Here is a 144179-nt window from a genome sequence, read left to right on the forward strand (position 1 = left end):
GCTGTCACGTTCTGACCTTAGTTCTTGTGTGTTTTCCTTGTTTTAGTGTTGGTCAGGACGTGAGCTGGGTGGGCATTCTATGTTGTGTGTCTAGTTTGTCTGTTTCTGTGGTTGGCCTGATATGGTTCTCAATCAGAGGCAGGTGTTAGTCATTGTCTCTGATTGGGAACCATATTTAGGTAGCTTGTTTTGTGTTGGGGTTTGTTGGTGATTGTTTCCTGTCTTTGTGTTTTCTGCACCAGTTAGGACTGTTTCGGTTTTGCCACGTTTATTGTTTTGTATTCATGTTGAGTTACCTTATTAAAATAACATATACTCTAACCACGCTGCGGTTTTGGTCCGCCTCTCCTTCCCAGGAAGAAAGCCGTTACAGAATCACCCGCCAACCAAGGACCAAGCGGCGTGGTAACAGACAGCGGCAGCAGCAGCAGCAGCAGGAGCAACAGCAGCAGCAGCAAAAGCAGCAGCAGGAGAGGCAACAGCAGCAGAGGAAGCAACAGCAGCAGCAGCAACAGCAGCAGCAGCAAAAGCAGCAGCAGGAGAGGCAACAGCAGCAGAGGAAGCAGCAGCAGCGGGAGAGGCTGCACTATTTGGAAAAATGGACTTGGGAGGAGATCCTAGACGGGAAAGGACCCTGGGCAGATCCAGGGGAATATTGCCGCCCCAAAGCCGAGCTGGAGGCAGCAAAAGCAGAGAGGCGGCATTATGAGGAGCTAGCACGGCAGAGCGGCTGGAAGCCTGAGAGGCAGCCCCAAAAATGTATTGGGGGGAGGCACAGGGAGAGTGTGGCAGAGTCAGGAGTCAGACCTGAGCTAACTCCCCCTGTTTACCGTAAGGAGCCATGGATGGAATCAGAGCAGTCGGTGAGGTGTGCGTCTGGGAGTGTTGAGGAGGTATTGGACAGAGTAGAGAGAGAGCTGTTGGTTTGGCGTAGTATGCACGGCATTCGCCCTGAGGAGCGTGTTAGCTGGCCGATGGTACCTGTGTCAGTTTCTCGTACTCAGCCTGAAACTTGTGTTGGAGTTCCGGAGGATTTGAATGCCGGCTATACACACCAGGTCTCCAGTACACATTCACAACCCGGTGTGTCCTGTTCCTTGCACTCACCCTGAGGTGCGTGTCCCCAGCCCGGTACCACCAGTGCCGGCACCCCGCACCAGGCTGTCTCTCCGTCCCATCAATACAGGTGCTTCCGCCTGTCCGGTGCTACCAGAGTTTCAGCACCTCAGTCCAGAGGCGCCAGAGCCCCTCAGTCCAGAGGCGCCAGAGCTCCTCTGTCCAGCGCTGCCAGAGCCTTGCCAGAGCCTTCCTCCTCTCTCGCACTGCCGGAGTCTCCCACCTGTCCGGCGCTGCCAGAGTTTCCGCCCCTCAGTCCAGAGGCGCCAGAGCCCCTCAGTCCAGAGGCGCCAGAGCCCCTCAGTCCAGAGGCGCCAGAGCCCCTCAGTCCAGAGGCGCCAGAGCCCCTCAGTCCAGAGGCGCCTGAGCTGCCCGTCTGCCCAGCGCCGCCTGAGCTGCCCGTCTGCCCAGCGCCGCCTGAGCTGCCCTTCTGCCCAGCGCCGCCTGAGCTGCCCGTCTGCCCAGCGCCACCTGAGCTGCCAGTCTGCCCAGCGCCGCCTGAGCTGCCCGTCTGCACAGCGCCGCCTGTGCTGCCCGTCTGCCCACCCCATGTCACCAGTCCGGTATGTCCTCTGCCTGCTCTCCGCACTCACCCTGAAGTGCGTGTCACCAGTCCGGTGCCACCTGTACCGGCTACACGCACTAGGCCTCCAGTGCGTATTCACAGTCCAGAGCTTCCGGCGACGGTTCCCAGTCCAGAGCTTCCGGCGACGGTTCCCAGTCCAGAGCTTCCGGCGACGGTACCCAGTCCAGAGCTTCCGGCGACGGTACCCAGTCCAGAGCTTCCGCCGACGGTTCCCAGTCCAGAGCTTCTGGCGACGGTTCCCAGTCCAGAGCTTCTGGCGACGGTTTCTATTCCAGAGCTTCCGGCGACGGTCTACAGTCCAGAACCTCCTACGATGGTCCATAGTCCGGAACCTCCAGCGACGGTCGACGGTTCGGAGCTTCTAGAAACGTCTTCCAGTCCCGCTCCATGGCAGGAGCCTTCCTCTGCGCCGGTGCCCAATCCAGGCACGGTGTTCAGTTCTATTCCATGGTCAGAGCCTTATTCTGCGCCGGTGCCCAGTCCAGGTACGGCGTCCAGTCCAGCTCCATGGCCGGAGCCCTCCTCTGCACCAGTGTCCAGTCCAAACACGGCGTCCCGTCCTGCTCCATGGCCGGAGTCTTCTTCTGCGCCAGTGCTCAGTCCAGATACGGCGCCCAGTCCCGCTCCATGGTTGGAGCCTTCCTCTGCACCGATGTCCAGGCCAGGGCTGGTGTCCAGTCCCGCTCCATGGCAGGAGCCTTCCTTGACACCAAGTTCCAGTCCAGGCACAGTGTTCAGCCCGGGTCCATGGCTGGATCCGCGGGATGAGCGGGTTCTTCGGCCCGCACCAGAGCCGCGACCAAAGCTGGTGGATCCGCGAGCTGGGTGGTTTCTTCGGCCCGCACCAGAGCCGCCACCAAAGCTGGTGAATCCGCACGATGAGCAGGTTCTTCATCCCGCACCAGAGCCGCCACCGATGCTGGTGAATCCGCGACTCTGGCGCTGGACGTGGATCCCACTCCATCATTGTCTTAGTCCACCTCCTTAGCGTCCTTTGAGTGGCGACCCTCGCCGCCGACCTTGGCCTAGGAACCCTAACAAAGGGCCCCACTGGACTGAGGGGCAGCTCCGGACTGAGGGGCAGCTCGGGACTGAAGTAGCTCAGGACTGAGGGGTAGCTCAGGACCGAGGGGTAGCTCAGGACTGAGGGGTAGCTCAGGACTGAGGGGTAGCTCAGGACTGAGGGGTAGCTCAGGACCGAGGGGTAGCTCAGGACCGAGAGGTAACTCAGGACCAAGGGGTAGCTCAGGACCGAGAGGTAGCTCAAGACCGAGAGGTAGCTCAGGACCGAGAGGTAGCTCAGGCTGGTTGACGGCTCTGGCGGCTCCTGGCTGACTGACGGCTCTGGCGGCTCCTGGCTGAATGGCGGATCTGGCGGATCCTGGCTGAATGGCGGCTCTGGCGGATCCTGGCTGAATGGCGGCTCTGGCGGATCCTGGCTGACTGGCGGCTCTGGAGGATCCTGGCTGACTGGCGGCTCTGGAGGATCCTGGCTGACTGGCGGCTCTGGAGGATCCTGGCTGACGGGCGGCTCTGGAGGATCCTGGCTGACGGGAGACTCTAGCGGCTCTGGACAGACGGGAGACTCTAGCGGCTCTGGACAGACGGGAGACTCTAGCGGCTCTGGACAGACGGGAGACTCTAGCGGCTCTGAAAAGACGGGAGACTCTAGCGGCTCTGAAAAGACGGGAGACTCTAGCGGCTCTGGACAGACGGGAGACTCTAGCGGCTCTGGACAGACGGGAGACTCTAGCGGCTCTGGACAGACGGGAGACTCTAGCGGCTCTGGACAGACGGGAGACTCTAGCGGCTCTGGACAGACGGGAGACTCTAGCGGCTCTGGACAGAAGGGAGACTCTAGTGTCGCTGGGCAGACGGGCAGCTCAGGCGGCGCTGGGCAGACGGGCAGCACAGGCTCTGGACTGGGAACCGTCGCCGGAAGCTCTGGACTGGGAACCGTCGCCGGAAGCTCTGGACTGTGAATACGCACTGGAGGCCTAGTGCGTGTAGCCGGTACAGGTGGCACCGGACTGGTGACACGCACTTCAGGGTGAGTGCGGAGAGCAGGCAGAGGACATACCGGACTGGTGACATGCACTTCAGGGCAAGTGTGGGGAGCAGGCACAGGACGTACCGGACTGGGAAGGCCACTTGAGGCCTTGTGCGTGGAGCTGGCACAGGACGTACTGGTCTGTGAAGGTGCACTGGAGACCTGGTGCGTATAGCCAGCATCAATTGCACCGGAACGATGACACACTTCGCACAGTGAGTGCGAGGAGCTGGCACAGTACGTACTGGGCTGTGGAGGCGCACTGGAGACTTGGTGCGTAGAGCCGGCACAAATGGTACCAGACAAATGACACGCTCCTCAGGCGAGTTTGGAGAGCTGGCACAGGACGTACAGGGCTGGGAAGGCGTACTGGAGACCTGGTGCGTGGAGCCGGCACAGATTTTACCAGACTGATAGCACGCTCCTCAGGACGAGTACGGAGAACTGGCTCAGGTGGCATTAAACTGATAACACGCTCTGTAGGCCAAATGTCGTGCATCTTCCACCAACTCAACAACTCTCTCCGTTCACTCTCCTCCAGTTTCTCCCTCTTCTCCCAAACTGGCTCTGGTTCACTTCTCGGCTCCTCTGACCACCCCTTGTGACCACCCCTTGTGTCCCCCCAAAAACTATTTTCGGGCTGTTTTTTGGGCTTTCTTTGTGGCCGCGAACCCCAGCTGTCCTCTCTTCTCTCCTTGCGTCTGCCGCCAAGGAAGGCTATCCTGTCCTGCCATGATTTCCTCCCAAGTCCAGGATCCTTTCCCATCCAAGATCTCCTCCCAAGTCCAGGATACCTTCCCATCCAAGACCTCCTCTCAAGTCCAGGATCCCTTCTCCTCCTGGGCACGCTGCTTGGTCCTGTTATGTTGGGATCTTCTGTCACGTTCGTCACAAGAATTATCGGACCAAGGTGCAGCGTGGTATGGTTTCCACATGTTTATTAACTGAAACGCACAAAAAACAATAAAGAATGAACAAAATGTGAAGACAATGGAGTGCTCACATTAACAAGATCCCACAAACACAAGTGGGAAAAATAACTACTAATATATGATCCCCAATTAGAGACAACGATTACCAGCTGCCTCTAATTGGGAGTCATACAAAACACCAACATAGAAAAAGAAACTAGAACACAACATAGACATAGATATACTAGATCCCCCTCTAGTCACGCCCTGACCAACTACACCATAGAGAAACAATGTATGGTCGGGGCGTGACACTGGGGTCTTATTTCAGCTCATAAAACAAGGGACCAACACTTTACATGTTGAGTTAATATTTTTGTTCAGTGTCCATAAAATATCAGCAAGGTGCAAAGTGAAATGGTAGTAACTAGCCTACCTTGCCTTTAATGCACAGAGAGAAGATAACATGTATGTAGAGGGAGGATGCATCTAGGCAGGCAGCAGCGAAGGAAAGTCAGCCTTTCCACTACAACCTATCGTGCCAGCCACTGTATAGTCTTGTAATTCCGAGTTGATTGACCGTTCAAAAAGTATTTTCCCAGTCGGAGCTCGTTTTTTTGTCTGAGTTCCCAGTTGTCTTGAACTCACTGAAGTCTGAGATTTCCCAGATCTGACTTTCCAGTTGTTTTGAACACGGCAGAAATCATGCATGAACAATGTTGAATGTTTTCCTTTTAAGCTTGGAAAATAGACCCTTAAACCCAGACTTGGACCACACAACCACTCCACTGAATAGCAGGCTATGGATTTCCTTGCAATGCTTGCAGTTAGCCACTGATTCCTTTCAAACCATTCATTGTTGAATTTGCGATATCTAACTTGTTGTGTAATGTTATTGTTTCCAATGGCCGATGAACACCAATACGTTTTATCTATAATTTCTCTTCATAATTTCTCTTCATATGACAAGGATTGAAAAGGATTTGCCAGTAGATTGTTGACTTGATTCATGAAGATTTTGAAAGTATGATGTTGACATGATCAGTCCAATCAAAGTTACGGTACACATAAAGTAATTTGACGTCACTTTATCTGTGGCCAATCACCTTGAGACTTCTTGGATGAGCATGTTTGTATACGGCTTTAATATTTCAATGAAATATATATATATATATATATTTTTAGCTAAACAGGTCGGGTCGCCACTGGAACCAAGATTTAAAAATAACTGATGTTGGCACAAGATGGAGGGAAGTTGGAGCATAACTAATGAAATGACAGTTAATGAAAATGTACGTTGGAATTTATGCAAGAGATAAAATTCACAAATTCTACAGCACAACAGCAAAGTCATGTCTCAAGTGTAAAACTAATAATGACTCAATAATCCATGCTTTCTGGGAACTCTATAAAGTTTGGAAGTTGTGGGCAGAGCTAGAAAGTTGGCTGTCAGAAGTATTACAATGTAAACTTACTTTTAATCCATCTGTCTGCATATTTCAAGACATGACAGACATAAGAGGGTGTAGTGAGATACCCAATGGGCTGAACGATTCTTTTCTCATCACTCATTTTGAAAAAACATATACTAAAAACTTGGAAGTCAATTAATCCGTCATCATTGACACAATAGAAAAATCGAATGATTTATTATTTAATATTTAAATAGCATGGGCGACTGAGGAAAACAAATTGGTACAATTCAAGACCAAGTGGCAAGTAATAATGCTAGCACTGGGGATGGGGGTGTGAGCATGCAGGTCTGGGTAGAAGAGATGTAGTCATTGTTTGTATGTGTCTGTAAGTTGTCGTTCGTATTTCTGTATGGTTTTTTGTTTTTGTGAAATGTATAAAAAAATAAAGAAAAGGAAATTTTTTTTTGCAGTTATACTGGAAACAATTTATCTGATCAACATTACTTGACAAATGTATTTATTCTTAAATTCTCTTTCTCTACTGCAGTGAGGTCAGGTGGACAGTCTGAGTGCTATCACAACTGACACCACAGGAGGCCGAGTGAGCCAGTGTAAGGCATGAACACCAACTCCAGGACGTGCTCCTGCAGACAATAGAAGGTAATTTGGGTTTTTGCCCTAGCACTACACAGCTGATTCAAATAATCAAAGCATGATGATGAGTTTCTTACTTGAATGAGCTGTGTAGTACTGGGGCAAGAACCAAAATGACCTAGAGTGCACCAAAGCAGAATGTTTCAGAGATCCATCTGAGAGCTTAACTCTTCATCATGCTCTTTCTGTGATGGGAAAGAATTAGAGAATAGCGAAATACATCATGGAGAGAAGACATTGATAAGCACTGGTCAAGTTTTAGTAGTGTCGTAGCTTTGGCATCATTAAAGGTGCAGACTGTTATTTTAGCAAATCAATTCTCTGTAATTATTATTACTTGATTCAACTAATCATGTAAATTTAATTAACTAGGAAGTCGGGGCACCACGGAAAATCTTCAGATTACAAAGTTGTACTTTTCCGAATATACCTCTTAATATATTTTAATATCTGATCAATTAGTCTTCTATTAACCTCTAGCGACGAGCAATCCCGTATCCGGGAGCGTAATCATAGCCTCAAGCGCATTACCATAACGCAACGTTTCCTATTCATGAAAATCGCAAATGAAATGAAATAAATATATTCAAACACAAGCTTAGCCTTTTGTTAACAACACTGTCATCTCAGATTTTCAAAATATGCGTTACAGCCAATGCTAGACAAGCATTTATGTAAGTTTAGCATGGCATAATGCTATGCTAGGCTGTGCTGGCAGCAGGCAAAATTTTCACAAAAATAAGAAAAGCTACCAAATTAAATAATTTACCTTTGAAGAACTTCAGATGCTTTCACTCAGGAGACTCCCAGTTAGATAGCAAATGTTCCTTTTTTCCACAAATAATATTTTTGTAGCCGAAAAACGTCACATTTGTTCATCCTGCTTGGCCTAGAAATCGACCGAAAATACTTAAACTATAACGGCAAACTTTTTTCAAAATTTGCTCCATAATATCGACAGAAACACGGCAAACGGTGTTTAGGATCCATCCTCAACATATGTATTCGATAATATATCCGTGGAGGCAGTTGGTTCTCATAAGAAACTATTGGAAAAATGGCTACCTCAGTATTTTACGCAAGGTTTTCTCCCGGAGACACTATGCGTCCACTCGCCCTATATGGTCTCTTACAGCCATTCTCCAATGGAAATGCCTAAAAAGACGTCACAATGTTGCAGACACCTTGGGGAAAACGTGGAAAACGTAAATGTCTTACAGAAACGAAATAACAAAATGGAGACCTATCTTTGCTAAATACATTAACTTGAACCCAGTAGCGGATCATAATTTTTGCTATGAACATGGCCTTATTTCTATTACAGTATATTGGATGACTGTCATTAATATTTCATTCACCCAGTTCAATGTATCATTGATAGGTTTAGGCTACCACATGATGCTTGAATTTTCCCTGTACCCATCATAAGGTTGTTACAACCTAAGTCAGGTCATGGGAGAATTCAAGTAGAGATTTTTTTGTAATCAAGGTGACAGACAGCGACACATTCAATACTGCCTTACACACTCTTGCCTGCATCTAGCTGATCTAGGGTGTAATCAAGTATGTTTATCCGCTCACCATTATACTGCTCCAAAATAGGCCTACGTTTAATTAATAAAATCAGAACTAGCATACAGATCAGATCACATTCACGCATCTCCTGAAGTTGCACTGCAAGTGCGCCACGGATGTTGTCTCCATAAAACCAGGAAGGTGAATCGTTCTAATAATTCCTTTGGTTGTAATAAAATGTAACGAAAAATAACCAAGGCGTTTTTTTAAACAACAACATAAAAAATACATGTAAAAAGTACGATATCATGAAATAGCCAGGATAAAAAACACATTGCTGTTGAACTTCATTATAATAGGCCTAAGGGAGGGCTTGAGTTTTTAACATATTGGAGCGACCCGCACAAACAGGTGTGTGTTATGTGTTATGCTGTGCGTTGGTTGTGTCCCGCACCTACCAACATACTGACTCAACTCCAGCAACTTTAATAATGGAAAAATGTATGTAATAAATGTATCACTAGCCACTTTAAACAATGCTACTCTTATAATGTTTACATACCCTACATTACTCATCTCATATGTATATAATGTCTCTCTATACCATCTACTGCATCTTGCCATATTGATGTAATACAGTATATAGATATGAGATGAGTAATATAGGATATGTAAACATATAAAAGTGGAATTGTGGAAAACACATTTCCTGAGGCTGCATTCATTGTAGCTGGACATTTTAACAAGGCTAATCTGAAAACAAGACTCCCTAAATTCTATCAGCATGTCGATTGTGCTACCAGGGCTGGTGAAACCATGGATCATTGTTATTCTAACTTCCGCAACGCATATAAGGCCCTCCCCCGCCCTCTTTTCGGAAAAGCTGACCACGACTCCATTTTGTTGCTTCCAGCCTACAGACAGAAACTAGAACAGGAAGCACCCGCGCTCAGGTCTGTTCAACGCTGGTCCGACCAATCTGATTCCACGCTTCAAGAATGCTTCGATCTCGTGGATTGGGATATGTTCCGCATTGCGTCCAACAACAACGTTGCGAATACGCTGATTTGTTGAGCGAGTTCATTAGAAAGTGCATCGGCGATGTTATACCCTCAGCAATGATTAAAACATTCCCAAACCAGAAACCGTGGATTGATTGCAGCATTCGCACGAAACTGAAAGCTCGAACCACTGCTTTTCACCAGGGCAAGGTGACTGGAAACATGCCCGAATACAAACAGTGCAGCTATTCCCTCCTCAAGCCAATCAAACAAGCTAAGTGTCAGTATAGAGACAAAGTAGAGTCGCAATTCAACGGCTCAGACACAAGAGGTATGTGGCAGGGTCTACAGTCAATCACGGATTACAAAAAGAAAACCAGCCCCGTCGCGGACCAGGATGTCTTGCTCACAGACAGACTAAATACATTTTTTGCTCGCTTTGAGGACAATACAGTGCCACTGACACGGCCCGCTACCAAAACCTGCAGGCTCTCCTTCACTGCAGCTGACGTGAGTAAAACATTTAAACGTGTTAACCCTCGCAAGGCTGCAGGCCCAGACGGCATCCCCAGCCACGTGCAGAGCATGTGCAGACCAGCTGGCTGGTGTGTTTACGGACATATTCAATCAAACCTTATCCCAGTCTGCTGTTCCAACATGCTTCAAGAGGGCCACCATTGTTCCTGTTCCCAAGAAAGCTAAGATAACTGAGCTAAATGACTACCGCCCCGTAGCACTCACTTACATCATCATGAAGTGCTCTGAGAGACTAGTCAAGGACCATATCACCTCCACCCTACCTAACACCCTAGACCCACTCCAATTTGCTTACCGCCCCAATAGGTCCACAGACGACGCAATCGCAACCACACTGCACACAGCCCTAACCCATCTGTACAAGAGGAATACCTATGTGAGAATGCTGTTTATCGACTACAGCTCAGCATTTAACACCATAGTATCCTCCAAACTCGTCATCAAGCTCGAGACCCTGGGTCTCGACCCCGCCCTGTGCAACTGGGTACTGGACTTCCTGACGGGCCGCCCCCAGGTGGTGAGGGTAGGTAACAACATCTCCACTCCACTGATCCTCAACACTGGGGCCCCACAAGGGTGTGTTCTGAGCCCTCTCCTGTACTCCCTGTTCACCCACGACTGCGTGGCCATGCACACTTTCAACTCAATCATCAAGTTTGCGGACAACACTACAGTGGTAGGCTTGATTACCAACAATGATGAGACGGCCTACAGGGAGGAGGTGAGGGCCCTCGGAGTGTGGTGTCAGGAAAATAACCTCACACTTAACGTCAACAAAACTGAGGAGATGATTGTGGACTTCAGGAAACAGCAGAGGGAGCACCCCCCTATTCACATCGACTGGACAGTAGTGGAAAGGGTAGTAAGTTTCAAGTTCCTCGGCGTATACATCACGGACAAACTGAATTGGTCCACCCACACAGACAGCGTTGTGAAGAAGGCGCAGCAGCTCAGGAGGCTGACGAAATTCGGCTTGTCACCAAAAGCACTCACAAACTTCTATAGATGCACAATCGAGAGCATCCTGTCGGGCTGTATCACCGCCTGGTACAGCAACTGCTCCGCCCACAACCGTAAGGCTCTCCAGAGGGTAGTGAGGTCTGCACAATGCATCACCGGGGGCAAACTACCTGCCCTCCAGGATACCTACACCACCCGATGTCACAGGAAGGCCAAAAAGATCATCAAGGACAACCACCACCCGAGCCACTGCCTGTTCACCCCGCTATCATCCAGAAGGCAAAGGTCAGTACAGGTGCATCAAAGCAGGGACCGAGAGACTGAAAAACAGCTTCTATCTCAAGGCCATCAGACTGTTAAACAGCCACCACTAACATTGAGTGGCTACTGCCAACATACTGACTCAACTCCAGCCACTTTAATAATGGAAATTGATGTAAAAAATGTATCACTAGCCACTTTAAACAATGCCACTTAATATAATATTCACATACCCTACATTACTCATCTCATATGTATATGTATATACTGTACTCTATATCATCTATTGCATCTTGCCATCTTTATGTAATACATGTATCACTAGCCACTTTAAACTATGCCACTTTATGTTTATATACCCTACATTACTCATCTCATATGTATATACTGTACTCTATACCATCTACTGCATCTTGCCTATGCCGTTCTGTACCATCACTCATTCATATATCTTTATGTATATATTCTTTATCCCTTTACACTTGTGTGTATAAGGTAGTAGTTGTGGAATTGTTAGGTTAGATTACTCATTGGTTATTACTGCATTGTTGGAACTATAAGCACAAGCTTTTCACTACACTCGCATTAACATCTGCTAACCATGTGTATGTTACAAATAAAATTTGATTTGATTTAGAGGCGCAGCGGAGGGAAGAGGCAGCCACTGTGGGAAGAGGTGACAGCGCTCTCACTAACAACAAAATGGTTGTGGTCAAAGTTTGAGAGACTAGCTGATGATGTGCTACAGCAGGCATGGAAGGAGCCAGCTACGGGAGAGGAGAGGTGGCAGGTGGTGGTTTCAAAAGCACTGCGGGAGGCTGTGTTCCAGAGCACTCATGGGGGGTGGGGATTGGACACTTTGGGGTCACAAAAACCCTCCGCCACCTCCATCAGGGCTTTTACTGAGGCAGCACAAGAGGGATGTGGAGGACTTTTGCCACTGCTTTTGCCACCCTCTAGGCCGTTCTCATGCTCAGCTCCAACAGTTCCCAGTTGGGGCTCCCATGGAGAGGGTGGGAGTGGATGTAGTTGGGCCGTTCCCCACCACAGACAGTGGAACCCGCATGGTGCTCACGGACATGGACTATTTCAGAAAATGGCCCAAGGCCTAAGCTCTACCTGTCCAGGCGGCAAAGACCATCATCGACGCCCTGGCAACAGGGATGTTCAGCAGGTTTGGAGCTGCCTTGTCCATCCACAGTGACCAAGGTAGCAGGGACCCCCACAATTCCCCTCTCTGGCAATGTCATTCCCAAAGCACCCACCCCCAGGCGCCGCAGACAAGGCTCCAGATAGCCCACTCACCCAGTCTCCCTCCCTGTGTCACGAGTGGTTCCCCAGAGGCACAGACTGTATTACCCGTTCCCTCATCCTTGTCCCTGCCTTCATCCCCTGGGCCCCAGAGGGGATGCCCCCTGCCACGGACTGAGCCCCCTGTTTCACATCTGAACACTCTGCGACCATCACGGCCACGCAGGCAAAGGAGACCTACGGGTTGCTTCAGAGACTTTGTTAGTTCCCTCCGGGAAGAGGGACTTTGTGGTGGGGGGGGGGGCTGTGTAGCGACCCGCACAGACAGCTGTGTGCTATGTGTTATGCTGTTCATTGGTTGTGTTGTACTTAGCAGTACCCAGTGTTCGCAGGGTCTGACATGCCAGTCAACCTGCTATCTTGCCAACCACGGGAATAGCCATTGTTCTCTCTCTTACGTCAGGTCTTAACAAGAGATGGTCACGGTTGTTTTATACGGGTATCCTTGATTTATTTGGCGTGAGCTACGGCCAAACAGTAGCCTGTGTTGAGTTGGGTTAATGAACCGGGATTTCGGTAACTCAATCCTCTGTCTGGACAATTATTAATTTATGATCTAGCCAGGTCATTACAAAACGAAAATATACGAGGTTCACCAGTATTCAAAGAGATTCTCATCTCTCGTTTTATAATGAGCATGGACACGTAGCTTACATCACGGAGGGGGTTTCACGCACATCCAAAACGGGACCTGCATTGGATAAAATAATGTGGGTCTGCCTACAATGCATAAATTAAAAAGGAATGTCAACTCAATGTTTTACTCCTCTCAAACTTTGTATTTTAATAAAGCTTTTTATATTTCTAAATACGAAGTATACAGACACCAAAAGCACATTAGGCTACTCTAATTATTCCATGCAACACGGCTGGATAGGCAGCGTTTTCGCGGTCAAAATTCATGCCATAACCAACTGCATTATGGCTAAAACCAGCTTTATGTTGGTCTTAAAAATCCTTATCAGCACTGCCTGAAATTAGCACTTTGGTTCAAGTTTTTAAGGACACACCTCAAACATACAGTGCCTTGCGAAAGTATTCGGCCCCCTTGAACTTTGCGACCTTTTGCCACATTTCAGGCTTCAAACAAAGATATAAAACTGTATTTTTTTGTGAAGAATCAACAACAAGTGGGACACAATCATGAAGTGGAACAACGTTTATTGGATATTTCAAACTTTTTTAACAAATCAAAAACTGAAAAATTGGGCGTGCAAAATTATTCAGCCCCCTTAAGTTAATACTTTGTAGCGCCACCTTTTGCTGCGATTACAGCTGTAAGTCGCTTGGGGTATGTCTCTATCAGTTTTGCACATCGAGAGACTGAAATGTTTTCCCATTCCTCCTTGCAAAACAGCTCGAGCTCAGTGAGGTTGGATTCTCGATTGGATTCAGGTCTGGACTTTGACTTGGCCATTCTAACACCTGGATATGTTTATTTTTTAACCATTCCATTGTAGATTTTGCTTTATGTTTTGGATCATTGTCTTGTTGGAAGACAAATCTCCGTCCCAGTCTCAGGTCTTTTGCAGACTCCATCAGGTTTTCTTCCAGAATGGTCCTGTATTTGACTCCATTCATCTTCCCATCAATTTTAACCATCTTCCCTGTCCCTGCTGAAGAAAAGCAGGCCCAAACCATGATGCTGCCACCACCATGTTTGACAGTGGGGATGGTGTGTTCAGCTGTGTTGCTTTTACGCCAAACATAACGTTTTGCATTGTTGCCAAAAAGTTCAATTTTGGTTTCATCTGACCAGAGCACCTTCTTCCACATGTTTGGTGTCTCCCAGGTGGCTTGTGGCAAACTTTAAAAAACACTTTTTATGGATATCTTTAAGAAATGGCTTTCTTCTTGCCACTCTTCCATAAAGGCCAGATTTGTGCAATATACGACTGATTGTTGTCCTATGGACAGAGTCTCCCACCTCAGCTGTAGATCATCCAGAGTGATCATGGGCCTTTTGGCTGCATCTCTGATCAGTCTTCTCCTTGTATGAGCTGAAAGTTTAGAGGGACGGCCAGGTCTTGGTAGATTTGCAGTGGTCTGATACTCCTTCAATTTCAATATTATCGCTTGCACAGTGCTCCTTGGGATGTTCAAAGCTTGGGAAATATTTTTGTATCCAAATCCGGCTTTAAACTTCTTCACAACAGTATCTCGGACCTGCCTGGTGTGTTCCTTGTTCTTCATGATGCTCTCTGCGCTTTTAACGGACCTCTGAGACTATCACAGTGCAGGTGCATTTATACGGAGACTTGATTACACACAGGTGGATTGTATTTATCATCATTAGTCATTTAGGTCAACATTGGATCATTCAGAGATCCTCACTGAACTTCTGGAGAGAGTTTGCTGCACTGAAAGTAAAGGGGCTAAATAATTTTGCACGCCCAATTTTTCAGTTTTTGATTTGTTAAAAAAGTTTGAAATATCCAATAAATGTCGTTCCACTTCATGATTGTGTCCCATTTGTTGTTGATTCTTCACAAAAAAATACAGTTTTATATCTTTATGTTTGAAGCCTGAAATGTGGCAAAAGGTCGCAAAGTTCAAGGGGGCCGAGTACTTTCGCAAGGCACTGTACATGGAGTGCAATAGAGAAGGGACAATGGTGATCTGCTTGATCTGTGGATCTGTTGGGGCGGTGTGCAAATTGGAGTCGGTCCAGGGTCTCTGGGATACTTGGTTTTTCAAATGATTGCCTCGCCAGGTTCACCAACTACTTCTCTGATAGAGTTCAGTGTGTCAACTTGGAGGGCCTGTTGTCCGGACCTCTGGCAGTCTCTATCGGGGTGCCACAGGGCTCAATTCTTGGGCCGACTTTTTTCTCTGTATACATCCATTATGTTGCTCTTGCTGCTGGTGATTCTCTGATCCACCTATACGCAGAAGACATCATTCGGTATACTTCTGGCCCTTCTTTGGACACTGTGTTAACTAACCTCCAGACGAGCTTCAATGCCATACAACTCTCCTTCCATGGCCTCCAACTGCTCTTAAATGCAAGTAAAAATAAATGCATGCTCTTCAACCGCTGCCCACACCTGCCCGCCCGTCCAGCATCACTACTCTGGATGGTTCTGACTTAGAATATCTGGACAATTACATATACCTAGGTGTCTGGTTAGACTGTAAACTCTCCTTCCAGACTCACATTAAGCATCTCCAATCCAAAATTAAATCTAGAATTGGCTTCCTATTTCGCAACAAAGAATCTTTCACTCATGCTGCCATACCTACCCTCGTAAAACTAACTATCCTTCCGATCCTTGACTTTGGCGATGTAATTTACATAATAGCCTACAACACTCTACTCGGCAAATTTGATGCAGTCTATCACAGTGCCATCCGTTTTGTCACAAAAGCCCCATACACTACCCACCACTGCGACCTGTATGCTCTCGTTGGCTGGCCCTCGCTTCATATTCGTCACCAAACCCACTGGCTCCAGGTCATCTACAAGTATTTTCTAGGTAAAGCCCTGCCTTATCTCAGCTCACTGGTCACCATAGCAGCACCCACCCGTAGCATGTGCACCAGCAAGTATATTTCACTGGTCACCCCCAAAGCCAATTCCCCCTTTGGCCGCCTTTCCATCCAGTTCTCTGCTGCCAATAACTGTAAGGAACTGCAAAAATCACTGAAGCTGGAGACCAATATCTCCCTCACTAACTTTAAGCACCAGCTGTCAGAGCAGCTCACAGATCAATACACCTGTACATAGCCCATCTGTAAATAGCTCATCCAACTCATCCCCATACTGTTATTTATTTGATTTATTTAGCTCCTTTACACCCCATTATCTCTACTTGCACACTCATATTCTGCACATCTATCAGTCTAGTGTTTAATTGCTATATTGTAATTATTTTGCCACTATGGCTTATGTATTGCCTTACATCCCTTATCCTACCTCATTTGCACACACGGTATATGGACTTTTTCTATTGTATTATTTACTGAATGTTTGTTTATTCCATGTGTAATTCTGTGTTGTTGTTTGTGTCGCACTGCTTTTCTTGTTCTCAACTAGCCTACCTGGTTAAATAAAGGTGAAATAAAAAAACATATATATGTGAATTAGAATTAATTAAAATATTTTGTAGGGTTGACACATGTTCTGTTAGGGTAAATCAAGTCTGAATTTTTGTCATGGAAATTATAATCTTTAGAAGCCTTTTTTAACCTCACTTACTTTATAAGTTTGCATTTCCTGCTGTGCGGGAACATTTCTATTTGAGGTGGTTTATTGCGCGAACTTGACACCCTGATGCTTTCCTTAAGGCTCTATTTCAAGAACAAGGTTTTGGTTAATCTCTCTATTTTAGCTATCACCAGCTCACATTTCAAACACTTAAGCCCATCCACCTAACAGTCCTCCCCACACCACTCCCCATGCCTTTTCTGTCTGTCAATGCACCCCTGCTGGGCCCCTCTAGAGTTCCCCTCTAACTCTAAACCTTATCCCTGTGCCAAAGTCAAAGAGGGTGCTTGACCTCATGATACCCCAGATAGTCTCATCACCCTCCAACTGTCTTAGATGGTAAATGAGTAAATGGTAAACTCTATGGTAAAGAGTTGACTAATTAACCAGGTCATTGTCTACCCTATACACTTTTGTTTGTTTAGTGAAAATAGGAAAATATTTGTAAATTAAGTCTTAAAAATGTCAGTAAGCAGTCAATATGCAGGTTGACATTTATTGTCGTCAGGTTTTTTTTGGAGGCAGAATTTAGTGATTTTCCTATAAATAGGCCAGCTGCAAAGTCAAGATGGGCGTTATTGTAAAAATTCATGAAAACAAGCATTTGTTTTTTGGTCTTAAGTTAGGGTTAGGCATTAGTGTGGTTATGGTTATGGTTAAGCTTAGGTTAAAAATCTGATTTTATGACTTTGTGGCTGTACCAGCTAGTGACAACTCTGCAGAACTGCCTCCAGAACAAGATTGATGACAAAAAACTGTAACCTGCATTCAGTATGTTTCGAAATACTCTAGTTTGATGATGATAATTTAGCATTCAATCTCTCTGACCAAGGATGGGTAACTGGGACACAATGTAAGAGACGTAATTGTCAGACTGATTTAAGAGATTTTATTCCACACTACCACACACAGCAGAAACATGGTTTTCAGAAGGGTCCAAAGCCTCACTCTTCATCAAATCCTTTCTGGAATGTCAGGGAATGTTGTAAAGAAAGGAGACAAAGAGAGACAGCCAGTGAGTAGAAATCTGGCATCAAAATATAAAAACCATCTATTAAAATATAGTGGAAAGGTTGTTTGGCATTTGCCAGGGTCAGAAACCATAGATCATATATTTTACAGAAATTCTAACCTTGGAACCAAGGCTCTTGGCACGCAGCTTGTTGACCTGAGACTCAGCGATGTCGGCCCTTTCCTTGGCCTCATCCAGGTCATGCTGTATCTTGCGGAACTTGGTCAGGTTAGTATTGGCCTGTTCCTCCTGTGGTACAGAAACAAAATAAACATTATGTAGCCTGAGCTAATACAGGTGGACAGTACCTCAAGAATGAATGCATAAAGTCCACACTTACAGCTTCCTCTGCAGCTCTCTTGTAGGATTTTACTTTTAGCTGTAGCTTATCGGCAAGGTCTTGAAGACTGGCCATATTCTTACGGTGCTCCTCAGTCTGTACATTTCAGACAAAAAAAAGGTTCACCCCATTTGTTAGCAGGTCAAATGACTGGACAGCCAATGATGGAGTTAGTAAAGATACCTGGTAGGTCAGCTCCTTGATACGCCTCTCATATTTACGAATTCCTTTGATTGCATCAGCATACTTCTTCTGCTCAGCCTCAACCTCATTCTCCAGCTCCCTCACCTGTCACAACAAAGAAATAACATTCATGTTACAGGATGCAGTATTACTTTTTTGTGTCTTCTGATGTACAGTATGTACATGTACAATATGTAAGGTAAAGTTACACTTACCCTGGCCTCCAGCTTCTGCACCTGCTTCTTGCCCCCCTTCATGGCAATTTGTTCAGCCTCATCCAGGCGGTGCTGCAGGTCCTTGATGGTCTGCTCCATGTTCTTCTTCATACGCTCTAGGTGAGAACTGGTGTCCTGCTCTTTCTTCAGCTCCTCTGCCATCATGGCAGCATCAGTAATGGCCTTCTTTGCCTTTTCTTCAGCATTTCTGCACTCCTGCACTGCCTCTTCTGCCTCAGTCTGAAACTGGGCAGTGTCAGCCTCAAGTTTCTTCTTCTGATTCAGCAGGCCAGTGTTCTATTCATAGATTTTAAGAAAATAACTTTGTAACAATGTTCAGCTACAGCAGGAAATCCATAATTAGTGATTATACTTTACCTGTGAGTGCAGCAGCTGTACCCTCTCAATGACATCCAGCAGTTCTTGCTCAGCCAGCTTGCGGCCTCTCTCAGTCTGTTCAAGACAGGTTCTTAGCTCCTCCAGCTCTGCCTGCATCAGATTATTACGTCTCTCTACAATGGCAATGTTCTCCTTCAGATCATCATTGGAACGGAGAGAGTCATCCAACTGGATTTGGGCATCCTAGAGAGAAATATGCAAGGTTGGAGATACCTCATTTTGAGCAGTATCTACTAGGCACACCATCCCACTGGGCACACCACGTCATTTCAATGTGGATACTTGGGTAATATTCGGTTGAGATGTTGATCAGTGAGATTATAAACTATATTCACCCACTCAAAAAGACAGCCAAAAGTTAGGTGAATTTCCATGCTTTCAACCATCTAAAAGCACAACCAAATTCCAATGAAAAAACAATGTCTTATTTTTGATTTATGTCTATCATGCTTTCAACCATTTAAAAGCACAGCAAAGTTCAAATGGGAATACAATGTCAGATAGTTTGCTTATTTATACAACCAATCATTATTACTGTGTTTCATCTAATAGCAGACCAAGTGACCTGGATTGCAGTTGAGATTACATTAAAAGCATATGGTGTAAGTGATCAATTCTGTTCGAGATTCTGCAGCAATTATGAAGATCTCCACAGACCTGTGACGACCTGTGCATGCTATCTTGAACATGCCGCCTTATATGATTACATAGGAAGAAATGTATAGCTACAGTAACCTCAATGTGGCCATGGATGTGCTACTAATTTTAAGGTTGAATGTTACATTAGTATTTAAGATAACTTTAGGCTAAGGCTATTTACTTTATTACAAAAAGTAATACTGAATTGTGGTCTGTTGTCAAAGCAACCAAATATCAACATTTGAAGGAGATGTCTTCTGCTTGGATAGTTCAATATGTGCCATTCATTAATTTGTAGACAAACTGGAATTAAAACTAGAATAATTGGCACAGATGGAACTATCCAAGCAGAATATATATCTCCTTCAAATGATGAAATCTGGTTGCATTGGCAACCAAACACATTTCAATATCACTAAATATCGTTACATTTGAAATAGAGCTTGAAACCCTAGGTCTATTGTATTGTCTATTTTTAGTTGAATTCTGGGTTGAATTGAAACAATAGCTGTTGATGACTTTGCAAATGCTGTAGGCCTAAATAGCATCATTGATGATGAGTGATAGAGCATGGTCATATTTAATTTCCTCTGTTAAACTAACCTTTGGAATTACTTCTATAGCAACAGTGAATATCTTTCGTTTTTATGTGGAGATCTCTCAACAATCATTCTCAAGATAGCACATTAGTAATAGTCAGTGATAAATATTATAGCTAAACTTGGTTAAAACCCTGGATGAGAGACCAAAGAGTAGCTGTAGATAAATCAATTCTCAAGTAGGAGGTGCTGCCCAGCCTTTAAAGAAAATAATGTTTTATAGTGAATATAACGTTGAAGTTCTGACGTTGTTTGAAAGGTACAAATTCAACATATTTTATATGTTTGATTATGTTGAAATTTGGTTACCATGATGACATAATCCTGTGGTTGAAATTTCACCCTCAAAACAACTGTTTATGTTGATTACTTTTTCAAATCTAATGTATTTTTCACATAGATTCCACATCACAATATGTTGACAAATTATGTTGAAACAATGTTGATTCAACCAGTTTGTGCCCAGTCAGATGGCAATCTGTTTTAATTTAATTTACCTTCAGATGAGCATGAACGCTCTTCATCTGTTTTTGGGCCTCAGCTGCCTGCCTGCTGGCTTGACTAAGCTGGATCTCCATCTCATTGAGGTCTCCCTCCATCTTCTTCTTCAGCCTGAGGGCATCATTCCTACTTCTGCACTCTGCCTCAAGAGAACTCTGCAGGGTATCAATGTTCCTCTGCATGTTTCTCTTGGACTGCTCCATCTCCTCATCCTTCTCAGCTAACTTGCGATCAATGTCAGCCTTGACCTGATTTAACTCAAGCTGAATTCTGACGATCTTTCCCTCCTTGTGCTCCAGGGAGGCCTAGAATACACATCAGAAGATTCAAACTGAAAATGACAGTTGTTGATGTAAAATGGCCAATCCAGACAGAACCAGGGAAGATTTGAAATTGCACTCTTACCTCAGCTTCCTCCAGAGCAGCCTGGATCTCTACCTTCTCTTGCTCTAACTGTTTACAGACCTTCTCCAACTCATAAATTGTCTTTCCTCCTGCACCCAGCTGCTCACTCAGATCAGTTATCTCCTCTGAGAAAAAGGTGTTGCAATGAAGAAATATGAAAACTATATTGGGCACTTGCAGAACCTTGTTTCATAAAAGAGCTGTTTGCTCTTCAGTGCATGGATGCGAACATTGGCAGAGCTGAAAACATTTCAAACAAAGAGCTCTTTGCTCACCTTGAAGGTTCTTGTTCTCCCTCTTCATTGTCTCCAGCTGATCCAAAGATTCTTCATAGGAGTTCTTTAGCTTGAAGAGTTCAGTGCTCAGATACCTGGCCTCCTTTTGGGAGCTCTCCAGCTCACACTGAGACTCCTCATACTTCTGCTTCCATTCAGCCAGGATCTACATGATATAATACAGCAGCCATTTGACTTCAATCATGACTCTTTATAAGTGTTGTAGTAAGCCTACTATTTTGTTTCTGCTGTGTAGAATTCAGGAATTCAGATACACGTGTGAATTGAAGAACTGCATTGCATACTTTGTCAAAGTTTCTTTGCTTCTTGTCCAGGGCGGCAGCAGCAGCATTAGACCTCTCCACATCCACCATGAGATCTTCAATCTCATTCTGCAGTCTGTGTTTGGTCTTCTCCAGGGAGGAACACTTAGCGTTCACTGCCTCCACAGCTTCTTCAGCATCCTGCAAGCGCTGAGCCAGCTTCTTCTTGAGTTGTAGATGAAGAGACAAAGTAGAAAATGTGGTATATCATTTCATAGCTTCTCCAAACTTCAGGCTCACACAAATACTCAAGGGATCGAGTCCAAAATAATAAATACCAATTGGCGAGCAGACTGCACTGCATGGGATAGTGCATTATTTGCCTGAAGGGAGCAAGGAGAGATGGGATTAATTTTATGACGAGGGCATCATCATTTATCAATAAGAAAATGAATGGTCTAAATTACCTTGACTTCCTCCTCCAGCTGTCTCTTTAGATCTTCAAGCTGTTGACCGTAGGAATTCTTTCCTCTGGTCAGCTGAGAGACCAGAGATTCCTTATCTTCCAACTGTCTTCCAATCTCATCTAGAAAGTAAGAGGTTGAGGAACAGACTTTATCTTGTTACCTCATTCAGAGTATTTATTGCAATATCCAGAGACAAAAGTTATTCTACCTACCATTCTCGGCTTGAAGTCGGGCTTTTTGATTTGTAATGTCATTGAAGGATCTTTGGGTTTCCTCATACTTGGTCCTGTATTCATTGGCCCTGTCCTCTAGAGTTCTACTCAACTTCTCCAAGTTAATCTTCAAGATGAAAGACAAGAAAAAATCAATTCAAGAGGTTAACAGTGACCAAATGGAAAAAAACGTTGTACTTTCACTTAGATGGATTTTTTACCTTTGACTTTGCAACATGTTCCATGTTGGAGAGGACATCATCCAGCTCTAGCCTAAATGCACTCTTTTCCTTCTCCAGTTTCTGCTTCACTCTCTGAAGGTTGTCTACCTGCTCCCCCAGGTCAGCCACACTGTCAGCTTGTTTCTTTCTGAGTGAGGCAGCTGTTGCCTCGTGCTGCAGAGCGGCCTCTTCAAGGTCTCTGCGGAGTTTCTGGAACTCCATCTCCCTCTTCTTGTTCATCTCAATCTGGACCACAGTGGCTCCGCCAGCCTCCTCCAGCCTCTCACTGATCTCCTCCAGCTCTCTGGCCAAGTCTGCTCTTTGCTTCTCCACCTTGGCTCGGGCAGTTCTTTCTGCCTCAAGCTCCTCTTCCAGTGCCTCTACACGGGCCTAGCACAAAATGGCATCATCATGGTAAAATATACAAATGGTTGAAGAGTTAAAATCGATTAAGGATGTCGTACTTTTTCATTACCTGAAGCTCCTTCAACCTCTTTTGAAGTTGTATTATTATGCCCTGTTCATCTTCAATCCTACAGATAAGATTACCGGTTTCAAAGTCTTTCCTGTGGAATCAATGGAATAATTCATTGGTAGCTCGTTTATGCATTTGTTTGCAGTAGAATGTAATATTTTGTGATGATTTTAATCTTACTTCTTGAGGCGTTCCTCTAGCTGTTGTTTATCATTCTCCAGCTCCATTACGATCTCCTGGGACAGCTTTAAATCACTCTCCAGCTTCCTCTTGGCTCTTTCAAGATCCATTCGCACCCTTTTCTCTTGCTCAAGGGACCCTTCAAGCTTCAGAGGATAAGAAGCAAATGACAATTTCTAGCTGATTGTTAGCATTTTTTCCATTCAAAGACCATCTAATCTCTATATAGGATCTCGCATCATCAACTTGCTCTATCTTAGCCTTGGCCTTGGTTAGATTGTTGACTTTGTCCTCCTCACTCTGTAGGTCGTCCAGTGTTTGCTGGTGAGCTTCTTGAAGAGCTTTCTTTTCCTTTGTCGGCTTAGCAATGATTTCATCCAGAGCTGCCATTTCCTCAATCAGGTTCTTCACCTGTGAACAGACAACATGCACTACCGGTCAAAAGTTTTAGAACACCTACTCAAGGGATTTTCTTTATTTTTACTACTTTCTACATTGTAGAATAATAGTGAAGACATCAAAACTATGAAATAACACATATGGAATCATGTAGTAACCAAAAAAGTGTTCAACAAATCAAAATATATGTTAGATTTGATATTCTTCAAAGTAGCCACACTTTGCCTTGATGACAGCTTTGTACACTCTTGGCATTCTCTCAACCAGCTTCATGAGGTAGTCACCTGGAATGTATTTCAATTAACAAGTGTGCCTTCTTAAAAGTTAATTTGTGGAATTTCTTTCCTTAATGCGTTTGAGCCAATCAGTTGTGTTGTGACAAGGTAGGGGGGTATACAGAAGATACCCCTATTTGGTAAAAGACCAAGTCCATATTATGGCAAGAACATCTGAAATAAGCAAAGAGAAACAACAGTCCATCATTACTTTAAAACATGAAGGTCAGTCAATACAGAACATTTTAATAACTTTGAAAGTTTCAAGTCGCAAAATACATAACACGCTATGATGAAACTGACCCTCATGAGGACCACCACTGGAATGGAAGAGTTACCTCTGCTGCAGAGGATAAGTTCATTAGACTTACCAGCCTCAGAAATTGCAGCCCAAATAAATGCTTCACAGAGTTCAGTAAGAGACACATCTCAACATCAACTGTTCAGAGTTGATTGTGTGAATCAGGCCTTCATGGTCGAATTGCTGCAAAGAAACCACTACTAAAGCACACCAATAAGAAGAAGAGACTTGCTTGGGTCAAGAAACACGAGCAATGGACATTAGACCGGTGGAAATTTGCCCTTTGGTCTGGAGTCCAAATTTGAAGTACAACTTTGATATTTGGACCACAGAGTGAAGGAAAAGCAGCCAACAAGTGTGGGAACTCCTTCGAGACTGTTGGAAAAGCATTCCAGGTGATGCTGGTTGAGAGAATGCCAAGAGTGTGCAAATCTGTCATCAAGGCAAAGGGTGGCTATTTGAAGAATCTCAAATATAAAATATATTTTGATTTCTTAAACAATTATTTGGTTACTACATGATTCCATATGTGTTATTACATAGTTTTGATGTCTTCACTATTATTCTACAATGTAGAAAGTAGTAAAAATAAAGAGAAACCCTTGAATGAGTAGGTGTGTTCAAACTTTTGACTGGTACCGTATAAGTTTTGACCATGACAGTTTACAATCTAAGGTAACACACCAAGTAATTTAGTCTCCTCAACTTTTGACCGGTAGTGTAGGCTGAGCACACTGCTTTTAACCTTTTAAAAAATGTTTTGTGTTTTTCATACAGATTCAACAATTAAGAATTACCTTGTTCTCAGTGGCATGCTTTTCCTTCTCCACTTTAGCCAGAATGAGCTCCAGATCATCAATATCCTTCTTTAACTCAGAGCACTCATCCTCCAGCTTCCTCTTCTTAGCAGTCAGTTCTGCATTTATTTCCTCTTCATCCTCCAGTCTTTCCATCAGATCTTTGCCTTTGGCCTCAAGCTGGATCTTGTTTTTGATCAGCTCCTCACATCGCTCCTCTGCATCACAGAGATTATCTTGCTCCTGCCAAACACCTCGTAAATATATAGATACAAACAACATACAAACAACATACAATTGACAGCGCAGTGTAATTGAAGTTGTGTGACATGTCAGTATCCTTGCCGCCCTGTACTGAAAGCTAGCTTTTTGGTAAAGATGTACGTACGGTAGATTTTGTAGTGTTGAAGACCAAAGCTTGATACCACAGTCAGCCACAACATTATCATTTTTGGAAATGTGATTATAAATGTAACTCACCGCCTGGACATGAAGCTGGAGATCATTATTTTCTTGTAGAAGCGAGACCATCTTTTCCTCTAATTCCTTTCTGCGAGTCTCAGACTTGGAAAATGCTTCTTTAAGCTTGATGAATTCTACCTTCAAGTTGGCCAACTCCTTCTCGGTATCAGCAGATTTCAGCAGAGGCTTGATCTTGAAGTACAGCTTCATCCAGGGCCAATTCTTGACCACCATGAATGCACGGATATTCCATTGGATGACAAGCAATGCCTCCCTTGAAGAAAACCATTGGTAAGTTTAACATGTTCATGCATGGGACTATATTCCCACACCAGTGCTGTGTGAATAAACTGAAAAACTACTTCAGATGTCTACATTTTATAGCGTATCAATATAAATACCTGTGGTCAAGGATCTTCTTATACTCCATTCGTGACAGAACACCACGGGCTCTGGCTTGAATACCAGTGATAATTTTGGACAGTCGCTCATCTCTGATCTCCTCTAATAGACCCATAAGGCCAGCCTTGAAGAACACCTAACAAAAATAATATTTCAGTGAAATGTCATTTAAAAGTCAAGAACAATGCGCTTCAGTACAATGCTCCTAGGATTTCATCCATGCCTTGCTTTGAATCTTACCTTGGTATGTCCAAACTTGTACTGCTGGTGATCCATGTCGAGCGAACCCAACAAGTCTCCATACAGGATTCTATTCGGGAAGCCCTTTCTGCAGATCCTGATTCCTTCCAGCACACCGTTACAGCGCAGCTGGTGCATGACTAGACGATTCTCCATGGCCCCAGGAGTCTTGGTCTCATTGGGGATGATGCAGCGCACAAAGTGAGGGTGAGTAGACCTCAAGTTGGTCATCAGCTTGTTCAGGTTTTCCTGTGGTAGAGAGTGAATTCCCACAGTTACCAACATTTTTACCAGAAAAAAATGTTAAGGGGGAAGATCAGCTTTAATATTGCAGATAGATTGTGACTTCCATCAATGTAATTTTCTGCATAATTTCCAATCCCTCATAGATTTGTTTTGGTAAATATAAATACAGTACCAGTCAAAAGTTTTTTTAAAATGTTTACTGCTTTCTACATTGTAGAATAACAGCAAATACATCAAAACTATGAAAAAACACATATGGCATCATGTAGTAACCAAAAAAGTGTTAAACAAATCAAAATATATTTTAGATTTTAGATTCTTTAAAGTAGCCACCCTTTGCCTTGATGACAGTTTTCACACTCTTGGCATTCTCTCAACCAGCTTCATGAGGAATGCTTATCCAACAGTCTTGAAGGAGTTCCCGCATATGCTGAGCACTTGTTGGCTTCTTTTCCTTCACTCTGCAGTCCAACTCATCCCAAAGTTGGGTGATTGGGCGATTGTGGAGGCCAGGTCATTTGATGTGCCACTCCATCACTCTCCTTGGTCAAATAGCCCTTACACAGCCTGGTGTGTTTTGGATCATTGTCCTGTTGAAAAACAAATGATAGTCCCACTAAGCACAAACCAGATGGGATGGCATACCGCTGCAGAATGCTGCGGTAGCCATGCTGGTTAAGTGTGCCTTGAATTGAAAATAAATCACAGACAGTGTCACCAGCAAAGCACCCCCACACCATCACACCTCCTCTATGCTTCACGGTGGGTGGGAACCACACATGCGGAGATCATCCGTTCACCTAATTTGCGTCTCACAAAGACACAGCGGTTGCAACCAAAAGTCTCCAATTTGGAGATATCAGTGGGGGGTTTTAAAGGACAGATTTCCACCAGTCTAATGTCCATTGCTCGTGTTTCTTGGCCCAAGCAAGTCTCTTCTTATTATTGGTATCATTTTGTAGTGGTTCTTTTGCAGAAATTTGTCCATGAAGGCCTGATTCACACAGTCTCCTCTGAACAGTTGATGTTGAGATGTGTCTGTTACTTGAACTCTGTGAAGCATTTATTTGGGCTGCAATCAGTTAACTCTAATGAACTTATCCTCTGCAGCAGAGGTAATTCTGGGTCTGCCTTTCCTGTGGCAGTCCTCATGAGAGCCAGTTTCACCATAGCGCTTGATGGTTTTTGCGACTGCACTTTAAGAAACTTTCAAAGTTCTTGACATTTTCCGGATTGACTGACCTTCATGTCTTAAAGTAATGATGGAGTGTTGCTTCTCTTTGCTTATTTCAGCTGTTCTTAGCATAATATGGACTTGGTCTTTTACCAAATAGGGCTATCTTCTGTATACCCCCCTACCTTGTCACAACACAACTGATTGGCTCAAACGCATTAATAAAGGAAATAAATTCCACAAATGAACTTTTAAGAAGGCACACCTGTTAATTGAAATGCATTTCAGTTGACTACCTCGTGAAGCTGGTTGAGAGAATGCCAAGATTGTACAAAGCTGTTATCAAGGCAAAGGGTGGCTACTTTGAAGAATCTCAAATACAAAATATATTTTGATTTGTTTAGCACTTTCTTGGTGATTCCATATGTGTTATTTAATAGTTTTGATGTCTTCACTATTATTCTACAATGTAGAAAGCAATAAAAAATAAAGAAAATCCCTTGAATGAGTAGGTGTGTCCAAACTTTGTCTGGTGTTGTATGCAACATAACAAGCTGGCTTGAAATTCAACAAGACAACACTTTGTTTTCCCAAATGAAAAAATACCAAAACACCAAAATTCAGGGGCCAGAGTGACTCACATCTGTTGCCATCAGTTCATCAGCGTCATCAATAGACAACACAGTTGTCTCCCCCTGGGAGATGAAGGCGTAGTCATAGGGATTAGCTGTCACCAGCAACATCTCTGTATACCCATGAGGCCGGGGAGAGAGACATAGAAAGACAAATATTATTACTTATTATTACACTACACAAATGAATGCAGTCAATACACCATTGTTATCTAATTGTGGTACTGACCCAGTAATTCAGGTTTCTTGTTTGACAAGATCTGATAGAAGATGTGGTAGTCCCTCTCAGCCTTCAGCTGAAAAGTGACACGAGACTTCTCCAGCAGGTCTGGAAAGAAGGTGATTTAGAACAGTAGACAAATACATTTCTTACAGCCACTGTTGACAATTTCTCTCTGATTTTTCAAAGTCTGTTATCTTTGGACTTACATGTCTCAATATCAGCAGAAGCAAGCTTTCCTCGAGTGTCAAAATGAATCCTGATAAATTTACCCTAAATAGAATAGTTTTGTTAGTTTCTTTTTGGGTGATTAATGCTGTATAAGAATATCCATCAGAAACTCACAAATCTTGAGGAGTTGTCATTTCTGATGGTCTTGGCGTTACCAAAGGCTTCCAGGGCTGGGTTAGCCTGGATGATTTGATCCTCCAGAGTTCCCTTAGAATGGTATAGAAACACATGTTAGATGCTTAGCTTTACAAATAGCTACAAAATTGCTCAATCATGAAAATATGCTTGTCAAAGCTGTCTCAGATTGAATACCTTGTTTTGGGCGGCTGCATCTTTCTTCCCGCCACTAGCTGCAATGCTTGCAAAGTACTGGATGACTCTCTTGGTGTTCACAGTCTTTCCAGCACCAGATTCTCCACTGGAAACACAGTAATCTTTAGGGGAAAAAAAAGCATTTTTCACACTATCTTATGTAACATGACAGATAACACCCTTTTTAAAAGCATGTGAGTAGAATGGGTAGTGTATTACTTACGTGATCAGAATAGACTGGTTCTCACAGTCTATACAGGTTATAAAAATGCAATTTTATACAATTATCAGAATTAATTATCATTATGATTCCCTTACATATTTTCTAAAGTAACTATTTTAGTTTATCTGTCAACATGTTCTGATAGGCATTGTCAGAGATAGAGAAAATGTTGGGGAGGAGCTTCTTGCCTCTTCTTGCCTCTATAGGCTATGACCACAGATGGATCATACACTGGCAGCCACTTGTAGGGGTTGACAGTGACGCAGAACAGCCCTGAGTAGGTCTGTAAAATATATATTCAGTTGAAAGTGCATAACATTTTAAGTGGAAGAATTAAGGCCTAACATTGGAAAGTATTACTATGGTTTTGGTGGGGATAATTTACATTTACAAGTTGTCAATTTAATATTCACATTTTGAACTTAATGATGAAGCGACTCTCATGTGCTCACATAGATCATCCATGCTGCGTAACGCTCTTTGAGGTTGTACAGAACAGCAGGCTCGTGGAGGAAGGTCAGCATGGCCATGTCCTCAATCTTGTCAAATTTGGGAGGATTCTGTTGCATAATCTGAGAGTCTTTGAAGGTGAGAGTCTGTGAGAAATTAGAGAGATTATGTAAAGACAGTTAAGCCTTGTTCACATGGGCAGTTTGAAGTGACTCATATTCGATTCAAATCTGTTATTTTTCTTGCAGTCTGAACAGCCAAAAAGAAAATGGAATAAAATGTTCCAAATCGCATTTCAAACCACCTTCATAGGTGATACAGATACAAATATTATTCCTGTCCTGGAAAGCTAAACAGCTACCTAGCTAGTTGACGACTGAGGCTAGCCGAAAAGGACTACTTTTGAAAGTTGGATCATCTTATCCTTTGAGGCTTTAAAAGTGTTCTTACACTATGATTTTGAACATTCAAAGCAACTGGGAAATGTCCGTGGCAGGCATTGTTGTCACCTTAGCTTGCTACATAACTTGAGTTAAATATTCTTAGAAATAAAGGTGCTATCTAGAACCAATAAGGGTTCTTCGGCTGTCCCCATAGGATAACCCTTTGAAGAACCCTTCTGGGTTCCAGGTATAACTAGTTTGCGTTCCATGTAGAACCCTTTCCACAGAGAGTTCTACATGGAATCCAAAATAGTTTTACCTGGAACCAAAAAGGGTTATCCTATGGGGACAGCTGAAGAACCCTTTTGGAAGGGTCATCCTACACTAATCAACCTCCACCACTGCCAACACACCCGTCATTACTATAACAACTAGCGTAGCTATGTCAGCAAATGACTGCTGTCTGAATACACACATCCGATTTGGTCATTTGTAACTTGCTGTTTGGACATTCAGTATTCCAAAACTGATTTGAAAAACAAAACGGATTTGAGGCCTGCAACGTGAACAAGGATTTATTAACCACTTAATTCTGCATGATTTTACAACCTTGTTCTGGGGGGGAAAAGGGAAGCAGAATTCAACTTGGTCATTTGAAGTAAAGCACTGACCTTCCCATTCTGCGTCTGCACAGTGACCAAGTCTCCTTCGCGGCTGGTGACGGACTCCTTGACAAACTCCTCCACGGGGTCTGGTACAAAGAATTCCTTCTTCATGTCGAAGGGACGAGTCTGGGCCTCCAGACGCTCCCGGTCAGATTTCCTCGGGTACTGGGCTGCCGCCCCAAACACCGCCATCTCAGCATCACCCATGGTTGCACTGTGAGAAAGAGAAAATGCCAAATTAGTTCAAGGTTACTTTGTTACATTTTACATTTCCACCATACATGTCTCATTACACCACTAATCATTTGTCAAAAGAACAGTAATAAATCCTACAATTCGATTTAAATGTATGTAATAATTATCACTCAATAATAGTTTACGGAGTGTTCATTTACCTTCAACACTGCTAAGAGGTGAAGATGAATGGAGGCTCCAGAACTGTATCCCTGCAATAGCAGAGATCATATTTAACCCCTGTTGGCCCTGCCTTAAAAGGCCAAGAACACTGTAACCCCATGACCCCCCCTTCCCACAACACACACACACACACATACACAATCCTCACTATCACCCACTGACTCACAAATGACTGTTGAGGGACATGCCACTCTTGCCTAGAGATGAGCATTGTTGTCTGGCTCCATTCCCTTGACCGGGCTTCCACAGCTCCATTGTGATTTTATGGGATAATGTCCAGGAATTTCAAATGTCTTTCCTGTGAGTCATACTTATACAAGCACTCATTACTAAAGCCCCAACACTTCTACCACTGTCAAGTTTTGTCTGTTCCATCTTCTGTGTTATTTCTGTTCAACTGGATGTAGGGTTTGTTATAATGCACCTCATTTTGGCCATCCATTTTCCTAGATCTCCATCTCTCATCCACAGCACCACTCCCAATTCCCAAGGGGAACGGCAGAGATTGCCATGTTCACAGGTGAATGTGCTGGTGTAAATCAACATTATCAGACTCATCCAACCATTTTTTTGATAAGTGTCACAGTCGTCCTCCTCTTCATCTGAAGAGGAGAGGCGAGATGGATCGGAAGACCAAAATGCGGCGTGGTAAGTGTCCATGGTAAATCTTTAATCAAGAAAGACTGAACACTATACAAACGAGTAACAAAAACAATAAACCAAATTCGACCGTGAAGCTACAAAATGAGACCTGTGCTGAAACAAGCCATCAACATAGACAATCACCCACAAACAAACAGTGCATCCCAGGCTACCTAAGTATGATTCTCAATCAGAGACAACTAATGACACCTGCCTCTGATTGAGAACCATACTAGGCCGAAAACATAGAAATGCCCCAAAACATAGAAAAACAAACATAGACTGCCCACCCAACTCACGCCCTGACCATACTAAATAAATACAAAACAACGGAAATAGAGGTCAGAACGTGACAGTACCCCCCCCCCCCCCCCCCCAAAGGTGCGGACTCCGGCCGCAAAACCTTGACCTATAGGGGAGGGTCTGGGTGGGCGTCTGTCCGCGGTTGAACTCTGGCGCGGGACGCGGACTCCACTTCATCATTGTCTTAGTCCGCCTTATTGTCCGCCTCCGTGGCTTTCTTACCATGGCCACCCTACTCAATGACCCCACTGGACAGAGGGGCAGCTCGGGACAGAGGTGGGGCAGCTGCTCGGGACAGAGGGACAGCTCGGGACAGAGGTGGGGCAGCTGCTCGGGACAGAGGGACAGCTGCTCGGGACAGAGGTGCGGCAGCAGCTCTGGGCAGAGGGGCTCTGGCAGCGGCGCCGGACAGGCGGGAGGCTCCGGCAGCGGACAGGCGGGAGGCTCCGGCAGCGGCGCCGGACAGGCGGGAGGCTCCGGCAGCGGACAGGCGGGAGGCTCCGGCAGCGGCGCCGGACAGGCGGGAGGCTCCGGCAGCGGCGCCGGACAGGCGGGAGACTCCGGCAGAGGCGCCGGACAGGCGGGAGACTCCGGCAGAGGCGCCGGACAGGCGGGAGACTCCGGCAGAGGCGCCGGACAGGCGGGAGACTCCGGCAGAGGCGCCGGACAGGCGGGAGACTCCGGCAGCGGCGCCGGACAGGCGGGAGACTCCGGCAGCGGCGCCGGACAGGCGGGACCACCTGCAGGGAGGAGACAGAGAGACAGCCTGGTGCGTGGGGCTGCCACAGGAACCACCAGGCTGGGGAGACCTTCAGGAGGCTTGGGGTTAGGAGGAGGCACCTGAAGGACCGGGCTGTGGGGGAGCACTGGAGCTCTGGTGCGCAACCTTGGCACCACTTCCCCAGGCTGGATAACCACTCTAATCCGGACCCTCCAGAGTGCAGGCACAGGTTGAACCGGGCTGTGGGTAAGCACGGGAGATCTAGTGCTTACTACACGCACCTCTCCCTTAGGCTCCACTCCCACATCTGCCCGACACGAGCGGAGCGCAGGCAGAGGACGCACTGCACCCTCCCAGCGCCCCGGAGACACAGCACACAGAGCCGGCGCAGGATACCCTGGACCAAAACTGCGTACTGGCGACCAGACCCGCTGAGCAGGCACCATACGCCCTGGCTAGATGCCCGCGCTCGCATGACACTCTCGGGGGGCTGTCCTATAGCGCACCGGGCTATGGACACGTACTGGCGACAACGTGCGCTTAACCGCATAACACGGTGCCTGACCAGTAACGCGCTGCTTATAATAAGCACGAGGAGTGAGCGCAGGTCTGCTACCTGGCTTAGCTCCACCCCTCGTGTGCGGGGCTGCCTCTCGTACCTGTCGCACTGCCGTGCTGCCTTCGCCAACCTCATTCTCCTGTAACCCTCCTTGCACTGCTCCAACGAATCCCAGGCGGGCTCCGGCACTCTCCCTGGGTCGATCGCCCATCTGTCTATCTCCTCCCAAGTTGTGTAGTCCAGTGAAGCCGGCCGCTGTTGTTGTTGCTGCTGCTGCTGCTGCTTTCGTCGCTGTTTTTTACCATGCCGCTTGGTCCTTGGTTGGTGGGTGATTCTGTCACTGTGTTTGTTGTCACAGGATAGGCTGTATAGGTTTTTCACGTTCCGTTTGTTGTTTTGTAGATTTAAGTTATTTCATGTATCGTTCATTTTCCATTAAAGAACATGAGTAACCACCACGCTGCTTTTTGGTCCGCTTCTCCTTCTACAGACGAACGTCGTTACAATAAGGTCACATTGACTGATTGAAACACCTAGCTGATACAACACAAACATTTGCGTTGAATAGTGTTGCTACGATCTTGTTATAACCCCATATTATTTATAGTCATAGGATTTGGCACATTCCTGTTCCTCTCGGGAAATATGAAATATAATTTTGACTTTTGCTCTCCTAATGATATCAGAACTAAGTGGTTGAGCTATAACTTCAAAATAACACTCATTGTTATTACATTGTTAGCACACCAGGCATAAAATCTTCAAAATCCAATCATGCCGCCAACCTGTCACGAAGAGTGCCCTTTTGTAGGAACACTCTTCATATCTTGAAAGGCTTATTATGAGTTGGTTAAAGTTTGCTTGGGTCCGATCCACCAGGGTCCGCCAGAGTCAATACTTCAGAGACACTTTTCATTGTCCTGCCAACCGCCTGTCACTGCCCCGTGGGTTCAATGTCAGTGACAGTTTCACCATTTACCAGCGGATTAAAACACTATCTGCAGTCTGAAAGAGAGACTTAAGAGACTTTGAGAATAGCCAGAGGATGGTTCATGTACCCCTGTAGGTTCAATGTAGGTACATGATTTTGTATTTACAATATATGTTGTTGTTTTTAAAAACTTTTGTCTCAGTCATTATTGGTATGTAAATGGCCGTCAATGGTATTTTCAGTGCACTTTGGCATGTGCTCTTAAAAATAGCATATGACCTCAACTACCATGGTCTGCATGCGCCCTGACTCGTGTGGGAATGACATGCCACATATCTGCCTCATCCTCCCCTCCTGCCGCCTCCTGTGTCCTCATTTGAGAGGGCTTAGGGGACTTGAACAGGAGGACTGATCGCGTCCAGCAGTGCATCTGTTTGCATTGTCAGTCAGAGCCTTACCGGGGGATTCGAGGTCAGTTCCAGTTCCACAGCTGAATGTTCCATTCTCAAAGGCACACAGAGACTCAGAAATAAATGGATTTGATTGGGCCATCACCAAGGACAGGATAGTAGTTGGATGAGCAGTTATTATTTATTTGGAAGATAATACCGATCAGATTCATGCATGTTTGTGGTACAATTTATATATACAAAATTGAAATAAACACCACAAATACACCATACCTTTGATGAGATGTTTGTGTATCTGTGTTGTCTCAATTTCCTTAAAGGCCTTTTAGGCATCCATTCTTCCTGTGAACATAAATAGAACAATCAAGTGAATTTCAGATGAAGACAAAGAGACAGGAATAATCATAGGCATCATCCAGAAACAATAGCTTGAGATGAACGGTGCAAGACATTCAGTAATGCCAAGGGAGCCATAAGGGTAATATTTAGGGATGCAGGAGCCGTTATGAAACAAGCAACATTCCACACATTCTAGATTGCTGACACAATGACAAATGTACTAGGCTACATCCAGCACCTCTCTAGCTCTGCTTTCAAAACATACATACAGTACGTACACACTATGTTGTTGGGGATTCTCAATTTCTGTACAACGTGTAGTGCAGCTTTTAGCCACATAGTGGCAGTAACACCACATTAATATAGGCCCATTAACTGACCCAGTTATTCTAGGATTGGGGATTGGAAGGAGATAGGATGCATACATGTGGAGTGAGATAGAACTAGAGCAATGGACTGACTACAATACAGTTCAGCCCAGAGGGTATCATATGCTACTACCATTCTTCACTCCTCCAGCTAAACATTTTAAATGGCATGTATATTGTTGTTTCTTGAATAAACTATTTAGTCGTCAAATATTAATATCAGCAAAGTGGGTTTTAAAAGAGGGCTTGCTGTCTGCACACTGCAAAAATTGATCTTCAGACTCAAAACTTCATCAAAATAGTATATTTATTTTTCCAAAAGTGAGACAGTTCCAAGGTGCATAGCGCCCAAAATGCAATGGAGCAAGTTAGAATAAACCTTTCAGCTACATGTTATCTTCAGTACGTGTACATAAAACATGTTCTTTACTTGTTGGGAAACTACCAGCAGGTACACTCATTCATAGAATATTACAGGAGTTGCCAATAAGACTATGTGGGGAATAGTCCCCTGGTAAAATGGGTATTTTGCTGTAGGCCTACATGGTGGGTTAAGGGTAATGTTACCACCCAGTGGAGGCTGGTGAGAAGGGCTACAGTAGGATTGGCTCATTGTAATGGCTGAAATGGAATAAATGGAACGGAGTAAAATGCATGGTTTATATATGTTTGATGTGCTTGATACAGTACATTCCATTGATACCATTCCAGCCTTTACAATGAGCCCATCCTTCAATAGCTCCTCCCACCAGCCTTCTCTGTTACCATAGCCAACCTTTGAAGAGACTGCTCTTTTGCCTGTGGGTGGAAGAAAACTTCACTGGTGTTGATGTTGATTTAATTTGAATAGCCAGTGGACTAAAAAATTGTTTCTACCATATATTTTCATTGGCCATTTACCATGATTAGGGTCATGCTAGTGATACTAATGATTCTTCACTATAACTATATACTCTGTTATTTCGATGCAGGTTAAATGTCAGGTTTTGTATCAATATTGGCAAGTGTTAGTTTGTTTATGATAGTTCCCTTTAAGTTTAACATTTCTTTTTGATACTGTCTCAAAGCTAACTAAAAAAGCAGCATTCCCCAGGAGAGGATTAACTTCTCATCAGCTCTGATCAATTCATGAACTTCTGAGACAAAATAATTCATTATCATTAGAAAGCAAATTACGAACTCCTCTTTGAATCTGAGCATTTCACCAAAACTCAGTTGTCCTGAGTCAATACAGAACTGCCAGGACCTAGGATCAAGGGAGACACTCAAGTTTTTTAATCCTGTACCTCTCGACACATTCACGAAAATAGTCATGGCCTTCCAGCTACCTACTGGACCCTATTCCAACTAAACTACTGAAAGAGCTTGCTTGGCCCTCCTATGTTGAACACAATAAACGTCTCCCTATCTTCTGGATGTGTATCAAACTCACTAAAAGTGGAAGTAATAAAGCCTCCCCTGAAAAAGCCAAACCTTGACCCTGAAAATTAAAAAACTATAGGCTTATATGGAATCCCCCTTCCCCTCTCAAACATTTTGGAAAAAGCTGTTGCGCATTAACTTACTGCCTTCCTGAGTATGATGTATACAAAATGCTCCAGTCTGGTTTTTTACCCCATCATAGTGCTGGGACTGCACTCGTGAAGGTGGTAAATTGCCTTTTAATGGCGTCAGACCAAGGCTCTCCATCTGTCCTCGTACTCCTAGACCTTAGTGGCGCTTTTGACACCATCGATTACCACATTCTATTGGAGAGATTGGAAACCCTAATTGGTCTACATGGACAAGTTCTTGCCTGGTTTAGATCTTATCTGTCATAAAGATATCAGTTCATCTCAGTGGATGGTTTGTCCTCTGACAAATCAATTGTATGTTTCGGTGTTCCTCAAGGTTCTGTTTTAGGACCACTATATATTCTACCTCTTGGTGATGTCATTCAGAAACACAATGTCAACTTTCACTGCTATAATGACAACACACAGCTGTACATTTCGATGAAACATGTTGAAACCCCAGAATTACCTACCCTGGAAGCCTGAGTTTCAGACATAAGGAAGTAGATGGCGGCATTTATTTTTACTTTCAAACTCAGATAAATCAGAGATGCTAGTTCTAGGTCCCAAGAAACAAAGATATCTGCTTATTGATCTGACAATTAACTTTACTTGGCTCATTGCGCTCTCCTTGTGGCGGGCATGGTGCCTGAAGGCTGGTTGATTTATTAGGATCCCAATTAGCCAATGCTAATGGCAACAGACAGTCTTCCTGGGATCTGACACATAATGAAAAAGAGATTACAGACAAAAGACTTTACAGTACATACATTTAAAAACATGAACATGTAGTGTGCAGTGTGCATCTATCAGTTACACATACATGTCAGTACACACACACAACAAGTACGTCACATGAAGGGGTATTGCTTTATTTGTTTTTTGAAACAAAGTTTGCTGTTCACTTGTACTATATAAGATCAAGATAAGAATAAACTAGAGCCTGCAGGACTTGCATTGTGGAGTGTGGTGTCAAAAAAGCAGAGGATCTCTTTATTAGGAACAGACCTTTCTCCATCTTTACAACCATTAAATCTACAGTACCAGTCAAAAGTTTGGACATGTACTCATTCAAGGGTTTTTCTTTATTTTGTACTATTTTCTACATTGTAGAATAATAGTGAAGACTTCAAAACTATGAAGTAACACATATGGAATCATGTAGTACCAAAAAAGTATTCATTCAAGGCACACTTAACCAGCATGGCTACCACAGCATTCTGCAGCGATATGCCATCCCATCTGGTTTGTGCATAGTAGAATTATCATTCATTTTTCAACAGGACAATGACCCAACACACCTCCAGGTTGTGTTAGGGCTAATTGACCAAGAAGCAGAAGCAGAGTGATGGTGCCGCATCAGATGAGCTAGCCACAATCACCCATCCTCAACCCGTTTGAGATGGTTTGGGATGAGTTAGACCGCAGAGTGAAGGAAAAGCAGCCAGCAAGTGCTCAGCATATGTGGGAACTCCTTCAAGATTGTTGGACAAGCATTCCAGGTGAAGCTGGTTGAGAGAATGCCAAGAGTGTGCAAAGCTATCATCAAGGCAAAGGGTGGCTACTTTGAAGAATCTAAAATATATTTAGATTTGTTTAACACTTTTTTGGTTACCACATGATTCCATATGTGTTCATTCATAATTTTGATGTATTCACTATTATTATACAATGTAGAAAATAGTACAAATAAATATACCCTTGAATGAGTAGGTGTGTCCAAACTTTTGACTGGTACTTTATAAGTTTTGACCATGAAAGTGTATAATCTAAGTTAACACACCAAGTAATTTAGTCTCCTCAACTTGTTCATCAGCCACACCATTCACTACCACATTCAGCTGAGGTCTAGAATTTAGGGAATGGTTTGAACCAAATACAATGCTCTTAGTTTTAGAGATGTTCATGACCAGTTAATTACTGGCCACCCATTCCAAAACAGACTGCAATTCTTTAAGTGTTTCAGTGACTTCATTAGCTGTGGTAACTGATACATATATGGCTGAATCATCAGCATACAAGGACATAGATGCTTTGTCTAACGCCAGTGGCAGGTCATTGGTAAAACTAGAAAAAAGTAGAGGGCCTAGAGATCTGCCCTGCAGTACACCACACTTTACTGGTTTGAGATTAGAGAAGCTTCCATTAAAGAAAACATTCTGACTTGTGTTAGATAGATAGCTCTGAATCCATGATATCTCAGAGGTTCAAAAGCCATAACACATATGTTTTCTCAACAACAGGTAGGTTATGGTCAATAATATCAAAGGTTTCACTGAAAGCTAACAGCATAGTTCCCACAATCGTAAATACTCTGCTTCTGGGTCTGTAGTATTGAGATTGGAATGTGTGATTGTGGGACACAGAGAGAGACTTGGCCAAACTCCTAATCCCGAAAATGTGAGAATTAAACAATATTTCTAGTTTTGAGAATGTAGGAATGGTCAATGGACACTTAAGGGACAGTCATGACGAGTGTGTTTAATTTGGTGATCTCATGAAGGACAGGAAACACACATAAGTGTATCTCTTAGTGTACATTTCCCAGCTGTCAGGTTTACATCTAAATATTGTGAAACCTATGTGATTAAACAAGAAACTATTTGTGAAAAGATGCAATGTGATGTTAACCTTCTAAATGAGAGTATAGATTAGTCAGTGGCCACACCCCCGTGAGCCCAGACATCACATTGGGCATCATAGAACCGCCCCTTTTTCCACAGAGTATAAAACCCACTTCCTACAAAATATACATTAAGTCAGAGAATGCCGGGACAGAGTCCCCACGTTGGAATGAACATACAGCTGTAGTTTTGGCTACACTGCTGGAAATGGTTAAACTCTGAGACTATCGACCACTACAGAATAAGAGCAAATCTTAGACGTATATTTACTAATCTGCAGCTAGAAATGACGTAAATCTAGAACGAGAATAGCGACAACCGCCGAATGGTACTCTGAAGTATCCATTCCAACCAACTACAACCACAAAAGACATTGTGACTTCTGGGAAAGTTAACCAGAGACTCTGATGAACTCTACAGGATGATCGAGTGCTTTCAACGGAGAGATAACAAAGACATACAGATATGTAAATTGCAATTTCTTTCAGAATGAGAGACTGTTCATGTGCAAAGTATTAGCATGTCCATGAGTACAATTATCCACTGTGTGTAGTGAATCCATTTTGTCTTTCCCGCTCTTTCTCAGTCCCCACCACTTTCCTTTGTCTATCAAGCCATCATATTGGCAATATCCGGTAACAACTTTTTATTTGTATCATGTAGTAACCCAAATATCTGTTATGTAATTCTGTGTGATTATTTAGTTATCGCTAAATAATGACAACTTAGATGGAAAGCTACTGAGGATGGTAGCTGACTCTATAGCCACTCCTATCTGTCATATATTTATTCTGAGCCTAGAGGAGCGTCTTTGTCCTCAGACCTGGAGGGAAGCCAAAGTTATTCCGGCCTTTACTGGTTCTAACAGCAGATCTGTCAGCTTGCTGCCAGCTCTTAGCAAATTGTTGGAAAAAATTGTGTTTGACCAAATACAATGCTATTTATCTGTAAACAAATTAACAACGGACTTTCAGCATGCTTATAGAGAAGGACACTCAACATGCACTGCACTGACACAAATTACTGATGATTGGTTGAAATAAATTGACAATAAGAGTGGTAGTGTCTGGACTATCATTAAATGTGAAGACTGTATATTATTAAATCAATTCTCTAGGTTTCATTATTACGTGATTAAACTGATCATGTAAACATGAATTAACTAGGAAGTCGGGGCACCACAGGAAAATGTTTAGAGTTACAGAGTTATAATTTCCCGAATATAACTCTATAACTCTATAATTAGTCTTCCATTAATGATAATTAATTGTTACCTGTATCATTCCAAACATTGTAAAATTATTGGTTAACTGCACAAACCATAGTTTAAATCATGAATCAGCGATATACAAATTGGCTTAATTATTTATTTACTAACTAACAAGAATTTTTCCACCTCTCCCACACTAACTTTACAAAATTCAAACTCGCAATGCTTTTCTTTCATTGTTAGTTTTTTATGCATGAGTACGATGGCTCACTGTTCTTTGTTGGAATTTCCTGCCTAAGTCTGCCCACTTTGCCAATGAAGTCATCATTAAAATAATTGGCAACATCAAATGGTTTAATGATGAATAAGCCATCTGATTCGATGAAAGATGAAGTTGAATTTGTCTTTCTGTCCATAATTTCATTTAATGTACTCAAGTTTTTTTCCATAATTATTTATATCATTGATCTTGGCTTCAGTTTCTTCTTTTTGTTGAGTTCAGTCACATAATGTCTCAATTTGCAGTAAATCAGCCTGTCAGATTATTAGCCACTCCTTTTGTCCCATCTCTTTCAACCATAGAGTTTTTCAATTCCTCATCAATCCATGGAGCCTTAACAGTCAGTTTCTTAACAGGTGCATGTTTCTCAATAATTGGAAGAAGCAATTTCATAAATTCATCAAGTGCAGCGCCTGGATGCTCCTCATTAATCACATCAGACCAACAAATATTTTTAACATCATCCACATAAGAGTCATAGCAAAATCTTTTGTATAATCTCTTACACTGTATACACTATTAAGGCCCAGCTTTTGGAACTTTGGCTTTCCTGGATATAGCCACTATATTGTTAAATTTAAAAAATATTTATTTAGATACTGACTGTTAGCACTTGGTGGCCTAGAGCAACACCCCAAAAGAAAAGGCTTTATATGTGCCAGGTGAACCCGCAACCACAACACTTCAGTAACACTTGACATAAGATGGGTGGTTGAAGCTACGTACCCATAGGCTTGGTTCTCTCAATGTAATGTCTATACTGAAAGGCATATCATGAAAATACATCCTCTCATCACATATGCCTACACCTCTAGATTTCAAAGTGCAAAAACATGCAGAGAGATGAGTGTCTTGTTACCAATAGATGAAGTTCTATGGCAAATCATTGATGCTGAGAGAAGGATGTGCAATGATATAATGGGCAAGACAAGTCGACTACATTCATTGGCATAAATAAAATAAATCATGAGCCAGGGGGAATTTTTCCCCACAAGTTACATGTTAGATTTAGACTCTCTGTATATAGGCATAAAGAGAAAATATACAGTGAGGGAAGTCAGTCAGGAATACTTGAGCTAGAAATTTCAGAGTTGGTGAGTGAATGATTGAGAGAGATCCAGCTCACTGATTGACAGAGACAGGCTTCTAGGCCTACACCAACAGCTGAGTCTAAGAATGGAGAGAACATCCGTGGATGGGATGGATACAGTACAGAGATTTTATATATATATATAAATAAATAGAAGACAAATGGAGACCTAATTATTTAGAATTCCACTGACATTTACAGTAGAGGGTTAAAGAAAACAAAATGCACTGTCACAGAACAGTGGGCCAACCATTTCAACTAGGACAATCTTGAGCAGCTCTTGCGCTTACATGAATCAAATATTGTTGCACAACTTCACACTACTTGCTGACTCACTCAAAGCATTCTGTAACCCCTGAACTTTGTAAAGGTAATGTGACACCTGCAACGTGGGGGGAACAGACCAAAGGTGTGAACATATGTCCTACTCTGTTGGTGTTGATGAAAGGGTGGTGAGATGGGAGCTGAAGGCATGGGGGACAGGGGAACTAACTTCAGCTCTAACAGTTTGACTTCACGGTCTACTGTATTGTGGATGAGCAAGTGTTTTAATGCTGCATGAGTAAGAGGTGACCTCAACAATAACAGAACGAACCATGGCAAAATTAAGGAAGTAAATACAGAGTGGTAACTTAGTCAAAGTCAGGATTAAAAGATTTTTAAACTGCAGAAAAGAGCAATATTTATGGATATTGAAACGGTATTGGCTAAAGGAGGTTAACAACTGGATTTTAGAGTATACATTCAAATAAGTTAGTTTCTGAAACGTAGGACACATGCCACTATATTCAAGACATCTACACAAGAAGAGTTGAATGTCACAAACCTGCAGAGGATAGCATCTTAACTGAATTACCAAGCTTTTAGACTGATTCTATGGAAATTGATTTACATCAACTGCAGGTCTTGGTTTATAACATGCAGGAATGGTCACTCCCACTAGCATAGTAAACAATACCAAAATAACCTACAGGATCATTGGATACACAAATAAACTATAGGGGGTTATTTTGTACCCAGTGGAATAGAGGCTTATTTCCTGTCTCAGTTGAGGCCAGATTGTAAGTTGAGATGTTTCTCAGTAACTTCCTGGTGGCCGTCGGACTCATGGGAAGTTCCAATTTCACCTTTTGTCATGTCTGACCATGTTTGGACCCGCCCTGAGCATTTGGGTTTCCAAAGACAATTATTCCCTTTGGTGAAGATGCTTTCTTCACAGGTGAGAATTAAGATGGGCTCAAACAATAATACATAATTGCCTTATTGGTTTCAAGGCCTTGTCCTCAGGTCTGTTTGCATCCACATATTCTATGCCAATCAGCATCTAGACCTGAATTAAAACCACGTTCATATCATCTTGTTATTTCTTCATAATTCAGAGCGTTCTTGCGCTCAGGCTGGGGATGGACCTGCATCTTTGTTGGCCTCCTCTCCTCAGTGCACAGATCCCTCTTTCTGCGACACCTCTATTGGCTGATGGTGGGAGATCGGCTGTGGGTGGGGTTCCGGAAGATCCTTGAGAACTCTACAGGGAGCTGCTACGAGTCCTTCAGTTCTGTAGGTGTCCTACTACAAGAGACAGCAAGCAGTTGTGTGTGGGAAATGACTATGAGGTCTCCGATGACATCTTCTTGCGGTGTCTCTGCTGCCTACTGTTGGCCAAGGAGGCCGTTTTCAGGCACTACCCGATTCTGGGTGGGCCTTCGGGTACCCCACTGCAGTTGCTCTTGTTCTTTGTCACCCTGCTGGGCGTTCTTGCTTCTCTGCGTTCCACACACAGATCCGAGGAGGGGCCCTGGGGTGTCTCAGCTAGAGGGCCCTATATCAGGACTGGTACCACCGTAGACCCAGGTGGTATTGCCCTGGACTCTTAACCAAGAAAGAGGGTTAGACCTGAGTGAAAGAGGGGGAGAAATGGTTGGAGCCATACACACATCTCATAAAACATAAGTGTAGGCATAATAATTTTTCCTTTTCATGAAATAGTAGAGCTAATTAAACCATATTAACAGAATTTCAAGACCTTTTTAAACTGTCCGTTATCCACTTATTGTACTCGAGAAGACATTTATGAACTTGTCTACAAGCAGTTTTATAAAGGAAAGGCTTCATAAAATTGGTTGGCTGTCTTTCAGACCTGAACATAGAGCACTGATTACATAAGGCTGTTTATTTTTGAACATATGCATCTGACAGTGCAAGTAATGTAAGAAGTTCAATTGTGGTTCTGAAAACCAGACTAAATGAACGAGCGCTGAACTTTGCATAAGCACAAATGTTCGGTGTCACATAATTGGATAATACATACCAGACAACTTCAACGTCCTGTCCCACCCCCCCCAAGTCAGCTTTAATAGAATTATTCCAAAAGCTCCAGGCACAGAAAAAGCTAAAATGAATTACAAGTCTAAAACAAAATGTATATCATGAGAATGAATGAAAAGGTATCTACTGCACTGTTGGAGCTAGGAACACAAGCATTTCGCTATACCCACAATACCATCTGCTAAATATGTGCGTGACCAATAGCAATTGAGTTACATTTCTTGCGTGTCACGACCAAATTCACATAGAAATATGAGTTAGAGCCGTCACTCATTTAAAGCAAGCCTAATGTGTAGATGCTTCACATTTAAGTTTAGTTTTTACAACTTTTACTTCAGGTACATAATCTGCAAACACAATATTTTTGGTTATTGAAAATATATTTCACAGCGGTTTAAAGGGTACAATGATTCTCTACACTATACATAGTTCGCTTAATTTCAGTTTGACAAAACAAGCAATTAGAATTTTAGCAACCAGGAAATGGCAGACCAATTGCTGTATAATGCAACTTTAAATTTAAAAAAAGAAGATTAAAGCACAAGTAAAAGGTGTGATACAAACTGTTGAAATACAAGCTTAAATTGAAGTTTTTAATCTGCGAAAAATAAAACAAATGTTCTTTCTTCCTGAAAATAAATACAAATTCATGTCTGGGAGATGACGACCATTGATTACTTCATTTAATCAAATAAAAAAAATGCAGTTTCTGAATCAAACAAACGCACTGCCAGAAAGACTTAGATTTAGATTTTTTAGACTTTAATTTAGAAGGAAAGTTTAGTGCAGACCGAAAAATAACATTACTTCCATTAAATAAAAATACAAAAGGGGAAGGATGTGAACAATATATACAAATGGCAAAGGCAGTAGTGAAGAAACATGCTGTGTGTCTACTGGTGATAAAAAAAAAGACATTTTCTGCACAACTTTACCCTTTTATAGAAAATTAATTTCATACTAAACTGGAAAGTTGAAACAGATCAGGAACTGGAAAAAGGCGGGATTTCTGACGTGATGGTATCCAGTGGCTGCCAGTGACAGTTCATGAGTGAATCGTAGAGCTCCTCGCTCCTCTCCATGTATTCTGTGTTCAGTGCATCCACATCCAGCTGAGGGTTGGGGTCTGGCAGGAAAAAAAAAAAAAAAAAAAAAAAAAAAAAGAGTAAGCCAACAAGCCAAGGCATTGGTCACAGCAGTGATCTTCAAGGCATTCCTTGTCAATCTCCATACATTACTGTTAAGAAATAACATCTATACACTACTGTTCAAAAGTTTGGGGTCATTTAGAAATGTCCTTGTTTTGAAAGAAAAGCAGATTTTTAGTCCATTAAAATAACATCAAATTGATGAGAAATAGTGTAGACCTTGTTAATGGTTGTAAGTGACTATTGTAGCTGGAAACGGCAATTTTTTAATGGAATATTTATATTCCATAAAGGCCCATTATCAGCAACCATCACTCCTATGTCCAAAGGCACATTGTGTTAGCTAATCCTAGTTTATCATTTTAAAAAGGCTAATTGATCATTAGACAGCCCTTTTGCCATTATGTTAGCACAGCTGAAAATTATTGTTCTGATTAAAGAAGCAATAAAACTGGCCATCTTTAGACTACTTGAGTATCTGGAGCATCAGCATTTGTGGGTTCGATAACAGGCTCAAAATGGGCAGAAACAAAGAACTTCCTTCTGAAACTCGCCAGTCCATTCTTGTTCTGAGAAATGAAAGCTATTCCATGAGAGAAATTGCCAAGAAACTGAAGATCTCGTACAACGCTGTGTACTCCACAGAACAGCGCAAACTGGCTCTAACAAGAACAGAAAGAGTGGGAGGCCCCGGTGCACAACTGAGCAAGAGGACAAGTACATTAGAGTGTCTAGTTTTTGAAAGACACCTCAAGTCCTCAACTGGCAGCTTCATTAAATAGTACCCGCAAAACACCAGTCTCAACGTCAAGGAAGAGGCGACTCCGGGACAGGTTAACCTGTTATGGCTGCAATCCTGATATCAGGATCGATATGACAACTACCAGTGAAAATAGAGGGCGCCAAATTCAAACCACAGAAATCTCATAATTACAATTCCTAAAACATACATGTGTCTTATATCATTTTAAAACTATTCTCGTTGTTAATCCCACCAAAGTGTCCGATTTCAAATAGGCTTTTCAGCGAAAGCACTACAAACGATTATGTTAGGTCATAAGACAAAGTGCTTTTCTTTAAAAAAAAAAACAAGGACATTTCTAAGTGACCCCAAACTTTCAAACGGTAGTGTGTGAGATATGGTTGTAAGTGCACTTTTTTCATCAGCCCTAGCGCCGGGAAGGCAAAGTGATCCCATTTTTAACCATTTCATGTGACTGAAAGTAGAACGCCGCCTATCCGGCAGGCCCGGAGGACAAATCAAGTACACCTATAGGCCTACCGCAGGCCAATGAGATCACAGTGTCTGCAGTTTCCACGAGCCATAGACTAAAAATAAACCTTGAACCCACAGAAAAGTTGATACCGTGAGATAAAACTTAAAACCATGACTAGCGAGAGACTCAATGAAATTAGCAAAGAGCTGCTGTTTTTATGGATGGTTATGGTTAAGTTACTCAGCAAAGTGAACACTTATAAGCCATAAAATGCACGTTCTCCCAACTTCCTCTGGCGCTACAACTAGCACTGCAGCCACAATGAATAAGTAAAGCAAAGTGCTCCGATAAGCTTGTGTTATTATTATTATTAGTGCCTTGTATTTTTCAATGTCGAGGAATATTTCACTTTCTCCAGTAACATGAATTGGTGCATAAGGCAGAAATAATGCAATGTGACTTGAGTAGCATTTAGCTGGAAGACTGTGCCCCCTTTTCTCAGCGGATAAGAGCCAGTGAGTCAGGTAACAGCCTCACCGCTGCTCCGTCCCTCCCCAACCAATTACCATTACCAGTGTGTTGATATACCTAACATTTGTTTTACAATTTCAAAATGGTCTGAGAAGAACATTGGCAGGGCAATTCAAGCATAGCCAATATGGAGTGATAATGTATTGTTACAGAACTGTTAAAAAAAAGTGTAAGTCTTTTAAAAATAAATAAATAAAATAAAACATCTGAGCGGTGGATCTCGGCTTGCATTTTGACTCAGAAAAGGTTGGTGACCAATGTTTTACAGGGTTGCCTGCGAATTAGTTTCAACTTGTCAATTTCAAATTATTTTCTAACGGTTTGAATTGGTGTGTTCTGCCTCATTAATTGACATAGAAGTAGTCCATTTTAGCGATGTGGACAATTTAGGTTTGAGGCTTTACTGAGCCAGATAAAATTCTCTCTTCGAGGAGAGCCCACCGTACTTCACTCATGTTAGCGCAGATAAAGTATGCATACATTTGTGCAGTCCTGCAAGAATCGAACACTTTCTTGCTCGCGCTCGCTTTGCCTTCCTTGTTGTTTTCCTTATACATAATAACCTTGGACATGTGTGCATTCCTATCAAAGTAAGTTCCTTATTTTCTGTATATCGTGTTGTCGTTTCTACTGTCTCTCTATGTATGGAGCATAATGTATTTACAGTTTTATTCACGTTTTCAATTACTGGTGACAATGTATTCCGATTATTGCATATATTGTAATGGACAACTATGATGTGTGTAAAATACTTTTTGAAGGTTGTACTGATTATAATGAGCTAAGCTGCATTCTGGGAGTCACGTAATTGGTCAGACCAAAGATGTTATAATGACTTGAAGGAATGGTTCACTCATCTTTCAGGTAAACTTACGTTAGTGAATGAAGGGAAGTGGATGATCGTAGACGACACACCCCCTTCAACATGCATACTATAAATAGACTAAACTCCTCATCTTTGGCTGATGCGGGAAAAAAACAAGCATGGTGGCGCGCACAAACTAGCCATCGTCGGATTACTTTCGATTTCTAGAAAGTGTTTTACTCAATTATTTTGATCAATGGTGAGCTCACCAGTGATGTGATTAATTATAAATAGTAATTGCTATTAACTAATTCATTTTGTAGTTTGTCAGCCGAGAGTTATAAAAATATTTAAATCTTTCCTCAGAAAGCGCTAGGACAAATGTAGTCCACATTTTTCCGGTTTGGATGTTTGCGTTATGCTGTAGCTACTTCTGTGAATGTCTGAACATTGTATCCAAAAATAAACTGCTCACATTCTGAAGATAACTTTGTAAGGACTGTGTTTGTGCAAAATGTTTCTGAAAAAACAGTGGCCAGCTCAAACGCTGATTGTTGCGTCATTCGAAATTGGACGTTCTAAATAAGCGTTCTAATCACAGTCTGATCATACGCTACAGGGACCACTGTAGAGCGATCACACCTGTGTGTTGGAACGTGTGAAAGGTTAAAAGAAACAAAGAACTTATCTGCAGCACACTGCATTTTCCTTTAGTACATATAATAGGATAGTGAGGACTTACCTTCTGCTGCCTCTTCTTCAGGCTCATTTGTGGACTCCTGTGTTTGCTAATGGGAAGAACAAGACAACTGAAATTAATCATTGTGAACCGTTGAAGATGACTGTTAGCAATCATTTTTTGACATATTTTTGACATTAAGGGATAAGGTACGGGGGGAATTATGAGGGGAAGATCCCAGGAGCTTGTTACCTCGGAGGAAGTCTGCATGTCTGTGGGCATGGGGGGCATGCCAATGGGAGGTGGGGGTCCCATCATCCCATGGGGGCCTGGAGCAGGGTACCCTCCATAGGGACCATAGCCACCATAGTTATAGCTGTTGTACTGGTCATAGCCCCAATGAGGGTAGTAGTTCTGGTTGGGTTGTTGATAGTACGGCTGTTGGTAATTGTTGTGGTAGGAGTTGTGGTTCTGGTTGTTATAGCTGTTCATTTTATGGCTAAAAAGCAAGGAAACATGGGGGGGAAATTATGTCAAAGTTAGGAGGACAATCATGCATATGAGATCAACTTTCAACAAGGAGTGACCGGCATAACACTAATCAAATAATTTCCACAGTAATAGAACCATACCTCTTGTTCACAGCTATGCTGATCCTGATTGGTTTCGTCCCCAGGCCTGTGGCGTTCTGACACTCATCGATGGCTTTCTTCTGTTCGTTCTCGTCCCCAAACTTGATGAAACCATAACCTCTGCGAGACAAAGCACAACACTAAAACCCTGAGCACACATTCTCTCCGGGCTCACCTTATCATGCTTATCAAACACGTAATTAATTAGAAAACAAAAATGGTATGGTAGAACTGAAACTTGTTGTTTTACTTTTAATATGAAGTAGCATCACTTCAATTGTGAGTTGCTCTTGCTTACCCTATATGGGGAAAACAATGGTTTTAGCATAAATGTCAGAAACAAACCTTTTCCAGTATTTGGGGGAAAATATACCAGCGGTGAAGATACGCAAGACACAGATATGTCGTCTCCACACAATCCAATTAAACAAATATATTGTTAAAAATGTCATGCGATTTTACAATGAATTTAAATGTAATGAAATGTCAGATTAATCCATCTGAAGCAGAAATTACATTCAAATTGTGTTCAAATCAGGTGGTGCATTACCAGCATCACCAAATAACATGACTATGTCTGTTCAGCGCTCATACCTGGAATTACCATACTGATCAGAGACCACTTTCCCTCCTTTGCAGGAAGGGTACTTCTTCAGGAAGAACTGATGGAGCTGGTAGTCATCCACCTCTGAAGACAGATCTCCGACAAAGACTGAAAATTCCAGGCTGAGCAGAGCCATGAGAGGGACAGAGAGCAAGAGAGATAACCAAGGTGTACTAAGTTACCAACATCAATGCATCTAGTGGTTTCTTTTTTCTGTAGGTGGATATCACATAATAAACACACTACTGCAGGTTCCAACAACAGAAGAATGCCTCAAAATGAGGAAGAAAGTTCAACAGGCTTACCCAGCTTCTGGCCGTTTCCCATAAGTTGCATAGTTTAACTTAAACTTTCTGGGCTATACAGGAAGAAAGAACACGCAATCAAGAACCTTCAAAGACAAATGCGTGTAGTAAGGACATATTGCTAGAAAATAAAGAGTATATTAGAAAGGGACATTTTATTTGGTTTACATACCTCCACCACCCAGTACAGGCTTTATCCCATTCGTCAGTTAGTTCCTAACAGAGTTTATTCACCAGCTTCAAACAAAGTAAATTTACAAACAGCCTCAACCACCACCATCAGGAAGAAAACGGAGCTCAGTAACTTGGCTGTCATGTAAATTTGAGATATTATGTTCCATCAACCTCAAATTAAGGTGGGGGCCAATGATAGTGAAGCTCCGCTATCCACAACACATTTTGCAAAAAGCATCAAACTAAAACGAGAGGGTGGTTGTCCACTAATACATCATCAGTAAGTTGTTTAAATGAACAACGAATATTAGAAATGTCAAGCATATAATGAGTGCTCACCGGGTTTGATCCAGGAACAAGCTTCCCATTCAGTCTGTGAACGCATCGGTCAACGCTAGCTTCGTCTGCCATTTCCACAAAGCAATAGCCTGCCGATCCTCTGTAGCACAAGAGATTGTATTAGTGACAATATGACACACCCACATTTTAGAAACAGGACAGAAAAAACCCAATGTAGGGTAATAATATCCCACAAATACTGTATTTTGGAATTTCAGTATCAATTCACAGCGCTGTGGTAAGTAAACTAAGTACTTCACTGGAATCACACCAGGTGGTTCTAGAACAAGTAATGTTTTAGGTTTGACTTTGTAGCTGATGGGGTCCAATTAGATTGTATTTTGTGCATCTGTCACTGATCATTTGGGCATGTATTGGCTTGATCTATGTACAATGCCACAGTGTGTATTACAAACTGGTCAGTGGCCTACTTTCAAAGAAGGAAACAAATGCTACACACTAGCCCATTCATATATGCTAACTACCATTAGCGCCTACTGATTAAGGCATCTTCCCGGGGGACTTTCATTACACTTGCTCTAAATGTTAAAGAGTAGGAAACATGAGTTTTTAATCACTAAAGTAACAGTGTGGTCAAAGACTTAGTAGTTGTCACAATCTGGTTATATTCATTAACCTATTTGAGGATATCTTCGGAACTACCCACATCAAACTTTTTTTCAACATCATATGGAGGATCTACTCTGTGCTAGTAGATGTGCTACTGAGTTTGTATGCTAGCTAGCTCAAGCTGGCAAATGTTACTCACAACTCATGCTCTTCACAGGCTTGTTATCTAGTGGGAACCTGATAGCATTGCAGGCTCTGGTGCCTTCTTGTTGTGAAAATCATGCCTGCTTGCTCTAACTGCGTAACAGTGGTACCTCGTCTATTCTCGTTTTTGTTTTGTCAACTTTTAGGCTGAAAACCCCATGGAGAGAAGGGTTTGAGAGCTAGCTAAACATGATATCACTCACTACATTAAACACGTCTGTGATTAACCTACCCCGTTACTCTGTGGGTAATGATCTTAACACCATACGCCGTCTCGCCCATAGTGCTGAAGGCCTGTTTGATGAAATTCTCATCCATGTATGGGTCCAGCTATAAAGAAAATAAAAAATATTATTGAGTAGTTGTCTGTAAGATATACACTTAAGCAATAAGGCCAGAGGGGGGTGTAGCATTTGGCCAATATACCACAGCTAAGGGCTGTTCTCATGCGCAAAGCAGAATGCATGGACACAGTGCTTAGCAGTGGTATATTAGCTATATAGCACAAACCTCTGAGGTCACTTATTGCTCTTATAAAACTGGTTAGCAACATAATTAGAGATGTAAAATGAAATGTTTTGTCATACCCATTGCAATTATAAATCAGGTGGTTCAAGCCCTGAATGCTGATTGGCTGAAAGCCATGGTATATTTAAGCAATAAGGCCTGAGGAGGAGTGGTATATGGCCAATATGCCACAGGCACCTCATGGGTTTGTGATAGATGGCCAATATATCACGGCTAAGGGCTATGCCCAGGCACTCCAGAGCTGCGTTGTGACTAAGAACAGCCCTTAGCCGTGGTAATGTTATATTGGCCAAATACCACACCTCAGGTCTAATTGCTTAAAATATCCCATTCATATCCATGAAATGTACAAACTCAAGCCAGGAAATTGAGATTAATGTAGAGAGAATACTGATAGATAAGTGATAGACCTACCTAGCTAGCCAAAGTGCTAATGTGGCCAAAGAATTACATACAACAAATGTTAACCCACATTTCAGCCACCCAGAAGTAGCAGTTATTAGGTGCTGGTAGTAACTAACTACTAATAGATTATTACAAGGCGCTGCCATAGTAACGTCAGGCCCAGCCAGGGCAGCATCAACATAACGTTAACAAGCAAACGTTAACCAAACTGTCGGGAACGTTAACGTTACTTTAGAGAAGTAAACACTGCGAATACACCATTGACTGTATTTCTTATCCTGTTTTTAAAATAACACCATACACATTATCATTATGTCTCCCAAAAAGTTGTTGTGCGGTATCTAACGTTAGTAAATTACATTGCTAAAATAGCTAAGTTAGCTAGCTAAAACAATTGTCTGTGCTAAAACGTTTGTTACCAGTAACGTTACTGCAAAATTATTCAAACAGAGCGAGCATACATCACCCATCCAAAGGCTTGTCATTCTGTTGAACATCTTGGTGGTTTATTGTCGGAGGGTCTCTAATAAATGCGAATATGTAAGTTAGGTAGCTTCGTTAACGAAAGGCTGGCTAATAACTAACGTTAGCTAGCTCCTCCTCACGAAACTGGCGTTGTTTCAAATGGCTGCGTCGTGAAATTATGTGAGGTTTTCTTCTTCTACTTCTATCCTATATCATGACATATGGCGGTCCGCAAACCAACTTTAAAAGTGCATGCCGCCACCTACTGTACTGGGGTGTGGGGTCAATCACAGTTTAAAACATTTCTAAATCCTCCTACCTAACTCAATACTTCTGAGAAAATAAAAAAGAGCCCTATTAACTTCTAATAGATGCTCTCCCATCCCCACCGGCTCTGACACTCGCAGGATGTGGCAGGGCTTGCAAACTACTACAGACTACAAAGGGAAGCACAGCCAAGAGCTGCCCAGTGAAACGAGCCTACCAAACGAGCTAAATAACTTCTATGCTCTCTTCGAAGCAAGTAACACTTAAACATGCATGAGAGTATCAGCTGTTCCGGATGACTGTGTGATAACGCTCTCCACAGCCGATGTGAGTAAGACCTTCAAACAGGTCAACATTCACAAGGCGGCAGAGCAAGACGGATAACCAGGTCAGCATACGCTGACCAACTGGCAAGTGTCTTCACTGACATTTTCAACCTCTCCCTGTCTGAGTGTGTAATACCAACATGTTTCAAGCAGACCACCATAGTCCATGTACCCAAGAACACTAAGGTAGCCTGCCGAAATGACTACCCGACCCGTAGCACTCACGTCTGTAGCCATGAAATGCTTTGAAAGGCTGGTCATGGCTCACATCAACACCATTGTCCCAGAAACCCTAGACCCACTCCAATTTACATACCACACCGGCAGATCCATAGATGATTCAATCTCTATTGCACTCTACACTGCCCTTTCACACCTGGACAAAAGGAGAATGCTATTAATTAACTACAGCTCAGCGTTCAACACCATAGTGCCTTCAAAGCTCAAATCAAATTGTATTGGTCACATACACAAGGTTAGCAGATGTTAATGAGAGTGTAGTGAAATGCTTGTGCTTCTAATTCCAACAGTGCAGTAATATCTAACAAGTAATCCAACAATTCCCCAACAACTACCTAATACACACAAATCTAAAGGGGTGAATGAGAATATCTACATATGGATGAGCGATGGCTGAGCGGCATTGGCAAGGTGCAATAGATGGTGTAAAATAGAGTACATACAGTTGAAGTCAGAAGTTTACATACACCTTAGCCACATACATTTAAACTCAGATTTTCACAATTCCTGACATTTAATCCTAGTAAAAAATCCCTGTTTTAGGTCAGTTAGGATCACCACTTTCTTTTAAGAATGTGAAATGTCAGAATAATAGTAGAGAGAATGATTTATTTCAGCTTTTATTTATTTCATCACATTCCCAGTGGGTCAGAAGTTTACATACACTCAATTAGTATTTGGTAGCATTGCTTTTAAATTGTTTAACTTGGGTCAAACGTTTTGGGTAGTCTTCCACAAGCATCCCACAATAAGTTGGGTGAATTTTGGCCCATTCAAGCTGTCAGAGCTGGTGTAACTGAGTCAGGTTTGTTGGCCTCTTTGCTCGAACACGCTTTTTCAGTTCTGCCCAAAAAGTGTCTATAGGATTGAGGTCAGTGCTTTGTGATGGCCACTCCAATACCTTGACTATGTTGTCTTTAAGCCATTTTGCCACAACTTTGGAAGTATGCTTGGGGTCATTGTCCATTTGGAAGACCCATTTGCGACCAAGCTTTAACTTTTGGGGTGCTTTGCTGCCTCCTGCAGGATGATGCTGCCACTCCCGTGCTTCATGGTTGGGATGGTGTTCTATGGCTTGCAAGCCTCCCACTTTTTCCTCCAAACATAAAGATGGTCGTTATGGCCAAACAGTTCTATTTTTGTTTCATCAGACCAGAGGACATTTCTCCAAAAAGTACGATCTTTGTCCCCATGTGTAGTTGCAAACCGTAGTCTGGCTTATTTATGCCGATTTTGGAGCAGTGGCTTCTTCCTTGCTGAGCGGCCTGTCAGGTTATGTCGATATAGAACTCGTTAGACTGTGGATATAGATACTTTTGTACATGTTTCCTCCAGCATCTTCACAAGGTCCTTTGCAGTTGTTCTGGGATTGATTTGCACTTTTCACACCAAGGTACATTCATCTCTAGGAGACAGAACAAATCTCCTTCCTGGGCGGTATGACGCTTACGTGGTCCCATGGTGTTTATACTTGCGTACTATTGTTTGTACAGATGAACGTGGTATCTTCAGGCGTTTGGAAATTGCTCCCAAGGATGAACCAGACTTGTGGAGGTCTACAATTTTGGCTGATTGGCTGATTTCTTTAGACTTTCCCATGATGTCAAGCAAAGAGGCACTGAGTTTGAAGGTAGGCCTTGAAATACATCCACAGGTACACTTCCAATTGACTCAAATTATGTCAATTAGCCTATCAGAAGCTTCTAAAGCCATGACATCATTTCCAAGCTGTTTAAAGGCACAGTCAACTTAGTGTGTGTAAACTTCTGACCCACTGGAATTGTGATACTGTGAATTATGAGTTAAATAATCTGTCTGTGAGCCTCCCGGGTGGCGCAGTGGTTAAGGGCACTGTACTGCAGTGCAAGCTGTACCACCAGAGACTCTGGGTTTGCGCCAAGGCTCTGTCGTAACCGGCCGCGACCGGGAGGTCTGTGGGGCGACGCACAATTGGCCTAGCGTCATCTGAGTTAGGGAGGGGTTGGCCAGTAGGGATATCCTTATCTCATCGCGCACCAGCGACTCCTGTGGTGGGCCGGGCGCAGTGCGCGCTAACCAAGGTTGCCAGGTGCGGCTGGCTTCCGGGTTGGATGCGCGCTGTGTTAAGAAGTCTGTGCGGCTTGGTTGGGTTGTGTATCGGAGGACGCACGACTTTCAACCTTGGTCTCTACCGAGCCCGTACGGGAGTTGTAGCGATGTGACAAGATAGTAGCTACTAAACAATTGGATACCACGAAATTGGGGAGAAAACAGGGTAAAAAAAACGTACAAAATTAAAATAAATAATCTCTGTGAACAATTGTTGGAAAAATGACTTGTGTCATGCACAAAGTAGATGTCCTAACCGACTTGCCAAACCTATAGTTTGTTAACAAGAAATTTGTGGAGTGGTTGAAAAACAAGTTTTAATGACTCCAACCTAAGTGTATGTAAACTTACGACTTCAACTGTACATATGATATGAGTCATGTAAGATATGTAAACATTATTAAAGTGGCATTATTTAAAGTGGCATTGTTTAAAGTGACTAGTGATCCATTTATTAAAGTGGTCAGTGGGTCTCAATGTAGGCAGCAGCCTCTCTGAGTTAGTGATACCTGTTTAGCAGTCTGATGGCCTTGAAATAGAAGCTGTTTTTCAGTCTCTCGGTCCCAGCTTCGATGCACCTATACTGACCTCGCCTTCTGAATGGTAGCTGTGTGAACAGGCAGTGGCTCAGGTGGTTGTTGTCCTTGATGATCTTTTTGGCTTTCCTGTGATATCGGGTGCTGTAGGTGTCATGGAGGGCAGGTAGTTTGCCCCCGGTGATGCTGTGATACAGCCCGACAGGATGCTCTCAATTGTGCATCTATAAAAGTTTGTCAGGGTTTTGGGTGACAAGCCACATTTTTTCAGCCTCTTGAGGATGAAAAGGCGCTGTTGAGCCTTCTTCACCACAAGCCCACTATTGTTGTGTCGTCTGCAAACTTGATGATTGAGTTGGAGGCGTGCATAGCTACGCAGTTGGGGGTGAACAGGGAGTACAGGAGGGGGATGAGCATGCACACTTGTGGGGCCCCAGTGTTGAGGGTCAGCGAAGTGGAGATGTTGTTTCCTACCTTCACCACCTGGGGGCAGCCCGTCAGAAAGGCCAGGACCCAATTGCACAGGGCAGGGTTGAGACCCACGGTCTCCAGCTTGATGATGATCTTGGAGGGTACTATGGTGTTGAATGCTGAGTTGTAGTCAATGAACAGCATTCTTACATAGGTATTCCTCTTGTCCAGATGGGATAGGGCAGTGTGCAGTGTGATGGCGATTGCATCGCCTGTGGACCTGTTGGAGCAGCATGCAAACTGAAGTGTGTCTAGGGTGGCCGGTAAGGTGGAGGTGATATGATCCTTGACTAGTCTCTCAAAGCACTTCATGATGACAGAAGTGAGTGCTACAGGGAGGTAGTCATTCAGTTCTGTTATCTTAAAGCATGTGGGGACAACAGACTGGGATAGGGAGCGATTGAATGCTCTGAGGACGTGGCTAGGAATGCCGTCTGGGCCGGCAGCCTTGCGAGGGTTAACATATTTAAATGTTTTAATCACGTCGGCCTCAATGCGGGCAAAGAAGCTAAGGACCCTGGGACTAAACACCTCCCATTGCAACTGGATCCTGGCCACCCCCAGGTGGTAAGGGTAGGTAACAACACATCCGCCACGCTGATCCACAACACGGGGGCCCCTCAGGGGTGCGTGCTCAGCTCCCTCCTGTACTCCCTGTTCACTCATGACTGCACGGCCAGGCCCGACTCCAACACCATCATTAAGTTTGCTGATGACACAATATTTGTAGGCCTGATCACCGTCAACGATGTGACAGCCTATAGGGAGGAGGTCAGAGACCTGACCGTGTGGTGCAAGGACAACAACCTCTCCCTCAACGTGATCAAGACAAAGGAGATGATTGTGGACTACAGGAAAAGGAGGACCAATCACGCCCCCATTCTCATCGACGGGGCTGCAGTGGAGCAGGTTGAGAGCTTCAAGTTCCTTGACGTCCACATCACCAACAAACTAACATGGTCCAAGCACACCAAGACAGTCGTGAAGAGGGTATGACAAAACCTATTCCCCCTCAGGAGACTGAAAAGATTTGGCATGGGTCCTCAGATCCTCAAAACATTTTACCGCTGCACCATCGAGAGCATCCTGATGGATTGCATCACTGCCTGGTATGGCAACTGCTCGGCCTCCGACCGCAAGGCACTATAGAGAGTAGTCCGCACGTCCCAGTACATCACCGGGGCCAAGCTTCCTGCCATCCAGGACCACTATACCCGGCGGTGTCAGAGGAAGGCCCTAAAAATTTGAAAAACTTCCCCAAGCCATAAGACTCCTGAACAGCTAATCAAATGGCTACCCAGACTATTTACATTGCCCCCCCACCCCCGGAACGCTGATGCTACTCTCTGTTATTAACTATGCATAGTCACTTTAATAACTCTACCCACATGTACATATTACCTCAATACCGGTGCCCCCACACATTGACATTGACTCTGTACGGGTATTCCCTGAATACAGCCCTGCTATTGTTATTTTCTGCTGCTCTTTAATTATTTGTTGTTCCTATCTCTTACTTTTTTTTGGGGGGGGGGGTATCTTCTTAAAACTGCATTGTTGGTAAAGGGCTTGTAAGGTATTCGGCGCATGTGACAAATAAAATTTGATTTGAAAATCCCTTCCAAACCCCCCAAAGCTCAATGACCCAACAATTCAATCTTTCCCTCTCTTCAACAATGTTTTAACATGGCAAGTCAGTTAATAACAAATTCTTATTGACAATGACATCCTACCCCGGCCAAACCCTAACCCAGACGACACTGGGCCAATTGTGCACCGCCCTATGCTGTGCACAATTTTGTGATACAGCCTGGAATTGAACCAGGGTCTGTAGTGGCACCTCTAGCACTGAGATGCAGTGCCTTATATCGCTGCGCCACTCAGGAGCCCCAATATAACAACACCTACTCCACCATTTCATCGACCACACACTCCAGACATAACCCATTCACATTCTTGACAACCAAATGTAATGAGTTCAATGTACAATGTCCTAAGTGCAATCAAGCAAACACCACCTCGTTGTTCCTAATCTGACCTTTGAATTTTTGTCAACCGACCTTTCTTTGGAGGGCCTATAAATGCTAGCCTTGTGCTCAGAGTCCCATCTCTTCTGTCACACATCTATCAAAATGGCTCTGATCTTACATTTGGCCTCATCTCTACCCAGTGGAACATTCATATCAATTATATCTTGTTTCAAAGCTCTTTCAGCTAACTGGTCTACAATTGAATTCCCTTCCACACCCAAATGTGCTGAGATCTAGCAGAATCTCACTACTACACCCATTCTCTCAATTCTCCATAATAATATTAATACTGCCAATAGAAGGTCACTTCTATTAGATTTACCAGATTATAAACTATTCAATACAGTCAGAGAATCTGAGTATACTATAATTCTAACAGGTTGTACATCCTACAATTTAAAACCCCAGTCAATCATGTTTCAACATCCACTATAGCTTGTTGAATAGATTTGATCACATGAGAGTGTCCTCGGATGGGGCCACAGTGTCTCCTGACCCCTCCTGTCTCAGCCTCCAGTATTTATGCTGCAGTAGTTTATGTGTCGGGGGGCTAGGGTCAGTTTGTTATATCTGGAGTACTTCTCCTGTCCTATTCGGTGTCCTGTGTGAATCTAAGTGTGCGTTCTCTAATTCTCTCCTTCTCTCTTTCTTTCTCTCTCTCTCTCGGAGGACCTGAGCCCTAGGACCATGCCCCAGGACTACCTGACATGATGACTCCTTGCTGTCCCCAGTCCACCTGACTGTGCTGCTGCTCCAGTTTCAACTGTTCTGCCTTCTTATTATTCGACCATGCTGGTCATTTATGAACATTTGAACATCTTGGCCATGTTCTGTTATAATCTCCACCCGGCACAGCCAGAAGAGGACTGGCCACCCCACATAGCCTGGTTCCTCTCTAGGTTTCTTCCTAGGTTTTGGCCTTTCTAGGGAGTTTTTCCTAGCCACCGTGCTTCTACACCTGCATTGCTTGCTGTTTGGGGTTTTAGGCTGGGTTTCTGTACAGCACTTTGAGATATCAGCTGATGTACGAAGGGCTATATAAATACATTTGATTTGATTTTGATTTGATGAGAGACATTCCTTCCCCTCTTCCAAATAGCTCCATCATCAGCATATAGGGTAGCCCCAATAACCCTACCTACATTCGAAAACACATCTTTAATCATAATGTTGAACAAAATAGGACTGATAGCACTGCCTTGAGGTATACCATTGTCAACTCCATAGTCATCAGATAAAATGGATCCAATTTTAACTTGAAAAGAGCGATTAAATAAGAAGGCCAAAACCCAGTTATATAATCTCCCACCAATACCAAGTCTTTCCATCTTAATCAATAGGCCTTCTCTCCACATCATGTCATAGGCCTTTTCAATGTCAAAAAAGACAGTAGCCATTACTTCTTTCATGACCAGAGTTTTTTCAACTTCATTGATCACCTTTACTAATGCACCCAAAGTAGATCTACCTTTACAGAATCCACTTTGACATTGACTCAATAAACCTCTATGTTCCAGGAAATATGACTGTCTATTGACTGTCATCTTTTCTATCAGTTTACACAAGTTTACACAAGTGCTATTGGTCTATAACTATCAGCACATGAAGGGTCCTTTCCAGGCTTTACAAAAGGTATTACTGCACGTTTCCAACCATAAGGTATAACCCCCAATTCAAGTGGACTTGCTTCTTCCAGTCATCTTCTTCAACATATACCATACATCCCCCAGCTCAGTACCCCTGCCTATTGTAGAGCAGAACTGTCTCCATGTATTTATCTTCACAGACTTAATGACCCTTTGATCCTTTGGAAATCAACTAGACTCACAGGAGCCTATATCTTTCTTGAATAGCTGCAGTGCACTCTTCAGTACACCAAGGAACCACCCTCCTTTTGGACACACCTACTCAATCAAGGGTTTTTACAGGTCCATGACTTTCGTCATCCCCACCCATACCATCGGAACTATCATCCAGGTCGACCACAGTCCAGCACAGCTGTTGCTAAAACCGCCTACCACAGTATAGAACAATGGATTATATATTTTTTGCTTCCTTGTTTGAAGTCGAACCTCGCTCATCCAAGTTTCTGCATCTCGAAAGGTCATGAAGTGATGTCGAAGACCATGCCTCCGGAAATTCCAATAAATGAACTTGCAAGAATTGACAAATCTTGCATTTATTTCCTCATCACTAGGTTTCCATCCAATTAGCGACATATTTTCACATGAATTCTCAAACATTCGCCTAAAGACAATATGCGCATTTACCCCACCAGTGTAGTTTCCACAAACTGACTTGTTTTGGATAAAAATCGTGATAACGTAGTGCACACAAATTGTAGTTTTTCGCTCAAGTTTTAATGTACAAAAAATAATTCTAGAGTTCAATGTGTTTCTATTGCATTTTCAACACTACCAATATACAGTGCCTTGCGAAAGTATTCGCCCCCCTTGAACTTTGCGACCTTTTGCCACATTTCAGGCTTCAAACGTAAAGATATAAAACTGTATTTTTTTGTGAAGAATCAACAACAAGTGGGACACAATCATGAAATGGAACGACATTTATTGGATATTTCAAACTTTTTTAACAAATCAAAAACTGAAAAATTGGGCGTGCAAAATTATTCAGCCCCTTTTACTTTCAGTGCAGCAAACTCTCTCCAGAAGTTCAGTGAGGATCTCTGAATGATCCAATGTTGACCTAAATGACTAATGATGATAAATACAATCCACCTGTGTGTAATCAAGTCTCCGTATAAATGCACCTGCACTGTGATAGTCTCAGAGGTCCGTTAAAAGCGCAGAGAGCATCATGAAGAACAAGGAACACACCAGGCAGGTCCGAGATAATGTTGTGAAGAAGTTTAAAGCCGGATTTGGATTCAAAAAGATTTCCCAAGCTTTAAACATCCCAAGGAGCACTGTGCAAGCGATAATATTGAAATGGAAGGAGTATCAGACCACTGCAAATCTACCAAGACCTGGCCATCCCTCTAAACTTTCAGCTCATACAAGGAGAAGACTGATCAGAGATGCAGCCAAGAGGCCCATGATCACTCTGGATGAACTGCAGAGATCTACAGCTGAGGTGGGAGACTCTGTCCATGGGACAACAATCAGTCATATATTGCACAAATCTGGCCTTTATGGAAGAGTGGCAAGAAGAAAGCCATTTCTTAAAGATATCCATAAAAAGTGTTGTTTAAAGTTTGCCACAAGCCACCTGGGAGACACCAAACATGTGGAAGAAGGTGCTCTGGTCAGATGAAACCAAAATTGAACTTTTTGGCAACAATGCAAAACGTTATGTTTGGCGTAAAAGCAACACAGCTAAACACACCATCCCCACTGTCAAAAATGGTGGTGGCAGCATCATGGTTTGGGCCTGCTTTACTTCAGCAGCGACAGGGAAGATGGTTAAAATTGATGGGAAGATGGATGGAGCCAAATACAGGACCATTCTGGAAGAAAACCTGATGGAGTCTGCAAAAGACCTGAGACTGGGACGGAGATTTGTCTTCCAACAAGACAATGATCCAAAACATAAAGCAAAATCTACAATGGAATGGTTCAAAAATAAACATATCCAGGTGTTAGAATGGCCAAGTCAAAGTCCATTCGAGAATCTGTGGAAAGAACGGAAAACTGCTGTTCACAAATGCTCTCCATCCAACCTCACTGAGCTCGAGCTGTTTTGCAAGGAGGAATGGGAAAACATTTCAGTCTCTCGATGTGCAAAACTGATAGAGACATACCCCAAGCGACTTACAGCTGTAATCGCAGCAAAAGGTGGCGCTACAAAGTATTAACTTAAGGGGGCTGAATAATTTTGCACGCCCAATTTTTCAGTTTTTGATTTGTTAAAAAAGTTTGAAATATCCAATAAATGTTGTTCCACTTCATGATTGTGTCCCACTTGTTGTTGATTCTTCACAAAAAAATACAGTTTTATATCTTTATGTTTGAAGCCTGAAATGTGGCAATAGGTCGCAAAGTTCAAGGGGGCCGAATACTTTCGCAAGGCACTGTAGTTTTGTCATTGTGGTCACAAAAACTGTTGGGTAAAATAGCAAATGTGCCTACTCTGTGCTTGGCACATGGGCCAACAGCTCAGGTAGGCATGAGAGATTATACATTTATTTTACTAGTCAGTTAAGAACAAATTCTTATTTACAATGCTGGGCCAATTGTGCACCACCCTATGGGACTCCCAATCACAGCTGTGTTGTGATACAGCCCAGGATTGAACCAGGGTCTGTTGTGACACCTCTGGCACTGAGATAAAGTGCCTCTGGCACCACTCACGAGCCAGAATACTTGTATCTTTTTCAAATGGTATTCAAGCAAGGATTATCATGTCACCAGAATAAGACCCTCAATTTTTATTTTGTCAAACTCATCAAGGTGCACCGCCCTGTTAAATTCATGATAATTGATTTAATCTGTAGCTTCATAGCATGGTTTCCGAGTAATAGTGGGAGGCCAGACCACACACCATATCATCACGTGACTCCAAGTTTACTTCGATATGAAGGTTATTGTATCAATATGTGCGCAAAAATTACTTTCCACCTGCTTTTGTCGCATAATTATTTTTACTGACATAAAAGATTCCACCATGTGAACGAACAAATTATCTATCTGCATTGATAAAATTGAACTGAAATTTCCTGTTTCCATCATAGCTGTCTTGTTTTTTTTTTACAAGGTTTGACTTTACTCGCATAAAAACGTATATCAACTCTTGAAATACTCAGTGTTCTTGATTCTATCCTGTCCTTCGAAAAAGTGTGACAAGATTTTCTTTTGGCGTTGATTATTCAGGAAGTCGACGTCTACCTTTTCCACCAATCAGACTAACGGATACTATTCCGCCACCATGATTACCTTCTAAATATTTTGAATAAACCAATCACTACACTGTATTTAGTCATTTAAAGAAGTGTCGTCATTGTTATTTTGAAATGTCGAATTTGACTTACTTAACACGTACCGGTAAAGTTTGGGACGCTAAAGTACATTTTCTCAATAAAAACGTGTGGAATTAAGTTGGATTAAGTAGCGTAGCACACGTTTGTTAACACCGACATTGAATGTTTTGTTGAATGGAATGTAAATACTAAATGACGGGGAAAGGCAGCAAATTTGCCAGGTCGCTAACGTTAGAGAGTTAACATTATCCGTTTAATTTGATGTAACATTAGAACTAACGTCAGTGAATTGAGTTGGCAAAGATTAGCTACATGTGCATTTTATTTAGCAAAGTAACTATATACGTTTTTGTTAGTATAGTTAAACAAAAATGTGGATTTATTATTGTACCCTGCAGGGAGCCCAAAAGGCAGATTCGAACATGGCCCAATATGGATTCAAGAATGGCATTCATAGCATTCTGAAGCTTGATATGCCAATCACAAACGCGCCCATGGTGAGGAGGCAAAGAAAAGCCATTTCGTCCACGTCTACCAACAGTGCCAACACCAGCGCTCTTTAGCAGGTAGCTAACTATTATGCTTTTCACCTTTTCCCAACTGCATTTGCTTCTGTTTACTGCCTTTCAACTGTCTATGGGTGTGGCACTGTTGGCTGTCAGTAGTTTCACCAATGGTTCCACTAATTTGCCCCTCTCTTTCTTAGGTAAAAATGGTAAGTGCACAACTTCAAAGGCCAGTGGGGACTGTTACATTCCCACTAGGAATAACAAACAGATGGACTTGGGAAGCTTCCTGCTTTCAAAGAAAAATGAGCCTATGGCCACAAACCCCTCCACAGCAACATCAGTGAGGCTCTTTAACATTGCACATCAGCACATTTAGTTAATGCATTGTAAGTCAACAGCTGCACATTTGTCTTTGTAGTAGAACCAGAAGGCTTGGTCTGTCACTCAATGGATATGACATTGGTGAGGCAAAGATCTTGCATCTGGGAGGAAAATCCTTGAATGCTCCAGAAGGTAGGCCTACCACTGGTAATGATGGTGTGACTTGTCAGTTGATTATTGATATCAAAATCTAATGTTCCATTCTTTTTCTTTGCAGGTTACCAGAACAACCTGAAAGTCCTCTACAGTCAAGTTTCTATCCCAGTCTGTCCCAAAAAGACCAGATACATATCATCAGTGTCCGACAGTTTCTTAAAAGCTTCTGAACTCCAAAATGATTTCTGTGTCTCCTGCCAACACCACCACAAATGTCTAAAAACCTGTCTGGTGAGAAGGTACAGAGGGACTTATCCTAGAGGTATATCTTAGAGCTCCTGCCAGCACAGTAAATGGCCAGTAACCTACCTACCTGGAGAGTAGTCCTAGCTGTGAGTGAAACATGGGCCTGCTGTTTATGTAAATAACACATAGATTTCAGTGGGAAATTTGCAGAAAGTGATTAAAGCAACTCTCTCAAATTGGGATCCGGCCCTTTCATCTCTACTCTATCGACTTAATTTTATTAGTTGTGGTGGCAGGAGTGTTCTTTTAACTGACTTAACAATTTATTTACCTTTCTCTTCCCACAGATTTGAACCTACTGGACTGGAGCAGTCGGAACCTTTTAGCGGTTGCCCTTCACAACAGTTTACCTGTGAGACGCAGCCCAGGGTGACAGTCCTCCTCGCGCTCCATCTGCAAAGTTCATGTAAATGTCTGAAGTGAACACCCAGTACTCATCTAAATATTTGGCTTCATTGCAATGTTATGGTGTTGGGGAGAATAATTTGATGTTTTCTGTTTTTAATATTTCACCTGAATTTGACTTACCGTAGTTGTGGGATGTGGAGAACCAGAAGTGTCTACGCAGCATGGCCAGCCACACTGCCAGAGTTGCCAGCCTGAGTTGGAACGATTATATTCTCTCCAGGTAAAGAATCATGTCTTGAATGTCAAATTTGGAAATGTCAAGTCTCTGTCCTGCCAGGATCTTTTGTGATACTTATGCTCAAGATGTTCTAGTCTGTCTAAACAGGCAGCTCAATTCTAATCTTTTTCCCAATTATTCATCTTTTGACTAATCTGATCACTTCATTTGTCAACTGAGCAAAAATAGCGTTAGTGTTTAAACATTTTATGATTTGTTTTTTCAAGAGGCTCCAGATCGGGTCACATCTACCACCATGATGTGAGGGTAGCCGACCACCTCACCCTGTCTGGGCACTCTCAGGATGTGTGTGGGCTGAAGTGGTCCCCTGACGGAAGATACCTGGCCTCTGGAGGCAACGACAACCTGGTGTATGTGTGGTCAGATGTGCAGGATGGTAGTGGCTAAGGCAGCAGTTCTATCCACTTCTTCAGTGAGCACCAAGGAGCAGTCAAGGTGAACAAATTTTTAACTTAAAAATATCTTGCTGTGAAATTCAAAACTAAAATGTTATTATTGAAGGAAGGAGTTGTTTGTATTACATGACACTTTGCTGCACACTAATTTCTCTTGCAAAAATGTTTTAGGCTTTGGCCTGGTGCCCATGGGAACACAACATTCTTGCTTCTGGAGGTGGCACCAGAGACTGCCACATCCGCATCTGGAATGTCAACTGTGGCTCCTGCATCAATGGTCTGGACACTCGGTCTCAGGTAACTGCACCCACCTTGAACTCTAACAAAATGTACCTTGTTATTACCTCCAGGGCCTTGCTCAGTCATAGCCGCATGTGTATTTGCATACCAGCCATTTTTTAAGTGTTTACTTTCCATAACTGCTATCCCGTATGATCTGAAGTTAACTAGTGTTCTAATCTGCCTTACAGATCTCCTCTTTGATGTTTGCGCCAAACTACAAGGAATTGGTCTCCAGCCACGGATATTCCCACAACAACGTAGTCATCTGGTAGTACCCCTCCTTGACTGAAGTGGCAGAGCTCAATGGTAAGTGTCAAATCAAATTTTATTGGTCACATGCAGATGTTTTAGCAATGCTTGTCTGAAACTGCTATTCATTCACTATGTGTAAACTTAACGGCTCTGTGCAGTTGTCATTAATGTCAGTTGACAAAGAGCATTGTCTGACGCTGTAACTCTATCGTAGTCCATCATACTTCTCAAATTCTCAGTGCAGCTCAAGCAATTTCTCCAACTATCAACCCATTCAAATTGAGGACTCGTACCAGAGCTGCATTGGTTGGGAATTGTGGGGAAGTCCGTGTTTGGGCTGTGTATCTTGCAGATGGTCTTGGAGCACACATTTCAAACTAACCTTGGATTTATTCAGGTGTCGAAAGTTCAAAACAAACTTTAAACTGTTTTTATTCACCCCAGGTCATGAGGACAGACTGCTCGACTATTGTCACTGTATCTGGTGATGAAACTGTCCGGTTCTGGAAGAGCTTTGAGCTGGATCCAGTCAAAAAGAAGGCAAATTAGATGAAGTCCACTAGCAGCATTATACACACAGCTATCCGATAATGGACTTCTGTATTGTTTAAGTTATAGATCGCCTCTGAATTGTGTACTTTTTTAATTCACTGAAAAATATTTTCTTGCCTTTGAATATTTTGCTGCCACTTGATAATGATTAATAACTAGTGTTATTGCAAATACTGTTAGGGCACTCAATGTTATTTGTAACCTTTTAACTAGTCAGTTGAGTTCAAAACCCTTTTCATTATTTTCTAGAGTGCATAATATTGGGCATGTTGCTGACTCAGCACAGTTCCTAGAACTTCTCCAATAGCTATTGCAGACAAATTCGGGTGTGAGTAATGTTCAGTGTCAAACAATGAATGCAATTTACCAGACATCCACTCTGATTGCCCTATGCTGGAAAGCAACAGGTGAGGCCTGACCTGGAGGACCCTTATCAAGAATGCTGCTGTCTTGTGCCTCAAAGTAATGACTGAGTTGGTCAGTGACAAACACCACCTCTTTGAAAGTAACTGTATTTACAAGTGTGTTCCAGTCAAACCAGAAGAGTCCATTTCAAGCCTGGGTTTGAGGTATTAGTGACGTACAGTTAAAACACACCATGTTCCCTCAACTACCCACAATTTAAAAGTGTGGCAAGTAGGGAATAACTGCCAAGTCCATAACGCCATTCATATTCCACGAACTGCAGATAAATATAAAGTGATCAGTAGCTAAGAGTATACTTTCTTGGAATCTTTGGCATTTCAGGCTCCTTCAGACAGTTGTTTTCCCCCCCCCTTCCAAAAGGACGAAACTAGACTTCCTTCACTTTGCCTAGTTGGTTATGGCCGTTGACACGATGTGCTGTCCCGTTGCTATTCTCCAGTGGCTTGCTGTTGATGACCACTGTAACGTCGCCGTTAATAACGGCATTCTGCTTTAGCTTCTCCATAGTTGCCGTAGGCAGCCGTTTCCCCTTCACGTAGGCCTGAATCCAGAAGTTGGAGAATAGTAGGAAGAAGAAGGTGCCGTACATCCAGATAAGGTGAATGAACATGGGCACCTGAAAGTCACACTTCTCCATGAAGTAGTACTGAGAGATGTGAAGTGAGATCAGCACAAACTGGATCTATAGAAGGAAGAACATTTTGATGTGAAGTTTGCACGGGAGTCACCAATTCACAGCTATCCACAAATGCTCCCCTTTAACATACTTTCTTCCAATAGTACATCATTAAGAAATAACACCCACCAGCTGGATTGCGGTCATGTACTTCTTCCACCAGAGGTATTTTTGGAAGCGAGGTCCGGCAGCGGACAGGCCGTAGTAGGTGTACATGATGACGTGGACACAGCAGTTGACCATGGCATGGAACGAGCTCATTCCCCCTGCTGGAGGTTCACAAAGACAGTATTAAAACAAACGTAATCCGAGAGTAATTCTTAAATCACAGGGGGATAACAAAATGAATGTTACTAAATGGATTTTGTTTAGTGTTCTTATTCCCTTGTAAAATTGCAGAAGATTCGTTGTGATAAAGATTTTTTTAAACAACCCCCCCCCCCCCCAAAAAAAGTTAATGTTAAACAGGTTACATGACCAGCTGTAAGCACACTGCATTGTGATGAGGTCAGAGGTCAAGCTTACCAGGAGCAATGGTAATTCCCCACCACCACGTGAAGGGCATGAAGGAGTGATGGAAGACATGTAGAAATGTGATCTGGCTGTGTTTCTTACGCAACACAAAGAAAAACTGAAAATCAGACAAGAGCTCAAGTTACTTAAAGCAAACATTGTTCAGAAATCTCCATTTGTATTTTACTAAGGGTGTCGGAGAAAGATGCAGTCAGAATATGTACAAAATCTAAATGATTTAAGCTAGCATCAAACATTTTATTCACAAACATGATGTTCTGATAGAGAAATCGCTCTTACGGTGTCCAGAAGCTCAGTGAATTTAGAGAACAAAAACCACCAGGCCACTTGAACCATCTGACAAAAAGAGAAAAAAGTACAGACAAATAGCACAGAATAAAAATCACATATGCATATTTGAATGTAAAGTAAAACACACATTTCATGGAGATGCAATACAGATTCTCTCAAAAAAACAACAAGATATATACCCTTAGAGCCCGTGGGTTGCTTGAGTAGTCACACAGGTCACATCTCCAGGTAAAAGTGGTTCCCCATCCTGACATCAGGAACTGCAAAGGCAAAGCACAGAACTCGCTGTCACATCAATTCATAAACGCTGGGAAAAGTCTTACTACAGTATAGTAGGTCTTCACAACAAGGCTCTTTGAAGAACTTTCATTCTCCTGAATAACTAAATGATTTGCTCACCTCATAGACTAGGAAGGCATTTAGGGACACCATGCTGAAGTTATAGATGATCATGGCTGTTTTGAGGTTATATGGCTTGCGGTTGGCCATCAACAGAGGCCCTGCGTACAGCGAGAAGAACACATAGCCCATCAGGATGCTGGTCATCTGGAAGGGGGTCCGCATCAACGGGTAGGGCAACAACCGGTGGTCTGAGGACAAGAAATCAAGCAATTCAATATTTGAGACCACAATACAGTATGGTACAAACTGCAAATCACCAAATTGATGAAAATTAAAATAAAATATAAACTCATGCGAAAGCACTCACCCGTTCTCTGCAATACATACTCATAAAACACCATAATATTGGATTCCACTTCTCGCAGCATCTTGATGGCCTCTTTTCTCCTTTATTCAGTCAAAAAACCCTGAAATATACAGACAAAAATACAATTAGCTTGAAAAAAACATTTGGTGGTGATAATGGCAGGTTATGCCTACAGGGGATGCAATAATGTGTACTGAGACCTATAGAGACGTAAGATGATGAACAAAGCACTGCCACATGGCCTCCCACACTAAACAAACAGGCAGCTGCACAGGCCCATCATATAACTGAACACGAGGCTCTGCTTTGATGACGGACTGATAATAAAACAATACAAACACTTGCTTTATTGGTCCATTAGCACAGATATACTCTCTTATTGTTGTCACCGTAGTACCCAACATGACACATCACAGGCTGGAAGCAGCACAGGGGCTGCGGCAGAGCAGCTTCCCTGGTGCACTTAGGGGTAAAGTGCCTTGCTCCAGGGCACAATGCGGTAGGTATTATAAGGGGATATTGATAGACAAACAAAAGCTTCACAACAATAAAAACCGTTGCAGAGGGCACTTTAGTCCATTTGGCCATGTACTGTATGTCAGTCAATGTCAAATAGATCCTACTGGGAATATTCATAAGTAGCCTTTGTAATATTACTGTCACTTTTCTATAATAGCCAAGTGTTATATTCAACTATTAGCCATGGATATAAAATCAGACTTGGGTTCAAATACTATTTCAAATATACTACCATTCAAAAGTTTGGGGTCACTTAGAAAAGGTCCTTATTTTTGAAAGAAAAATCACATTTTTTGTCCATTAAAATAACATCAAATTGATAAAAAATACAGTGTAGACATTGTTAATGTTGTAAAAGACTATTGTAGCTGGAAACAGCAGATTTTGAATGGAATATCTACATAGGCGTACAGAGGCTCATTCAGCATCAGCAACCATCACTCCTGTGTTCCACTGGCACGATGTGATTGCTAATCCAAGTTTATCATTTTAAAAAAGGCTAATGATCATTAGAAAACCCTGTTGCAATTATGTTAGCACAGCTAAAAACGGTTGTCCTGCTTGAAGCAATAAAACGGGCCTTCTTTAGACGAGTTGAGTATCAGCATGTGTGGGTTCGATTACAGGTTCAAAATGGGCAGAAACAAAGAACTTCCTTCTGAAATTCGTCAGTCTATTCTTGTTCTGAGAAATTAAGGCTTTTCCATGCTAGAAATTGCCAAGAAACTGAAGATCTGGTACAACGCTGTGTATTACGCCCTTCACAGAACAGTGCAAACTGGCACTAACCAGAACAGAAAGAGTGGGAGGCCCCGGTGCACAACTGAGCAAGAGGACAAGTACATTAGTGTCTAGTTTTAGAAAGACACCTCACAAGTCCTCAACTGGCAGCTTCATTAAATAGTACCCACAAAACACCAGTCTCAACAGTGAAGAGGCGACTCCTGGTAGCACCTCCATGCTCTGGACACTACACTGACAGACACAGCAAACCTTCTTGCCATAGTTCGCATTGATGTGCCATCCTGGATGAGCTGCACTACCTGAGCCACTTGTGTGGGTTGTACGCTCCGTCTCATGCTACCACTAGAGTGAAAGCACCACCAGCATTCAAAAGTGACCAAAACATCAGCCAGGAAGCATAGGAACTGAGAAGTGGTCTGTGGTCACCACCTGCAGAACCATTCCTTTATTGGGGGTGTCTTGCTAATTGCCTATAATTTCCACCTGTTGTCTATTCCATTTGCACAACAGCATGTGAAATGTATTGTCAATCAGTGTTGCTTCCTAAGTGGACAGTTTGATTTCACAGAAGTGTGATTGACTTGGAGTTACATTGTGTTGTTTAAGTGTTCACTTTATTTTTTCTAGCAGTATATACACTGGTTTGCTGTGTCTGTCAGCGTAGTGTCCAGAGCATGGAGGCGCTACCAGGAGACAGGCCAGTACATCAGGAGACGTGGAGGAGGCCGTAGGAGGGCAACAACCCAGCAACAGGACCGCTACCTCCACATTTTTGCAAGGAGGAGCAGGAGGAGCACTGCCAGAGCCCTGCAAAATGACCTCCAGCAGGCCACAAATGTGCATGTGTCTGCTCAAACGGTCAGAAACAGACTCCATGAGGGCCCGACGTCCACAGGTGGGGGTTGTGCTTTACAGCCCAACACCGTGCAGGACGTTTGGCATTTGCCAGAGAACACAAAGATTGGCAAGTTCGCCACTGGCGCCCTGTGCTCTTCACAGATGAAAGCAGGTTCACACTGAGCACATGACAGACGTGACAGAGTCTGGAGACGCCGTGGAGAACGTTCTGCTGCCTGCAACATCCTCCAGCATGGCCGGTTTGGGTCAGTCATGGTGTGGGGTGGCATTTCTTTGGGGGGCCGCACAGCCCTCCAAGTGCTCACCAGAGGTAGCCTGACTGCCATTAGGTACCGAGATGAGATCCTCAGACCCCTTGTGAGACCATATGCTGGTGCGGTTGGCCCTGGGTTCCTCCTAATGCAAGACAATGCTAGACCTCATGTGGCTGGAGTGTGTCAGCAGTTCCTGCAAGAGGAACGTATTGATGCTATGGACTGGCCCGCCCATTCCCCAGACCTGAATCCAATTGAGCACATCTGGGCCATGTCTCGCTCCATCCACCAACGCCACGTTGCACCACAGACTGTCCAGGAGTTGACGGATGCTTTAGTCCAGGTCTGGGAGGAGATCCCTCAGGAGACCATTCACCACCTCATCAGGAGCATGCCCAGGCATTGTAGGAAGGTCATACAGGCACGTGGAGGCCACACACACTACTGAGCCTCATTTTGACTTGTTTTAAGGACATTACATCAAAGTTGGATCAGCCTGTAGTGTGGAAATTCCACTTTAATTTTGAGTGTGACTCCAAATCCAGACCTCCATGGGTTGATAAATTTGATTTCCATTGATAATTAGTGTGATTTTGTTGTCAGCACATTCAACTATGTAAATACAAAAGTATTTAATAAGAATATTTCATTCATTCAGATCTAGGATGTGTTATTTTAGTATTCCCTTTATTTTGTTGAGCAGTGTATATAAAATAGTTTAATCAATTTCAGAATAAGGCTGTAACGTAACAAATGTGGAAAAATTAAAGGGGTCTGAATGCACTGTATAATGCATCTACTATATAGGCTTTAGCATCGAGTCAAACTAAAATCAATCTGTCCACTTAACTAATAAAATCATATTCTCACAAACAGACAATGATTTATCAGTGACCCAAGCCTTGCTCAAATCATTCCCACCATGTTGTCGTTGAGCTGTCAAGAATCCCAGAAAAGTGAGGAAAAAATAAATAAAAATAAAATAAATAATAAATAAATAAAAATCGCCCATATTAACGTATGTAGCCTAAGTAACAATGTTCATGAAATCGATAACTAGTAACATAACATTCATATACTGACTATCTCTGAACTCAAATAATATAATACCTTTGATGATACAGTGGTAGCAATACATGGTTTCAACATCTTCAGAAGAGGCAGGAATGCCAATGGTAGGAGGTGTTGCCGTTTATGTTCAGTCATATTCCTGTAAAGCTTAGAGAAGATCTCATGTCAAATGCTGTTGAAGTAATATGCCTACAGGTTCACCTGCCTCACCTAAAGCCCATTCTTGTAGGTAGTTGCTATAGACCACCAAGTGCTAATTGTCAGTATCTGGATAATGTGTGAAATGCTTGATAATGTATGTAATATCAACCTAAATATTGACTAGCTGTCAAGCTGCCCACCCAAAAAAGCGTCAAACTGTAACTAGTGCCTGCAACCTGGTTCAGGTTATCAGTGAACCTACCAGTGTATTTACAAACAGCATAGGAATGTATTGATTATATATCTTAACTAATGCTGCAGAAATATGCTCTAAAGCAGTATCCAAATCCATAGGATGTATAGATAATAATATAGTAGCCATATCTAGAAAAACCAAAGTTCCAAAGTCTGGTCCTAATATAGTGTATAAGAGGTCATACAAGAAGTTCTATGCTGAAGATGTAAAGCATATTTACTGGTCTGTGGTGTGTAATGAGGAGCAACCAAACACTACACTGGACACGTTTATGAAATGAATAATTTCAGTTACTAATAAGCATGCACCCACTAAGAAAATGACTCAATTTATAAATCCCAGTGGATTGAGGAATTTAAACATTTTATGGTTGAGAGGGATGAGGAAAAATGAATGGCAAACAAGTCTGACACATCCATGCATAACTGACCAAATAACAAAAGACAAGCATTATAATTTTGCATTCTAAAATGTGAGTGTGGAAGAGGTGAAAATGTTTTGGTCTATCAATAATGACAAGCCACCGGGGTCTGACAACTTGGATGGAAAATTTCTGAGGATGATATTGCCAGTCCTATTTGACATCTCTTCAATCTAAGAAAGTGTGTGCCCTCAGGCCTGGAGGGAAGCTAAAGTCATTCCACTACCCAAGAATAGTAAGTCCCCCTTTAGTAGCTCAAACAGCGAACTAATCAGCCTGTTACCAACCCTCAGTAAACCTTTGGGGGTGAAAAAAAATGGTGTTTGTCCAGATACGCCATTTCACAGGAAAAAACAAAAAACAAAATACAACACATTTTCTGAACGATTATACGAAGGGCATTCAACATGTACATGCACTTACACAAATTACGGATGATTGGCTACAATAAATTGATAATAAAAAAGGTGGGAGCTGTTGTGTTAGACTTCAGTGGCTGACATTATTGATCATAATCTGCTGCTGGGAAAACTTCTGCTATATTGTGGATTGAGAGTTACCCATCTAACAGAACACCAAGGGTGTTCTTTAATGGAAGCCTAATCTAGGTAGAGTCAGGCATTCCCCAGGGCAGCGGTCTAGGCCCCTTACCTTTTTCAATCTTTACTAATGACCTACCACTGAGAAAGCCTGATCGCTATGTATGCTGATGACTTAACATTATACACGTCAGATACCACAGCAAGTGAAATCACTGCAACACTTAAATAGCTGCAGTCAGTTTCAGAATGGGTGTCAAGAAACAAGTTTGTACTAAATATTTCTAAAACTAAAAGCATTGTATTTGGGACAAATTATTCACTAAAACCTAAACAAAACCTTATGAATAATGTGGATATTGAGCAAGTTGAGGAGACTAAACTGCTTGGGGAAAGCCTGGATTGTAAACTGTCATGGTCAAAACATATTGATGCCACAGTAGCTAAGATGGGGAGAGGTCTGTCCATAATAAAGCTCTGCTCTGCCTGCTTAAGAACGCGATCAACAAGGCAGGTCCTACAGGCCCTAGTTTTGTGGCACCTGGACTACTGTTCAGTCATGTGGTCATGTGACACAAAGAGGGACTTACAATTGGCCAAAAACAGGACTGCACGGCTGGCCCTTAGATGTACATTGAGAGCGAACATTAATAAAGATGCATGTCAATCTCTCCTGGCTCAAGGTAGAGGAGAGATTGACTCCATCACTACAGAAGTATCAACATATTGATTGCACCGAGCGGTCTGTTTAAACTACTACTAGCACACAGCAGGGTCTGAAGAGACAGACACGCATACACACGATAACATACGCACTATACACACACATGTACAAAAGGGCACACCCTTAATGTCTTGTGAAATGTAATGTTTTTTAAAATTGTATATATGGCAGTAGTTTTACAAAGTGCTTGTTCAGCAGTATTTAACATTTCCTTAGCTACTCCTTAGACAATGAAGTGTTCTCTCAATGACTAACATAGACAGTCAAACAGGTGAGGCAGAGAGGTGAACTGGTTTGAACAGCCAGTATGTGGTATGAGGTCACTAGATAGGAATGGATGAGGAGTTGATTGAGAAAAATGACAGGAAGATGGAATGGGATGGAGGTGAGCCGGCAAACTAAGGACAGAGAGAGCGAGAGAATGAATGTGGGACACTACTTTTTATGTCATTTCCATACAATGCAATAAAACCAATTGCACACATGACAAAGATGGGACAGTCATCATATCCACCAAGGGTCTCAATACAAGACCTACAGGCAAAAGTGTCATCATATCCACCAAGGGTCTCAATACAAGACCTACAGGTAAAAGTGTCATCATATCCACCAAGGGTCTCAATACAAGACCTACAGGTAAAAGTGTCATCATATCCACCAAGGGTCTCAATACAAGACCTACAGGCAAAAGTGTCATCATATCCACCAAGGGTCTCAATACAAGACCTACAGGTAAAAGTGTCATCATATCCACCAAGGGTCTCAATACAAGACCTACAGGTAAAAGTGTCATCATATCCACCAAGGGTCTCAATACAAGACCTACAGGTAAAAGTGTCATCATATCCACCAAGGGTCTCAATACAAGACCTACAGGTAAAAGTGTCATCATATCCACCAAGGGTCTCAATACAAGACCTACAGGTAAAAGTGTCATCATATCCACCAAGGGTCTCAATACAAGACCTACAGGTAAAAGTGTCATCATATCCACCAAGGGTCTCAATACAAGACCTACAGGTAAAAGTGTCATCATATCCACCAAGGGTCTCAATACAAGACCTACAGGTAAAAGGAAAACCTGCCCTGACAGTTTGGGTATGTGTTATAAGAGTAAAAAACTTGAAGTAAAGTAAATAGACAGCAGTGTTAGATGGAGTATAACACTGAGCGTCACTGGTAACACAAGACTCACCTGCCGAGTTGTCCTGTACTCTGCCCAAATCGTCAGTCCTTCAGGCACATATACAAGAGAGTCACAACCACTGAGCTCACAATGATCCAGGCCCAGCAAAACAGAAGAGTCAAAGAGAGATTAACTGAAGAAAATAAAAAAAGAGTGCTTGTTTCTTCCTTGAAGTCCTCAAAAGTTTGACGGTCTAGAAATAGGCCACATAAAGCCAGGGCAGATTAAGTCAGAAAGAGAGAGATGAGGACAGCTATATGACTCATTCAACTCAGATTTAAACCCTCAAGGCCAAGCACACTACTTAGTGACAACGCCCACCTAGTTTCAGGACCACACCCTGTTTCAACATCTAGACTCTCGCTCCCCTAACCACTACCTCTCTCTGATTGGTTTAGCAGAAAAAGAGGGATTGGCCATTGGTCGTCTGAGAAGGTTGTGTATCTGAAGGTAGTAAGTGAGGGAGAATCCAGTAGCGACCTCTTGAGAGATTGAATGGTCTCTTTGTTAAACAATGGCCCCCCATCACATAGCACACATGTATGTAACAAAAACTAACATCCCATATGTGACAAGAATGACTAATGAAAATGTAAAAGGATTGGAAAATATCTGTCTTCCCATTGCTTGGGAGCTCAACATAAAATTGCAAAGCATTGATATTCAGGAATAATTTGCTAGCAACAATATAATTTGAGGAACTTTGCTCTTAGAATTTTTAGTACATGTTAGTGATATTGAAGTTTGAGAAAACATCCATTTCTGATGCTCCTATAATTTCCCTGTTTCAATTAGTATCATCATCAATCTTTACATCATTGTAATTCTGATCATCATAATCATAAAACCCAATCGTCAACCCAGAGTCAGAGCTACAGGTGAATAATTATGAGGAATAGGGATTTGACAGGGAATAATGGGGATTTAATGCCTGAGGGATCGTCACCCAGAGACAGGCACGGAGTTTGCGCTGGTGGGTCCTACTTACTGTACACCGCCACAGTATGACAGGTTCCACTATCTCCCAGTAGCACTGGTTCTACCTGTTCCTCAGGCACTGAGAACTGGTGATGGGCGTGGTAGTGGAAGAACGGCCTTGAAATGTACTCACTCATCCTTACACTGGAATTAAAGGGCGACTGGAATGAGAAGAATCTGGAAACGAGCAGTGTACAGGCAAACAAAGAACATACAAAAAGACATTGAGAACTGTGTGGGTTTACACAGTGCTTTAGGACTTTCACTGGGGGAAAGCACACGGGGGGATACTCTGTAAAAGGCCATATACCATCATCATTACGTGATGATTACCTGGCTGCTTACAGTTCATTTCCACATAACACAATTTGGATAGCTACATTAGCGTTGGTTTCATGTGGGTGTTAGCAAGCAATCAGGCTAGGTAGTGCTAGAAACAGTTGAAGTCGGAAGTTTACATACACCTTAGCCAAATACATTTAAACTCAGTTTCACAATTCCTGACATTTTATCCTAGTAAAAATTCCCTGTCTTAGGTCAGTTAGGAACACCACTTTACTTTAAGAATGTGAAATGTCAGAATAATAGTAGAGAGAATGCTTTATTTCAGCTTTTATTTATTTCACCACATTCCCAGTGGGTCAGAAGTTTACATACATTCAATTAGTATTTGGTAGGACTGCCTTTATTTGTTTAACGTGGGTCAAACGTTTCAGGTAGCCTTCCACAAGCTTCCCACAATAAGTTGGGTGAATTTTGGCCCATTCCTCCTGACAGAGCTGGTGTAACTGAGTCAGGTTTGTAGGCCTCCTTGCTCACACACACTTTTTCAGTTCTGCCCACAGGATTGAGGTCAGGGCTTTGTGATGGCAACTCCAATACCTTGAATATGTGGTCCTTAAGCCATTTTGCCACAACTTTGGAAGTATGCTTGGGGTCATTGTTCATTTGGAAGACCCATTTGCAACCAAGCTTTAACTTCCTGACTGATGTCTTGAGATGTTGCTTCAATATATCCAAATAATTTTCCTCCCTCATGATGCCATCTATTTTGTGAAGTGCACCAGCCCCTCCTTCAGCAAAGCACCGACACAACATGATGCTGCCACCCCCATGCTTCATGGTTGGGATGGTGTTCTTCGGCTTGCAAGCATCCCACTTTTTCCCTCCAAACGTAACGATGGTCATTATGGCCATACAGTTCGATTTTTGTTTCATCAGACCAGAGGACCTTTCTCCAAAAAGTACGATCTTTGTCCCCATGTGCAGTTGCAAACCATATTCTGTATTTTTATGGTAGTTTTGGAGCAATGGCTTCTTCCTTGCTGAGTGGCCTTTCAGGTTATGTCGATATAGGACTCGTTTTACTGTAGATATAGATACTTTTGTACCTGTTTCCTCCAGCATCTTCACAAGGTCCTTTGCTCCTTCCTGAGCGGTATGATGGCTGCGTGGTCCCATGGTGTTTATACTTGCGTACTATTGTTTGTACAGATGAACGTGGTAGCTTTTGGAAATTGCTCCCAAGGATGAACCAGACTTGTGGAGGTCCATATTTGTTTTTACGAGGTCTTGGTTGATTTCTTTAGATTTTCCCATGATGTCAAGCAAAGAGGCACTGAGCATCGTGGTTGAAAAACAAGTTTTAATGACTCCAACCTAAGTGTATGTAAACGTCCGGCTTCAACTGTATATCAACTTCCAATCCAGTAGGGGCTGGAAGCTATAGTGAGCTTCGATTGGTCAATAACGTTGTGATATTGCAGAGTATTTGCATAAAGTTCAGCTTTCCCCAACTTCGGTCCACCTTGTTCACGCACCCTCGCCCAAGCACGCGTCGCCCCATGGTCCCTCCGCCCACTTTGCTTCCCTCTACTGAAAATTAATGGGGTGTGGTTGTCTCATCGTCCCATCGTGTTATGTCGAAATGCACTGTAAGACACGACAACATCATCATAGGAATGAGGGCTTATTTCATATTTCATGCATATTTCTCCTACCGAGTTTCTGTGTTCAAATTTAGGCATAGAGCCAGTGTTTGAGACTGAGGCGAGAGGATGAGGAGAAGGATGATGAAGTGAGATGGGGCGAGGGGAGGAGGAAGGCGCCATCACATAGGAGCTGAAACAGACCAAAGAACATTTCCACCTTAACAAACACAGACAAGGTTAATCACACACACAACACATAACAGTTTCCATTAATTCATTCCCGCTTTCTTTCTCAGTCAGATACACCACTTCCCTATGGACTGAAGTTTCAGCCAAATCTCCAGTATTTACAGAGGGCAATCACTTTCTTGTCCCTCTTTTCAGTATTGATATAGATGGGGGATTGACTGGACCTGTAGTCTCACACTGGGTGTAGTTGTCAACCACTATAGGCCATCGAGAACAGGGGTACTTTCTGCTCATAAACAATTGCAACACAAGTTTCACTGCCATCTCAGCATTAGGTGGCATTTAATGTTTTCATCTTAAAAATCACCTACATCCTACCATACAAACAAGAATATACTAGGCCTATGATGTTACCCGTGAGTAAAACAAAAGCATTTTCTATTTTTAAAAGCTGCATAACTTGTTCCAAACCAAATGCAGAGGCCAGAAACCCTTCCACCTGAATGTTTGAATTACATTTTGATCAATATCCTAACCACAAGACTGAAACCAAGTGTACATTTCCAAAACAACTGACAGCTACACTCTATTCTACAGATACCATATATATTACTGTAGCAAATATTCGGACTAACAGTAAATGAGATCATGAATGAAAAATGAACCACAGGCTACAGACACGTTGGCCTAACTAGCCTAGATACCAACTTCCCCTTTGGTGTGGGATGGTTTGCTGGGTGAAAGGTTGTGAGTCTTGTAAGAGCTGAACTAACTAAACTAGCCTACAAAATACTTTCTATGAGTATTTACTTTTGAGAAGTAAATTCCATGATTCGAGTTTGAACAGTACACAAGGCGAATTGCTGAAATGGTAAACTGGTGGTCAGTGTCACAAAGGAGCATACAAAAGCTCCCCCATCTCTTCCTTTAGATGCGCCAGTAATTTACCCACACAGCAGAGGTGTGTGAAGTAGACACAAAGACATGTACAGCAATATGAATATCATTCCCCATGGGTATGTTCTTTGTTTAAGTGTCTGCGGGTCATTGCCCAACTTCATTGCTAAAGAATGGACAATGTCCACTAGACTAGCGATTCACTCTCGATAATGTCAGTGGTTAGAGCAGGGTACTGACAAAAATAGAGCTGTGGGTTTGATTCCCCCATAGGCCACATACAGAATATGTCACTCACGGTTAATGTAGACAGTTCTGTAAGTTGCTTTGGATGTAAGCGTCAGCTAAATTATCCGATAGACAGGACAGACAATCTAAATACTCTGGGTGTCACACCCTGGTCTTAGTATTTTGTGTTTTTCTTTATTATTTTGGTAAGGCCAGGGTGTGACGTGTTATTTACGTGGTGTGTTTTGTCTTGGGGTTTTTGTAGGTAATGGGATTGTGGTATAGTAGAGTTGTCTAGGTAAGTCTATGGTTGCCTAGAGTGGTTCTCAATCAGAGGCAGGTGTTTATCGTTGTCTCTGATTGGGAACCATATTTAGGCAGCCATATTCTTTGAGTGTTTCGTGGGTGATTGTTCCTGTGTCTGTGATCGTTTGCACCAGATAGGCTCAGTCACTTTGGTTTTTTCTTTTCACTTGTTTTGGAAGAGAAGAGAAGAGAACGAGCGCCATTCTCCTTGCGGAGATGGTGCTAAATACATCAACACGGTCGGTCCCTGGGATTGGGCTGGCTAACACGATTAGGTTTGCTTGGAAGGAAAAGGAGATGGAGCCTTTAGGACGGGAATCTTTTGGAAGGATAATATTGATGGGGATTCTAAAGCTGACGGTGAAGGACGTGTTTTGTTTCCAAGGCAACTCGTTGGAGGGAGCATACGACGTGGCACTATATACAGAGGCAAAACACGATGATATCCTGAGAAGGGCAAGAGCAGTGGGAGGTGAGAGGCCGATGTGCCACTACGAAATAACAAGCCTGGCGAAGAATAATTTTAGGGTTGTAACTGTCAACATTTACAACCCTTACGTTAAGGACGAAGAGGTGAGGGCTTTTCTGGGGAGATATATGGATAACGTCTCCTCAGCAAGGCACCTCAAAGACTCCCTTGGGTTTTGGAATGGGAGGAGAGGTTTCCAGGCCCTCCTCAGAGAGGACCCAAAGGGACATGGTGGCTACCTCCATCCTCCTGCTATGTTCTCCCTAGGGGCTGACAGGGGGACGTTGTTTTATGCACGTCAGCCCCCATTTTGCAGACGCTGTATGGCCTACGGTCACATATTCGCCTCATGCAGTACAAGAAAATGCAGATTTTGTGCATCTGAGGATCATGAGGCGAGGGATTGTGACAAGCCTAAGACGTGCCATGGGTGTGGCTCGTCAGCACACCTGTGGCGGGGGTGCCCGGCCCGTCAGCGGTCATATGCGTCTGCGGCTGGGGGGGGAGCAGGGGCGGGGGATGGGGGAAGAAGAGGAGGGGAAGGAAGCACGCCTCATGATCAGAGTACAGGTCCAGAGGGGAAGGCCACAAGGAAGGAGGAGGAGCAAGAAGCGGCGGAAGGAAGAGAGAAGGAAACGGAAGGCACGGGAGTAGGAGAACCAGGAAAAGCGGCGGAAGACGGCAACCGAGTGGAGGAGCATGAGAGAGAAGAAAGCGATGGAGGAGTGGTGGAGAAGGAGACGGTGGAAGAGCAAGTGGACTGGGGGGAATGTGCCCTGGTGGAAGAGATGAGGGGTATGGTGGAGGAGCTGGCGGGGGGGGGGGTTGGTATCTCTCCACTGCCGTCATCACCAAAGAAGAGAATGAAGAGGAGGGAGCGATTGGCCGACAGTGAGAGGGAGGGGATGGCCAAGAGAGTGATGGGGGTGGGAGAAACCTCTGGGTTGCTGCTGGTTTCCACAGGCTCTCAATATCTGTTGGGTGGGGACACACCTAACAGGACTCAGGACTGGGTACAGGAGGAGGTGGGGAGTTTTTTGTTTGGGGACTCAGCCTCCCCAAATTTTTTCCAATCCAGCTGCAGCACTGGGGAGGGGGAGGATTGTGGGGGTAGACCCAGGGTGCAGGGCACCCCGGAGCCAAACACTATTCCTGCATCCTGGGTTGGTGAGATGGAGGAAGAGGGGGGGATGTTGGGAGTACAGATGGTGTCATCACCGGTAGATATGGAGCAGGGGAGCATCGGGTGAGTCTCCTGTTTTTGTTTTTTTCTGTCTGGGTTTAGAATTTGAGTGTATTACATGTTTTTATTTTATTCTTTCATGGGGTCTGATTTTACTTTTGTTAGTTTAAATGTAAGGGGTTTAAGGGATTGTGTTAAGAGGAGGGCGGTTTTTAGTTATTTGGAGGGTGTGGGGTTTGATTTTTGTTTTTTACAGGAGGTTCACCTGAGGGATGGAGGGGATGTTAATAGGTTTAAGAGGGAGTGGGACAAGGGGGAGTCGGTTTGGGGTGTTGGGGGGGTGCACTCATCGGGGGTAGGGATTTTGTGTGGGCACAGGGAGGTTAAAGTGGAGGATTCTTTTGTGGTAATGCAGGGGAGGGTTATAGGGGTGGATGTCACGATAAGGGATTGTAATTTTAGATTAGTGGTGGTGTATGGACCACAGGTGGTGGCAGACAGGAGGGAGATGGTGGACTGTCTGACGCCCCTGTGTGTCACAAATAGGAAATTAGTGATAGGGGGGGATTTTAATACAGATTTAGGAAGAGGGGGGGATAGCAGTGCAGGCGCCATTGCCAGGCTAATGGCTTGCCATGGTCTGGTAGATGGTGGTCTGCACACTACTCCGAAAATGGACGGTCCTACATGGCGCAACTCCAGGGGGGTTGAGCGGAGGCTCGACTATATTTTTGTACCCAGGTCTTTGGGTAAGTTGTCTGGGCGGCTGTTGCCTGTTTTCTTTTCGGATCACGACGGGGTGCTCCTGCAGGTGGGGTCGCCAGTCTGCCTCTTTGGTAGGGGGTACTGGAAGCTAGATCGGGATGTGCTGGAGGAGCAGGCTTTTGTTGACGGGTTTTATGGTTTCTTTTGGAGGCTTGAGGGTCTCCGGTCCATGTGCGAGGGGGTGGTAGAGTGGTGGGATTTAGTTAAGGTGAGGATTAGGGCTTTTATAATAGGATATTGCAAGAGGAAAAAAAGGGAGGAGAGGAGGGAGGTGGATCGTATCCAAAGGTTAATTGAACTCGAGTACGAGGCAGGCAACCTCGGCGGGTCGTTTGACTGGGAGAGATCCGCAACCCTAAAGGCGCAGCTCAGGGAGTTGCAGGAGCGGAAGGCTCGAGCTTTCCTGGAGCGTGCGCATAGTGGCTTTCTAGAACACAATGAGACTTGTTCTGCTATGTTCTTTAAGTCGGTTAGGGCCAGACAGAGTAGGAAGGTAATGCATGGCGTTAGGGAAGAAAATGGTAGTATAGTTAGAGAACCAGAGGATATGGTCAGGGTGACAACTGATCATTTCCAAGGTTTATTTAAGGAAAGGGAAATAGATGTAGAGCAGGGAAATGTGTTTTTAGAACACTTGTCCAGGCGGTTGCCGGAGGACATTAGAGAAGTGATGGAGGCCCAGATCTCACTAGAAGAGGTTGAGAGCGCTCTTAGGAAGATGGGAAAAGGGAAGGTGCCTGGGATAGATGGGCTGCCGGCTGAGTTTTATCTCAAGTTTTGGGGTATACTTGGACCAGTGGTCCTCGAAGTCTTGAAGGCCATCCTTGAGACGGGGGTCCCGGGGGGATCAATGGCTGTTGGTGTGCTGTCACTTTTATATAAGAAGGGGGAAGTAACAGACCTTGGCAACTGGCGGCCGTTGACCATGCTGTGTGTAGATTACAAGCTACTTGCAAAGGTTTTAGCAGACCGGTTGCGCACAGCCCTTCCCTACGTCGTCCATGAGGATCAGACGTGCGGGGTAGAGGGCCGCTCTATTAGATGGAACCTACAGTTAATCAGGGACTCCATCGCTTGGGTTGAAGATAGAGGACTGCCTTTAATGGTAGCAGCGCTAGATCAGGCGAAAGCCTTTGATCGCGTGAATAGATAATTTTTATTCAGTGTTAGGTCGATTAGGATTTGGGGAGAAGTTCATAGGATGGATTCGTACATTATATGTCGGAGCGGGGTGCCGAGTTAGTGTAAATAGTCACTTGGGTGACGTTTTTGACCTCTCGTCTGGGGTCAGGCAGGGGTGCCCACTCTCGGCTCTCCTCTTCGTTCTGTACATGGAGCCTCTGGGGGCTGCCATTAGGGCAGACACAGGGGTGGAAGGCTTGTTGATCCCTGGAAGTGGTGGGCTGCGTGTTAAGAAGACGCAGTACGCCGACGACACTTCCTTGCTGCTGTGCAAGGACTCGTGCCTGACAAGGTCCCTTGCCATCTTTGGGGATTTCACCCGAGCGTCAGGAGCAGTTCTGAACCATGCAAAGTCTTCCGTCAAGTTTTTCGGAAGATGGTGCGGTAGAACGGATGTGCCCGGGGGGTTATCTCTCTGTGAGGGGGCCCTGAGGATTCTCGGGGTCCATTTTGAGACCTCCGGCTCAGCGACGCTAAACTGGAACATGCGTATCGCAGTGGTACAGAGGAAGCTAGCAATGTGGAAGGCTAGGTATTTGTCTTTTATGGGCAAAGTCCTGGTTCTAAAGGTGGATGTGTTGCCGTATCTTTTGTATTTGGCGTACATCTACCCATTGCCGGCTAGTCTGAGGAGGCCTCTAGTGAGGCTTGTGTTTCAGTTCATGTGGAGTGGCAGGTGCGAGTGGGTCGCCAGGGCACGCATGCTTTGTCCCATCGGGGAGGGAGGTAGGGGGGTACCACATTTCCCCCTCAAGCTGGACGCAATTTTTGTTTCTTTCTTGTTAATGGAGCTTGCTCATCCAGTGATACACCCGTCCGGTTACCTCCTGCGGGTGTTCTTCTCGTATCAGGCGAGAAGCGTAATGGTGTGGTCTAACACGGGTCCTCGGGCGGAACAGCTGCCGTGGCACTTTGGTCATGCGGCCAAGTGGCTGCGTGAGCACCCTGAGGTTGAAGTTGCCCGAGTAGGTTTAGATCACAGGCACCTGTACGAGGAGGTCAGAAAGGCAGGGAGTCCGGGGTGTTGTTAGGTTTGGTAAGGGGGGATTTTGTATTGACGTGGGCCAGGTTAGAGAGAGGTGTAGGGAGAGCGAGAGGGACGGATAGGGACAGGTTTCTGCTCTGGCTTCTCATGAGTCTCTTTAAACGGGGGCTGTGGGAAGCCAGGCAGAACATGGTGAAGACAGGGAGAGATTGGGGGGTGGAAGGGATAGTGAGGAGGGTGGAAGGAGATTTGAGGGGGAGGATGAAGAGGGAGGAGAGGAAGTGGGGGCAGCATGCTGCCCGGGAGAGGTGGAAGGGGGGTTTAGGGCTGGGTGTCATTTAGATTTGTAAGGGGATAGATTAGGGATGGGGAGATAGGGAAAGGTAGTTTGTAGGATGACGGGGAGGGAAGATGCTCCCCTGAGGTTTTGTTTGGGGTTTTTGTTTTGTTTAAATTAAAATACCACTATTTGAGTTTGTATGGAAATTATGAGTTGTAAAGAATGAATGGTATTGATGATAATAAATTATTTTTATAAAAATTTTTAAAAAAGATAGGGCTGTTTTGGTTTTTTCATGGTACGTTTAGTGTTTTGTATTGTTCGTTATTATCTTTATTAAAGATGAATCGAAATAACCACGCTGCATTTTGGTCCTCCTCTCCTTCGACGGAAGAATCCCGTAACAGAATCACCCACCACGACAGGACCAAGTGGCGTGGTGACAGGCAGCGGCAGCAGGAGCAGCGAAATCCAGATTTCTGGACATGGGTGGAAATCTTGGACGGAAAAGGACCCTGGGCACAGCCTGGAGAATATCGCTGCCCCAAAGAAGAGCTGGAGGCGGCGAAAGCGGAGAGGCGCTGGTATGAGGAGGCAGCACAGCGACGTGGATGGAAGCCCGAGAGTCAGGCATACAGGGAGTATGGCAAATCCAGGTAGGAGACCTACGCCAACTTCCTGTGCTTACCGGGGGGCTAGAGAGACCGGGCAAGCAACGTGTTATGCTGTAGAGCGCACAGTGTTTCCAGTGCGGGTGCATAGCCCGGTGCGGTACATACCAGCTCCTCGTATTGGCCGGGCTAGAGTAAGCATCGAGCCACGTGTCATGAAGCCGGCTCTACGCATCTGGTCTCCAGTGCGTCTCCTTGGGCTGGCTTACATGGCACCAGCCTTGCGCACGGTGTCCCCACCTCCCCGCACTGGCAGAGCGACCGGGAGCATTCAACCAGGTAAGGTTGGGCAGGCTCGGTGCTCAAGAGCTCCAGTGCGCCTGCACGGTCCGGTCTATCCAGTACCACCTCCACACACCAGCCCTCCGGTGGCAGCTCCCCGCACCAGGCTTCCTGTGCGTGTCCTCGGCCCAGTACCACCAGTGCCAGCACCACGTATCAGGCCTGTCCAGCGCTGCCAGAGCCCACCTCCTCTCCAGCGCCGCCGGAGTCTCCCACCTGTCCAGCGCTGTCAGAGCCTTCCTCCTCTACAGAGCTGCCGGAGTCTCCCGCCTGTTCAGCGCTACCAAAGTCTCCCGCCTGTCCAGCACTGCCAGAGCTGCCAGTCTGCAAGGAGCCGCCAGAGCTGCAGTCTGCAAAGAGCCGCCAGAGCTGCCAGTCTGCAAGGAGCCGCCAGAGCTGCCAGTCTGCAAGGAGCAGCCAGAGCCGCCAGTCAGAATGGAGCAGCCAGAGCCGCCAGTCAGAATGGAGCAGCCAGAGCCGCCAGTCAGAATGGAGCAGCCAGAGCCGCAAGTCAGAATGGAGCAGCCAGAGCTGCCAGTCAGAATGGAGCAGCCAGAGTCGCCAGTCAGCATGGAGCAGCCAGATCCACCAGTCTGCCAGGATCCGCCAGTCTGCCAGGATCTGCCAGGAGCCGCCAGTCTGCCAGGAGCCGCCAGTCTGCCAGGAGCCGCCAGTCTGCCAGGAGCCGCCAGTCTGCCAGGAGCCGCCAGTCTGCCAGGATCTGCCAGAGCCGCCAGTCAGCCAGGATCTGCCAGAGCCGCCAGTCAGCCAGGATCTGCCAGAGCCACCAGTCAGCAAGGAGGGAGGGGGGGTTCTGTCAGGAGTATTTTGTGTTTTTCTTTATTATTTTGGTCAGGCCAGGGTGTGACATGGGTTATTTACGTGGTGTGTTTTGTCTTGGGGTTTTTGTAGGTTATGGGATTGTGGTATAGTAGAGTTGTCTATGGTTGCCTAGAGTGGTTCTCAATCAGAGGCAGGTGTTTATCGTTGTCTCTGATTGGGAACCATATTTAGGCAGCCATATTCTTTGAGTGTTTCGTGGGTGATTGTTCCTGTCTCTGCGTTTGTTGCACCAGATAGGGCTGTTTTTGATTTATTTTTACGTTTAGTGTTTTGTGTTTTGTATTGTTCGTTATTATCTTTATTAAAGATTAATCGAAATAACCACGCTGCATTTTGGTCCTCTTCTCCTTTGATGGAAGAATCCCGTAACACTGGGCTTCTGGACTGGAGGAAAAGGGGAGGTCTGTTAATGGTGAGAGCAGAAGTGAGTTACCCAACAACGCAAAGTCACCTCATCAATTTCTCTTTCAAGTACAGTGACATAGTTGTAATCCTTGGATTGTGTTTCATGTGTTGTAGCCTACATGTCAGGTTGGATTTGATTTATGAGGAAATCAGACTCCATTGCGTATATGAGAGCCGCAGTAAAACAATATAGCATTGAACTTGGCCGAGTTTTTACTTGGTAATATGTTCATGTCATGTGTGTGCATGATGTCATTAGTCACATACTGCTCTGTATTGTGTACCAGTGCCACAACATATTCAAGGACCTAAAAGGAAATTACAAGACTTAAATGTATAGGTCTCTCTACTATACAAGTCAATAGAATAGCCTTTCTGCTTAGATGAACTTGATCTTGTAGCCATGTTTTACTCTTGGAGAAAGAGAAGGGTGGGTGTTTTTTGAAGAGTGTGACCGTCACCTAGACAGATGATGCCAGTTGGGATGCTGATGCTTGAATACCTGAAGAAGGCAAGGGCACACTAACTGAGACAAATGGCATGGGCATGTCCTATCTTTGCTGACAGTCATACATGAAAGAAGGAAAACAGACTGGGGTGACAAGGAAGATCCTAACCTATATTAGGTCTAACCTAATAGACCTAGATGTACTAAAACTATTACTGTACAGGTTTTTCTAGACTGGGATTGACTTTACTCAGTCACTCACTCATAATTTTGTGTTGGGACAAACCACTTTTATAATGATGTACATAGGATAATGACACTGGCAAACCATTACAATCAGCCAAAGTTACTCGTGAAAGCATAGCTTTAGTGTCAGCACACCCATCCCTAATCAACTGTCTTTATACAGCTAAAGTTAACACCTTAGACCAAATCAGTTTCAAGATCTGAAGTAGTTGAAGTTCGTTCCAAAGGTACATGCGTGTTGCAGGTGGATAAAACCTTTTTTTTCTCTGCATGCATGGATTGGTGGGCTGTATTAAATCGCTCCAAGGTTGCAGTGCTGAAGCCCTTGCCAATACCCACTAATTAGCCAGCGCTGAACTTTTCAAATGATTTCTAGGTAACTGTATAACCTTTTTCGCTACTAAAATGCTCACCCTCCAGCGAAGTCACAGAGAGCTTGTATAATTGAACAGAGTGTAGCCTACACAATGCAAACTCTCTTCTGACCAGAAGCTGATGCTGTTTACTACTTCTTCTTCTTCTTTTTCTTCTTCGATGAGTTTTAACAGCGGTTGGCATCCAATAATAGTTGCATTACCACCACCTACTAGACTTGAGTATAACTCATGAACTTTACTTGAAAAAGTCAAATAAATCAACAAATACCATATCATCTACCCCTACACTCGTTAACTCACCACCCTACTCCACTATTTAAACATATCTAGTCCTACCTCAGGCCAACAGCCTGAAAGAACGGGACACTACCACTTAATAACACCCCTTCAAATCTCGTACACCCAAATACTTCTCTGCAGCTGCCACCACAACCTCTATTCTCTGCGACATACGTTCCATCCCTGCAGTACAGTGGATAACCATCGCTATGAACGCTAAAAAGCGAATCTTACTGAAGGCTATATCACTCTTTGGCCTATCCCTCTACTAATGCAGATCTACTACCATACTCACACAAATCCTCTCAGGATCCCTCCCCCTTGACCCATTTGTCTCAACTTTCTTCACTGCCTCAGCATAGGACACCTTCTGCTCTACTCTTGTAACCTCAACCTGCCACTCTCGCACCAGACATTTCTGACTCCCAGCCCCATGGGCACCCCTTACAATTAACACATACCACTTTCTCCAATGCTACAAATTACTTTGTCTCATGCCCTTCTGCACACTTCTCACACCTAGAAACCTCCCTCCTATACACTGCTGCCACATGCCCATAAGCCAGACATCTGTAACAACGTAATGTATTCGGCACGTGAGTTCATATAGGATAAATTAAATATCCTTACATCACATTGTCGGGCAGAGACTCAACATCAAAACTCAAAAGAACAGAATGACTCTTCTGTTTCCCCACTCATGCCACCCTGTCTGCATCGTACCAAATGACAAGCATCACAAACACCGAAATCTTTCCCTTCACTTGGTCCACTTTCACATTTACCGCTACCCCAATAATCACTGCATTCAATGGCACCCTTTTATTGAGAGCAAAACAAGTCACATCTCTTGTCCCCATTCATTTGGTGTGAAGCGCCTGCTCCCTCTGAACAGCAGAAACACAAACAATTTTCACAAGACCACTTCGGGTTACCCTCACTGATTCCATAGCACCCAACTCCTTTTCACCAACCCTGAAACAACAAATGGATCAACCAAAAGGCAAGGGTCCACTTTCTCCAAAAATGGTCACTCCTACTGTCACAGACTCATCTTTATTTTGACCATCGGTGCAAGCCTCAGGCTCAGAGGACTTCACCACACCTGCCACATCCAATAATTTGCCCTCATTCGCTTCCATTTCTCCTCCAGACCTCGATTCGGCATACGGCTCACGCTGCTTACACTTTCTACCATTCTTCTTCGACAAACCATCTCCTTTTTTCTCCACCATTTTTACATGACTCAAGCTCACCCTTCCCTCTCTCTTCGGCCTCCTCTGCCTCTCTCTTTCCCTCTATTCCTCCTCCATATTCCAAGTATACGTCTCCTTATGATAATATTGTACTTCTCCTAACATTCATCTCATTCTTGCCATCTCAAGCGATGCCATTTTCTCCTGATGCTGTTTGCCACGTGTTGCCCACTTCATGGGATTTCAATCATTAGCATGGTCATTCCTTTATGCATTGCCTTTCCGAAAAACATATTGGAGCATTTTCTAACGGGGTGGAAATTTGGAGCCTAGATCAGCTATAGTTCTGTGAGTGAGAAAGATTGAGCTAGCATAATGGTGAACACTTGAACAGGCTTAGAAATATAATGTTTAATATATTTGTCAAATACGATACGTTTGATGCTTGTACACAATGTCCCCCCAAAAAATGTTGTTCCCTACCTCCAATTACTTAATAAAGGAGAGCCTAATACAGTAAGTTATTAAGTTGTTGGTTTACCTATGTCCAAGGTTTTTGCATGTCATCAGTGTTGGAGATGGGCTAATCTGCTTTCAGCTTAAGCAAACTGACAGTGACTTGGCCTAATCATTCTAAACCCACGCCACTCGTCATTGTTGTCCATCCCCTGCTATTGAGACCGTCCTAGATGACCATTCACTGAGACAATGTTTCCAAAATATTAATTTGATGTAGCTCATTATCCTTCTTCTGCACATTTTTAATGAACCTTTACATTTGTTCTCTGACGTATCTTTTTCCCCACCCTAGATTTGCGTACCTTCAGGCTGGAAGGGTGGAGATGGACAGACAGACAGACAGACAGACAGACAGACAGACAGACAGACAGACAGACAGACAGACAGACAGACAGACAGACAGACAGACAGACAGACAGATCCCATCACCTGCCCATTGCCACACAGAAGTTATCATGAAGGATTCAGTCAGCCTTGTTTCACCAAGAGGCCTCTCTCAGCCTAGGCTAATTGGCACTAGACTACTTGCTGTTGATATCTGAGGAACAGAGGGCATCAACTGCTGCAGAAGTTGGAGATAACAATGTAGTGTAATACATTTTTCACATCTGCCATACTCTATTTTACACGATCCTAATTTATTTTTATTATACAAGGGAAAACAGAGTTTTGATCAGTCACTTCAGGGACAAGTAAGCTCTTTGCATGGTGCCTCACTCTCTCGCTCTCTCTCATTTTCTTTTTCTCTTTCATCTCTTTCTGTCACACACACACACACACACACACACACACACACACACACACACACACACACACACACACACACACACACACACACACACACACACAGTTGCTCCTTAATTGTTTTTATTACCCTGTCACGTTCTTACAAAGTAATATACTGTCTGAAAGCAATCATATGTCTTTCAAGCATCAGGATACTACCACAATGCATTAATATGAGATGTTACGATTAAAGGGAAAAAAGGAAAAATTATGCAGCTTGAACAGGAAATGTGTCACTGTTTCTTCCCTCCCGATAACTTCATTTGTTACCCAACTCTCTGGTGTTAATTCCGCTCACCCTCAGCTCCCTCTGTTGCCATGGATATGCTATTCCTATGGCAACTACGGGCCTTTGTGGACGGCCTCAGGTCCCGACCACAGAGGACTCTCAGAACCTTTCATTACATTCCTAGCTCACAGACGCTATCAATGACAGTGTTCTCTCTTCCTCTATCTCTCTTTCTTCCCCTCTCCCTCTCTCCTTTTATTTCCCTCCTATAGTCTCTCTCCTTCTCTCATCCTCTCTCCACCCTCTAACTCTCTCTCCTTTCGCTCTCTCTCGCTTTCTTCCTCTCTCGCGCGCGCTCTCTTGCTCGCCCTCCTCTCTCTGTCGGTCTCTCTCTCTCGCCCCCTCTCTCAACCTCTCTCTCCTGGTTTTCTTTTGCATAATCACAAGCATGCTGTTACCTTAATTTCAGAGCACATTCCACATGTGAGCCAGGGTCTCAAGAGCAGTAGGCAATGTGACTGTGCATTTATGCTTTATGACACCCAGCCTTTTACCACTGTATTATAGAGAGGGGAACTACAGACGCTCTGTGACCACTCTCAGTTTAATCCTAATTACCATCACTGACTGCGCTATCAGTGGTCTTAGTATTCTTGTGGGGGAGAGGGAAGGAGGAGCAGCTGTGATCAGATTTATAGAGTAGTTTGTATATCCCTGTCTGGAGGGTGAATGAATGAACGGTGGCAAAGAGAAACCAGAGCCATGTCTTTAATGATGCATGAGGAGTCTTGAAGCAGGCCAGAGCAGAGACAATGCCTGGCTGGCAGAGAAAGGAGTCCTGTGACAGTGAGAGTGGCGGTGGGTACTTGCAACTAGAGTTGGTGCTGACACAAGTGCTACAGTTTGGGCTGACTCTGAAGGCCCAAGTTAGATCCAGTCTGTTCCAGTCCTAGTCCCTCTGCATGTCTAGGGCCTTAAGCGGGCAGAGTCTGGTGACCAGGTGGGGGGTCTCCTCTCCACCTGTCGAATGAGCGCTGTCAGCATTGGGGGGTACCACGGTCTGCGGGTGGGCTCGGCCCTGCTCAGCATCGTGGCGGGGTGCATCATTATCGGGGTGTCGAGGGAGTGTGATGCGGATGCCGTAGGGGGAATCTTCCTCGGTGCGGGAGGGCTGGGTGAGTATATCCAGAACTCCAACTAGTCTTTGATTTTGTAGAGTGCTATGCAATGTGCTATGTAAAACATGCTATGCAACATTCCATTGGTACTTGCAGGGCATAGCATTGTAAGAAGCATGCAGACATTACGTATAGCTACAGTATACAGCTTGCCTACAGAAATGTACTGGTAGCTTATTCAGTTCAGAAACTACTGCCTATTTGATGGTGGCACCACAAATGGGTAATTTCCCCAATAGATGAAACTTCATGCAAATTCAATGTACTCTTTTTTTAATCTCTGTGTTCTATCTTGAAAATATTTACACTCCAGGCTGTCCTTTCTTTCTTCAACAAAAACACATCTATCTTTATTCCTAACTGAAACTGAGGGATTTTATACTGCAATGTTGAAACAATAGACAATTTGATCTCTATCCTAAGGTGTCATATGGGTCTAAGAGGCTTTCCTTTCTCAGGTGTACAAGACCTGCTGCAATGTCTAATATTTGCGAAGTCCTGTAGCAGACTGTGTGAATGATCAGAGGCCCATGACATTTTCCATCCACTTCCATCAAAAACACACCTGGGGATCAGTTGATCCGCTGGTGTAATCTAAGACAGTTGATAGCATCATGGGGAGCAGGGTATTCCACTCAACCCAGGAGATTAAGTGCAGTGTCAGAGAGTAGAAAACAAGTGGCCAGCTTTTGATCTACACTGACTGCAGACTAGAAGTCATTCAAAGTCAACTTGGACCGCTGACTTTGAACATCCCAAAACTAAAACTAAAATATTTGTGGCGTTTCCTTGTAATTAAACAACAACTTATTGCTTCTTAACAAGACAATATGGTAGCATCTTTGACATTTTATATGGAGAACTACGTCACGCAGACAGCCCCTTCTTGCACTGCAGAATCAAATGTTGTTTCCTGAAGTGCAGGTGTCCTCTTATTATTTGCTCCAAAGAGGACAATCACTGATCCAAGTAGGCTACATCTGTGGCTATGGACTGACTGAACAAAACTCAGTGTTCTTGGGAGGATCTTTTCGCTCCTTGGCCGCCTGGTGAGATGTTCTGACAGCATAGACATGCATCACACACAGGCACACTCAGGACCAGCCACTGTTCAATAGCAGATCTCTTTGTTGTTTAGAAGGGAAATCAATAAGTGTGTTCAGCCTGCCTGCCCAAGGGTAGCTAGAGCTATTTGGATGCATTCACAAGTCCTAGTGGGCTCCTGAGACTGCAGGAGGGGCAGGGCAAGAGAAAAAAAAAAAAAAAAACATCGTATGGGAGCTAATTTATAGTTTAGTAGCACCAAACGGGCATCTGTCTCCTTTTTTCACACTGACCAGGATGCTGATAAACACCAATTTCAGTCAAAAAACATCTTAAAAATACTTGAAGGGAAATGTGGAAAACGTTCAACTTCATATTCATCATTGTCAGCATCACCCAACATCAACATATTATATGTAAAAATTGTGGTTTCTATGTTTTGTCGTAAAAAAAAAGATACAGGAAGAGAAGTGTTTCCAATGACATCATTGCCTACTAATTGCCTACCAATTTTATACTAATATGTTGAAGATGTCAATGGAAACACTTATCTTCCTGTATCTTCTTTTACTACAAAACATAGAAACACGCCATTGGGGGTGGTGCTGGAGATGATGAATATGAAGTTCAAACATTTTGAAATGTCCCTTTAAAATTAAGTTAGCAGCTTGTCATTAAATACAATATGCATGAGCAGGGAGATAGTAATTTAGGATTAGGTTTGTTGAGCCACTTGAAGGCAATGTAACACCATTTTAATGAGATATGCCCCCTATTTCTCCCCAGTGTATGTTTGCGCTGTCCCTATGTCATTGTAACTTTCTTTGTTTATCTGCCAATTGTTTTTTGAGAACCCACAATGAAATATATTAATCAGCGATTTTATTACATCACTAACTCTGGTCCGTGCCTAAGACCAAACACTAGCTTCCATCTGTTTGTTAATTGACATTTACAGTATCCAAAAGGATACTTGAAACCACCCTAATATGCTACAATCAATACAAACCAGTCAAAGAAGGTGAACTCCTACACTTGCAGTACTACACTCTTATTAGTAGTTCAACACCATGGTCAACTGATATCAATTAGTGTCAACGTTGTCTTTCTTTTCCAGGCCTCCTCATCGCTGTCTTCCCCTTCATAAGAGCCTGGCTCAATATTAACAACATTCTCCCCACCTTGGGCAAGTTATTCATGTCTCCCATTATATTTTATTTCAAGCAAATCCATTTGTAAGAAAATGTGTTTCTTAAAAAAAAGTCCTCTGCTCTTCACAGGAAACTTCAGAGTGCACCCTATGCCTGCTAACCCTCCTGGCCCTGAGCAACCAGAGACACTGAAACGAGAAGGTAAATGTCAGATGGCTATGTTTGTAGTTTTTAGTTGCTGTGGTTCAATTGCTGTTGTCCCCAGTGTTGGAGTCTGTTCTACGTAGTTCAAACTCATACAATTCATTGTAGAGAAAACATTTTTTGTGAACAACAGTGACAGTTAATCCATGACACCTTGGCAGAGATCTGACTAAATCTGTAGGCTGGGCCAGATAGGACATGATAATGAACTATGCCAGGAGAGTGTGTGATGAAAGAGCATTCCCATTACATTAGAGAATACTCATCACACTCACTCCTTTATACTCTTTGATGAGATGGAGATTGCTTTGAACAACAGCAATTGGGCTGGAGAGAGTTATGTCTGAAGGATGCTGCACAGGCACCGCAGTCACTTACCATAGCAATTTGTCTATTCTATAATAAAAAAAATATGTGGAGAGATGGCTAGACTAAGTTGTATAAGCCACAGATAGCTAAGGACAGCCGAACCATTGCATAGCCAGTAGTGTTTATCTGGTTATACTTCTCTCATTTCTCAGACAGGCATGGGCTAATAATGCATATTTCATTCACATTGTATATGAACATATATTTCGCTTTAGGTAGATGTTGTATAATGAATATGTATACTTCATAGATACTCCGATTGTTGAATGTGACCCAGAGGTTGTTGCTGTGTTCCCTTTCATCTGACAGCGACTCAGAGCCAGCTGAATCTGGAGCGCTCTAAAAGCCGGATGGGGACATTTGTTGATGCCGGACCGATGGCTGAGGCCTCCGCAGATGAGGGGTGAGACGTGTCAGACAGATGGACATGCAGACACACACAAACATACACACACACACACACACTTGGACAGATGCATGTCTGGATATTTCTTCACATTTTAAATATACATGTATATTTTAGTTTCACAGTGTATCCTGGGGAATCCCTTTGCTTGTGAATGTAATCAGCTGATGATGCCGAGCTAACAGACAGACACTCAGTGGCACTCCAGAGCAATGGAATGATTTGGTTTGCAGCCTGCTTGTATGTATGCTGCTATGCTCCTGCCTGCTTCTTTCTCACCCAGTTCAATAAAGGTGTTTGATAGTCTCTGATGGGACCAGGTGAATGCTAATGGCATCATTTGGAGTCAGTGGCACTGGCAGACTATCCTGCTTTGTGTTGATACTACCGTGACCTTCTCATGATAACATTTAGCTATTATGAACATAGTGGATAATAGCAGAGGATGCACACAGCGTTAAATTAAATCATAAGGCAACAGTGAGAATACAGAGGCTAACTGTTGATGTCGAAAATGAAACAAGTTAAGCACTGAAGCATATAAAACATTAGCATTGCTATCTAACGAATGTATGTTTTCATAGATCAAGTGTGTTTCGTGTGTATTCTTTCTCCCCCCAATAATAAGGAAACATGATCCGAACCAATTCAGTACAAAGGGCCGATATGGCTGTCCTGTCTCCTAAGTCGATTAGAACAGTACTATAAGTACCAAAATGTACTGAAGAGAAGGAGACCTCTATCCCTTGTCATAACCAAGAAATCAAGTTGCTCCGGATATTGTTGCCTTGGTAACCAAGAGACCGCTGATTTCATTCATTGTCTGAGTCTGGGTGATATTAACCAACCTTGCAGGGCATGCATGTCTGATCCAGTTAGACTCACTCGTGCACGCATCCACACACGTGGGCATGCATGCACACACACACATACAGTACCTCACAAACAAAAATGTATTCATCATGAGCTCTACTAACACTCCCACTATTCTGTTGCAGGACATCCTCAGACATGCCAGACATCTTGTCCAGACGAAAGTTCAAGCAGACCCTCCCTGATCCAGACCTCCCGTAAATTGGTTTTATAGCAGCCACACAGCACACATCTCTCATACACGCCTACTCAGATTTGAGTTCACCCTCAAATGGACTTCACAAGTTGGTGAATCAGATGTTTACTTACTTCAACAATACAATTCAAAAGCTACATACTGTGCCTTCTCCTAACTATCGAGAGGAATACATATTTTCTTCCACAATGTCTCATTTTATTAGCAATATTATTCTTATCCTAGAGAGGGAGAGGGAGAGGGAGAGGGAGAGGGGGAGGGGGAGGGGGAGGGGGAGAGAGAGAGAGGCATAAGGCAAAGAGGTATCAACCAAGGATAATCAAGTAGTGGATAGTAACATCTCAGCTCATCGCACAAGATATACAAGAATCCCAGTACACAGACTGAGAAGGCTGTTTTCTAATGTTGAATTGTAACTGACATAGTGAAAAATACATACTGATTTCATTGTATATCCCACCAGGGGCAAGTCTGGTGTTTTTAGAAGGAAGTCAAGCTATATTAGAGCAAATCCAGACAGAAACAATTATTTTATCAGGCAACCTAAATTATATATTCGATAAGATTGACAGACGTAGCAATAAAAAAAGGCAAATTCAAGGAGCCTCCAAAGAGGCTGAACATTTTCATCTCTACAAATAATTTACAGGACACCTGAAATAGTGAGTTTGGATCATTCTCCGGTATCATGCTTACTTATACCAACATAAAATACACTTAGCAACAGTATATGGAGAATGAAAATAGTGCATCTTCAAGACCCTAAATGTAAATCCGCAAATGACAAATGTTCAACCTTTACCATTACAAATGTAGACATAGAGGACAGAGATAATGTGTGATGCTTTTAAGGCAAACATTATGGGAATGATAATCTCATACTCGGCAAAAGTTCAATCTGAGTTAGAAGTTAAATACAAATTTCCAAAAATCACTATCTTAGAAAAAGTCCATAAAAAATCTTTACAAGGTAAAGAAGAAAATATAATTTCTGAACTTAAACAGGAATATGATATTTTACTTTTGAAAAGAGCCAACAACTACAGACTAAACTCAAATAAAGCCTACAACTTGGTAAAAATCTCACAGCCTTCACAAACCAATACACGCTGAAAAGATAAAGATACAAATGCATTTGTTAGAAACAACAATGCGACTTAATTTTAAAAGCTTCTATAAAAATCTATATAAATCAGAACTTAACAACAGCTGGACTGATCCTACATCCTTGGTAGGCACAATAACCCTGAAGCAAATATCAGCATATTAAAAAAGAATCACAAAAAAATGGAAATCAACCAAAAATAAATATTAGACACTCTTAAAAAATATATATATTAAAAACTTTGGAAGCGTTCAACTTTCCAGCTGAAATAATACATTTAATAAAAATATAGAAATATCATAAAGCAAAAATGTACACAAATAATACATTATCTGATGAAATTGCTTTAGAAATGGACATGAGACAGGGATGTCCTCCCTCTACCCTCCTGTTTGCACTGGCAAATTAAACTGCTTGCAGAAAGAATTAAGCAGGACCCAAACGTAACAGTTATCGGTATTGGTAAACATGAATATAAACTCAACTTATTTGCTGAAGATCTCCTGATTATACCTGAATCATACACATTTTAATAATGGAAATAGGAAAAAGAATACCTTGTGCTCTACAGCAATCCTTTCAGTGGACCACAACAAAATATGAAATATTTAGGATGCTTAATAACAAATATGTAAAGGTAACTTTATCCCATTATTCAACAACATGAAAGCAGAACTAATTAAATGGAACAATCTCACCACAAATCTTGCAGGTAGAATAAACCTCTTTAGAATGGCATGGCTCCCAAAGTTTTTATATTTATTCTAGGTAATACCAATTACCCCACCAAAGACATTCTTTAAAAGATTATTCTTGGCCATAACAGACATCATATGGGCAAATAAAACTCATAGAATAAATAAGAAAGTTTCACATGTCCCTAAATCTGAGGCTGGTTTTAACTTTTCAGATTTGGAATTGTATTAACTTGTCACACAAGGCTTTTACTTGCGACATATTGTTAAATACACTAAAGAGGAACTCTGGGTACATATTGAAGATACACATGCTCATCCCCAGAATCTTTTCATGTGTCTATTTTCAAAGAATGGAGCTAAGAACATTAACAACTTCATAGTTTAGTACAATATAACAACATAGAAGAAAGTGAAACAGATTCTACAAGAACCAATATCAATCACTCCCTAAAAAGAGACCCCTATGGAACAATCCTTGGATAGCTTTTCAGAATTTACCGATAAATTGGCCCACAAATTATATAACACGTCATTTCAAGCTGATAGTTTTTGGACATCAAAGCAATGTTGAGGAAATCCTATTTGAGTCAGAAAATGATATTCATATGATAGGTAAGATATACAAAACCTTACAGATAGCATATCCAACCAACAATCTCTTAGAAACAAATATACAGTGCCTTGCGAAAGTATTCGGCCCCCCTTGAACTTTGCGACCTTTTGCCACATTTCAGGCTTCAAACATAAAGATATAAAACTGTATTTTTTTGTGAAGAATCAACAACAAGTGGGACACAATCATGAAGTGGAACGACATTTATTGGATATTTCTAACTTTTTTAACAAATCAAAAACTGAAAAATTGGGCGTGCAAAATTATTCAGCCCCTTTACTTTCAGTGCAGCAAACTCTCTCCAGAAGTTCAGTGAGGATCTCTGAATGATCCAATGTTGACCTAAATGACTAATGATGATAAATACAATCCACCTGTGTGTAATCAAGTCTCCGTATAAATGCACCTGCACTGTGATAGTCTCAGAGGTCCGTTAAAAGCGCAGAGAGCAACATGAATCATGAAGAACAAGGAACACACCAGGCAGGTCCGAGATACTGTTGTGAAGAAGTTTAAAGCCGGATTTGGATACAAAAAGATTTCCCAAGCTTTAAACATCCCAAGGTGCACTGTACAAGCGATAATATTGAAATGGAAGGAGTATCAGACCACTGCAAATCTACCAAGACCTGGCCGTCCCTCTAAACTTTCAGCTCATACAAGGAGAAGACTGATCAGAGATGCAGCCAAGAGGCCCATGATCACTCTGGATGAACTGCAGAGATCTACAGCTGAGGTGGGAGACTCTGTCCATAGGACCACAATCAGTCGTATATTGCACAAATCTGGCCTTTATGGAAGAGTGGCAAGAAGAAAGCCATTTCTTAAAGATATCCATAAAAAGTGTTGTTTAAAGTTTGCCACAAGCCACCTGGGAGACACACCAAACATGTGGAAGAAGGTGCTCTGGTCAGATGAAACCAAAATTGAACTTTTTGGCAACAATGCAAGACGTTATGTTTGGCGTAAAAGCAACACAGCTCATCACCCTGAACACACCATCCCCACTGTTAAACATGGTGGTGGCAGCATCATGGTTTGGGCCTGCTTTTCTTCAGCAGGGACAGGGAAGATGGTTAAAATTGATGGGAAGATGGATGGAGCCAAATACAGGACCATTCTGGAAGAGAACCTGATGGAGTCTGCAAAAGACCTGAGACTGGGACGGAGATTTGTCTTCCAACAAGACAATGATCCAAAACATAAAGCAAAATCTACAATGGAATGGTTCAAATTAAACATATCCAGGTGTTAGAATGGCCAAGTCAAAGTCCAGACCTGAATCCAATCGAGAATCTGTGGAAAGAACTAAAAACTGCTGTTCACAAATGCTCTCCATCCAACCTCACTGAGCTCGAGCTATTAACTTAAGGGGGCTGAATAATTTTGCACGCCCTATTTTTCAGTTTTTGATTTGTTAAAAAAGTTTGAAATATCCAATAAATGGCGTTCCACTTCATGATTGTGTCCCACTTGTTGTTGATTCTTCACAAAAAAATACAGTTTTATATCTTTATGTTTGAAGCCTGAAATGTGGCAAAAGATCGCAAAGTTCAAGGGGGCCGAATACTTTCGCAAGGCACTGTACATTATTGGAACCAAGACGTACAAATAACTGATATTAGCACAAGATGCAGGGAATGTTGGAACACAACTAAGAAATTGACATTTAATCGTTTACGTTTAATCCACTATAAACTAATGTATAGAATTGATAATACAAGAAACAAAATTCACAAATTCTACAGCACAAAAGCAGTCACGTCTTAAGTGTAAAACTAACAATGACTCAATAATCCATGCCTTCTGGGAATGCTATAAAGTTAAAAAGTCATGGGCAGAGTTGGCTGTCAGAAGTATTACAATGTAAATGTACTTTTAATCCATCTGTCTGCATATTTCAAGACCTGGCATATGAGGGTGAAGTGGACTATACTTTTCTCTTCAATCATTTTGAAAAAAAAAACATCTACTTAAAAAATGGAAATCAACGCATCCTCCATCGTTAACACAATGGAAAAGTCAAATGCTTTATTATCTAAATGTTGAAAGTGCGTGGGTGACGGAGGTTTGAAGCCATGTGGCGGAGTGATTTGGGTTATGGACATGGGGGTGTGAGCTGGTAGGTCTGGGCAGGTGTGATGTTCTTGATATTTGTGTGCATTTGTTTTGTATTGTTAAAAAAACAAGATTCAAGTGGTGATTATGGCTTTTAGCAATTAGCAACGGTCATCGAAATTGTTAAGTTTTTAAAAACAATTATAATAAATGCAACAGTTGGACAATGGATGAAGATACCCCCAACGTTTAGAATTTGTATAATCCATCAGATATTGACAACATTTTAGTACATAAAACATTTTACATGCATGGAAAAATAATGAATGGAGTTCAGTGATTTTGATGGGACTTCAGGTATTCAATTTATTGTAAAATTACACTTTTTTCTTAGGATGCACTCATATGTACCGTTTCTTACTGTATCAGGTCTTTTATTATATTTTGTGTTCAATAAAGAACTATTTGTACCTCCTTTGCATACATACACACACTGAGTGTATTTGCATATATTAATAAATTAACATACAGGAGAGGTACAATTGAAGTTGTAAGTTAACATACACTTAGTTTGGAGTCATTAAAACTCATTTTTTCAACCACTCCACAAATTTCTTGTTAACATACTAGTTTTTAGCAAGTCGGTTAGAACATCTACTTTGTGCATGACACAAGTCATTTTTCCAACAATTGTTTGCAGATTTCACTTATAATTCACTGTATCACAATTCCAGTGGGTCAAAAGTTTACATACACTAAATTGACTGTGCATTTAAACAGCCTGGAAAATTCCAGACAATTACGTCATGGCTTTAGAAGCTTCTGATAGGCTAATTGACATAATTTGAGTCAATTGGAGGTGTATCTGTGGATGTATTTCATCGCCGACCTTTAAACTCAGTGCCTCTTTGCTTGACATCATGGGAAAATCAAAATAAATCAGCGAAGACCTAAGAAAAAAAATTGCAGACCTCCACAAGTCTGGTTCATCCTTGGGAGCAATTTCCAAATGCCAAAAGGTACCACGTTCATGTTTACAGACAATAGCATGCAAGTATAAACACCATGGGACCACGCAGCCGTCATACCGCTCAGGAAGGAGACGCATTCTGTCTCTTAGAGATGAACGTACTTTGGTGTGAAAAGTGAAAATCAATCCCAGAACAACAGCAAAGGACCTTGTGAAGATGGTTAAAGGTTAAATTTAAAAAATCTAATAAAAACAATTTTAGTACCCCCTTTTCGTTATATCCAACAGTCTTGTCCCATCGCTGCAACTCATGAATGGACTCGGGAGAGGCGAAGGTTGAGAGCCATGTGTCCTCTGAAACACGACCCTGCCAAGCAGCACTGCTTCTTGACACACTGCTCGCTTAACCCAGAAGCCAGCCTCACCAATGTGTCAGAGGAAACACCGTCCAACTGGCGACCGTGTCAGCATGCCCACACCCGGCCTGCCACAGGAGTCACTAGAACGTAATGGGACAAGGACAACCCCAGCCAGCCAAAACCTCCCCTAACCCAAACAATTGTGTGACGCCTCATTGATCTCCCAGTCACAGCTGGCTGTGACACAGCCCGGGATCAAACCTGGATCTGTAGTGACATCTCTAGCACTGCAATGCAGTGCCTTAGACCCCTGAGCCACTCGGGTGTCTTTGTAGAATTCTGACCCATTTTGAAGCACACAAAATCATGTGTTATCTACTCTTGACATTTAATCCACAGATAAAAGGGGAAACTAATACATTCTAGTAATCTCTCCTCCTTCAGTAGTAGTCTTCTTCTTCTTATTATTCTGTGGACTTTATATGTTGTTTGGCAACCAACTTTAAGGTGCATTACCACCACCAACTGGACTGGAGTGTGGACCTCAGTTCATCTTTCAATCACCCACATCTGTATAAGCTCCTAAAAACCAATGAGGAGATGGGAGAGGGGGACTTGCAGCATGTTATGCGTCTAAAATATAACCAATTTCTATTTTAGCGCCTGGCTACACAGACGCTAGTTGAAGCGGGTGAGCAGTTTAGGCGAAATTATTGAATAACATGTATGTGTGCACACAGGTGTAGTCGGCATGTTACATAATGAAGCGACGTGAAACCAACACCTAGCAAACTCGTCAAGGGCTTTGGACCTCTTGGCATAATGGTGAAGGCATTGGCTTGACGGTCCCTGGACCTGGGTTTGAGTACCGGTCGGAGCTTCCCCTTGAATTCGCTACAATATGAATATCTTAGACTCTGTAGGGAGATGCACGATTACAACTTATTTTATCGTCGCTCACATTTTATGACTGAACACCATTTGCTGACATGCTCACACCCAAGCACATGCACGCACGCACACCACAATGCATTTATATTCAGGAGAGGCAGAGTACATTAGGCAGAGTGACTGCTTCATGCATAGCGGTGTGGGGAAAACGATGTGCTCTGATGTAGACTAAAGCATGATGTGCGCTCTGAGCCTGGGATTGAACAATACAGTATTTTCCTGGCTTCTTGTCTCACTGTGAGGATCTTTAAATCCACAACTTTATTTTAAATCAGGAGTTTACATCTAAGTTATTGTCAACCACAATACCTATTTTCATAGCAGGAGACTGTGGCTGAGGTTTCTGTCTGATTTGGAAGAAGCCTCTAATGAATATACGTTTCAGTAAGGCTACATTTTACATAATTACAACTAATTTCAAATGCAGGACTTTTCCTTTACAGTGGCCTTTTCACTGAATAACAATGCAAATACTTGGAAATTACTGTGTTTCCATTCCATTGTAAGCATTGAAAGATGGTCGGCTACCCTGCCCGCTCCGGGAGCATATGTTTTTCAGATGTAGCTAGTTTCGAATTTCAAATGCTTGAAAGAAGAATGGTTTATTCCCATGTGTTTATAGCCCGAATGCCAGTCTGTTTGTACTATCTTGCCAACTCCTTGTCGCTCATTGTCATGCCAAACAATAATAAGCAATGGAGTTGGCTCGAACACAAACAGATCATGCAGTATCAAGGTGCTCAAAAAAAGTATGGCTAGCCTACTTGCAATATGTTCAATGCGGTATTAGCTTTGAATAGCTTGTTTTAGGACCGGGATCTGTCAACCGTCATCGTCGCCCCCCCTCCCCTTCTCCACAACACCAAGGGGAACGGTGAATATCATGGTGTTGTATGGAGGCAAGATATTCGTTATCAATCATAATCAAATCAAATGTATTTATATAGCCCTTCTTACATCAGCTGATATCTCAAAGTGCTGTACAGAAACCCAGCCTAAAACCCCAAACAGCAAGCAGTGCAAGTGTAGAAGCACATATTATATTGTGCTACTACCCAGTGAGGAGAGGGAGGACGTCTCAAGCACTGAGAAAACTAGATCTAAGTGCTTTTTAAAGATTGGATCCATCGCAGAAACCTTACATCAAAAACATGAGCGTTGTCATTCACAAAACTGGCGGGATTATGGAAACGCACCGATGCTTTTCTCTAAAGAGCACCACCTTCTTGAGCAAAGAATATTACGATAATTTGACAGGTTTTATGTAGGCTACATTGTGAACAATGCTGCTATTGAAATGGACATAATCTTGTGTACTAAGAGTTTTATGTATCCTATAATTGTATAGGCGTCATGTATCCGACTGCACAGTCACGTGAACACCATATGTCAAGACCAAAACCTTCACCTGAATAAGCCTCTCCCACAGATGCACTGCACTACGTTCACTGGCCATTGTTGTGACATTTCATATCGATTGAATGGCTCACTATGATATGATCAATCTGAAAATCAATCCTTCGGCGTCTACAAGTAGTTCCAACCTGACCATCCATGTGCGAATGTTATTCGGATTGAAAATGCGTGTTGGCGATGTAATTCTTCAGGAATCTTCAGGTATTCTGAATATCAGCACAAGGTAGGATGAAGCGCTGAAATCAGTTCATTTAAACGTTATATGCAACAGATCAGTACAACTATAAATACAATTATATTTTATTTGATTGTTGGGCGCGTTCTACAACAATGCCCAATGCTCAGATAGGCTATACAGCTACACCAAACATGTCATTTCATTTTTCGGGGCAATAGATAATAGCAAACATAATCTGTATGAAATCATAGGTTTTAAAAAATACATTCTAAAACCGTCTATGCACTTGACTGATTTTCATTTAATTTTGGTGGGGTGTATGTATGATGATGAATGAAAAGGGTCTGTCTGGGTGCTACTCAGCAATTAAAACCGTATTCACTTACAAGCCTGACATGAATGAATGCAGTCACTGTTCAGTAAGTTGACATATAATATTGTATATCTATCTAAGATACTTCACCAGACAAGTCATTATGTATTTACTCAGTCATTGGTTATGATCAAAATTGTATAGGTAAATGGCTCAAATGTAAATACAAATGTAGATAGGCCAAGGTTTCCCAATAGGTGCCCTGTTGGTGATTCTATTTGGCCCCCCAAGTTTTCTGAGCAAAAACCATTTTATTTATTTAAAAGTTTGTTGTTGGACATAGGACTGTAAAATCACCAGAATATTATCTCAAAGTGATTTTAATTTAGGATGAATCAGTTCAAAGTTATTTCATTTTTGTTTTTAGCTGTTTCCAAGTATTTACACGCATTCATAGAGAAGCATATGTGATCGTGTCCCAATGTAGCCTAATCAAGGTTTGAAATTATTTTGTTTACATTACTGCTATACTGTAATGCGCAGTGGACTGGAGGAGTTGCAGGGGAGTATTCAGTGTTGTATGAGCCAGAGACCGAGTTAAGTTAAGCACGATGTGAGCTTCCTGACCAAGGGCCCTTGATGGGTCTCTTGATAGCATTTTAATTGTGTTTTAGTGTTCAAACCAAGGCTAGAATTATCATCATAATGTCATTATATAAACTACATTTATTGAAACACTGTGGTGTATGAATTACACCATCATTGAACATGAGTTCCGAATGCTCCTTTCCAGTGTCCTTGTCCTTTATTTTTTCCCTACTCTAAATCAAAATCTGATATAGCTGAAAACACATGTAACTTAATCAGTTTTACATTTTATTTCCTGCTCTGATTCAGGTGCTTTTACACTGTGAACAATCAGTCAGCACAGCCATGGCCTTCGTCGGTGGTCTGTTGCCAAGGGGAATAGTCCTGGCTGAAGGATAGAGAGAGAAGGGGAGAGAGAGGGAGAGAAAAGGCAGCCTTGCGGTGCAGAAGAAGAGATGGTCATCACTGACAGGAGCTCCAGCACTCCTGGGCCCAAGAAGAAGGAACCGAAGAAGAGGGCATCCCGCCCCCATGGCCTGCCCTCCCCGGCGCTGTGCTGCGCGTGTGGCTTGTGCATCATGCTGGCAGGCATCAACATCACCCTGGTGGGGGCGTTTGCCTTCAGCACCATGGTGCCCTCTACCAACCCTCCCATCATCATAGGGCCCATCCTGCTTCTGGTGGCCTTCTCTTTCTTCGGGGCGTGCTGTGTCTGCAGCCGCCTGCCCCCTGCCCAGGGCTCCCGGAGGTCTAATGTGGGCGGAAGGAGCATGGGGATGATGGGGCGTGGAGGTTTAGCCGGGGGAGTGACGTTTGAGATTGAGACGAGTGAGCACACATTGCAGGACACGACAGCAGTACAGCTCAGCCCCTCAGCCTCACCTGGGTCATCCCGGGCATCCAGCCCCGAGCGGGATGCTTCTCCTGACCCCGCACCCCCAGGGACCTTCAAGCTCTTCACCATGGAGACCAATGGCCCCACCTCCGCCACGGCATGCTATACCGCCTCCTCGGCAGGGGGAGGGGCTGTGAGGCTCAACCTGCCACGTGATGATGTGGCCACCTAGCACTCCCCTGATTAACACATTGTAGCATGAGCCTCCTGCTCCAGGGGACTGACGCAAAACTATGTAAATGTGGGCTGTGACGGTCATGAAATTTTGGATGACGGTAATTGGCCAGCCAAGTGAGTACGGTCTCAGTAATAACCATTCGAAAAGCAAAAAAATTAAATAAATAATTATACATTTCATGTTGCTAAAAGGTCAGTCAAGTTCTTCCACACCGATCTTGACAAACCATTTCTGTATGGACCTCACTTTGTGCATGGGGGCATTGTCATGCTGAAACAGGAAAGGGCCTTCCCCAAACTGTTGCCACAAAGTTGGAAGCACAGAATCGTCTAGAATGTCATTGTATGCTGTACCGTTAAGATTTCCCATCACTGGAACTAAGGGGCCTAACCATGAAAAACAGCCCCAGACCTCCTCCTCCACCAAACTTTACAGTTGGCACTATGCATTAAGGCAGGTAGCGAATGCCAAGAGTGTGCAAAGCTGTCAAGGCAAAGGGTGGCTACTTTGAATAAACTCAAATTTAAAATATATTGAACACTGTTTTTTTTTAGTTACTACATGATTCCATATGTGTTATTTAATAGTTTTGATGTCTTCACTATTATTCTACAATGTAGAATAATTGTGTCGGTGTACGTTTGGACACACATACTCATTCCAGGGTTTTCCCTTTTTTTAGAACTATTTTCTACATTGTAGAATAATAGTGAAGACATCAAAAGTATGAAATAACACATGAAGAATCCTAGCAACCAAAAAAAGACCTAGCAACCAAAAAAGTGTTAAACAAATCAAAATCAAAATATATTGGGAGTCCCATGGTTTGATTCCAGGCTGTATCACAACCGGCTGGGATTGGGAGTCCCATAGGGCGGTGCACCCTTTGCCTCTTTACATGTTTTAATTTAACCTTTATTTATGTAGGCGAGTCAATTTTTATTTACAATGACGGGATATCCCGGCCAAACCCTAACCCCGACGATGCTGGGACAATTGTGCAACGCCCTATGGGACTCCCAATCCCAGAAGGTTGTGATACAGCCTGGAATCAAACCAGGGTCTGTAGTGACACCTCTAGCACTGAGATGCAGTGCCATAGACTGCTGCACCACTCAGGAGCCTTGATGACAGCTTTTTACCCTCTTGACATTATCTCAACCAGCTTTGAGGTAGTCACCTGGAATGCATTTCAATTAACAGGCTTGGTTGTTAAATAGTGGAATTTCTTTCCTCCTTAATGTGTTTGAGCCAATCAGTTGTCTTGTGACAATGTAGGGTTGGTAGCCCTATTTGGGAAACGACAGTCCATCATTACTTTAAGACATGATGGTCAGTCAATCCGGAAAACTCCAAGAACTTTGAATGTTTTTTCAAGTGCAGTCGCAAAAACCATCAAGCACTATGAGGAAACTGGCTCTCATGAGGACCGCTACAGGAAAGGAAGACCCAGAGTTACCTCTGCAGAGGATAAGTTCAATAGAGTTACCAGCCTCAGAAATTGCAGGCCAAATAAATGCTTCACATAGTTCAAGTAACAGACACATCTCAACATCAACTGTTCAGAGGAGAATCAGGCCTTCATGGTCAAATTGCTGCAAAGAAACCACCACTAAAGGACACCAATAACAATAAGAGACTTGCTTGGGCCAAGAAACATGAGCAATGGACATTAGACCAGTGAAATCTGTCTGTTGGTCTGATGAGTCCAAATCTGAGATCTTTGGTTCCAACTGCCGTGTCTTTTGTGAGGCGCAGAGTAGGTGAACGGATGATCTCCGCATGTGTGGTTCCCACTGAGAAGCATGGAGGAGGAGGTGTGGGGGTGCTTTAATGGTGGTACTGGTACCTTTATTTAGAATTCAAGGCGCACTTAACCAGCATGGCTACCACAGCATTCTGCAGTGATACACCATCCCATCTGATTTGCGCTTATCATTTGTTTTTCAACAGGACAATGACCCAACACACCTCTAGGCTGTGTAAGGGCTATTTGATCAAGAAGGAGAGTGATGGAGTGCTGCATCAGATGACCAGGCCTCCACAATCACCCAACGTCAACCCAATTGAGATGGTTTGGGATGAAATGGACCGCAGAGTGAAGGAAAAGCAGCCAACAAGTGCTCAGCATATGTGGGAACTCCTTCAAGACTTTTTGGAAAAGCATTCCAGGTGAAGCTACATTGGGAAGAAAGTATGTGAACCCCTTAGAATTACCTGGATTTCTGCATAAGTTGGTCATACAATTTGTATCTGATCTTCATCTAAGTCACAACAATAGACAAACACAGTCTGCTTAAACTAATAACACACAATTATATTTTTTCATGTCGTTATTGAACACATTGTGTAAACATTCACAGTGCAGGGTGGAAAAAGTATCTGAACCCTTGGATTTATAACTGGTTGACACTCCTTTGGCAGCAAAAACCTCAGACTAAATTTTTCTGTAGTTGTGGATCAGACCTGCACAGTGGTCAGGAGGAATTTTGGACCATTCCTCTTTACAGAACTGTTTCAGTTCCACAATATTCTTGGGATGTCTGGTGTGACACACTCTGAGGTCATGCCACAGCATCTCAGTCGGGCTGAGGTCAGGACTGACTGGGTCACTCCAGAAGGCGTATTTTCTTCTGTTCAAGCCATTCTGTTGTTGATTTACTGTCTAATGGGTTGTTGTTCTGTTGCTTCACCTAACTTCTGTTGAGCTTCAATTGGCGAACAGATAGCCTTACATTCTCCTGCAAAATGTCTTGATAAACTTGGGAATTCATTTTTCCGTCGATGATCGCAATCTGTCCAGGCCCTGAGGCAACAAAGTAGCCCCAAACCATAGTGCTCCATCCACCATACTTTACATTTGGGATGAGGTTTTGATGTTGGTGTGCTGTGCCTTCTTTTTTTCACACATAGTGTTGTGTGTTCCTTCCAAACAACACAACTTTAGTGTAATCTGTCCACAGAATATTTTGCCAGTAGCACTGTGGAACATCCATGTGCTCTTTTGCCAACTTCTGACGTGCAGAAATGTTAGATGTTAGCATGTTCCAGAGATTTCTGTACGTCTTTAGCTGACACTCTAGGATTCTTAACCTCATTAGCGTTCTGCGCTGTGCTGTTGTGGTCATCTTTGCAGGACGGCCACTCTAGGGAGAGTAGCAACAGTGCTGAACTTTCTCCATTTACAGACAATTTGTCTTACCGTCAACTGATGAACATCGAGGCCATTAGAGATACTTTTGTAACCAGCTTTATGCAAGTCAACAAATCTTAATCTTAGGTCTTCTGACATCTCTTTTGTTTGAGGCATGGTTCACATCAGGCAATGCTTCTTGTGAATAGCAAACTCAACATTTTGTGAGTTTTTTTAATAGGGCAAGGCAGCTCTAACCAACATCTCCAATCTCATCTCATTGATTGGACTCCAGGTTAGCTGACTCCCGACTCCAATTAGCTTTTGGAGAAGTCAATAGCCTAGGGGTTCACATACTTTTTCCAACCTACACTGTGAATGTTTAAATGATGTTTTCAATATAGACAAGAAAAATACCATAATTTGTGTATTTATTAGTTTAAGCACACTGTTTGTCTATTGTTGTGACTTAGATCAGATCAAATTTTATGTCAAATTTATGCAGAAATCCAGGTAATTCCAAAGGGTTCAAATACTTTTTCTTGCCACTGTAGTTGAGGGAATGCCAATAGCGTGCAAAGCTGTCATCAAGGCAAAGTGTGGCTGCTTTGAAAAATCCAAAATATATTTAGATATTTTTAACACTTCTTTTTGTTGGTTACTACATATGTGTTATTTCATAGTTTTGATGTCTTTACTATTATTCCAAAAAATAAAGAAAAACCCTTGAATGAGTAGGTGTGTCCAAACTTTTGACTGGTATTGTATATCATTTGTTTTAACGGTTATGGCAGTTATTTTATGTTCATGGCGGTCTTCATCCATAACCGTCGGTTATACCGTAATTGTGCCAGTCCTACGTCTAGAAATTTTGTGAAGTGCCATTTTTCATATTTATGACAAGCTATTAACGGCACTTTTGTTTTTCTTTTGTGCAGCAACCAACCAGTAATTAACATCCGAATCAATGTTGAAAGAACGTGGATGATGGTTCTGTTGGAATTGATGTTCCTACCTCAAAGCTGTTCTCTTCAGCTCCCTCTCTTAACATCCATGGGGAATTATTGTAAGCGGTTTCTAACTGGAGATCAGAATGAGAGAATTTAAGTGTCTTCTCTGTGGCATTCCTGAGGGGTAACACACAAAGCGATGTGTTCCTTTTTTTTTTTGACCGTCTGGACCTCTGTGCTCGACATTTCAGCCCATTATTCTGAAGCAACTTTTTTGTTTTTGCCAGAACTGAAAGATTTGACGCGAAATTGCAACTAGTTTAATAATGCCATAATTTCAATTCCTATTCCTAAATTTGGTTTGGCATTACAGTATGTGCTGCTTTGGTCTTAAATTAAATGCAAATAACATATGGTCATGGGTTCGATTGTGTATGCATGACTGTAAATCTCTTTGGATTAAGGAATCTGCTAAAAGGCATTTATTATTATGGGGTCACACGGTTCCTATGCAATATAATCTCAGCTGAAAGGATCAGCAACAGAGGACTAATGTTACTTTCTTCGCATTACGTTTTCCAAAATGGTTTCCTCGGTCAAAACGTATTATGTATGATATACAATGTACACTGTATGTGTTGGGTTCATAGGGTGAGTATATTTGAGTAACATGACAGCATCCACGGAGTGTTCATAGTATCACTGAGTGGAAATCTCGCCTGCATTTACTGTGTGACTATTATGTTCTTGTTTTTACCACTCCCCATAGGCCTACTATAAAGAGCTTCATATTAGAGCCCATTGGGTTTTCACAGCACTCACTGACACTTTGACAGAATACATAAACAGCCATTGTGTTTACAAAGGAAAACGCTATCAACACTACGCTTAAAAAAAAGTATTTGTATTTGCACATGTGCCCTACTAGCATTCATCATTAACCAACACATTTCTTTCTAAACCTCACTGTATAAGCTTACCAACAACATTATATTCACTATAGCTCTGTTTCCAACATGGGGCTCAAACCAAGATGCAAACGTATTTAATATTTATTCAAAAGGTTGAATTAAAAAAAACTTTTGGCCCCCCTGATGATCTGACAGTTACTCCACCGATTCTCTGTTGAAGTGTCCAAACATAGCAATCTGGACTCAGGGGTAGATAGTGTGTGTATATATAAATCTGGGACACTCCAATTAGTATGATATGTTACATTTCCCATGGTATCTATTCCATTGTGGATGTCCATCCTTGTAGTATGATATGTTATGAATTACAATTCATACAATATGTTGTGAATTGCAATTCGTTATGGCTAATGTTAGCTAGGTGGCTAACGCTAATATTAGCTAGGCAAGGGGTTAAGGTTAGGAGTCAGGTTAAAGGTATGTGTTAGGGGAATGGTTAGCTAAAATGCTAAGAAGTTGCTAATTAGCAAAAATTCTAAAGTTGTCTATGATAAGATTCGACACAAAACCTTTGGTTTGCTAAACACCTACTAGTGATGCGTGGGTTGACTCATAACCTGCAGTCCCCACGGTTATATATCTTCAGGGCTGGTGGGATAGGTCGTGAAATATTGTGTGGATGAAGGGCGGGTGGGTGGCAGGCAAATTTTAATAAAGAAAAAACAATACCTTAAATCCATACATTTATCATTCTTATGTAATTTATATCTATAGGCTACATTTGAGGTTTTTCTGTAATTATTTTAGGTTATCTGGCATTAGTGCATAGGCCCTAAAGCTTAGTCTTAACTGTACACACGGCAAATATCCTACACGCCAATCGCCAAATTGCTTTTGGGAACGAAGGCAAAAAGGGCAACGTCTGAATTTAATTAAAAAAGATAAGAGCTGCGAAAGGGAGAAAGGAGGGCCAGAACTCATGTTTGGGAAAGATTTGTTGATGTGGTAAAAGAGGATGATAGCAGTGCCAGATGTTATGTGTAACGATTGAGGCGCTATGCAAACTTGAAAGTCACAAGATGGGGACTTCAAATAGGTCCGTGGCGTGTCAAGGGAACAGTAGCCTACTGATTAGATGGGTTTGGACACTGACTGTAGGTCTATAACCTCTCACATAGCCTTTAATATTAACTCCTGCAGAATTAAGCATTTATTGCAGTAGAATTATACACCAAATGTAGTGTATAATGTTTACCTGGGAACAGGAGTGGAGAAATATGATTTCTGTCTTTCTGCATCTTGAAAAAATGTGAATGCGCATTTTAGATAGCACCTCTACAGGTGCTAGCTTTATCAGTATCATAAAAACGGATAGTAATTCAACCACATAAAATATGCACCCAAGCTGAACTGAAATCTTATCAGAAACATGTTGGTTCATTTTCACAGATTTCTATTTCCTTACAAATGGTCAAACTGATGTAATTTGAAAATGTTACAGACAGTCTTTCCTGTTTTATTTTGCCTGTCCCTAAACTCTTTCAACCGCAAAAGAAGCAGATATGACAGAGAACTACCAATGAACTAGATTGAAACATTCATTCTAGCGATTTATGACATTCTAGTGAGCAAGGGTTTATTCTAGGGCAACATATAATGACAGAAGAGAAGCTGCATGTATCTATTTATAGACAAGTTAACTAACAAAATGTTAAATTATAAACCAAAACATCTAAATCAGGCCACCTGCCAAATTATAGTTCCGCCATCTGACTGTAGCCTTCAGCAGCATATTAGTTGGTTAGGGTTGGGTGCAGCCATCAGGTTTTCACCTTATCACATAGTCAGGTGTTTGTGGATGGGTTATTAGCAATTGCGGGTAGGTGCGGCTGAACAAACAGTTTACTCACGCACTACTAACACCCACCCTGACCAACCACCCTACTTTGTTTTTGCCTTAAGTAACTTTCTGTCTTATGTAACCATACCAAACATAACTTATACTAATTTGAGTGTCCCAGAATTATGTTACGTCTAGTCTTTGAGACCAGGCTGAACATAGACACCTACAGTATCCCAGATTCACTTTGAAAGTAATGCTGCCTTAGACTGAGAGCTGTGCTCCATGGTGTCCTTGTCCCTTGGAGCGTCAACTGGGTTCTTTGTGTCATTTGCCCGGTCTAGTTGTATACATTTTATAATTGTATTTGTTTTATCCTCTTTGAGATTATTCTTTATAATGAAAAGGGCTTTACAAATGTAATTTATTATTACATCAATATTCACATGAATACACTAAAAGCAAAACACAATCATAAAAAAACAAATGCATTATTCAGTAAAGATGTAATCAGCCTTTTGCCCTAGAGCAAGCAACCTGGGTCTTGGAGAGAGCCGCAGGAACTTCATGTGTTGGATTTAACCGACCTGGAAGACCAAGTGTGTTGTATTTAGACAATCACTGCACTGATCAATAAGCTCAGACGGCCAGGTGGGGTGCCTAGATGGGACAAAATCCTGCAGTATCTGCTGCTCTCCCAGATCAGGGTTGCCTACCCCTACCCTAGAGACACCAATTCATCAAATGTTTGAGATTTTCCCACACAAGGTGCAAAAAGACTAAAAGCAGATTTACTTAACTCAGTGGAGATTGAAGGGATCTCCAGAGTTAGCCATCCCCGAGACTGGGTCTGATATCGCGTACGTCTGTCTATAAGTTAACAATGAAGTAAGGTACAGCAGACGTTTATGCAGGAGGGCAAAAAGATCTACAAGATTTCAAAGAGGGCTAGCCTACTTTCTGTTACAGAATGCATAGATGTGTACTGAACATATCACCTGTAACAAGCGTAGTGAGCTATGATAAACTCTGTCCAATGGCTTCAATACAGTGGCAGCTGCATTCATATAGACCTTCTCCATAGTCTATAACCGTTATGTCAATTTAATGATTTGTTTTCTGCTATTAAATTAAAGGCATGACCTGTTCCTAAAAAAATAAGCACATTTTTAATTCTTAAAATTTGTAACTAACTAATCAACATGCTTTTTGAAAGATAGCTTTACATCAAACCAGATGCCCAAATATGTATTAGCGGGGACACGATTAATGAAGGCAACATCCAATGTGCATATGCATAAATCACCAGATAGATTTTTACGTGATTTGGAGAACATATACTTAGTTTTACCTGCATTAAGAACCAATTTCAGTTCAGTGAAGGCTTTCTGCAAAGCAATTAAGGCAGATTGAGGCTCCAAAAGAGCCTGGGTCCGGTTTCCCAAAAGCATCTTAAAGGTAGAATACTGTACGCAGAAATCGCTCCGCCATTTCCTGGTTGCTAAAATGTTTGCATAATTTCATTTTATGTGACAAAACAAGCAGTCATTGTGTAGAGAATCATTGTATGATCTAAACTTCTGGGAATATGTATTTTCCATAACCAAAAACATTTTTTTTTAGCTATTTCAATTTAAGAACGGAAAGCATAGACATAGTATAGGAAAGATTTACCACTTCTTAGACTTGTATTCTGAGAATGATAATATCTATGAATCATTTCTATGTGAATTTGGATAGATCACCCAAAAAGCTACATATTGCAGCTTTAAGGCTAAGTTAATTGCATCTTAACATTTGAGCCGTTTCCCAAAACCACCTTTACTAACGTTGCACTTGAATTCGCTCATAATCTAACGCCTGCCTCATACCACAGCTAAATGCATCGTTAAATCACTGTTTGTCCTAGGTCATTTTACTCACCGACAATCTCCACTAAATATGCAATGAAGATGTTAATCTGTCTCTCTGTGACAGCCCAAAACTTCACAGTTGAATATACACTGAGTATACCAAACAATAAGAACACCTTCCTAATATTGAGTTGCACCTCCCCCCTTTTGCCCTCAGGAAAGTCCCAATTCGTCACGGCATGGACTCTACAAGGTGTCGAAAGCATTCCACAGGGATGCTGGCCAATGATGACTCCAATGCTTCCTACACTTGTGTCAAATTGGCTGTATGTCATTTGGGTGGTGGACCATTCTTGATACAGACTGGAAACTGTTGAGCATGAAAAACTCAGCAGAGTTGCAGTTCTTGACACAAACTGGTGCGCCTGGCACCTACTAACACTCAGTTCAAAGGCACTTTAATCTTTTGTCTTGCCCATTCACCCTCTGAATGTCACAGAAACACAATCCATGCCTCATAGCTTTCACCTGGTCAGTCTATGTCAGGGCTGCCCAACCCTATTCCCGGAGATCTACAGTCCTGTGGATTTTCATTCCAACCCTAATTTAACACACCTGATTCTACTAATTAGCTGCTCAACAAGACCTTAACTAGCTGAATCAGATACACTAAATTAGGATTGGATTGAAAACCTACAGGACTGTAGATCTCCAGGAAGAGGGTTGGGCAGCCCTGGTCTATGTCATGGAAAGAGCAGGTGATGTTAATGTTTTGTATACTCAGTGTGTAAATAGCCTAAAAAGTGTGCAATGTTATATATAATAACTAGAATATTAGGCTTAATATTGACACCACTTTCATGTATGTGCAATAGGATAGACCTACCTAGTATTAAGCCATTAGGCTACATCTGAGCCACTTCAATATTCATATCTATCAGGCCTATAGGCTACTTCTATCTAAAAACTCACACATTTCAATGTAGCCTAATCTAAAGGTCAACATATTAGATCTGTGGCAACATCACTTAACTTTCTACTTAATTTTTTTAATCCATTATTTTACCAGGTAAGTTGACTGAGAACACATTCTCATTTGCAGCAACGACCTGGGGAATAGTTACAGGGGAGAGGAATGAGCCAATTGTAAACTGGGGATTATTAGGTGACCGTGATGGTTTGATGGCCAGATTGGGAATTTAGCCAGGACACCGGGGTTAACACCCCTACTCTTACAATAAGTGCCATGGGATCTTTAATGAACACAGAGAGTCAGGACACCCGTTTAACATCCCATCCAAAAGACAGCACCCTACACAGAGTTGTGTCCACGATCACTGGCCTGGGGAATTGGGATATTTTTTAGACCAGAGGAGAGAGTGCCTCCTACTGGCCCTCCAACACCACTTCCAGCAGAACCTGGTCTCCCATCCAGGGACTGACCAGGACCAACCCTGCTTAGCTTCAGAAGCAAGCCAGCAGTGGTATGCAGGGTGGTATGCTGCTGGATAATGGTTAATTATTAAAATGATTTGATTGTAAAATATCTGTAGGCTTACATGAAGTTCAATTCCTGCCTGCCATTAGGTTGCAGTGCGTCTTGTGTGGCTCAGTTGGTAGAGCATGGCATTTACAACTCCAGGGTTGTGGGTGTGATTCCCATAGGGGACCAGTACCAAACAGTATGCACTCAAGTCACTCTGGATAAAAGTGTCTGCTGAAATATAAATGATTTCTTGAGCAAGTATGAAAACCATTGTCATCATATCCTGTTTTTAGGTCACATTGATATTTTCTATAGCGAATGAAGGAACGAGCGACTTTGACTTTATTTATTCTTGCTCACAGTTTACACAAACTGAAGAAATACAGAATTTAGGCCTACGTAATAAAACAAAGTATGAGAAAACACTTAGAATACATAACAGATTGCAAAATAATAGGCTTCCAAACACTTAAATACATAACAGTCTACAGATGGGAAATCTGTATTGTGTAAAAAAAGATGACTTTGAATAGCCATAAATAATTTAAGAGCTACAGCAAGCTCTTTAGCCTGTATTCTGGAATCATTTTCATCATGGGACAGCTCCTGTAAGGACACACTTAAGTTTCAGTAGTTTTAAGTTCCATCGTTATCGGGAAACGAGGCACTGGTGGTCAACCAGTACTCCGGGGCAATAGCATACAAAACAGTGGCATCTGCATACAGGTGTAGCCTTCATAAATAAATAAAAATCACATAGTAAAAAGTACAAGACCTAAAAGTGATCCTTGTGGGACAACTTTCATAATATGAAGGAAATCTGACTTAACATCATCAGAAAAAACACTTTGTGTCCTTTCAGTCAATGATGCCTGATCCATACCGATTAGTCAATTACATTATGGTATAAAAGGTCAGCCATTTTGGTAAGGGAGTTGGTCAGCCAGTGCTGTGATAAAGTATTGTATGAAACAATGAATTTGAAGATTATCTGCATGGTATGTTTGTTACTTAGTTAGCCAGACAGTTTTAGAGGAATAATTCCATCATTTTTTCAAAATAACTGCCAATATGCCAACATTCAATGCAAACAATGCAGTCAATCCACAGTGGAACACTGGCTGAAATCAAATGCAACAAGTACTGATTCTGTATCATATAATAACACTCACAGTGTTCCAAGAAAACGAACCTAGACACTTATGGTCTGTTTACATGTATTTTAGAGGCTATTTATACAGAAAATGTGTATAAAACGCATATAAACTGGATTTATAATCGATATTATATTGCACCATTTCACATGCAGTACTTTTATTTGCCTGCATAATTAAAAGCAGGAAATGTATCACCTACACTTCTACTACCATTCCTTTCAATTAAACTGGTTTGGATTCTTCCCTGCCATTTTCAGACCATTCTGGAACTTTGAGGGTTGATGACAGAGCCCCTCTAATAATTTAATTTCTATAATTTTGCCTGCATGGCTGTCATGTTTGTAAATTCTATGTATTCTTACTACTGTACCAGCAGAGGATGATAGAGCTTCCAAAATGTATCCATACTTCTCAAATTATGTAACAATGTCATTTTCAATAGAGCCAGTAGGTGTCAGCAGAGCATTAAAGTTTATGTCAGATTGTGCAGACTGTGTGAACGTGGGTGTGACAGTGTCTCGTGAAATGTATGTCAAGCTATTTGCACTAGCACAGCATCTCTAAACACAGTGATAATGTTTGATGCCACAAATGTTAGCAACATGTTTATATCTTCACTAATAGCACAGGGGTCTTATGTCCCAATCATTCACAGCATGTTTTCATCAGTGACCACTGATTAAACAACATGGTAGTTACTTATAACAGACATCACAAATCACACCAAGATTACGTTGATTAACATCTTGTGATATTAATTGTTGATAAGGAGACCTTGTTGTAGATACATTTTGAAGCCCTTTTGGATGATGCATGGGCTTGATCAGAAGTCAGTCTTTCCCATTTTTAACACTTCCCTGTGATAATGAGCCTTATTTTTATAATTTAGCTAGGCAAGTCAGTTAAGAACAAATTATTATTTACAATGACAGCCTACCCCAGCCAAACCCAGACGACGCTGGGCCAAATGTGCGCCGCCCTCTGGGACTCCCAATCACAGCCAGATGTGATGCAGCCTGGATTCAAACCAGGTACTGCAGTGACACCTCTTGCACAGAAATGCAGTGTCTTAGACCACTGCACCACTATTTGAAGTCACCCCTAGGCTTTGTAGGTTATCAACTGTCGATTTGATATGATCAACTGTAGCCTACTGTTAAAGTTAGGGACATAAATGCTGAACAAGCAATGATTGGCCAAACAAATAGTTCACAGGATTGAACATCGGACATTTTTAGACACTTGCTCCTTAAATTCAACCTTGTTCTCCAACATATCCAATATGATTCCACTGGTGTCATCTCCAACATTGGCCAACATTGCAATAGTCATAGCAGAAAACAACAATCCAGAATTTGTCAGCTATGGGGTTTGGCCTACTTTTGGAAATACCTTGAGACAATGTTAATTGACCCTCACTGAGTCTCCTACTTTATGACCCATGTCTGACTCATGTCTGATCAAAAGTGGAAGCCTATTTCCTTATGTAATGCCCTACTCTGGTCAAAAGTTATAAGCAATACATTGCCATTTGGGACGCAGACACAGGTTGCATGTGGTGCCATTGGAAACACATATTCACACCTCTTGTATCTCCTATCTTCTGGTCTTGGGCCAACAGGTCCATAAAGCACTATAAATTACCTGAGCTGAGCTGAGCTGAAGATTAATGTTGTTCAATGATTTACGGCCAGTCAGAAGGTGAATGGGTTTAAGGTGGAAGCTTTTCCGGTTTAACATGTTATATCGACACGTTTCCCTTTGTTCTAGTGGTGACGAGGGGGTCCGGTCGAGGGTCATGGTGAGGCTGGACATTGATCAGTGAAGCTCTCCTTCACTCATCAAGGTAACAATATACAGTATGACTAATAATCACTGCAATGAGCAGCCGCAGTGCTGGGCTCGGATTGGGAGGAAGACTGGTAAAAGCTGTGATTATACCCTAGACTTAGACACACTGCAACACTAGCTATGTGTAAAGCATCTTTTTGAGATGATGACTGACTGAAGGTGAATAAGACTGTTGATGTTCTCTGAGGAAACCACTTCTAATCTATTACTGGAGAGTCAACATCATGTGACACACTGGATGAGCGTAGAACATTATGTTCTGATATGTTAGTTTACACGGCATGCTCTTTTGTTCTCTATAATTCAAGGATTAGTCATTTGATGGGGAGTTTTATATGATAATGACATAAAAATGCTGTCAATTAATGTTGCATAACGGCAACCGTGAATATGAATATCATTATATTTGACCCAGTCTCCTCTTTGGTACTTATTCTAGGGCTCCTCCATTAAGTTCAAGCACCCCTGTGTACATACTGGACTAAAAACAGTGGTATTCTATCCATATTAATTAACTGCAGTAATACATGCAGCATCAACAGAGTTATTTTTTTTATCCATTATTTTACTAGGTAAGTTGACTGAGAACACATTCTCAGCAACAACCCAGGGAATAGTTACTGGGGAGAGGAATGAGCCAATTGTAAACTGGGGATGATAAATTGACAGCCAGCTTGGGAATTTAGCCAGGGTTGACACCCCTACTCTTACTATAAGTGCAATGGGCTCTTGAGTGACCACAGAGAGTCAGGACACCCGTTTAACATCCCATTTGAATGACAGCACCCTACACAGGGTAATGTCCCAAATCATTGCCCTGGGATTTTGTTTTAGACCAGTGGAAAGCATGCCTCCTACTGGAACTCCAACACTACTTCCATCAGCATCTGGTCTCCCATCCAGGAACTGACCAGCACCAACCCTACTTAGCTTCAGAAGCAAGCCAGCAGTGGGATGCAGGGTGGTATGCTGCTGGTTATTGTCTCACCTTTGCCTACTATTTTACTTCAGCAGTACTAGGAACTGTTTTACAACAAGTCCTGCATGGCTGTGTATGAGCGATAGAGCCTCAGCAGTTTGAATGAGTCAGGGAGGGGAGGGGGGATGTGAGGGTGTAATCAGGCAGAAGAGATCAGGGGAAGACCGAGCTGCTGTGCTGAAGAGAGGATCTACAGTGGTTACATAACCCAAATAACCCAGTTTACTTCGCTCTGCACCTCTCCGCTCTGGAAGGAAGACTACAGAGGAATACTGAAGACTTTCACTTGGCCAATGTTTTACTTTTTTGTCCCCAGAAAATATGAAAAACCTAAATCGTAGGTCTATACATTCTATTGCATATTCTTGATGTTTTTTATTCAGTTTGCTTGTATTAACACTGGGATTTAGATTCTCAACTGCTTTTTCATCACATTGTCTGTTACTCTAAGGGTCTTGACAAACAATTGGATTGTTTCTTTTTTTTTCAGTGCGAATGAACGAATACAAGAGGATATAAACACTGTATGACCTAAAGTTGTATATTCTATTTCAGTGAGTCATATCATCTGTGTGATCACCAAAGCAACAAGTAACATACAACATGTAAAAGTAGGAATGACATTCACTCCCAGAGCAAAGCTGATTATATACACAACAATGCTACAGAATAATGTACACATGTATGGGTCTTGAAAACAAGTTCAATCAAGCAATGGATGAAACATATGATTTATGAACCAAGGCACAAAACACAGAAATCAATCCCAACCCCCCGAAGCCCTTAATAAGAGTAGACATGTTTTTATTTCAACTCTAAGTTGCTATGATTACAGTATGTTACTGTGCAAAGCAGTAAATACAGCAAACTTCCTGACTGAGTTGTGAAGATGTGGGGATGTTTTGGTCTGCCACAGCATGGCTATGTCCAGTGCCTGTTGGACTATTGGTCTCCATGACAGGAGCTGTTGTGGGGCTACATGGAGAAGAAAGACCACTACAGATCTGGGAGCAGATTGTGATCTAAGCAGCATCAGAGTCTTAATACCAATACCGTGCTGCTGTGAATACTAATGGTCTCCTACAATGCCTCTAAGGCCTCTCCATTCACTCCCATTACACACCAGTTACTCAAGTGACCAATGCTGTTGCATAACCTCCTTTTCACCACTCACTCTATATGTTAGAGACTTTATGTTAGAACCCTGGGGAATGAAAGCATATGTAGTTTTGTTTATAAGGGAAAGAACAGAATGTACAGTATTTCCGGAAAAGCAATTTTGACCCCTTCTCTCTGACACAGCAAAATAAAGGCATCGCCGTGGAGACTGTGAGGTACTTAATGAGCCTGTCAGCGTTGTGTAAACTGCATTGATGCTCTGGTACACAAATCAATTAGCCTTTCATATATTCCACCATTAGCAAAGTCGATCAATCACATTCCAATCACACACTGGCTCCCATATACTGCCGTATGTTAACTGTGGCAATGGGAATTCTCGTTTTTATCTCAACTGGGGATCTTTGACCTGGAGCTCCTCTCTAAATGTTATCCTCCACGGTTGGTGTGCTGCCTACTCAAACAGATCAATATTTTAGCTGAACCAAAATAGTATACTGTTGCACAAATGTCTAAGTGTTGTTAGTGGTGACAACCCTTAGACAACATAATGCAGCATTGAAAAGAGTCACTTAGATGAACTCTCTTTTAACGACTCTGGTTGTCCTTGTTTTCACATTTAACAGTATAGTCCGATTAAGTATAGTCAGACATATTCGGGTTGTTTTTCCAGTCCTGGATTGAGAAAGGGGTCACCTAAACATGTATGAACAAAATGTTCTATTTCCATTTCATGTTTGGTACTCCTGCAGGGGCCATTTTGGGTGCAAAGGCAGGCTGGTAAACAACATGCATTAATGGTCTTCTCCAGCAGAGGCCTCCATCATTCATAGAACTGATGCAACAATGAAAAGAAACATACTTGTTGTGTCCAAAGCAGATTGCTTCAGATCAGTTTTTGCTTTGTGTGTCAAATAAAAATTGTGTTAACTATCTTCACATTGCAAGTTTATAATGCTGCCTTTACTGAAAAACTAATGTAACCATAAAGCCATTGGCTATAATGTCACATTAGCCGAGGTAGCACCATGTATTCAAGTAAAAAGTAATATGTTATACTTTACTCACTCTATTAACTAAATCATTAAAAAAATTCAAGCAGGAACACTATTAAATCATCCATTTCCTTATGTATTGTATTTACACAGCAATGACAATATTATCCTCATAGCACTGCTATGAAGTGCTAATGGCTCCAGAGGAGATGGCTGACGTTTTACGATCCCCAAACCAATTGTGCTATTGTGTGTGTTTTTTCGCATTATTTGCAACTTATTTTGTACATTATGTTTCTGCCACCGTGTCTTATGACCAAAAATAACTTATAGATATCAGGACAGCGATTACTCACCCCGTACTGGAGGAATACTTTTTCTTTAATGAGTTGGACGGGAAGGATTTACTTCAGATGCCCGACAAGGCTCTCATCCCCGTCATTCGCAGGAGAAAGAGATGGAGATATCGGGGAGAAAGGTCTGGGTGCCTTGTAAGTATCCGACGATGAGCGGGTAATCTCCCTTTACCATCGGTCCTATTAGCCAATGTACAATCAATGGAAAATAAAATAGACAAACTGTGATCACGTACATCCTACAACGGGACATTAAAAACTGTAATATCTTATGTTTCACCGAGTCGTGGCTGAACGACGACATGAATAACATACAGCTGACAGGTTTTAAGCTTTTTCGGCAGAATAGAACAGCAGCCTCTGGTAAGACAAGTGTGGCGGTCTATGTATGTTTGTAAACATCAGCTGGTGCACGAAATCTAAGGAAGTCTCGAGGTTTTGCTCACCTGAGGTAGAGTATCTCATTATAAGCTTTAAGACCACACTATTTACCAAGAGAGTTTTCATCTATATTCTTCGCAGCTGTCTATTTAACACCACAAACCGATGCTGGCATTAAGACCACACTCAATGAGCTGTATATGGCCATAAGCAAACAGGAACATTTTCATCTAGTGGCGGCGCTCTAGTGGTCGGGGACATTAATGCAGGGAAACTCAGGGGTGCGTGCTAAGTCCCCTCCTGTACTCCCTGTTCACTCATGACTGCATGGCCAGGCACGACTCCAACACCATCATCAAGTTTGTCGATGACACAACAGTGGTAGGCCTGATCACGACTATGATGAGACAGCCTATAGGGAGAAGGTCAGAGACCTGGCCGTGTGGTGCCAGGACACAACCTCTCCCTCAACGTGATTAAGACAAAGGAGATGAATGTAGACTACAGGAAAAGGATGACCGAGCACGCCCCCATTCTCATAGACGGGGCTGTAGTGGAGCAGGTTGAGAGCTTCAAGTTCCTTGGTGTCCAAATCACCAACAAACTATCATGGTCCAAACACACTAAGACAGTCCTGAAGAGGGCACAACAAAACCTATTCCCCCTCAGGAGACTGAAAAGATTCATCTTGGGTCCTCAGATCCTCAAAAGGTTCTACATCTGCACCATCGCTGCCTGGTATGGCAACTGTTAGGCCTCCGACCGCAAGGCACCACAGAGAGTAGTGCGTACGGCCCAGTACATCACTGGGGACAAGCTTCCTGCCATCCAGGACCTCTATACCAGATGGTGTCAGAGGAAGGCCGTAAAAAATGTCAGACTCCAGCCACCCTAGTTATAGATAGATTTTACTGGGTGACTTTCACTTTTACTTGAATCATTTTCTATTAAGGTATCTTTACTTTTACTCAAGTATGAAAATTGGGTACTTTTTCCACCACTGTTTGGTTCCAGGTAGAACCCTTTTCATATAGGGTTCTACCCTGAACCCAAAAGGGTTCTCCCATAGGGACAGCAGAAAAACCTTTTATAACCCTTTCTAAGAGTGTAGGGTGATCATGGTAATGTAGGAGTGGGAGCAGACTCAGTTGAGTCAGTTTATAACTAAATGCATGGCATCTCCTCAGGCCTCCCAGCCAGTCACCTAGTGTTGCATAACAGGTGCTTGCTGGGCCTTTCTAAATAAATGATGATTCAGTGATCTTTGGTGGAGTCTGTCTCTGTCTAACTCTGTGTGGTGTAATAAAATATTCACCTCACAACTCACTACTAACCACCTCCCTCCACACAACCTACCTCAACGTCTGAAGGCCCTTTCCTGCGCTAAGAAAATAAAAATTTACTGCGTCGCTGGTGGACGGTGGCCACCTGTAGAGGAGCGGATGTGTCTCTGAAAAGTGTCTGACAGGCTGGTTCTTAACGGCACAGCACGGCGGGCCAGGTTGCTGGTTCACCATGGTAGCGCTGGGCAGTCGGTGTCACCACTCATTACCGTCGAGGAGCTCATCGGATCCCTCTTCCAGGAGTCCCTTAGAAAAGAATAAAGGGAGATGCTTTACACTTTAATGACTTTCCCACAGAGTCTCTCTCCAAAACAACAGCCCCCTCCTAGATTGCTCTGCCTTGGCTGAAGCTGGAGGGTAGTGAGAGAGAGGATATTCTTCAGTGGACTAAAGCTGCTGGATGAATACAGGGTCCAGTGTCTGTCCAGTTGGCTGGGCCAGTCAACAGGGGGAATAATCGGGTCTTTATGTGGCATCCATGGGGCTTGCTAGGGACAGCTACTGCATTGTCCCCCCCCCCCCCCCTGTGCTCGCCTGATTGTCCTCCACAGCCAACATGGGGTCACGTTGGGGCACCCCCTCCAACCTAAAGTTGGTGTGTCCCCCATCCCCCTGCTGTCCTCCTTCAATACAAAACACATGGATTGTCCCTCCAGGTCATTCAGCTAATGACACCACAAGGCTTACAAGGTACCACAAGGTGTACAAGGCACCACAAGGTTTACAAGGCACCACAAGGTTTACAAGGCACCACAAGGTTTACAAGGCACCACAAGGTTTACAAGCCACCACAAGGTTTACAAGTCATCACAATGTTGACAAGGCAACTCTTCCTGGACCAGATTTAGGCAGATAAAATGGCTAAAAGGAAGGAGCTGCTTTCAGAGCTGTGATTTACATGGTTGCATATAGGATGCAGGGTGTTGAAATGGAAGCCAACTAGTCTGTTAATGATAAAACATCACTGATGCTGTGTGTCATTAGAATTGCAGAGGTAACGTTCCATAGATTTAACTGCTGCTGTAACATCTATACATGTCGTTAGGGGACCTTACCAGTGTGTGACTTTGTCTCGTCCCGTCCTTTTGGGATAGCACTGAAATTAGAATACACTCATTTACTGCCTCAGATCTCGATGGGGCTGTTTTTAGCATTAATTATCATACTCTCAGGTTTATTTTAACGCTTGTTACATAACTTCTCAAAGAACAGTACTTTTTTTAAGTAGTAAGAACAAGGCAGGATCTGTACTCCTCCCCCATGCCAGATCTCTAGGGCTTTCTAGATTTGTTATTTTATTTGTTACATCACTGTTTTATCTCTCAAAAAATCCTCTCACTTCCTCTGAACAGTTTGTGTTGTTTTACTCTGTCATCTACCGGTCAGTGATTGAGGTCAGGCTAGTAAAAGGCTGTCTTAGGACATCTAAGAAACCCAGTATCTAGCTGCTGAACATATTTGTCCTGAAATTGTGCAACAAATGCCCATTCATGTAGGCACATTGAATCAATAGCTACCATAAAGTATTAGGACACTTATTGCTATTACTTTGAACAGAAAGCTGTTTGAAAACTTGGGGAATTACGCAAGATTTTAACCATTTTTCTGCTAACGCTTACACTTAAGTAGCAGTTAGTATGATGGCATACACCTTCAGCACCAGGAATAACAAATCAAGTTAATAACAAATCACTAATCAAGTAAAAACAATATCTATACTTTTTGCAATCTACCCTACAGTATGCTACCTCTACAAAAGGTTCTATTGAAAGACATTATCATAATTCCTCTCTGAAAGACACCTTGTCTCCTAGCTGTGCTGTGCTGTGCTGTGATCTAATGCCATGCACAGTAGGCAGTCCCACTAAAAATATGCTGATCATAGTTATTTAATTCCATGGCTCATCATTGCTCATCATGGAGAAAACCATAGTCAGATGTAGCAAGCAAGACAGAGATGCTTAACTTTGCATAGTTGCTAGGCAACACATATCACCCCTGTTAACTGGCAATGAAGCTGTGGATAGTTCCCTTTTTAATCAAGGTTTTCAGTGCAATTGATTTACTCTCATTTGATAGAAACTCATCTTTCCATCAATTGGAAACCACACAGAAGCCCATCAAAGATTAATCAAATCAGTATAATAATCAGTAACAGTGTTACTTAAGGCCTGCCTTGGCCAACTTCCTTGTTATGGTGTCCTGGTGTTACACCACAACATCTTTACCTTATTATGTTGCATCAGCTTACTGTAAAATCTACATTAATCTTACAGTAATGTGTGTCATACAATGGCTTACTACTATACACAAAAATGTAGCATTCTAGTTTGACTCTCTACTGAGATCACTATACAGTACTTCAGTTGGATGATGTTTTGTTGAACTGCAGTGTGAAAACATGAAGCTGTTGATGTGGATCAGAGCAAGAGATGGTGTATGTAATACCATATAATCGCATACCAGTTAACAACACTGATAATCCCTAGAGGGATTGGGACATGCAGACCGACGTAGAATGTGTGTGTGTGTGTGTGTGTGTGTGTGTGTGTGCGCACGCATCTGTGTATGAGTGCTTATGTCATACATTACATACCGTCCTGTCCTACTGTGTACACATATGGCAACACACATAGGGTAGGGTAGCCTAGTGGTTAGAGTGTTGGACTAGTAACCGGAAGGTTGCGAGTTCAAACCCCCGAGCTGACAAGGTACAAATCTGTCGTTCTGCCCCTGAACAGGCAGTTAACCCACTGTTCCCAGGCCGTCATTGAAAATAAGAATTTGTTCTTAACTGACTTGCCTGGTTAAATAAAGGTTAAAAAAAAAAAAAAAAAAAAAAAAAAAAAAAAAAATACCAATGTATACAGGATGGAACACTGGCACCTTATTCTCACTAAACAAGGTAACACACCCAGTAATGCAATGGCAAAAACAGTCAAGAGTGCCAACTGCCTAATAGTGTAAAAAACAGTAAAACTTGTTGTGTACCATTTACAATAAGAGGTTTGGTAAATCACCTATTTACTCTGTTCCATCTGACTGCGCAATCCACTGTCTCATCAGCCCAGCCAAGCAATTAATAAACTTGATCTCCACTATAAAAAGCATCTAGACATTATCTCACGTTTCTTTTAGACTAACATTTAGTTTTCAACAGAGGAGAGTTGTATAAACCTTGCTGTCTCTCCGACAGACTCTCTCTCTTGCAACATTGTTAAAATATTAAAAGTCGATCTCCAGCTATCCCATAGTAATGAACATGTCGGGAGTCGGGACGAGACAGACAGGCAGGCGTCGTTTCTCAACCAGTCGATATCATGAATCAGCTGGCACATTTTTTATGGATATATACAAAGAAATGTCAATTGAAAAAAGGTCAAACGAAGTGCAGCTAGTTTGCAGTCTTTCCAACTTGAGTTTGAAGTGATTAGCTGTGTTGTTGGCTAGCTCCTCAGAACAACTGTGTCCTGACGAGTGAGCACATCTTCTATGCCAGGCGAAATCACGCCTCATTAGCTCATTGTTATGGATGCATCCAAATAAATGTCTCTAGAAAACAGATTAAACAAATGCAAATGCACCTACTTGCTGTTATTCTGGATGCACTTTTTGACGTGACTGTAAGTTAGCCGTAGTTGGCTAGCTAGCGACCAAGGGATAAGAACTTTGCCAGCCAGTATGCAACTGAAACATTTCGAACGAATGACTGGGTCGTGTCCATAGATACAGAGCAAAAAGACAGAACGACTGGGTCGCGTCTCAAACAACCAAACCGATAGAACCAAACGACCAGCCGGCTTGGGTAGAAAACCCTAGATGTGTGTCGTGGCTATACAGTTGAGGTCGGACGTTTACATACACTTAGGTTGGAGTCATTAAAACTCGTTTTTCAGCGATTCCACAAATATCTTGTTAACAAACTATAGTTTTGGCAAGTTGGTTAGGACATCTACTTTGTGCATGACACAAGTAATTTTTCCAACAATTGTTTACAGACAGATTATTTCACTTATAATTCACTGTATCACAATTCCAGTGGGTCAGAAGTTTACATACACTAAGTTGACTGTGCCTTTAAACAGCTTGGAAAATTCCAGACAATGATGTCATGGCTTTAGAAGCTTCTGATAGGCTAATTGGCATCATTTGAGTCCATTGGAGATGTACCTGTGGATGTATTTCAAGGCCTACCTTCTAACTCAGTGCCTCTTCGCTTGACATCATGGGAAAATCAAAAGAATTCAGCCAATACCTCAGAAAAAAAACTGTAGACATCCACAAGTCTGATTCATCCTTGGGAACAATTTCCAAATGCCTTAAGGTACCACGTTCATCTGTACAAACAATGGTACGCAGTATAAACACCATGGGACCACGCAGCCATCATACCACTCAGGAAGAAGACACGTTCGTTCTGTCTCCTAGAGATGGACGTATTTTGGTGCAAAAAGCGCAAATCAATTCCAGAACAACAGCAAAGGACCTTGTGAAGATGCTGGAGGAAACAGGTACAAAAGTATCTATATCCACAGTAAAACGAGTCCTATATAGACATAACCTGAAAAGCCACTCAGCAAGGAAGAAGCCACTGCTCCAAATCCGCCATAAAATAGCCAGACTACAGTTTGCAACTGCAAAAGAGATCGTACTTTTTGGAGAAATGTCCTCTGGTCTGATGAAAGAAAAATAGAACTGTTTGGCCATAATGACCATCGTTATGTTTGGAGGAAAAACGGGGAGGCTTGCAAGCCGAAGAACACCATCCCAACCGTGAAGTACGGGGGTGGCAGCATCATGTTGTGGGGGTACTTTGCTGCAGGGGGGACTGGTGCACTTCACAAAATAGATGTGGCAAATCATGAGGCAGGAAAATTACGTGGATATACTGAAGCAACATCTCAAGACATCAGTCAGGAAGTTAAAGCCTGGTCGCAAATGGGTCTTCCAAATAGACAATGACCCCAAGCATACTTCCAAGGTTGTGGCAAAATGTCTCAAGGACAGCAACGTCAAGGTATTGGAGTAGCCATCACAAAGCCCTGACCTCAATCCCATAGAAAATTTGTGGGCAGAACTGAAAAAGCGTGTGTGAGCAAGGAGGCCTACAAACCCGCCTCAGTTACACCAGCTCTGTCAGGAGGAATGGGCTAAAATTCACCCAACTTATTGTGGGACGCTTGTGGAAGGCTGCCTAAAATGTTTGACCCAAGTTAATCAATTTAAAGGCAATGCTACCAAATACTAATTGAGTGTATGTAATCTTCTGACCCACTGGGAATGTGATGAAAGAAATAAAAGCTGAAATAAATAATTCTCTCTGCTATTATTCTGACATTTCACATTCTTAAAATAAAGTGGTGATCTTAACTGACCTAAGACAGGGAATTTGTACTAGGATTAAATGTCAGGAATTGTGAAAAAGTGAGTTTAAATGTATTTGGCTAAGGTGTATGTAAACTTCCGACTTCAACTGTATCTTGTGGAAGACTGAAATAGTATGAATACATTTATGAAAGTAATGTTTTTAATGAAAATATGTCTATCATTATTTGAATTAGTCTCGGCCTAACAACACCCATGCCAATATATCCTCCAAACACCGGCTTCTCGGGTGTTATCACATAAATAAAGTAGTGTTCTCAGACAGTGTACAGGTTCATGGTACAGAACTACACTGTCTCTGACCTGGCCAATGACAAAGGTTGGTCACACAACTACTCCTTTGGCTGCTGAGTCTCTATTACATCCTGGGCTTTCATTGTGTCCTCATGGGTAGGCTCTTTCACACAACAAGGTGCTGCTGTGCTGTCCTTCTCACCTGTACCCTCCGTCTGCGATCTGATTACATTCACTCCCCGTCTCAGTCCAAAAGCAAGAGAGCTAGAGAAAGGGGAGAAAGGAAGTCAGGAAACCTGAAACCAGACATTATGTTAAACTGGCCATGATTATGACAGAATACGAGTTGAATGAAAGTAATACCACCATTGTATCAACCCCTGTTCACACAGAGGTCAAGCTATAAGTCTAGACTCTGCTGTTGGAGCCAGTACTTACAGTATACTGTATGTGTAAAGTTGTGTAAAACTGTTTGACTATTCAAAACTTTGGTCAATGTGTTCATGTAAACATCAAAAAGTTGTATCTCATGATCTCCAATATTAAAATCTTAAAAAGATTCACGTTTGATTTCTCTCTTAATTCCAGGAATTTATTTTTAAAAATGTTGCTTTGAAAGTTTGCATAGTAGGCTATTGTAACTTAATTCCACCAGATGTCTCTCAACAGTATTTACAATTATTCTGTTGGGGAAAAGTCATTAATGGGTAGCACCAGGCATGAAGGAAACACCTGTTTCCGGGGTTTCCCCAGAATCAGTGCAGGCCACACAGACACAGCTGACTCATGAAAGCTAAGAAACAATAAGTTACCCCTCCTCCTGCTCTGTGACATCAGATGACACATTAACAATACTTCACTGACCTGAGGAGTGTGGGAGGAAAGAATTTGACTGAGCCATGAAAACACTCCCTTTATCATACAATCTAGGCGGTTGGGTAAATGTCAATTCAAATCAAAGTTTATTGGTCTCTGATGTTATCGCAGGTGCAGCGAAATGCTTGTGTTTCTAGCTCCAACAGTGCAGTGATAACTAGCAATACAAAACAATACATACATAATTCAAAAAGTTAAAAATAAAGAAATTAAGAAATATCAGATCAAGCAATGTCAGAGTCTAGAATATCAATATACAGTATAATGGTTTGGTTTGTATAGACAGTATGGACAGTATATGAATAGAAAAGCTGTGTACAGTAGTAGTTCTATATGACTAGAACACAGTATATACTGTACATAGAGTACCAGTCAAAAGTTTGGACACAGCTACTCATTCCAGAGTTTTTCTTTATTTTTACTATTCTCTACATTGTAGAATAATAGTGAAGACATCAAAATTATGAAATAACACATAAGGAATCATGTAGTAGCCAAAAAAGTGTTAAACAAATCAAAATATATTTTATATTTGAGATTCTTCAAAGTAGCCACACTTTTCCTTGATGATAGCTTTGTACACTCTTGCCATTCTTTCAACCAGCTTCACCTGGAACAGGCCCAGATCCACACCTTTTGCTTGAAGAAAATACATTGGAAAAGAGGCAGCAGATTGGGCACCCTTCTGAGAATCTGGAGGCGAGTGAGTAAACTCCCATTGCCTTCCATTTTTCTTACTAATGTGCAATCATTGGAAAATAAAATTGATGACCTATGACTAAGATTATCCTACCAACGGGACATTAAAAACTGTAACATCTTGTGTTTCACCGAGACGTGGCTGAACGAAGACACAGACAATATAGAGCTAGCGGGATTCTGAGACAAAGACGCTACTTCTGGTAAGACGAGGGGTGGGGGTGTGTTTCTTTTGTCAATAACAGCTGGTGAGCAATGTCTAATATTAAAGAAGTCTCGAGGTATTGCTCGCCTGATGTAGAGTACCTTATGATAAGCTGTAGACCACACTATCTACCAAGACAGTTCTCACCTGTATTATTCGTAGCCGTCTATTTACCACCACAAAGTGAAGCTGGCACTAAGACCGCTCTCAACCAACTCTATAAGGCCATAAGCAAAGGAGAAAATGCTCACCCAGAAGCGACACTCCTAGTGGCCAGGGACTTTAATGCAGGCAAACTTAAATCAGTTTTACAAAAATTTTACCAGCATGTCACGTGCAACCAGGGGGAAAAAATCCTAGACCACCTTTACTCCACACACAGAGATGCATATAAAGCTCTCCCTCGCCATCCGTTTGGCAAATCTGACCATAATTCTATCCTCCTGATTCCTGCTTACAAGCAAAATCGAAAGCAGGAAGTATCAGTGATTCGCTCAATACGGAAGTGGTCAGATGGATGCTAAGCAACAGGACTGTTTTGCTAACACAGACTGCAATATGTTCCGGGATTCATCCAATGGCAAAGAGGAATACACCACCTCAGTCATCAGTTTCATCAATAAGTGCATTGATGACGTCATCCCCACAGTGACTGTACGTACTTATTCCATACCAGAAGCCATGGATTACAAGCAACATCCGCATCGAGCTAAAGGCTAGAGCTGCCACTTTCAAGGAGCAGGAGACTAATTAGGATGCTTACAAGAAATCCCGCTATGCCCTCAGACGAACCATCAAACAAGCAAAGCGTCAATACAGGATTAAGATTGAATCCTACTACACCGGCTCTGACGCTCGTCGGATGTGGCAGGGCTTGAAATCTATTACGGACTACAAAGAGAAACCCAGATGCGAGCTGCCCAGTGACTCAAACCTACTAGATGAGCTAAATGCCTTTGATGCTTACTTCGAAGGCAAGCAACACTGAAGCATGCACGAGAGCACCAGCTGTTCTGGATGGCAGTGTGATAACGCTCTCGGTAGCCCATGTGAACAAAACCATTAAACAGCTGCTGGGCCAGACAGATTACCAGAACGTGTACTTAAAGCATGCGCGGACCAACTGTCAAGTGTCTTAACTGACATTTTCAACCTCTCCCTGAGTCTGTAATACCTACATGTTTCAAGCAGACCACCATAGTCCCTGTGCCCAAGGAAGGAAAGTGAACCTGCCTAAATGATTACCACCCCGTGGTACTCATGTCAGTAGCCATGAAATGCTTTGAAAGGCTGGTCATGGCTCACATCAACAGCATCCTCCCGGACACCCTAGACCCACTCCATTTTGTATACCGCCCCAACAGCTACACAGATGACGGAATCTCAATCGCACTCCACACTGCCCTCTCTCGCCTGGACAAAAAGAACACCTATGTGAGAATGCTGTTCATTAACTACAGCTCAGCGTTCAACACCATAGTGCCCATGAAGCTCATCACTAAGCTAAGTACTCTGGGACTAAACACCTCCCTCTGAAACTGGATCCTGGACTTCCTGGTATGGCAACTGCTCGGCATCTGACCGTAAGGCGCTATAGAGGGTAGTGCGTATGGCCCAGTACATCACTGCGTCCAAGCTTCCTGCCATCCAGGACCAATATAGTAGGCAGTGTCAGAGGAAAGCCCATAAAATTGTCAGAGACTCCAGTCACCCAAGTTATAGACTGTTTTCTCTGCTACCGCATGGCAAACGGTACCGGAGCGCCAAGTCTAGGACCAAAGTGCTCCTCAACAGCATCTACCCCCAATGCCATAAGACTGCTGAACAATTCATAAAACATTACATTGACCCCCCCACCCACCCATTTTGTACACTGTTGCTACTCGCTGTTTGTTTGTTACCTATGCATAGTTACTTTGCCCCCACCTACTTGTAGAGATTACCTCAACTAGCCTGTACCACTGCACACTGTACCAGTGCCCCCTGTATATAGCCTCATTATTGTTACTGTGTTACTTTTTATTATGACTTTCTATTTTAGCCTACTTGGTAAATATTTTCTTCTTCTTGAACTGGGAACCACACATGCAGAGATCATCCGTTCACCTACTCTGCGTCTCACAAACACATGGCGGTTGGAACCAAAAATCTTGAATTTGGACTCATCAGACCAAAGGACAGATTTCCACCGGTCTAATGTCTATTGCTTGATTTACTAGGCCCAACCAAATCTCTTCTGCTTAATGGTGTCCTTTAGTAGTGGTTTCTTTGCAGCAATTCGACCATGAAGGCCTGATTCAAGCAGTCTCCTCTGAACAGTTGATGTTGAGATGTGTCTGTTACTTGAACTCTGTGAAGCATTTATTTAGGTTGAAATATCTGAGGCTGGTAATTCTAATGAACTTATCCTCTGCAGCAGAGGTAACTCTGTCTTCCCTTCCTGTGGAGGTCCTCATGAGAGCTAATTTTATCATAGTGCCTGATGGTTTTTGCCACTTCACTTTCAAAGTTCTGGACATTTTCCGTATTGACTGAACTTCATGTCTTAATGGACTGTTGTTTCTCTTTGCTTATTTGAGCTGTTCTTGCCATAATATGGACTTGGTCTTTTACCAAATATGGCTATCTTCTGTATACCACCCCTACCCTGTCACAACACAACTGATTGGCTCAATCACATTAACCTCTTGAAGCTAGGGGGCACTATTTTTATTTAGGAAAAATAACGTTCCCAAAGTAAACGGCCTATTTCTCAGGACCAGATGCTAGAATATGCATATAATTGACAGCTTAGGATAGAAAACACGCTAAAGTTTCCAAAACTGTTAGCTGGAAATAATGCTGTGCTAGGCTATTGATAAACTTACACAAATGCTTGTCTTGCTATCGCTATAAAGCATCATTTCAAAATCTGAGACAACAGGGTGATTAACAAAAGGCTAAGCTGTGTTTCACTATATTTCACTTGTGATTTCATGAATATGAATATTTTCTAGTAAGATTATTTGACCGTTGCGCTATGCTAATTAGTGTAGTTGCTGACAATTCTCCCGGATCCGGGATGGGTAGTTCCAAGAGTTAAGAAGGAAAGAAATTCCACAAATTCACTTGCACACCTGTTAATTGAAATGCATTCCAGGTGACTACCTCATGAAGCTGATTGAGAGAATGCCAAGATTGTGCAAAGCTGTCATCAAGGCAAAGGTTGGCTACTTTGAAGAATGTTAAATATAAATTTTATTTGATTTGTTTAACACTTTTTGGGTTACTACATGATTCCATATGTTATTTAATAGTTTTGATGTCTTCACTATTATTTTACAATGTAGAAAAACCCTGGAATGAGTAGGTGTGTCCAAACTTTGACTGGTAGTGTATCAAGTGGGTAAAACAGCATGTAAACATTATTTAAGTGACAAGTGTTCAATGGCTATGCACATAGGGCAGCAGTCTCTAAGGTATAGGTTAGTGTCCCGGGTGTTAGCCGCCATGACTGAAATTCTGGGCAGGGTACTGGGGGCGGAGGCCAGTTAGTGATGACTGTCTAACAGTCTGATGGCCTGGAGATAAAAGCTGTTTCTCGGTCTTTCAGTCCCAGCTTTGATGCACCTGTAATGTCTTCACCTTCTAGATGATGGTTTGCTCCCGGTTATGCGTGGGCTGACAGTTGCCATAAAAGGCAATGATACAGCCCGACAGAATGCTCTCGATGGTGCAGCTGTAGACGTTTGTGAGGGTCTTAGGGGCCAAGACAAATTTCTTCAGCCTCCTGAGGTTGAAAAGGCATTGTTGCGCCTTCTTCACCATGCTGTCAGTGTGGAGGGACCATTTCCGGTCCTCATTGATGTGCAAGCCTAGAAACTTGAAGCTTTTGACCCTCTCTATTGCGGCCATGTCACCTGTAGTCCACAATCAGCTCCTTAATTTTGTTGACATTGCAGGAGAGGTTACCACTACGGCAGGGCTCTCACCTCTTCCCTGTATGCTGTCTCATTGTTGTTGGTAATCAGGCCTACAGTACTACTGTTGCGTCATCAACAAACTTGATGGTTGACTTGGAGTCATGCGTGGCCACACAGTCATGGATGAACAGGGAGTACAGGAGGGCGCTGGGACCGGGTGTGTTGAGGATCAGCGTGGCATAGGTGTTGTTGCCTACCTTCACCACTCGGGGTCAGTCCATCAGAAAGTCTAGGAGCCAGTTGCAGAGGGCAGGGATCAGACCCAGGGATCAGACCCAGGGCCCTGAACTTCGTGATGAGCTTGGAGGGCACAAAGGTGTTGAAGGCTGTGCTGTAGTTGATGAACATCATTCTCACATAGCTCTTGTTCAGGTGGGATAGTGCAGTATGCAGTACAATGGAAATTGCGTCGTCCATTGGGGCGATACGCAAATTATTTTGGTTCTAGGGTGTCAGGTAAGGTGGAGGTGATATGATCCTTAACTAGCCTCTCAAAGCACTTCATGATGACAGAAGTGAGTACTACGGGGCAATAGTCATTTAGTTCCTTTACCTTCACTTTCTTAGCTACAGGAACAATGCTGGGCATCTTGAAGCAGGTGGGGACAACAGACTGGGATATGGAGAGATTTAATATGTCTGCAAAGACTCCAGCCAGCTGGTCTGCACATGCTCTGAGGACGGCTTGGGGTGCCATCTGGGCCGGCAGCCTTGTGAGGGTAGTCAAGAGCAGCACAAGTGCAGCGCTCCATCCAATTTGCTCATGATAATACTGAGTAAATCAATATGAACACTTTGCTTTAAATATATTATGTGGAGAGTGAATAAGAGAGAGAACGTGTGCGTGTACAGTGTATCACAAAAGTGAGTACACCCCTCACATTTTTGTAAATATTTGAGTATGTCTTTTCATGTGACAACACTGAAGAAATGACACTTTGCTACAATGTAAAGTAGTGAGTGTACAGCTTGTATAACAGTGTAAATTTGTCCCCTCAAAATAACTCAACACACAGCCATTAATGTCTAAACCTCTGGCAACAAAAGTGAGTACACCCCTAAGTGAAAATGTCCAAATTGGGCCCAATTAGCCATTTTCCCTCCCCGGTGTCATGTGACTCGTTAGTGTTACAGGTGTGAATGGGGAGCAGGTGTGTTAAATCACACTCCCTCATACTGACTGGTCAATGGAAGTTCAACATGGCACTTCATGACAAAGAACTCTCTGAGGATCTGAAAAAAAGAATTGTTGCTCTACATAAAGATGGCCTGGGCTATAAGAAGATTGCCAAAACCCTGAAACTGAGCTGCAGCACGGTGGCCAAGACCATACAGCCGTTTAACTGGACAGGTTCCAATCAGAACAGGCCTCACCATGGTCGACCAAAGAAGTTGAGTGCACGTGCTCAGCGTCATATCCAGAGGTTGTCTTTGGGAAATAGACGTATGAGTGCTGCCAGCATTGCTGCAGAGGTTGAAGGGGTGGGGGGTCAGCCTGTCAGTGCTCAGACCATACGCCGTACACTGCATCAAATTGGTCTGCATGGCTGTCGTCCCAGAAGGAAGCCTCTTCTAAAGATGGTGCACAAGAAAGCCCGCAAACAGTTTGCTGAAGACAAGCAGACTAAGGACATGGATTACTGGAACCATGTCCTGTGGTCTGATGAGACCAAGATAAACTTATTTGGTTCAGAGGGTGTCAAGCGTGTGTGGCGGCAACCAGGTGAGGAGTACAAAGACAAGTGTGTCTTGCCTACAGTCAAGCATGGTGGTGGGAGTGTCATGGTCTGGGGCTGCATGAGTGCTGCCGGCACTGGGGAGTATGTACTGTGACATACTGAAGCAGAGCATGATCCCCTCCCTTCGGAGACTGGGCCGCAGGGCAGTATTCCAACATGATAACGACCCCAAACACCTCCAAGACAACCACTGCCTTGCTAAAGAAGCTGAGGGTAAAGGTGATGGACTGGCCAAGCATGTCTCCAGACCTAAACCATGTTCAGCATCTGTGGGGCATCCTGAAATGGAAGGTGGAGGAGTGCAAGGTCTCTAGCATCCACCAACTCCGTGATGTCGTCATGGAGGAGTGGAAGAGGACTCCAGTGGCAACCTGTGAAGCTCTGGTGAACTCCATGCCCAAGAGGGTTAAGGCAGTGCTGGAAAATGATGGTGGCCACACAAAATATTGACACTTTGGGCCCAATTTTGACATTTTCACTTAGGGGTGTACTGTGTGTGTTGAGTTATTTTGAGGGGACAGCAAATTTACACTGTTATACAAGCTGTACACTCAGTACTTTACATTTACAAAAATGTGAGGGGTGTACTCACTTTTGTGATATTCTGTATGTGTGTGAGAAAGAGAGAGAGAGAGAGGGGGTGGAAGAGAGAGAGGGGGGTGCATGAAAACATTACACAATAATGTGGAAACTGATGAATGAAATAAGATACATACAGGAAAGTATTAATGTGTCCTAATTTGAACTCCTGACTTCTGATTCAATGTGAGGGGTGTTGAGGTTTACTGGATTTTAGGTTTTGTTTTACAAATTCACAATCTTTCTATTCAACTTAATTGCGCTTTTTTTTCAACAAGATTTTTGCTTACGGTGAATAATGTCAAGCACAGTTCTTTGTAGCTCAGAATGTCACAAACCTCCAAGGTCATCTCCTTCCTGTCACACAGTCAATTCTGTAAGCTAGGGTCTTTTTTTTGCAAGGGAACATTTAATACTTTGCTAGTGCATGAAAATGTAGTGCTTTGCTGGTGCGTGAAAAATGTTCCCTTGCTAAAAAAGTTCATAGCTCACAGAATTGACTGTGTTGAATCAATACACTTGTTTGATGTCCATATCACTCCTTACAAATTCATATGGATATGTCGATGGAAATAGACTATCTCTAGGCGGGAAAAGTAGCAATAAAAACATCCGTTCAAGGCTTTTCAAAGGATCTAAATGAATGGGTGCATGCATGTCCTTGTGGAAGTGTAGGGTGAAATCAGCATTAGTGGGACACTTTTTGGTAGATCGCTATGTAGAAAATCCTAATCAGTCTACCACAGACACAAATGTCCCACGACACCTGATGTCCCACTAGTGCAGACTTCACCCTAAACAACAACATAGTTCTCCTGCAGCGATCCTGAGAAAGGGAAGCCTCTGCAAAACTGGTTCTCAGTATATTCCGTTACATAACCGATTTCTGCAGGAGAGGAGGGGGTTGCAGAGGGGCAGGGAATAGAGGAATACAAATACAGTTTCAGTCTGGACCAGATTCGACCAGTTTGGGTACAAGCACCCGCATCCCCCTGAATGTATTTGTGTAAAATGAGTAGTGAGCATATTCCCATTTTTTCCCATCTGATTTGTAATACTTTTCTTGATAGAAACATTATGTGATGCGGTCCTCTCTTGTGCATGTAATTAGTTTAGCATGTTACATATGTGGTGGATTTTCATGCAGTGTAACCAATGCATCCTGCATAAAAACATTTTTTTTTTTTAAAGAATAGTCTGAATATTTTAGTGGAACTACCTTATGTCTGTGCAGGACATTTCTGAAATTCACTCACAAGCTATGAGTTATTATTTGAGTAGCAGACCTTTTTACTTTGATTAGCACTTTGTGCCCAGACAGTTATACATAACTGCCTGTCAGTGTTCCTCCCCGCTGTAGAGATCAAAGGGTTGATAGATAGATGCCATGCAAGAAGACTGTGCCCAGTGTCAATGTCACTCACCCTATGATGACATACGGCTAGACTTGTGACACTGCCATGCTGATAGTGATGTCAGCATACTCCAGATGCCATAAAGAGAGCCTTCCATTGACACAACTAGACAAGGGATAGGTAGTTCTTATTTTGAAGTTATGAGGATGTTTTCATGGTCAATAAAGATAAAAGCTCCACAGGTGATGAAGTACTTAGCCCTTACATGACATTACATCATATGTTCTTTGACAGAAAGAGAGGCAAATGAATGCAGGCCTATAGTGTATTCAAAATGGATAGAATTTACCTTGATAATCACAATTCCACTGCTTCGGTTTAGCATTCAGTTCTGCATCCTCAGAAATGTAGTAGGCCTGAATATGGTGCCAGTTATTAAGTCATAGGTCAGACAGACATAATAATGTGGTGTTTGAAGACAATTTATCAAACCGTGTGTAAAGTACTAGAGACATCATGATGAGTATTGGCGAGAGGAGAGAGGTTTCACACATCTGTCACCTGAGCTTTAATCTCTTATTCTAGACAAAGAATATCAACCTGTTTAATGTAAATACAACAAATAGATTGTTTAGGGGATCAGAGGAATGTGGGTTGTTTGGGGCCCAAAAAATGTTAATATAAATGCTGTTTTTGTATGTATGAACTTAGATCTGTGTACACATACAAATATTTCTTACATAAAACGTACTCTGATCGAGAGGAGAGGAGAGGAGAGGAGAGGAGAGGGGGGAAGAAGGAAGAGTGGAAGTGGTTCCAGGATTGGAATCTTTTCCCGGAGCTAACCACGCTGTTAATCCTGCTGTGGCTTTCATCTAGATTTACTGTATAGAGGGAAGAAACAGGCTTGCCCGAACCAAATCGCCTGACTCTGAACCTCACTGGTGGTGGGGCACTGTTTTAATAACTGTTATGAAGAAACCACTCTCTCGGAGTACCATTCTCTATTTAGGTGATTTGTCCATCATAACACTTATAAACGGTTTAATATAGACTACAGTATGTAGTGTAAGGCCTGTTTCAATATGATTCTAAAAATGTAACAAATACTCTGAAGATCTTTTCCCGCATTTTCCTGGAAATGGGATTTGAATCAACAACCTTCAGGTCACACAAGGTCATCTCCTCCAGCCGCTGAGCCTCTGCGTTGGCCCATAGCTGTTGCTGTATGTGGTGCATGTAGTGACTGGTGCAGCCAGCACCATCACCATAAGAGGCTTACAGGAAACAGCTCTTAATGAGGCTTGACACGTTACAGCACAGGCCCCCACCAGGAACAACACCACAGCTTTGTGCCCTCCTCTCCTTTGTAGTGCTGTGGCTATTACTAGCTAGCTAACACCAGAGTGAGCTTGTGTGCAGAACATACCGGAAACCCTGGGATCCGTTATCAGGATCACTGAACAGGTCAATGGAAGAGTCCTCAGCCATGCCTATGTTACTGCGGTGTTCTGTGATGTTACACGGTATGGGTGAGTTACGCCACCTGGCTTAAGCCCATATGAATAAAGCCCCAGCAAAAACAGCTGATCTCAGGTGTTTCCAAGAATGCACATCAAAAGAGGATACGGATGCAGATTGCTGCCTGCTACACCCTCACTCTAACCCCAGACACACACACACAACCACACACCCTCTCACACATCACATGCAGGTAACTGCCAAAATAAGGGAAACACCAACATAAAGTGTCTTAATAGTCCGTTGGGCCACTACAAGCCAGGACACCTTCAATGCAACTTTGCATAGGTTCTACAACTGTCTGCAACTCTATTGGAGGGATGCAACACCATTCTTCCAAGATAAATTCTATAATTTGGTGTTTTGTTGATGGTGGTGGAAAACGCTGTCTCAGGCGCCGCTCCAGAATCTCTCATAAGTGTTCAATTAGTTTGAGATCTGGTGACTGAGATGGCCATGGCATATGGTTTACATAGCTTTCATGCTCATCAAATCATTCAGTAACCGCCCATGCCCTGTGGTTGGGAGCAATATCATCCTATGGGGCATAGCCATGATAACCAAAATAATGGCCAAAATAATGGCCTGCCCTGCATTTTTTTTAATGACTCTAAGCATGATGGGATGTTAATTAATGAATGAACTCAGGAACCACCCCTGTGTGGAAAACACCTGCTTTCAATATAGTTTGTATCCCTCATTTACTCAAGTGTTTCCTTTATTTTGGCCGTTACCTGTACATTCTCACACTGTCTCATTCACTCCGAAAAGTACGCACGTACAGTCAGTGTAATTTAATTTCAGCATTTTCATTCAGACCACCAGGCCAGTGTTAGTGTGCATGGCCAGGCGAGGGAAGGAGGACTTCTTATGTTTGAAGTTTGATAAAGGCTTTAGCCGTGCCCCAATAATGAAGCCAGTGAAATCAAAAGGGGGCTTTCGCACAAACTGAACACACTATGAATAAACAAGCCACTCTTATATAATAACTTATCCACAATACACAAGGATGGAAATCCTCATTATCATAGGGGCCACACAATGGGCTTCAGAGTGGCATTTACTGGTGTCACATTCAGTTTGAGACATTCGCCCTTGATGGCATAGGCCATTTATTGACACCCCCATCTCCCAACGCCTCACTCCCCCTGCGGCAGATCAGAGACATGGTATTACGGTTAACATGCACAAAGTGTCTATCTGTTTAAATGTATGTTAATCCATGTTCTCCATGTGAGATTATAATGACAGATTGCACAACACATTGAGAGTTAAAGTTAAAGGGACTTAATGGGGATTGAAGTTTGGTGTTGTGCTCAATACTGTACTTCACAGAAAAGGTTCTGCACCAAATCTAAATGAGTTTAATCAGCTTACTGTACTATTTCCACAACTACTTCTTAGCACTGCTTCTTCTGCTATTACAACTAATACATTATTATTTCTACAACAACCATTACTACTAAAAATACTACTACAAGCACTGTACTT

General features: G+C 42.8%; 5 protein-coding genes and 4 pseudogenes across 11 annotated transcripts; 4 read left to right on the forward strand and 5 right to left on the reverse strand.

Annotated features, from left to right (window-relative positions):
• Positions 1–2015: 2015 nt before the first annotated feature.
• LOC149982087 (uncharacterized) lies at positions 2016–3796 on the reverse strand. Its single transcript, XM_090183061.1, has 2 exons — positions 3783–3796; positions 2016–3651 (listed from the first exon to the last, which is right to left on the reverse strand). The coding sequence occupies exons 1-2, from the start codon at positions 3794–3796 to the stop codon at positions 2154–2156; spliced, it is 1512 nt and encodes a 503-aa protein (XP_090039187.1). The 3' UTR covers positions 2016–2153.
• Positions 3797–17390: 13594 nt separating this feature from the next.
• Positions 17391–23893, reverse strand: LOC110530964 (myosin heavy chain, skeletal muscle-like; annotated as a pseudogene). The gene is made up of 17 exons (XR_016482760.1): positions 23888–23893; positions 23157–23321; positions 22911–23056; positions 22731–22788; positions 22256–22645; positions 22035–22161; positions 21823–21941; positions 21398–21738; positions 21093–21258; positions 20818–20942; positions 20409–20717; positions 18653–18856; positions 18275–18571; positions 18060–18164; positions 17877–17972; positions 17657–17785; positions 17391–17489 (listed from the first exon to the last, which is right to left on the reverse strand). The product of XR_016482760.1 is annotated as a myosin heavy chain, skeletal muscle-like (transcript).
• Positions 23894–24663: 770 nt separating this feature from the next.
• LOC118936436 (myosin-7-like) lies at positions 24664–30529 on the reverse strand (annotated as a pseudogene). Its single transcript, XR_016482562.1, has 12 exons — positions 30329–30529; positions 29277–29420; positions 28945–29107; positions 28825–28847; positions 28602–28707; positions 28404–28496; positions 28268–28331; positions 28068–28166; positions 27848–27951; positions 25787–26035; positions 25546–25682; positions 24664–25418 (listed from the first exon to the last, which is right to left on the reverse strand). The product of XR_016482562.1 is annotated as a myosin-7-like (transcript).
• Positions 30530–42840: 12311 nt separating this feature from the next.
• Positions 42841–43660, forward strand: LOC118965632 (fat storage-inducing transmembrane protein 1 pseudogene; annotated as a pseudogene).
• A 264-nt stretch (positions 43661–43924) lies between these two features.
• LOC110530394 (tRNA selenocysteine 1-associated protein 1-like) lies at positions 43925–53168 on the reverse strand. Of its 2 annotated transcripts, none has more exons than XM_021613409.3 (9): positions 52697–53168; positions 51535–51632; positions 50529–50628; positions 50016–50068; positions 49701–49832; positions 49107–49226; positions 48727–48973; positions 48538–48583; positions 43925–45220 (listed from the first exon to the last, which is right to left on the reverse strand). In XM_021613409.3, exons 1-9 carry the CDS (start codon positions 52730–52732, stop codon positions 45078–45080), a joined length of 975 nt encoding a protein of 324 aa, XP_021469084.1. In that variant the 5' UTR covers positions 52733–53168; the 3' UTR covers positions 43925–45077. The 2 variants fall into 2 exon arrangements, with proteins under 2 accessions (XP_021469084.1, XP_090038517.1); XM_090182391.1 differs by having other exon boundaries at positions 52702–52852.
• An 11815-nt stretch (positions 53169–64983) lies between these two features.
• Positions 64984–66639, forward strand: LOC110530967 (cell division cycle protein 20 homolog; annotated as a pseudogene). The gene is made up of 7 exons (XR_016482761.1): positions 64984–65000; positions 65174–65255; positions 65420–65514; positions 65739–65967; positions 66099–66224; positions 66398–66515; positions 66620–66639. The product of XR_016482761.1 is annotated as a cell division cycle protein 20 homolog (transcript).
• elovl1a (ELOVL fatty acid elongase 1a) lies at positions 66517–76655 on the reverse strand. Of its 3 annotated transcripts, none has more exons than XM_021613411.3 (9): positions 76372–76641; positions 73135–73242; positions 69650–69749; positions 69340–69530; positions 69120–69200; positions 68929–68985; positions 68641–68746; positions 68245–68384; positions 66517–68121 (listed from the first exon to the last, which is right to left on the reverse strand). In XM_021613411.3, the coding sequence occupies exons 3-9, from the start codon at positions 69708–69710 to the stop codon at positions 67807–67809; spliced, it is 951 nt and encodes a 316-aa protein (XP_021469086.1). In that variant the 5' UTR covers positions 69711–69749; positions 73135–73242; positions 76372–76641; the 3' UTR covers positions 66517–67806. The 3 variants fall into 3 exon arrangements, with proteins under 3 accessions (XP_021469086.1, XP_021469087.1, XP_021469085.1); XM_021613412.3 differs by having other exon boundaries at positions 73135–73234; positions 76372–76633; XM_021613410.3 differs by lacking the exon at positions 73135–73242 and having other exon boundaries at positions 76372–76655.
• A 16123-nt stretch (positions 76656–92778) lies between these two features.
• On the forward strand, positions 92779–99936 carry kncn (kinocilin). The gene is made up of 5 exons (XM_021613413.3): positions 92779–93211; positions 95376–95444; positions 95539–95610; positions 96292–96385; positions 97387–99936. Exons 1-5 carry the CDS (start codon positions 93064–93066, stop codon positions 97460–97462), a joined length of 459 nt encoding a protein of 152 aa, XP_021469088.1. The 5' UTR covers positions 92779–93063; the 3' UTR covers positions 97463–99936.
• A 5751-nt stretch (positions 99937–105687) lies between these two features.
• LOC110530397 (transmembrane protein 275-like) lies at positions 105688–107928 on the forward strand. The gene has a single exon (XM_090182392.1). The coding sequence runs from the start codon at positions 107162–107164 to the stop codon at positions 107771–107773; it is 612 nt and encodes a 203-aa protein (XP_090038518.1). The 5' UTR covers positions 105688–107161; the 3' UTR covers positions 107774–107928.
• Positions 107929–144179: the final 36251 nt, after the last annotated feature.

Source organism: Oncorhynchus mykiss, chromosome 8, assembly GCF_057628025.1.
Source record: "Oncorhynchus mykiss isolate SJ-2025 chromosome 8, ASM5762802v1, whole genome shotgun sequence".
In the NCBI taxonomy this organism is placed as follows: Eukaryota; Metazoa; Chordata; class Actinopteri; order Salmoniformes; family Salmonidae; genus Oncorhynchus; species Oncorhynchus mykiss.

Bases quoted from the DNA above. Each gene is read 5' to 3' on its own strand.
- LOC110530394 (XM_021613409.3), bottom strand. From the start codon at position 52,732: ATGTTCAACAGAATGACAAGCCTTTGGATGGGTGAT. The intron at 51,633-52,696 runs GTATGCTCGCTC...TTTTCTTTATAG, and splicing joins CAAGCCTTTGGATGGGTGAT to CTGGACCCATACATGGATGA. The intron at 49,227-49,700 runs GTATGAGCGCTG...TTTGTCTCGCAG, and splicing joins GATCAGTATGGTAATTCCAG to AGGTTATGGTTTCATCAAGT.
- elovl1a (XM_021613410.3), bottom strand. From the start codon at position 69,710: ATGCTGCGAGAAGTGGAATCCAATATTATGGTGTTTTATGAGTATGTA. The intron at 69,531-69,649 runs GTGAGTGCTTTC...TCTTGTCCTCAG, and splicing joins GTATGTATTGCAGAGAACGG to ACCACCGGTTGTTGCCCTAC. The intron at 68,122-68,244 runs GTGGGTGTTATT...TTCCTTCTATAG, and splicing joins ACATGACCGCAATCCAGCTG to ATCCAGTTTGTGCTGATCTC.
- kncn (XM_021613413.3), top strand. From the start codon at position 93,064: ATGAGCGCTGTCAGCATTGGGGGGTACCACGGTCTGCGGGTGGGCTCG. The intron at 93,212-95,375 runs GTGAGTATATCC...TTTCTTTTCCAG, and splicing joins CCTCGGTGCGGGAGGGCTGG to GCCTCCTCATCGCTGTCTTC. The intron at 95,611-96,291 runs GTAAATGTCAGA...TTCATCTGACAG, and splicing joins AGAGACACTGAAACGAGAAG to CGACTCAGAGCCAGCTGAAT.
- LOC110530397 (XM_090182392.1), top strand. From the start codon at position 107,162: ATGGTCATCACTGACAGGAGCTCCAGCACTCCTGGGCCCAAGAAGAAG.